At 33.4% G+C, this 144,179-nt stretch overlaps 4 protein-coding genes and 1 pseudogene across 4 annotated transcripts in view; 1 reads left to right on the top strand and 4 right to left on the bottom strand.

Annotated features, from left to right (window-relative positions):
- The first annotated feature begins 27,646 nt into the window (after positions 1-27,646).
- Positions 27,647-30,799, top strand: LOC123657445. The gene has a single exon (XM_045592987.1). The coding sequence runs from the start codon at positions 27,647-27,649 to the stop codon at positions 30,797-30,799; it is 3,153 nt and encodes a 1,050-aa protein (XP_045448943.1).
- A 4,610-nt stretch (positions 30,800-35,409) lies between these two features.
- Positions 35,410-84,504, bottom strand: LOC123657443. Its single transcript, XM_045592986.1, has 2 exons — positions 83,055-84,504; positions 35,410-35,423 (listed from the first exon to the last, which is right to left on the bottom strand). Exons 1-2 carry the CDS (start codon positions 84,502-84,504, stop codon positions 35,410-35,412), a joined length of 1,464 nt encoding a protein of 487 aa, XP_045448942.1.
- Positions 69,302-69,420, bottom strand: LOC123657514 (annotated as a pseudogene).
- Positions 84,505-87,298: 2,794 nt separating the features above from the next.
- Positions 87,299-88,321, bottom strand: LOC123657442. Its single transcript, XM_045592985.1, has one exon. It carries the CDS (start codon positions 88,319-88,321, stop codon positions 87,299-87,301), a length of 1,023 nt encoding a protein of 340 aa, XP_045448941.1.
- Positions 88,322-130,610: 42,289 nt separating this feature from the next.
- Positions 130,611-144,179, bottom strand: part of LOC123657441 — a 20,163-nt gene continuing 6,594 nt past the window's right edge. Inside the window, exon 2 of the mRNA XM_045592984.1 lies at positions 130,611-131,054. Within this exon, the coding sequence (XP_045448940.1) occupies positions 130,611-131,054 (444 nt within the window). The remainder of the gene's footprint in view (positions 131,055-144,179) is intronic.

The raw sequence follows: 144,179 nt of genomic DNA, 5'->3' as shown, positions 1-144,179 counted from the left end.
GTGGCAGATATTTGCACAAACTGTTAAACATATAAAAGCCATTTTTGTTTGGTCTATTTACATACTTTGTATGAAAGTGTACTTTGTATTTATTTATCTTTAATTGTTGGAGAATACTTACGAGTCAACTGTTAATAAAGCATAAAATGAATTTAGTTGTTTTATAAGTTTATCGAGGGATCTAAATGAAATAAACCATTATTTATTTAGTATTAATTGTTATTGATGCAATAACTAGTTTGAATTTCACACTGGTGTATTGAATATCCACACAGGATGTATCAGAGGTTGGTTTTATTATTTGTTTTAGCAATTTAGTACCGTTTTATAAACTATAAATGACAAAGAGTTTGTTAATATTTTAAAATATTGAATATTTTAAAATTCATTCAATCAATTATAGGAAATTGCTATATGATAGCTTTTTAAATATTTTATTAAATAAATGATATTGAAAAATAGTAATATTAAAAAAAAATCGGTTGTCTGTATTGTTGGTTTACAGACGATAGTTTAACGTGACAACGTCATAACAAAACATCTTCTCGGACGTAAAGGCCAATCGAGTGATACTTGGCGACTATCACTGAGCGTAACGGGACAATGAGCGTAATGCAATGAGTCATCCTTTTTTTGTGCATGCTGCCGGCGTTGATCGATTTATTAGACGTTGTCACGTCAAAATTAAGCGGCTATTGTTTGTAGACAAATCAGTATATGATGAATCAGCTATATGACGAAAAATAGTATTCATCAGATAAAGGCTAACGATATGTAATATATATTCCATTTTGTCACAGTTAAATATATAATAAACATATAACTTTATCTGTTAAATAGTTTTATTAGCAACCTGAGATTCTAAAAGTTGTACTTTAAATTAAGTTAATGCGCGAAACAAGATTATAGCTGATATAAATGAGTAATAAATTTAGTCTTAAAATGCGTCAAAATATTGCACGACATTTTCGTTATCGGACGGTTATTGACAATATTAAATTAGCGATATATAATGTCATTTATTTTAAACCCGTTCACTAGTGGTTCTTTTAGGCTTAGAAGTGAAGAACACGAGCACGTTAAATAATAATAATAATAATAATTTTTATTTCAGACAAAGTCCATACAATCAAACAGCATTATACAAACATAATTAATGAAGAAACAGAGAAATAAAAGAAAACAAAAATAAACATAGGAAAATAATAACATAGGATATTTATATCAAAGTACACACACATATACAATATTCATAACCGATTAAATTAAATTCATGTCAATAATTTAGTAATACCAATAATAAGTCAACCTCTTAAATTAAATAATTAATTAACACAACAAGAAAATATTTTTTTTTTAATACATACAGAAATTATTTGAAACATACAATGCAATGTCAAATACATAAAAGAACAAGAAGTCATTTTTTCGCTATTACTACGCACATCAACCTATGTTGGATCGGACAATCCGTGCGTGAAGCAATCATCCTGAGGATGCCATTGCTGCTGTCTCTCAGCCGTCTTAATAATGACCCAACCTTTTTTCGAATTAGTGCCTCATATCCATCCGTATGAGCTTCGGCAAACATAAGCGACGCAGAGCAATGTGGACGCAGCCGCAGTAGCATCCTAAAGATGTTGTTGTATTGAACACGCAGGACCCTGGCGGCCCGACGGGTATAAGTCACCCATAGACTGCTCGCGTACAAAGATTGGCAATATGCCTTAAACAAAGTTATTTTTTTTAAACAGCGGTTTGCGGTAATTAAGTCCAAACCACGATTTCTGTGCACTGAACACCTTCGCCTATTGATACACTATGCGTCCTAAATTTTAATCATTTAAAAAAAAAAACGTATGTTTACTAAGACGAGGTTTTGGAGTACGCTTTCAAATTAAATTATAAACTCAAATCAGAAGGTTATCTAATCTCTGCTAATCGAAGCACGTAGAATTGAACAAAGGCAATATAACTTTTCTCATTCGATAGCTACAATAGGAAGAACCGGTCAAACGTATAATTAGAATCCACGTCTAACTTTACTTGTTTTGCGACGCGATGCGTTTTATGATATATCACGCTTGTTCCAACTGTAACTAAACTTTTTTTTTTAACACTCGTCACATGGCATCTTTTAACTATTCCACCACTTTTATTTTATTTTTTATTTTTTTGATGAAGCCTAATATTGTGTCGCTGTTTTTTCTTTCTTGTTTGTGTATACGTAAGCTTCCTTTGAAGTTTATATATTTGAATCCATTAAAGATTACATTTTGTTACAGATAGGTACATATAAAAAGGCTGTTTGTAATAAAAATAAAAAATTTGAAAATATAGAAAAACCTCAATACACATTGATTTATACTTAAACTATATTTTTTTTTCTTTCGTCTATTTCTCATTTATTTTATACGTGTCATATTTTGGTTAGTATAAATTACTGCTATGTAAATTGTATGTAATAAACTTTCGTATTCAAATAACGTCTTATAAAACAATATCATTCTCGACATTGGTTGCTGGTTGTCATAAAGAGAAAATTGCATTCTGTTTTTATCTCAGATTAAGATAAACTCAAATACTGCGGTAGTTGAAACTAGTATTAAACGTAGAATAGAGATTTCGTAATACGAAACTTAAATATTTTTTATTTATTTTCAGTTATAAGTTTCGTATTAAGTTTTTAAATACCTCTCGTAAAGGAAATACTGAGATTAGATTAGAAAAAATATATAAATAAATTCTTATAAATATTAAATAAATGTTCTTAGATTGTCAATCAAATATTGAGCTGAATAATAAAATTGTAAAAATATCGCGTCTTGTAGTGAAGAAAAACAATATATATATATTTTTTTGTTTTTCGAATACGTTACGCGTGAAAAAATATAAAAAAAAAAATAAGAACCCAACACCCTACGGGTCACTATAATTTAATACATCATATGTATTCTTAAAGTTCGTGTGTGATAAATTGATGTATTTATCATAGTTTAATTAAATTAATATTGATAAAAATAGTTTGTAACAGCAAATACAATATATGTCTATATTTAAATCTCAAATTTTTAATTGATATTTCGATAAAAAAGTTTTCAGGGAAAATATAACATCGTATAATAAAAAATACAAATTTACGAGGTCGTTCGAAGACTGATACGGGAGTGGTCTCGCTGAAAACGTATTTATGATCCTTGAAGTAAGTCTTAGAACTTTATCGAGGTGGTCTTCGTGCCATCGAATGTACGTACTAAATTTTTACTTGAATAAAGATTACTTAAAAGTTAAAAAAAAATTTACGGTACATTACATATACCTAACTTTAAACAAGTATTTTTTAATTTAAATATATAAACACAGCACAAATCTAATTGGTAAACTAAAAACACGAAAAAACAAAACTTTACTTTTTAACCGACTTTAAAAAAAAGAGAAAGTTACTCAATTGGACGGTATATGTATATGTATATTACATATATATACTAGCTGATCCCGCAAACATTATTTTGCCATATATTTTATTAACCTTCAATCCCCCCCCCCCCTATAACATAGGGAAATGAAAAATATATGTTGACCGATTCTCAGACCTACCCGATATGGACACAAAATTTCATGAGAATCGGTCAAGCCGTTTCGGAGGAGTTTAACTACAAACACCGCGACACGAGAATTTTATTTATTAGACTAGCTGACTCAGCAAACGTTGTCTTGCCACTAAACGCTATTTAAAAATAGGGGTTGGTGGTAGAAGGATGAAAATTTAGGGTTGCATGTATTTTTTGACGCCAAATAATAATAAAAAAAAAAAAAAAAATAATAATTTATCTAAAAATTAAAAAAAAATCAGGGGTGGACTATCCGTAACGTTTAGGGGGATGAAAAATAGATGTTGTTCGATTCTCAGACCTACCCAATAGGCACACAAAATTTCATGAGAATCGGTCAAGCCGTTTCGGAGGAGTTTAACTAGAAACACCGCGACACGAGAATTTTATATATTATTATTATTATTATTATTATATACTTTATTGCACTTAAGAACAGAATATACAGAAAAATTACATATATAGTTGATGGCAAAGGTGGACTTATCCCTAGAAGAGATCTCTTCCAGTCAACCAATGGTCATGAGAGAGAGTGTCATATAGCGGGGGACACAGTGCAAGAAATAACAATATTGAGAAAATAGTTGAATAACTGTAATGTATTACAAACTTATAAGTATAAATACATACACACAGACATATCATACATATATATACATACCTTACATTTATACATACATACATATACATATATATATACATACACACATACATACATACACACATAAATACATACAAATACATAACATAATAGATAGGTAATTATATACTTACATACTCACTAAGTAGATGATTGTAAATTGACTTGAGAAATAAAGTTCTCCTTTAATTTTCGTTTGAAGGAGACAAGGGAAGGACTTTTTTGGATACTTTCTGGATATATTAGAATTATGTATGTTCGGGGATAACTTCGTCGTTTATGAACCGATTTTGGTCATTCTTTTTTTGTTGGAAAGGAGATATCCTAAGTGTTGTACTATGTTTGATAAGGAAACCAGGATCTGATGTTGGAGTCCCAGAGAAATTGGGGGAAACTCTCGAAAATCGTAGTGACGATTAGTGCGTTTGTTTATTTTTTTCGTCTATACTTACGTTGTATTACTTGTCGATGTAATTGAAGTTGGTTTTTTTAATATACATTTCAATAAGTATTTGAACACAAACGATGACACGAAAACGATGAGCGATTTAAAATGACAAAGTCGTTTTGTATGAAAGCTGCAAGAAATTACTAAACTTTACAACTTTCGAAGTCTTGCGTCTTTAGCAGCTTAGTTGTACTTTTTGCGCTATTCGGTGCATAAAATCGATAATTTCGTTCGACGATCTATTGTAAGAAAATTTTAAGCTTTTACGTTATTTTATTTCAAATCACATTACAACCTGTCTAAAACAAATATTATTTATCGCAATCATTTTAACGTTTTAATTTTTATTAATATTTAGATTAGGGATTGACGAATTAACAAATGATGAATGAATACGAATACGAATTGACAAATGATTTTACAAAATCATTTTTTTTTTACAAAATTCAATAAAATTATAACTATATTTATTTAAATATAGTTATAATTTTATTGAATTTTGTATTATGGGTAATGTTTATTATATTTAGCTAGGTCACCTGAGAGACTTTGTCTTCTCCTGCAAACTATCAAAAGTATTACATTTAAAAAAAAAAGCATTGATGGAGACTAATTACGTAATTATCAAAACCTGCCACATACAAAAAAAAACATAAAAGTCGGATGAGCTATTTCGGAGGAGTGCTCGCGCTTCGGCCTGTAATATCCCACTGCTGGGCATAGGCCTCTTTCCCCACGAAGGAGATGTAGAGCTGATATAGGGCACAGCAGGAAATTTCCTTTTCAAAATATGGAGCAGCCTGACTGCGGTAGTCCTCAACCTTACAGAATATCACAGTTAAATAATATTGTTTCCAAGCAGTGCCAGTGTTGTGTTCCTGTTAGGGAGTAAGGTGACCAGAGCTTTTGGGGGGAATTGGGGTGGGGTTGACAACGCGCTTGTGAGGCTTGTAGTATTGCAGGTATCTATAGGCAACGGTCGCTTGTCATCAGGTGAGCTGTACCTACGCTTGTTTGCCGTCCTAGTTGTATAAAAAAGGATCGAAGGAGAGGAGGAGGAGAAAGAGGTTTTAGAGGAGTACGTATAAGGATATTGCATATAATTGTGTTTGCAGGCAAACGAAGAAAAACCGCCTTCAATTATATCGACAAGTAATACAACGTAGGCAGACAAAAAAATTGTCGAGTAAATACGCATTATCAAAGATTACTTACTCCAAAGTTTGTAATCAGATCTCGATGAAATTTAAATGTGACCACATGTAAACATTGGCTTTCGATTAAATTAAAAATCATCAAAATCGGTACACCCAGTAGAAAGTTATGCAGCTTTTCGAGAGTTTATCTCGATCTCTGGGATCCCATCATCAGATCCTGGTTTCCTTATCATGGTACCAAACTAGGGATATCTCCTTTCCAACGAAACCAGACTTATCAAAATCGGTTCATAAACGACGGAGTTATCCCCGAACATACATACATATATATATATATATATATATATATATATATATGTATATATATACGGTCGAATTGAGTAACCTCCTCCTTTTTGGCGCTGTTAAGGTTTTCGCTAGGACCCCAAAATTTCCGGTTCTAAACGTCGGCAGTTCGTCCTTCCTCCCGTTTTCGACCCCGGTGGCAGCAGGTGTCGCTCTTCTACGGCGCCGGCATACGAGTGGAGCTGCGAGTGCAGAGCCACTTGGTGCATGGTGGTGCTGCGAGTGCGGAGCCACGTGGTGCATTGGAGACCCGAACCGGCTAAGTACTCTTATTTTACCCCCAACCATGTGCCAGGAACAGTACGAAACCACGTTATTTCCAGATCTGCAGTTTTATAAATTTGTTCTGTTTGTTAAAAAATAAGATAAGTGATATATATGAGTGTTCATAATTTTAATTTTAGCATCTAAATTGTAATTTTTAATTTAATCTTACGAAGTGTGAGTTATGTTTCACACTAATAAATTAATTTAAATCTGTTATTTTTATTTAAACAATAATTTAAATTTTATAGTTTTTTTAGTTTGCCGCTTTACAAGATATAATATCTAAAATTATTATTTTCATGCGCGACAATGTTAAAATAATAAACACTGATTACCTGATCGTTTCTTATTGTAGCCTATATAACCGGAGTAAAGCAGCGTGGTTCATTAAACTTTGATTTTTTTCCTACTCAGAGAAAAAGGTCTATGCCCAGCAAAGGGCAATAGGCTTTTTTCTTCTCCGTTTATGAAACGTTACAGGCAGAACTAATCAATCAATCAATGTTATAGTATGAAAAATACCTACAAGTAAATAATTATGAAACAAAAAAACCAAATTCTATAAAAAGAATAATGAAAACAGAGTAATCCGGATTTTTTAATAACAAAGCGACTGTGTCGTCTTTATATTCGGAACTTTTCAGGTGATATATAGACATATAACGGTTGCGTATTAAGCTTGTAACGGGATCGAGGCTCTGCTTAGCATAATGTATTCAGGGATCCAATATGTGAACCAAACAGGTCCAATAGCGTCGAAAATCTCTGGGGACGTGATACGGTTAGGGTCAAATTTTCTCAGTTGTGTTGCCGTATTTAGATAATAAGTTGTTGTATTTCATTACAACGATAACATTGGAAACTTTGTATATTTCCTTATTTTGAAAGTGAAAAATTAGATAGAACATCTTTTACTGAAAATTAAACTTGAAAAAAATTTAGATTTAATGGTGTTGATTGATGATTGATTGATTTTCAACGGGCTGTTCTCCGCAACTCGACGACTTAGTGCGCCTATTTTGCGTGGTAGGCTGGGGGCTTCATTCATGCCAGCCTAGCTCCTTGAGGAAGCCTAGCAGACCCCTTGCGTTGCCGACGACTTCCCGGAGCGACCTCGGTGTCCCGAGGTGGATCGCCCTGTAGTTCGCCACACTACCGCATTCCAGCAGGATGTGTGTGGCCGTTTCTTCTGCCTCCATGCACGCTCTGCATAGGGGGCTGTCTGTAACACCTAAGTTGTGTAAGTGTTTGTTGAGCAAGGCATGTCCGGTAACAGCCCCGACCAATAGTCGGAGCTGGGCTCTCCCATAGCCGCGAAGTTTGCGGGACAATCCTGGGTTGATCGTCGGAAGAGCTTCCTTGGTCTGCCTGCAGGTGGTTAGGTTTGTCCAATATTCTTGGTGCATTACCTTGGTGTTGTGTCGCAGCTGGCTGCGCAGCCATCCGAAAGGCAGAGGTAGAATGGGTTCGGGTCCGTAGACCCTCATCTCCGATCCATTCCTCGCCAGTCGGTCAGCGTCGTTGCCTCGCGATCCACTGTGGCCCTTTATCCATTGGAGGATAATGGTGTTTGTTTCACTTACCCTCGTCAGAGCTCGATGGCACTCGTATATTAGCCCCGATGTCATGGTGTCGCTCTGTAGGGCTTGCAGGACCGATCTGCTATCGGAAAGAATACGGATTGGAAAACCCTGTACCTCTCTAGCCGTGATCGCTGTTGCAGCCATTATGATTTCCATACATTCCGCCTGAAAGACGGTGTTGTGGATTCCCAATGGCGATGACATGTTGATATTCAGGTCTTCTGAGTAAACCCCAGAACCTGTACCTGTTGATGTTTTCGACCCGTCTGTGAAAATTCTCAGCTCCTTGGGGTTGATGCCTTCCCCTGGGTCTTCATGTAATTGTATTCTATATTTTTTGTCGAATACGTACTGTTTGGGTATTCTGTCGGTGACCGCTTCGATGAGCGGTTCCCTGTTCGCCAGTTCTCCAAGTATACCTGTATGTGTTACTTTTACGTTTCTCCATAGGTTTAGCTTCCTGAGTCTTACCGCGGCCGCTCCCGTCTCCTGTTGGATAAACAGATGCAGCGGCGGCAAGTTCAGTAGGGCTTCCAGGGCCGCAGTCGGGGTGGTCCTCATGCAGCCCGTAGTCGCCATGCAAGCCAACCTTTGAAGTCGTTGTAGCTTTGCTTCGCCGGTGATTAGTTTGGTTCTCGGCCACCAAACCACTGCGCCATAGCTGATAATTGGCCTGATGACGGACTGGTACAGCCACAGAGTGATTTTCGGGGATAAACCCCATCTTTTACCTATCATTCTGCGGCACTGCCAGAAGGCTATTGTGGCCTTGTCAATCTTGCTGTTGAGATGGCTGCTCCAGTTCAGTTTGCTATCTAGAATGATTCCTAGATACTTCACCTCCGAGCTGAACTGCAGCTCCGTTCCGAACAGTCTAGGGGGATTGTAGTTCCCCAGTAGTCGTTTGTTAGTGAACATTACCTGTTCCGTCTTTCTGGGATTGACGGTAAGTTCGTTGTCTATGCACCATCTCTCCACGATCCGTAGCGCCTGTTGTGTAACATTACACACGGTACTGCTGACTCTGCCGCTAATTAGAATGGCAATATCGTCAGCATACCCGATCGTGAAGTAGTTGTGCTGGTTCAGTCTGGTTATAAGGTCATTCACCACCACGTTCCACAGTAGTGGGGAGAGCACCCCTCCCTGTGGACATCCTTTAACCACCAGTGCATGTTGTGTCCCAGATGATGTAAGTCTGATGACTCTTTTACTGAGCATGTTACCTATCCAGTCAACCATTACCGGGTGTACACCGTGCTTAACCAGGGCCGACGAGATGCTGGTGAAGTTGGTCATGTCAAACGCACCTTCTATGTCGATGAAGGTGCCGAGACACATTGCCTTGTTTTCAATGGCCTCTTCTATTTTGCTGACCACTGCATGTAGAGCTGACTCTGTTGATTTACCTTGGCTGTACGCATGTTGGTGTGAGTGTAGGCGTACCGTAGCCAGGGCGTTTTCTCTCAGATCCCGTTCACACAGCCTTTCGAGAGTCTTCAGCAGAAACGATGTTAGGCTGATAGGTCTGTGGGATTTGGGTTCGGAGTAGTCACTTTTTCCCGGTTTGGGGATGAAGATTACCTTTACCTCCCTCCACTGCTTTGGCACGTACCTGTGAGCTAAGCACGCTACCAAGACAGCGGTAAGCCTATGGGTCAGTTGGTAGCCTCCCCACTGCAGAAGTGCTGGGAAGACCCCGTCCAACCCTGGGGATTTGAAGGAGTCAAAGCTGTTGATAGCCCATCTAACTTTTGGTGGACTTACTACCTTGAGTGCATACTCCCATTGCTCCTCTGTTGGGGTCACATCCTCTTCGAGCCAATCGACCGACCGCATAATGCGGCAGCCTGGAAAATGCGTTTGCACCAGAATGGTCTCAGCTTCTTCCAGCGTGCTCGTGAAGGTGTTGTCTGGCTTTCTCAGGGAGCCCCTCAACTGGCTAGATTGGTTAACGAGAACCTTCCTTACCCTGTTGGCCTGTTCGCAGGTTTCCACGCTGCTGCAGAATTTGCGCCACGAGTCGGTACTTCTATACCTTAAACGTTTCTTGTATCTGGACTTGGCCTTCTTGTACTTGTCCCAGTCCAGATCGGCGCATGTATTCATTGCTCTGTTTAGGAGTCGCCTTACCTTTTTCCTGAGTCTTTCCAGTTCAGGCCCCCACCAGTTCACTTTGTTCTCCGGTGGGATTGATAAGGGACATGCAGTTTGGTAGGAGTCTATAATATTGTTAGTTAACATATCTACCTGTTTTTCTATCTGTCCTGTTCCCTCGAGTCTGTCTGGGCATGTCTGCTCGCTGAGCAGCTGCTCCAGTCTCTCGACGTAATGCACGTGGTTGGTTTTGCGTGGGTTACGCCTAGGGACTGCTGGGACTGTGTTTACCTGCACGTCGAAGCGTATCCATCTGTGATCTGAGCACGATGCCTCATCGGATACGTGCCAGTTGGAGATGGTTCCAGAGGCCGCTTCTGTGGCTAGTGTTAGGTCGATGATTGTCCTACTACGTCTGTTCACGAATGTGGGTTCGGAGCCCACGTTCACGATCTGTAGATTAGTCGTCATCAGATATTCAACTAAGAGCTTACCTCTTTCGTTTGTTGTTTTCATTCCCCAGAGGATGTGATGTGCATTGGAGTCAGTGCCTACAATCAGTTGCAGTCCGGACTCTTCGCAGTATGTTGTCAGCCGTGCCATGTCGTGCGGCGGTGGCGCGTCAGCCTCTGGCATGTAGGCCGACGCGATCACCATCTCCGGCAGGCTGTGGTCTTGCGTTCTGTGCAGCTTAATGGCGCAGAGATCTCTAGAACAAAAGCTCGTCAAAATTTGCGCCTGTATATCCTTAGTGATGTAAATACAGGCCCTGGTGTTTTCCGGGCCCGTATGTGCAATGAGCTTACCTCCAGCATTCCGGAGTCCGCATACCATGCCATTTCTGACCCACGGCTCTTGGATCAGCGCAATGGCTGTTGTGCTAACCTCCAACCATTTCCGCATCTGAGCCGTCGCTGTCATGCTATGGTGGAGGTTAGCTTGGAGGACCTTACAGGACGAGTGAGTCGGGTGAGCCATAGACTCAAGCTCCGAGACTATGCGCGTGAGGTATCCCACGGTATCCTGGTCACCACACCACAGTTTCAGAGCCCCGTTTGCGTAGGTCGGTTTACCCTGAAAGACAGGGTACACCGGCTCGTCATCGGTCGCTTCTATGGAGTCCTTGAGAAGGCGCTCCTGTAGAAGGACCTGTATCTCTTGTGCGGCTTGTGCAGTCAAGGGCTCACCGGTCGCAGTTGTTACCGCAACCAGTAGGTCCGACTGCACAGCCGCAGCATAGGGGACATGGGTTCCGTCCGCTAGCTTCGGCTTTTTGGGGTCCCCCCTCGGCGACTGAGAGTCGTCGAGGCGAGCCCTTTTGGCCGGTGCCTGGGACGTACTTCCATCCCCCGCTTTGACCTTCGCCAGCGCCTCGCCGCGTTGGGCGCGACCGGTTGCCTGGTTGCCCTGGCCACCTGCCGCCCCCTTCGCAAACTTGACGGACCCCATGGGTTTGGGTTCTTTGGCTTGGGCCCTTCTTTGACGTTGGCGCTGCCTCTTGCTCTTGCGCTTAGGCTTAGGTTCGCTCCCTGGTTGGGAGGACCCTGTACCACCCACGCGTCCCGCCGACTTGCTGGGTTTCCCCTTGGCCTGTCGTCGGTCGACAAGAGTCCACGCCTCGTCAAAGCGTTGGAGGGCAGCCACCTCTTCCGCCGTCCGGGTTCCGGGTTGCCCCGGTGCCCTGTCGGCAACAAGGATGGCACCCTCTGTTGAGGACGCCGTCGACGTGGACGGCCTAGGTTCCTCCGGTTTCCCAGTTTCCCCTCGGCCACCCACGGACTTGCGTTTTGTGTGTGGTGGCGCCACCTTGGCAGCACCACCCCCGTGTTTGTGTGTGTTTGCTGAGGTCAAGGTCGACTTCGCTGCCTTGCCTCCGCTTGTGGAGGAGGGCGGTCCCAACTTCGTGGTACCGCTCCCCTGTTGTGTCTGTTGAAGTTGTAGTGGGTGTTTGGTAGACGGACCCGCGTTCGCGGTTCTCGCCACCAGTGAGGTACCATCCGGTTTCCCTTCAGGTCCCTGTGTGGGTTTGGATCTGTTTTTATCCATAGTGTGTAAGGTGTAAATTCATCCACTGCGCTCCCTACCCTCCATGGAGCCCGCAACGTTGGGGATGCCGTTTCGACACCGGGGCTACGCAGTGGGTATAGATGTGAAAGGTTGGGTTCCAAGCGCGACATCGGGAGCTGCAGATGCCCGGCTGGTGACCGCGATCCCACGGCCCCCAGTTGTTCCGAACACCCTTGCCCCGTCAGCATGGCCGGTCCCCGTGTCCTCCCAGAGGACCCTTCCCCATCTCGCCAGCGTAAAGCACCCGGCTCATCCGTGCAGTTACGCATGTCCGTTTCCCCGCAGTGGCTAGCTACGGGGCTACCGTTTAGCCTGAAATCCGGACCAAAGAGGGCGTGTTGTCTCCCGTGGTAACAAAACCCAGACCCCGTTCGACTCAGCCCCCCAGGACTCCTTCATCCCTGCGTACGGCGATCAACTGCGCAGGACACACGCAGGTAGGCATTTGCAATTGTGATCCGCCGGGTCACCTACTATACCCGGCGGATGGCCTGTCATACTTAGCTACAGCAGTCCGGGGAAGGTGGTAGTTTGCGGCGCCCGTTACGACCACTGTATTACCAGGGTGTGCGACCCATCCCAGAAGACATGACGTCCTAAGGAATGGGTTCGCCCCCAAGCCCGTACGTCGGCGAGCTGAGGGCGACGTGGACGCGTATGGCAGACTTGACAGAGGCGAGCCGACTTAACGCCGCACACTTAAGCCCACTCGCACCCTGCCCACACCCATGAATTTAATGGTGTTCGAAAATATAGATTTCTTGAAAAATAAATAACTCTTTTTTTAAATCTAGGTATATTTAAAATGTGATTGGTCACTACGGAACAAAAGTCCATTTTAGGAAATAATTCTTTTTGATTTATTACTTTATTCATATTTAAAAACATAATTAATATTTATATATGTCCAAATTATTTCACATAAAGTCAAAGTAATTTTCACAATTACACATATCACATCATTACATATCATTCTCACATAAGCATGACTTTTTATTTAAAAAACATGTAGAATAAATAAATTACAGAAACGCTTAGATCACTCACTAATTGTGCCTAGATTATAGTGGAATAAAAATGCATAAATTAATATACAAAATAATTAATTAAAAATGCATGATTATGGTTTATATAGGTATTATACTCGACTTAACGTTAGCTTACCCGTTTATTAAATTATTTATTAAAGGTTAAAATATTTCTGTTGGCTGTGTTACATAGTAGGTATATTATTATTTGTTACTAATATGATGAATTAATAAATTTTATTGAGCACGGCATGAGCATTGCACGGTCCTGAGAAGGGAGGCGACCTTTGTGTTCGAGGGAGCCGAGGGAGGAGTGGAGGAGTTACTAATCGCGTCGAGCTTTTAAGGCAACCTCTAGCGGTATCGCGAAAGTGCAACCGCGTCTCCGTGATTCGCCCAGGCGTGTCGAAGAAATACCCCAGAGGTTTTTTTTTTATGTCACTAGGTCGGCAAACAAGCGTACGGCTCACCTGATGGTAAGCGATTACCGTAGCTTATAGACGCCTGCAACACCAGAAGCATCGAAAGCGCGTTGCCGACCCAATCCCTAATCCTCTCTGCTCTGGTCACCTTACTCACCAACAGGAACACAATACTGCTTGAAAACAGTATTATTTTGCTGTTATCTTCGGTAAGGTCGAGGTACTGCCCCAGTCGGGCTGCTCCATATTTTGAACAGGAAATTCCTGCTGTGCCCTACCTCAGCTTAGTCAAAAAAAAAGGAAAACCTTGTTAAAATCTGGAGCAGACCGAGTGGGAAGACCTTAGTAGTAGGGGTCAACTTTAAAGAAAACACAGCTAAATAATACTGCTTTCAAGTAGTGTTGTGTTCCTGTGGTCAGTAAGGTGATCAGAGTTTCTGGGGAGGAATAAGGTCGGCAACGCGTTTGTAATGCTTCTAGTAGGTATTGCAGGCATCTATAAGTTACAGTAATAGCTTATTATCAGGTTAGCCGTAAGTTTTTTTGACGATCTAGTTAAATAAAAAAAGTAATTGCAACATAACGACTATTCTGATGTGATGGTGACGAATTATCGCTGATTTGTGGATTCGATTAACATTCGAGGCGAAAGTCTGTATTTCGCCTATGACTATTAAAAACGTCGGATGTGAAAAACAGCAACTTTACAGGAGAGCGATTCAAAGTGTAAATTGCGTGTATCTTTTTACTTATTTTAAGCAGGGTCATGAAATTTTAAAGTAATGCTGTACAAGGTATTTATGTTTAATATTATTACTAGCCGGTATTTAATGTGTAAATATGAGAAAAGTCACTTGTTACATTTTTAACAGATTAAGACTAATAGGTACTGATTTGTCAGAAGTACCACAACTAAATAGTATATGCATAAAATAAAAAAAAATCTCTTCAGCTGATGATAGACTTGGTTATTTGGGAACGTTTTATGAAATAAAAAAAAAAAATGCAATTTTGCAGTTCCGACGATGTTAATAGTCACTAGCGATTTGTTCTTAGCCTATGTTTTACCTTGTCTGTATACAAGTACTTGTATGTTTAAATATGCAAGGAATTTCAAAACATTAGGTATTTCATATCTGCATGCTTAATATTTAGAAACAAATAATGAGAAATTGCTTTGCATTAATTTCGATCTGTGTAAATCCTAAATACACTATGCACATAACGAACGCTGTGTTCATGTGATCAGTTTGTGTAAGCTCTTCAGACCGACGTCCTAATTTACTACGATTTTACGAACAAAAGGCGTGGTTAAGCTGACAATGATAAGACAATGGTAAGTCAGTTATTTTTTAAAGTTAACACAGTACAAATAAAAATATCACTTGTTGAGACGAGTATCGTAAGAAAAAACAGTTTTGACCTGTCAAATATCACAGAATACATTTCACAATTAATTTATTTCTCTTTTAACTTTAACATACAAAGCAACAGACAAAGTTGATGGATATCAAATTTCATTAACTACAAATTTTAGAAATTGTTTCCTAATTGTGTTCGAATGTTCAAGACGGGTTGATTTGTGAACCAATTACTTTTAAGAGAACGCGAAAACGCGTTTCTGCATAAGTTAGCAAACAGTTTGGCCAACTTCGCTTTGCAGCGGTAAAGTTTGATTGAGATCGGTGTCCCTTACCTGGAATTTAAACGAGGGACTACCGGCTTATAAGAAAACTTCCAACGTCTTTCAATGCTCCAATAATAAAAAGTAACTAGGGGATCCCGCAAAATTTTATGATTCATTTGTTCTGGTAGAAACTTTAAACTGTTTAATCCTATTAACTCCCTTTGTGAAGAAATAAAATTTAATCTAATAATATCACTTTAAATACTTTTTTGTGTGTAAAAATTTATTTTCTATTATATTCTAAGTAATATGTATATTCTTTATTATATTCTAAGTAATATGTATAAAGATTATATTCTAAGTAAGTTTAAATTCTAGAATAAACAGACAACCTTGTCTTAGTCTGCACTTATGTACGTTATTGTAAACTTTTCGAATTATTATACGATTAAAACGTATATTTTTTACTAGCTATTATATGTGCTATATTAGTGTAGCAGTGACCATTCTTCTCTGGATAATAATTTCATCCTTTCTTTTCCTGCTAAACGTCTCGAAATTATTGCAGTAATTTTTGATTTTCTCCTAAAACCACGATAAGGGTTTTTTTCATGTCAATGGTACTAAATATGAAATTGTGATTCGTATGAGACTTATCTGTCCTATCTTGTCAACAATGTTATATAATAAACAAGTCTTGTTAATGTCAGTATTGACTTAGCTGAACAATAGCTGCCCTTGTAGACATGTAGCGCTGAGTATCTTGACCTACTGGGATCATTATAACACGACAGATACAGATCTAAGTAACTAGATATAACACGTCTTGCTCTCTGAATGTACATTTAGTGAATTAAAAATTATTTTTATGTAATTAGTAAATAAAAATAATAATAATGATAGTGTATTCTTTATTGTGCACCAGTTTTTTTTTTTTTTTTATCCAATGATAGGCTTGCGTTTGACCACTATTTCACCTGATGATAAGTGAAAATGCGGTCTAAGATGGAGCACGCTTACCTAGAAGTAACCTATTCACTCGCGACTTAAAGATCCCCAGGTTATAATTTTCTGGAAACACAGACGCTGGTAGAGAGTTCCATTCTTTGGCTGTATGGATCAAGAATGTACTAGCGAATCGCTTAGTGCGTATAAGGGGAAAAATAATTAAAATAAATCAAAAAAAAAAAAAGTACAAAAGGCGGTCTTATCGTTTAAAGCAATTTCTTCCACGCAACCTTTGAATCCAAATTGAAATATTAGAATTAAGAAGGTGTACTGAACAAGAACAAATAAATATAAAACATTGATAAATATTATACTAAATAAATATACTAAAATATAAGCACATACATAGATAGTTTTTTGACTAGAGTGATACATAAGTCTTATTTTCAACGGATAGAAGTAGAGTCCTACCGTTTAGGACCATAAAGGGATACAAGATTAATTTAAGAAAGAGATACAGGATTTTTTTCATTCATTTTAGACATTATTTTTAGCATAGAAAATACCAAACAATAACTATTTCAATCTTTTGGGTCTCATAGACTTTCTTTACGCTATTAATGAAGGCACTTCCAGTACATGCGTGTATGTTATTCCACATTTGATAACGTATGTCACGATTCGTAACAAGGTTATCGAGCTGGTGATTGATTGGTCTACTGTTAGCTTCTTGACATTTTAGTATTAAATAGGATACTTAACATGGTAAAAAGGCGGTGATAATACATTTCCTAAAACATTATAAGACGTATTTATAATTCAACAACAAATAAAAAACGATAGTTGAGCATACTCTGCAGGAAGTGTAATCATCCTCTCATTAATGAGTCGTTATCATTTATAACTGAATATAGTGTAAAATTAAAAATGTGTAATCAAAATAGTGAGAAGTTTTTAAATTTAAAAATTAGCTGATTCAAGTGTTCTATTCACAGAGCCATTTCAGTTCCGAAAAAGATCTATACTATCAAGATCCTAATAAAGACAAACATCACCTATATGAGAAAATATACACATAAATAATTGTGTTTGCAGGAAAACGAAGAAAAACCGACTTCAATTATATCGACAAGTAATATTAATACAACATAGGTAGACGAAAAAATAGTCAACTAAATACGCATTATCAAAGATTACTCTAAAAATTGTAATCAGATCTCGATGAAATTTAAATGTGACCACATGATAAACATTGGCTTTCGATTAAGTTAAAAATCATTAAAATCGGTACACCTTGTAAAAAGCTAGTTTTCCTCGATTTCACTGGGATCCAATTATCAAGATCCTGGTTTCCTTATCATGGTACCAAACTAGGGATATCTCCTTACCAACAAAAAAATAATTATTAAAATCGGTTCATAAACGATGGAGTTATCCCCGAACATACATAAAAAAATATAATGATATATGAGTAACCTCCTCCTTTTTTGAAGTCGGTTAAAAAGTAACAAGTAGGTAACATTCATAGTAAAAAAAAAATGGTCATCCAGAACTCGAATATTAACTAATACAATAAAATTAGAACGGTGAGGGAAAAATGATAATTTTTAAACTGATTATTCTGATTAGGTGACGCGTTACTTAGTTTTATAATACGTCAAGCAAGTTGTTATTGAGAAACGCACCGTCCTATATAAGTTATTGCTACTTTACCTGTACATCTGCTTGTTGTGTCATTTAACTATATAAAATCTACTACCTCTAATCTATAAATACCTATACACTACATGGCCACTGATGGTCATCCTACAACAGGTAACGTAAACAATATTAACAACATTTAAGTACATTTTATTATATAAATATGCTCATAACAAGGAACTTCGTAAACACTCTCATTCTTTATTTTTCGTGTACTATTAGAAATTATAGAATATGTTACTTTACCTGAGGTTGCACGTTTGCTGTGAGATAAATATACAATAATTCTGTAACGTGACTTGTGCCTAAATGAAACTCACTTAGTAGTGGGGTCCCGTGTACTCTGATTATTTTTATTTTATTCACCTATGTATGAAAATAATATAGAACAATGAAAAAGAGTCTTCTACTCTTCTTTATTTTCATTTATTTATTAAACTCAATAATAATAGAATTTTTAAGCATTTTTTAACCGACTTCAAAAAAAGGAGGAGGTTACTCAATTCGACCGTATATATAATTATATTATTTTTTTATGTATGTTCGGGGATAACTCTATCGTTTATGGACCGATTTCGATAATTTTTTTTGTTGGAAAGGAGATATCCCTAGTTTGGTACGATGATAAAAAAACCAGGATCTGATGATGGGATCCCAGAGAAATCGAGGGAAACTCTTGAAAATCCGCGAACTTTTTACTGGGTGTGCCGATTTTGATTATTTTTAATTTCATCTAAAGCCGATGTTTATCATGTGGTCACATTTAAATTTCATCGAGATCTGATTACAACTTTTGGAGTAATCTTTGATAATGCGTATTTACTTGACTATTTTTTCGTCTACTTACGTTCTATTACTTGTCGATATAATTGAAGTCGATTTTTCTTCGTTTGCCTGCAAACACAATTATGCTATGTCTAGTGTTTAAAAATACTAAATCAACATAATGATAATGACTCATATATTTATGCTGGTGTATCCAGACTAAGCAAAAGAGATATTTGTAATGCAGTTCTTTAACGCAGTGCGGTTAGAAGCCTACTTTGTCTTAAGGAAACACAGTTAACTCTTAAGATTTACTGACTCATATAAGTTTGAAATAGGCACGTGATAAATACATTTCGGGTACTAATAAAAGTTTGCTAATCTTAGATTCCTGTGATAAGTCAAGCCTTATACTAACTACATTTCGGAAATTTACAATAAGCAGTGACATATACATACATACGAATTTGTCTTATCTTTGCTTTATATAAATATTAGCTGTGCCCGCGAATTCGTCCACGTGGAATTAAAAAATATATATATTGTTCAGTTTGCAAAGTTAAAAAATAAATAAATAACAGTAGCCCAAGTTACTCCTTATAACATCAGCTATGTGATAGTGATGTTATAAGGAGGATAAAGGATGATAGTGTGTGGCTACGGTACTAAAGAATATAGCCACCCCCTCTCTTCCCGTGGGTGTCGTAAGAGGCGACTAAGGGATAACACAGTTCCGCTACCATCATGGAACTTAAAAAGCCGACCGGTGGCGGGATATCCATCCAACTGCTGGCTTTTAAATACACAGGCCGAAGATGGGCAGCAGCGTCTTCGGTGCGACAAAGCCAGTACTGCGGTCACCAACCCGCCTGCCCATGAATAACAAAACACATGAGTTCACGCCATTTTTGGCGTAAACTTGTGGAGGCCTATGTCCAGCAGTGGACTGTATAGGCTGTAATGATGATCTGATAGTGAAAGTCCCGTCAAAATCGGCCCATCCGTTTCAGAGATTAGCCGGAACAAACAGACAGACAGACCAAAATTGTAAAAAATGTTATTTTGGGATATATACCGTGTATACATCTATATGCATGTGGTAAGAAGCAGTTATTTTAATATAATTTTTATTTTTATTTATTATATTTAATAAAACATAATAAACAGATACACACACACATATAAAATATTATAATATTATAAACATGTATGTATGAGAAAATAATTTTTTTTTATATACTTTATTGCACTCAAAAAATAGATATAAAACATAAAATAATAGAAAGGTTTATGGCAAAGGTGGACTTATCTCTGAAAGAGATTTCTTCCAGTCAACCCATGGTCATGAGTAAGTGTTTCATATAGCGAGGCAAACAGTGCAAGAAGTATTCATTAAGAAGAAAAAAAAAAAATATAAAAAAAACATCAAAGAAAAAATAAATAAAATAAAAGATAATAAAATTGACATATAATGATTGGATCAAATTGGATTTTTTTTTTGTATTTGTAATCGTCAGGTATATATAAAAAATAATTAATATTTCCGTACAAGTATCTAAAATATGTTCAAATATATTGTAAAATAATTTATATTACCTAGAATAGTAACAGATGTCTAAACAGTTCTGATTTTGCATTTGCTATGAGCACTATCTGCTTTTCCAAGCTAGCTTTGTGTAAGCAGATTCAAGTTAAACAACCGTACTCAATGCTAACTTAACCAAAATATTATTATTGTTTTCTTTTATAGTTCGCTTTTTAAAAAATATTCTCATATTTATTATGAAAACAAAATTAAGCAATTGAATTATTCACACCTAATATTTATTCAACGCTAAGAAATGTGATTTATAAAGTATATAGCAAATCATACAATTCACTACTATATCGACATTATAAGTAGTAAAGGTTTTTTTTTTATACAACTAGGTCGAAAACAAGTGTACGGCTCACCTGACGGTAAGCGAAAACCGTAGCTTATAGACGCTTGCAACACTAGAAGCATCGCAAGCGCGTTGTCGACCCTAAACCTAACCCCCCCCCCCCCCCCCCGGAGCTCTGGTCACCCTACTCCCCCAGGAACACAACGCTACTTGAGAACAGTATTGTTTAGCTGTAATCTTCTGTAAGGTCGAGGTACTTCCCCAGTCAGGGTTCTCCAGATTTTGAGCAGGATATTTCCTGATGTCACCCTACCGAAACGTAGTCTTAGTATGAAGTAGTAGCAGTTTTGTTAATTTGAAATGGATAAACTTAAAAAACTACTTTAAAAATTATTTTCACGAAAAGGACACCATGCTATCACTGTGTGACCTATGATTTACTTAGCTTGAATATAATTATAATTAAAATTAAATAGCTTGAAAGAAGAAACCTAGTACAAAGTGAAGGCAAATTGCTTGCTATTTATGTAGTTTATTAAATAATATGATACGTAACAATATGTAAAAACTTGAGTAGCGTATTTTTATTTCGTATTTTACCTCTGTCTAAAAATAAAAATATACTTATTTTTACAAAAATTGTCACGCAAAATAGGCGCATTAAGACGTGGAGTTGCGGAAAATAGCTCATGTTTATCAACATACAAAAATTGTATTTGCTCGCAAACTAAAAAAAGGAACTTCAATTAAATTGAAAAGTAAAAGTAATAATATAGTCAAAAATATATGTAACTCAAAAAGAACACTTAAGATCTCGATCAAATTTAAATGGGACCACATGATAAGTACCAGCTTCCAATTAAAAAATGATTATCAAAATCGGTTCTCTCAGTAAAAGTTATGAGATAGCACACTTAAAAAATACGTGTATAATACAAAATTTATTTAAGACACGTTTTGTTTTTGTGCAATTTATTATTCACGATATGACCCAGAACAAATATTTGTTGTAAAATTGATTATCATAAATAGATTAAGATGTAGATTTCTATGGATTTTAAAGTTTTTGTGTAATAAAAAAATATACGTGTATTTATTTTCATATAGTTATACTTTACAATTATATACTTACATGCTTTATTATAAATATAGTAGTAGTAAGGGAAGCCTCGTTTTAAGCACATTATGCTTAAGTTAGAAGACCTCGCTTTTTCAATAAAAGCTAACTATGGAAGTATTTATCTATTAATACATATATATTTTTTGTATATGTACTGCTTAACTTACGTTATATGAATGTATGTATTTTTATTTTGTGTTCAGGCTTAACAAACTGTAAAAATCAAAGTGAAAAGTCGAACGTCGCACATCGACGAGTCTACAACAAACTCTTCTCAAGGCGTGATTCATGGTTGTTTTAGAGGAAATTGAACCGTATAGGGTGTCAATTAAAAGTTTTGCGAATCCCAGTCTAAAAAACTTTTAATTAAATCAATATACGCGTATAAAATATATGTATTGAATATAATATAAAATAATAGTAGTATTATGTAGGTACTATGTGTAACAAGGTTAAAAAATATCAGGTTTTAGTATCTGAATGTTATTAAAATTGTTAGTAATATTGGAACGTAACCATTTTTTAACCGACTTCAAAAAAAAGGAGGATGTTACTCAATTCGACCGTATATGTGTGTGTATGTTCGGGGATAACTCCATCATTTATGAACCGATTTTGATAATTTTTCTTCATAAATAAAAAATAAAATAATTCTTTTTTTGTTGGAAAGGACCATGGTAAGGAAACCAGGATCTGATGATGGGACCCCAGAGAAATCGAGGGAAACTCTCGGAAATCCGCATAACTTTTTACTAGGTGTACCGATTTCGATAATTTTCAATTTAATCAAAAGCCGATGTTTATCATGTGGTCATATTTAAATTTCATCCAGATCTGATTCCAACTTTTGGAGTAATCTTTGATAATGCATATTTACTTGACTAATTTTTCGTCTACCTACGTTGCATTAGTTGTCGATATAATTGAAGTCGGTTTATCTTCGTTTGCCTGCAAACACCATTATAGTTTGTTATTTTGCCATAGATGACGCATGTATCATCTTTGTTTCCTTTTTAATCTGTACTTCTTTTTTACTGCTTACTATATAAACAAATAAACACGTTAATTATAATCAGTGCTTTTTATTATCACATCCATGTAATTTTCCTACAAAAATCATGTGTCTCAATTCAAATGAAATGAAATTGAATACAAATAAAGTCGACTACTTGATTTCAGAGAAAACATTGCAAGACGTGGTGGCAATACGTCTCCAAAATAATTGGAAATCTTTTGTAGATTGTCTCTGCGATTGTCTTTTGTAGAGGGTCGAAATTTTATTTCTTTATTTAATAAATTAGTTTAGATGACGGTTCCGTCATTGTGCAACGAGCGAAAACTACCCACCTAAAAATTTATTAAATTAAGCGGATAATGAGGAAAGAGCCATTTGTTGTTCGTTGTTCTTTACGATAAAAAAACGACTTTGGCGTTTTTTTTTTTTTAATAATAAAATCAAGATGTCGTTCCTTGCCTACATAAACATATATATTGTGGTTCAAAATATGGGAAACTGACAGGTATGTGAAAAGACGGACATTTAGATGATCTGCAATATTCAGTATATCGATAAATTTAAGTGAAAATTTGTTTGAATTAGTTATTGTATAATCATAATAATTATTTTGGCATAAAATCCATAATTTTAATTAAAATAACATCACAAATAGTAAGTAGCAATTGTATATTATAATTTAGATCACTCGATATTATGGAACACAATTGGATTGGCCTGCTGAAAACCAGATGCTAAGCTGACTGGAATCTAGCCGATAATGTTACTAATTCTAACCGCTCAACAGGTCAACTACTAATGTGCTGATATTCGAGACCCGCATACCTCTTATCCACAATGTTACCACAAGTTAATTTATGTTAATACACCGAACTGGCAATATGTAAATTACCCTTTGTACTGCGTCGTTATATCGTCATAAAAAAGATTTTGTATTTTATTACTTTTAAAAGCTGTTCGTTAATAAATTACTTATATACTATATTAATTAGTGAAACTAATTAAAAAATAATTGTGTTTGCTAGCAAACGAAAAAAAAAACCGACTTCCAATTATATCGACAGGTGGGTAGACGAAAAAATAGTGAAGTAAATTCGCGTTATCAAAGATTATTCAAAAAGTAAATGGGACCACATGACAAGAATCGGCTTTCGTTTAAAATAATAATCATTAAAATCGGTACATTCAGTAAAAAGTTATGCGCTATAATACAACGTAGGTTGACGAAAAAATAGTCAAGTAAATACGTTTTATTAGTTGTAACTCAAAAAGTACTAGTCAGATCTCAATTAAATTTAATAAGGACCACATAACACGCACCACCTTTCAATTAAAAAAATAATAGAAATAGGTTCACCCAGCAAAAAGTTCTGAAGACCTGATCTTTTTTCGGCAGTCAGTTAATAAAACCAAGTTGATATTTTGCGATAAAGATTTGGCTAATCGAGAGTTAGATAAATACATAAGATTCATTAGAATCACTATCCGATATTTATATATTCTAACTATTCAGCTTTAATACAAAACATTTTGGGTTAGCGAATACAAATAAAAGACTGAAGATTCAAAGAAACTGGTCGATGGTGAGCAAATGGACCCAATAACAATAAATAATGATGAAGGAACGCTCAAGTAGCGCTCTGTGACCATTACTCCGTTTCGTATATATGTATAGGATTTGCGAGAAAAGAAGCTGGAAGGAACGCAAATAAAACAGATAAATTGCGTTTTAGATTACGTTGGTTTACGACATCCAGAGGAACGTTTTTTTAAATATCTGTCGAATTTCTTTATAAAGGGTAAAATTATACGCGTTTCAGATAAGATTTTATTATGATAATTAACGCGCTATTTACTTGTAATTATTTTCGTAAAGTTGTTACACAGTTAAAATAAACACATTTAAAAGGAAAACAATGGAAATTGTAATTTCATCCTCAGCAATCAAGTTTTTATTTGATTTCAATTACAGAATTGTTTGAAAATATTAGACAGCTTCCGCCGTAATTGGAAATATGCATGATTTTTTTATGTCTTAAATTCATCATTTACATCTTTATGATGTAGAAAAAAATATGAATAGGCTTGAAAATATTCAAATTATTTTCAAAATTTAAATTTAAAACGTTGAATAAAGTGCAGCTTAAACGGCACCACTTAGCTTGCGATTTGGAGGACGTTATCAGTCTGACGTGTCCCGTTTCTGTTTACTCAAAACGTTTCAGTTACTTCTTACATCTTCAGTTTTAATGGCTATACAGATAATGAAATAATCTAAATAACCTTCTTACAAGTAAGGTGTGATAATCAAGTGTTTTTTTTTTGTATTCCAAGCGTTGCTAAAGTACAAAAAAAAAAATTATGATGATGAGAAAGGATTAAAGTATATTTAATTAAAATTTATTTAAGATCGTATTTATATTATTGTGAAGATCAATTTTAACGCGATTATATAAAATTGCAAAAAAAAATCAAGGAAAATTACCAAAAATCTTAATAAAAGAAATAGTACAAAATTCGCCTTATCGCATTAAGCAATGTCTTCCAGACAAACTTTGAATGGATTTTGAATACATATTTCCATTTCCCGTTGCCGTACAATCTTTATATAACTATATATTATAGAGCTGAAGAGTTTGTTTGTTTAAACGCGATAATCTCACTTGTTTTTTATTAATGTCAGTTTGTTTTAGATAACCCATTTGCCAAGGACTATACGCTATATAACATCACGCTAAGAACAATAGGAGCTGAGTGTTCATAAGAAATGTTACGAAAACGGTAAAAGTTTTCTTTTTGAGAGCTACCTGGTATTATTATGTATATACATATACAAAGACAGAGAAGTTGGGTTTGCATTAGCTATCACGCAGTATAAAAATCGACTTAAAACTAACCTAACCTAGAAAAGTTCAGTAAAACTTTTTATAAAAATATTTCTTTTTCATAGTGTGGTTTTGCGAAATATTGATGATTGACGACTTATATCCATCATAGTCCTAGATTAATGACAAATCTATATTCAATTCAAATCACCACACATCATTCACCACAGGCTTAAACAATTCCTCTCACACACACTACTAACATAATATGAATATCGACGCCGAAAATTTTATGACTCGCTTCGACCAATAGTGACGCGTTTGGTACGACTGATTTTCGCTTCATATTTTTTCACTTCTTATACGATATTTTGTGGGTTTAAACAATAACTAAATAAAAATTACCTTTTCATTATAATGTGACGATTATAAAGAATAGAGAAATTTTTGGACCAATTTAAATTGTATGCATATTATATCCCTATTTAAAATATATACTTTCAGATTTCGAAACAACTTTCGTTTATTGCTTTAGAGTTACACTACTTGAGTCAGTAACCACCGCTGAAATTAAGACGTCAGTGTCCAAAAAATTTGGAAAGTAAGTTATTCGTTAAAATTTTGATTGAATTTAAATCATTTCTTATTATATACTAGCGACCCGCTCCGGCTTCGCACGGGTATAAAATATAATTATAGCCTATGTCATTCACTGAAAAAATGATTAAAATCGATCCAGTAGTTTTGATTTATTCATTACTGCCCGTGGCCCGCACGCGTTAACTTAGAGTAAAAGCCGGCCGGAACCGCCGCAAACGCTACGTACCGCGATTTTTAAATCTGTAATATCTTCGAAAATATTCATTTAAATCATATGCTGTAAAGGGCCATATAGATCTATATTAAATAAAAAATACATTTAAGGTATTTAATTGGATAAGGATTAATGCTGTATTGGTTAAAATCGCTTCGTAAATTAGCCATTATTTGCCGTAAAAAGTAAATGACAAAAAAATGTTATTGTGGGATATCCATAAGAGATAGGTATATACCATCGCGGAGTTTTCTGTAGACCTTTTTAATGTGTACAATACTTAGTACATTATTTTGATAAATCTCGTAGGGTTCAGCCTGCGTTTGCAATTTAAGCGAAAAAAAAATAATTATTTACGACATAACATTAGAAAACTCAAAAATAACAGTATTTCTCCACTATTTAATGGATGTTATTATACATATAAACCTTCCTCTTGAATCAATCTATCTATTAAAAAGAACCGCATCAAAATCTGTTGCGTAGTTTTAAAGATTTAAGCGTACATACATGTGCAGGGACAGAGAAAGCGACTTTGTTTTATACTATGTAGTGATACATATTTAATTAATTTTCTTAAGTTTTATGGTCATTCAAGTCTCAAGTAGCATTGATCTTACGCGTCGTGTTTTGAAAACATGAATTATTATGCGGATCAAGACGTCATTTTGCGCACCTAGGCGATTTGTGACAGCTTATCACAACCTTCCTAGGAGAAGGAAACTCCGAATTTAAACCCGGAACTGGCTACTCCGTTAGGCGTGAGTAGGATGCAATCTGAAAAACGGCAGTAGCCTGCAACCGATTCGGTGGCTCTGCACGTATTGGCATGCCATTCCTGCGAGTCAAGCTGGAGAGGTCGAGAGGATGGCACAGGTCTTGGGCAACCCTGCATTATCTATATGCGTCCCAGGCGATGCAGTGTCTGTGGAGAAGAAACTTCACCCACGTCGTTCCGCGGCGTGGAAAGCAACACGGGGAGTGACAGTCACCGGTTCTAAGCCAGCACAAATGGACGTAAGTGTAGGCGCCAGGGGTCACTCTTGACAGTGGGAGGGTCCATCGTAGATCCACTGATCAGTTACCGCCCGCTTCAAACTGGGCAGCCCCCAGTCAATATGGTACTGGTCCGTCCCGGCATCGTATGTTCCCCTGGGGTGTTGGGAACATAGGGTTTCACCCGACAAACGGTGCTGTGTTGTTTTACACCCGCGAATAAACAGCGAAAAGGAACCAACAAAGCAACCATTTCCTTGCGCTTCAGTACTTGGAATGTCCGTACAATGAGGACAGGTCTCCCCGACAGCTCGGAGACTTCAGATTACGCATTCCAACTGCGCAAAACAGCTGTTATTGATCTGGAACTTGCACGCCTTAACATTTCTATTGCTGCACTACAAGAAACCAGGCTTCCGGATGAGGGCTCATTGCGAGAACAAAACTACACCTTCTTTTGGAAAGGCAAGGACTCAAACGAACACCGTGAACATGGCGTGGGCTTTGCAGTCCACAATACTTTACTAAATGCCATAGAAACACCGCGGGGTCTGACGGAGCGTATAATGGTCTTACGGCTTAACACTAAATGCGGCTTTGTTACTTTAATTTCCGCTTACGCCCCTACACTAACCTCGACTGCGGAATCTAAAGACGTCTTTTACGATGATCTGTGCAACGCTGCACGCAATGTACCGCCCGGGGATCGATTGTATATACTGGGTGACTTTAACGCACGTGTGGGACAGGACAACGCCACCTGGCCCGAATGCCTTGGCTATCATGGCGTGGGTAAGCAAAATGAAAATGGCCAACGTCTACTAGAGTTTTGCTCTAAATTCCAGCTGTGTGTCACAAACACTTATTTTAAAGGAAAACTAATGCGTAAGGTCTCCTGGAGGCATCTCCGGTCCGGTCATTGGCATCAATTGGACCTTGTTTTAACCAAAAGAGGGGATTTGGGGAGGGTCGCCCATACGAGAACGTTCCACGGCGCGCAATGCGACACGGATCACTCCCTAGTGGCTAGCAAAATACGTCTTTCGCCAAAAAAGATTCATTCCTCCAAAACCCCTGGACGGAAGACCTTAAACCTTCCCAAAACTAGGGATCCTGAGTTAGTGGAGTCTTTTAGTTCAACTGTGCGACATCAGACAGCTACTTGGGATGTGAATGCTCCTATAGAAGTGGAATGGGAATCCATCAAGGAGCTGCTCACCAAAACTGCTGGTAAAGTTTTCGGATATTGTAAGGTGAAATCATCAGACTGGTTTTTCGAAAACCTAGATCAGCTTCAGCCTTTAATTGACTCCAAGCGACAGGCTGCACTCAACTACCATTTTGATCCCTGTGAAGTCACACGCGCTGAACTCTGCACTGCAAAATCTTCCCTCCAGCGAACTTGCCGTCAATTTGCCAACGCGTATTGGATGAACCTGTGCAGAAACATCCAGGACTGTGCGGATGCAGGAAACTTTCGCGGTGTTTACGCGGGGATTAGAATGGCTATCGGCCCTGTACAAAAGAAAACGGCTCCTTTGAAAGAGATCGACGGCTCTATTATAACCGACAGTAGTCGTCTGCTGGAAAGGTGGGCAGAACACTACACAGAGCTTTATTCTCAACCAGCCGAGATCAGCCACGTAGCAAGGGAAATTATTCTGACATTACCGGTTATGGCTGAGCTCGATAGCCTGCCTACCATTGGAGACCTTCATGCGGCCGTTCTGCAGCTCAAATGCAACAAGAGTCCCGGGGTAGATGGTATCCTCACAGAACTCCTAAAACTCAAGTGTGTGTTACCACTTCTGCAAAACTTTCTGGGCAAATGCTGGGAGGAGGGGCGATTTCCTCAGGATATGCGAGATGCAAATATTGTTACATTGTATAAGGGGAAAGGTGACCGCGGCGATTGTAACTCTTACCGCGGCATATCTCTTCTTAGCATCGTTGGCAAACTATTTGCAAGGGTCATGTTGACTAAACTGCAAAGTCTTGCTGAACGGGTATACCCTGAGGCCCAGTGTGGCTTTCGCTCTGAACGGTCAACCACGGACATGATTTTTACCCTTCGGCAACTTCAAGAGAAGTGCCGAGAGCAGAACACGCCCCTGATGATCGCATTTGTTGATTTAAACAAAGCTTTCGATACGGTGGGTAGGGAGGGGCTATACATCGCGCTTGAGAAAATAGGATGTCCCCCAAAACTGCTGAAGCTGGTGAAATCTCTTCACGATGACACGAAGGGTACCGTTATCTTTGATGGCCAAATGTCCGACGCTTTCGACATGCGAAGAGGGGTTCGCCAGGGCTGTGTGTTGGCACCCACTTTGTTCGGCATATTTTTCTCCTTGCTGCTGAAAGTTGCCTTCGGTGATGCACAACAGGGAGTTCACCTACACACAAGAGCGGATGGGAAATTGTTTGGTACCGCCCAGTTGAAATCTTCCCGTAAACGAGAGGATTTATATATCGATAGTCTGCTCTATGCCGACGACGCAGCCTTCGTGGCGAAAACTCCCGGGGAGCTTCAGACTTTGTTGGACAAGTTTGCATACGCATGTTCGCTGTTCTCCATGTCTATAAATGCAACGAAGACCGTAATTCTAGCGCAGGGCTACACCTACCAGCCTTCTATCTTGCTGGAAGGCGAACCCTTGAAAGTAGTCGACAAGTTTTGTTACTTGGGGTCAACTGTGTCGAACAATCTTTCCGTTGACGGAGAGATTGATATCCGCATCGGCAAAGCGGCCACGACGTTCGGCAGGCTGCGCACAAGAGTATGGAATAACAAACACCTTACCGCAAAGACTAAGATGATAGTCTATCAAACTTGCATATTAAGCATACTCTTGTACGGAGCCGAAACCTGGACGTCGTACGCCAAACAAGAGCGACGACTTAACACTTTCCACGTGCGCTGTCTTCGTAGCATACTTAACATCACGTGGAAGGACAGAGTAACAAATGAGAGAGTGTTGGGGATTGCACAGCTTCCTAGTGTTGTCGCTCTCCTCAAACAGAAACGCCTGAGATGGCTGGGACATGTACACCGAATGAGCAGTGCGCGTTTGCCCAGACAAACCTTATTGGGCCAAATTGCGTTTGCAAAGCGTAACGTGGGGCGACCTATGCTGCGTTTCAGGGATTGCGCTAAACGTGACATGGTTGCATTTAACATTGATCGCAACTCTTGGGAAGATCTAGCATCGAACCGCAATGAGTGGCGGAAGACCATCTTCACGGGTTGCAAAACCCACGATAGCACCTGGTTCGAAGACCTGGCTCAAAAGCGTGCCAAGAGACACAATCGCGAGGGGGCTCCTCCACCGATGAATCCCCAATATGTGTGTCCAAAGTGTGGACGAATGTGTCGTTCACGGATTGGCTTATTCAGCCACGAACGGCGTTGTCGCATAAATAACACAGACACTGATTAAATCATCTGTCAAGATGTTACAGGCCTTATGATGATCACAACTCTACTATATGACTTAATTTTTTTGTTAGTTTACTTCGGCGAAGGTTTTATTTCAACCTGCAATGAGTCAAATCTGCAATAAAAGGTTCTTTCAAGAAAATAAATTTTCGATAAAAAATATTTGGTCGTAAGGTGCGCGCATGTTGCATGCTAAAAGGCCTAATTTTCAGAATGTAAATTACTATAAACGAAAGAATAACAAAGAAACTGCTAGTGTCTTATCCATAAACCTTGTTTTTGGAAAATCAGCTCTGAATACTTACAAAACTTGAAGCTGTTGCATCCACATCCACAGTCCAAAGTCACCCTCATGCTACTGTCTCTAATATATTCTCGCCAGCATCAGAAAGGCCACAAATAGCTCCGCAAAGTCAAATCAGCTGTGTTTGCTAACACACCTTTGGCAGACTCCATATATCATTCATATAATATAAAAGTGGGACGTTACATTATTATTCATGATTTTATTTAAATTCAGTTTAGTTTGGAAATATAAATAATTTTATAGTTTTTAAGCAATTAGAACAAATATAGGAAACTTCTAATGTGTTAATAAATTTCATAGTATTTGGTATTCTAATTAAGACCTAAATATTTCCGATGGAAACAAACATTTCTAAAGTTCTCAAATTAAATAGAGCCGACCCGACTCCGGGGTGAAATGAGCCGGAACTGAGCCCTTCCAGATGAGCCGCCGATCAACGGATACAACTACTTCGAACAAATAGTAGTCGGAATTATACCTTGGTTTAGTAACTGAATTGATCCAGTCTCAGTCGTGCTAGTATTGTGTTTGTTATATAAATCGACGACGCATTAGCGCAGCGGTAATGGCACTTAGTGTTGCGTTGGCGGTCGCGGGTTCGATTCTCGCTCACGACAGACATGTGTATCGACTATATAGATATTAGTCGTGGTCTGGGCGTTTGTGTATTGTATGTGTTTCCGGACCCCCAGCACAGGAGAAAATCCTACTGGGGGACTCGTTGAGTGTGAAGCTTTTATTAATTCTTATTAATTCATTTGTGTTGTTATCGTTTTTATCGACTTCGAACTAGGTGGTTTCAACTTGTATTTTGTTTTGTGTTTGTTACTTCAGAACTCATTCTGATCTGATAGGTTTTTTTTTTTCATTTCGAATGATACAATATTTTATTGTCTCAAATTTAATTTGTTTCAAAACCTATTTCTTAAATGATGGTTATCGTAGTTGGAAACTATCACTATTACATAACAATATTAATCAAAAAATATTCCGAATAGAATCCAACTAATACTAAAAATTCTTAATTAAGAAAAGATGAAAATACTACCTAAATAATGAAAATAAAAAGTAAATGTACTTAATATTATATATTCAACACATAAAACGTGTATATCTAGATTTCCCGACAAGTCAAATGGTGGGCAGCTCCCCTTCGTTTTGTTCTGAATTCATACAAAAACGTGACGCGACTGCTAATAGTAACGTTATCAGAGACTCAAAGGTCACACCTGTGGATCTTATTCCCTTAGAAATAAGGTTTATTACATCATTACAAAAAAAAATTGCAGACTAATCCTAACAATTTACGATAGTATGTATATTATTTCCCAGGTATTTTATAGATTAAAAATTCTTTGACATATCCTACGGCTTTTGGGCATGTGACATTTCAGTATTTAGGACTTCGAAATGCTATGTCGTACTAAGCATTTTTTGATCATAATGTAATATATTTTGCTAAGCCTGTGCTGTTACGATATTATTTATTTATGAATATATAACGCATTTATGTAATAGGTCCTAATTGTTCTATATTTGAAATGAAAAGTCGTATAATTTTTAACCGACTTAATAAAAAGAGGAGGTTCTCAATTTGACTGTATTTTTCTGAGTGTTACCTCATCACCTTTTTTCTCAGTGTAACGATTTTGATAATAGTTATTATAATCGAAAGCTGGTGCTTGTCATCATTCCTGGTTCTTGTCCATTTAAATTTGCTCGGGTACTTCTTCAGTTATCTCTCATAATGCGTATTTAATTTATTGTTTTATCCGCTACTTACTTGTCGATATAATTTAAGTAGGTTTTTTCGTTTTTTTTAAAGTATTTTTACAATAGATTCATAGTATAAGTTCTTTGGGGCGTACACATCTCTAACAGAATAAGATAAAACACAAACATTTGCATCAGTGTTTATTAATAAAGCGTAAAAATTATAAAATAAAACGAAAAGAACGTAAAGTCATAATGTCAAAAGGGAAAACAAGAGAAGTAGGTATATTAGGAAAACAACAAAATAATGAGAAAGTAACTATATAATAGGGAATCAGAGACTGGATACATATAAAGATACGTATTTACATAAATATTATTAGCAGAGTTTATGCTTAGGTCTTAAATAAAAACTAATGATCAAAACTGCTAGATCGATACCAGACGTAACTAAGAACTATAGCGACTAAATTAGTTTTAAAACATAAAAAAAAACCCTTCAAAATCGTTCCATCTGTTCGAGAACTACAATGCACACAGACAGATACTAAGACTGACATATATTGGCGTAAAACTAATAATAACCCTCTTTTTGCGTAGGTGTTTAAATAAATTTAAAAAAGTTAATACGAATATTATGCTTGAACTTTCTTCTTGGAAATATGAAAGCTCATGTAGGCAATTTTGCGGGTAGAAGTAATGAATAATAAATAAATAAATACCATATAACATACACACACGGTCGTCTGTTCCTATGGTAAGCAACTTAATGCTTGTGTTACAGGTAACAGCCGACTGTTATAACTATTTTTTTGGATAAATATACATAGAAATAATACATATATAAATACAAATATTACACCCAGACTCAGGCAGGCGAACCCGCAACCCGCGGAACAGAAAGCAGGGCCACTACAAACTGCGCCAACGGGCTAGTCAAAGTAAGTGTAATAAATATAATTTTGGTCCGTTTCAAATGAAATGTACAAATTATGCAAGCGCTATGTTAATTAGTTTACATCGAAATAATATTCTGCACTGCAGATGTTGCATTATATTAGAATAATCATGTTATAAATGTAAGCATTACTTCATTTGACTACATCAGCGCTTATCTCTTATATGTCTCTAAATGTCCATTTCGTTTCGATTTTTGATGAATTAGCCAACATTTATTGTTACTATTCTACTAAAAGATATAAATATAGTTTTAGTTATGTACGTTATATTTTTAACCGACTTGAAAAAGGGAGGAGGTTAATCAATTTGACCGTATATATATATACGGTCGGTATACTGCTATATACGGTATAACTTTCTACTGAGTGTACCGATTTTGATGATTTTTAATTTAATCGAAAGCCGATGTTTATCATGTGGTCTAATTTCATCGAGATCTGATTACAACTTTTGGAGTAATCTTTGATAATGCGTATTTACTTGACTAATTTTTCGTCTACCTACGTTGTATTACTTGTCGTTGTAATTGAAAGTGGTTTTTTTCGTTTGCCTAACACAATTATAATATAATAAAAAGCTATGTTTTTCGTATTTTTAATCTTTGTGTTGTTATACTATAAGGTTAAACATAAAATATCCACCTCTGCAGTTTTTAAAATCCTATTGAGTTTGTAATCTCGACCGTATCGATTAGTTTACTCATCATAATTAATGTCTTAAATTCTATGTGATATTGGCGTAATTATCCGTGTTAATTTGACACTATTATATTTGAATAATGTACTTTTATAATGGTAAAGGAATTAATTAGTAATACGTATATTACCAGTGATTTTAGCTTACATAACATCACATAGCACATTAACACATTTAAGATCTAAGTATAATTTAATGTATGGTAAGCCTAATAGAATATATAAGCATAATAATATTTTACATTATGTATAAAATATAGTATAGCGTAGTTCAAGTTTATTGATTACAATTCACATATAGCTTCAGCAATGTGGCACTACATTTTAACTGGAAATCAACGTTAATTAGCCAGACAATTAGAAATCGACATCTGCCTGCTCTTTCCCATCCTAAATTACCACCTAACCCCATTCATCTCTCTTGCTAGCTATGAGTTCGCTTCATCTGACGCTGAAAGTGTTTATGATTAGTTTGATCACTCTTCATTAAATAAACTACCTCATCCTGATGTCTATTTTGATAAAAAGGAAGTGCATTTATCTTAGACAATGTCTACAGTTTCATAGATATAAGCAAACAACAATCCTTTTAGACTTTAATTGATTTGATTCGTTTTATGTCATACTGCTAACGTATGCCTCGCATAAATAAATAAATATAAATAATTATCTGTAACAAACACACGGTCGTCTGCTCTGATAGTACGCAACTTAATGCTTGTGTTATAGACAACAGACTAGCTGGCTGTTATATATAGCTTTTTGTAATACTTATTTATAAATAAATACATATGTCTATCACACCTAGACTCGAGAAGGCAATCGAACCCACAACCCCTGGAGCAGAAGCAAAGTCACTGCAAACAGCACCAACGAGCTAGTCACAAGTCGATAATATCTTGAATGAATGTGTCATATTTAAAAAAAAAAAAACGGTTAACCATAGTAGGCTGAAATTTATATGTCAAATATAATTAAATTTTTAACTTATGATTTCTATATTATTAGTCTGGTAGAAATAAAATGAATATATAAAAATATATAAATATTAACACCTATAAATATCTAAAGCGTATACTCGTATTTTAAAACATTTTACTGTATATTAATATAATAATAATAAACATAATAAACGCCTCACACTCAACGGCCCTCACTAGGATTTATATCTGTGTCGGGGGTCCAGAAACACACACACAAGACACAAACACAAAAAACGCGCTAACGCTATATATATATATGTATACATACTTTTACATACTTTTGCATAGTTCTATTTATAATATAAAAGCAAACTATACAGGAGGTCTATAAATAAACCATTACGAACTACAAATATGGTCCATGTTACGTTTTACATACAAATGACAGTGTATACATCCTATTTATTTATTTGTACGAAAATCCACAGCTACATTTTATGTTTCTTAAACCGAATTCTTCTATTCTGTACATAAAAAAATATTTGTCATATTGTATCATATCCTGATGTCTTTAGAATCAGTGTCGTATATCGATAAACAATTTTACACATACGGGACTGCGATTTTCATTTTAAAACTTTAAATATCGAGAGTTTCAAAATAGCAATTTAAGTAAAAGCGTTGATAGTAACTATGAAAGCTTAAAACTTATGTCTGGATCGTTAACCCGCCACTGGAGACGTAGACTTGACTTACGTTATTGGTGACCCCGGTGTAATGCACCGGGTTTTTGATGTACGTTTAAAAAAAATAGCAAGTATTTTGTTGATACAATGTTTTACCTCACGTATTTTATTATAATATAACATAAATGTTACACAAATGTTAATTTGTTTATTAAATTGTATCATCTTATATTTTGTTAATTGTATCTTCCATACGACGATGTACAATGTACAATTATTTTTATAATAAAAAAATTGTCATTACGTTGGTGATACCGATCTTACGCAATGGGTTGTCACCGAGTAGATTAAGACAGATATAATATAATAAAATAAGCATAAAATAAGGCCGCTACGCAAAACCTCGAGTAAAACTGGTGTAGGATATAAAAGTTATTTGTCATTTTCGAATCACCCGGTCACACAGACATTTAAGTCCCTACTAGAGGGTTAACTGGCGGAAATTCATATTCTTTGGTTTTGTGCTTGAAAATGAACAATACCAGTAAGAAAACGATATGGATTTGAATTTACAATGTAATGTGTCTACATTTGCTATAATTATCACTTCGCGTTTATATCCCAAAGGGATTTTCAATAATTCAATGAGCATATTAAATTATTAAATTTACTTGATACATGAAGCAGAAATTTAAAACAAGCTCCCGGAACGGTGGCGTGTTTGATTTATTTACTCGTTGGAATTGTTTCGAATTATTTTGCTATATTAATATCCTTTTTACAATTACAAGGAATAAATTTGATTTAAAGTAGAACACGGTTTAAAACTAGTGGTATTAATATGCCTTTCGATAATCTGAATATCATTTCATTTTGGGTATATTTTTTTTTATATAACATGTTTTTTGTATTGTGACTATAGTACTGAGATTTCAAAGGATTGTTTTTTCTTAAAGTAAGAAAAAATGTGAATCATGACTTTACTTGTGGTAGGATTTTTGTAGGAATTATATTCATCTTTAAAAAAAATATTGAAATGTACTCAAACATTTTTGATATTATTATTTTATTAATTTATTAAAATCATTAAATAAATATGTAAGAACCTCACTAGATTAAAACCGAATTATATATTTTATAATATCTGTGAATTTCAATAATCTACCTTACTTAACATTCATCAGTCATAGTGCAGACATCTCTACTAGTGTTGTAGAGGTGTCAGTCGACCATGTTGTAGCTTGTATTGCATATTTGTAGAAGCGCTTTAATTTGAAAGCTCTAAATAAATCTGGTCTGTCCAGATGAGATCTATCTTTGAGATTACATATTGATTAACCGTCTAGAAATGGATTTATTAGACAATAAACCGCTTTAGTAAACTCGTGATACGTATATAGTCATTAATAAAAGCTAGTGTTGAATAAAATAAACGCCTCATATATCATTTAGTCCTGGCAGTTTACTCGTATATGGGTATATCAATTACCTATTCGTGGTGTTTTAGCGGAAATAGTTTTGTGGTAAGAATTAAATAATTCCATAAATACAGTTTACGTCATTATTCAACGGGAATAGCGTTAGTGTCCTTCTATTCAAAATATTTTGGACAATTATAACTCAACCTAACCTGTTTATATAAAAAAAATTCTTCCCATATTTCCGTGAATGGGTCAACAATCTGTAAATATAAGAATATACATAATGGAATTCCAACATACTCGGATAATCCTCAAGAATTCTTTTAAGAAAAAAAAAATATTTTTCCTGATTCATTTATTACCATAAAGAAAAATAAAGGGATATTGCAACCGACATACCTTGCATGCTTCAATGAATTTCGTTCAAGCAATTCCTCCTTCAGACTTACCTGTCAAATCTTCGGGTCTATTGTAATTTTGATAGTTTGCTAAATTGAATTATTTTGTCTTATTTTATTAATATTTTTTACTATTTGCTAGTGCTTGTACCTGATAATCTATTATCAAATATCTAAATAGTAAGTTTTTTGCAAATAATTTGGTATTTTAGACTAAAATAGTAAGACTCGAGCTCAATCTCTATTCTGTTTTAAAAAATATCTAAAGGCTCATTTTTTGTCCCTAAATAACTGTTAAATATCATCTTCGCAATATATTATAGAGTATTTGTGTATGTAGTATATATGGTGTATGTATGAAGTAACGTATATGTAGTGTTTATATAAATGTATAATTATGTGTGTGTATATATATGTATTATATGTGTATATATATGTATTATATGTAGTATATTTACTTATTTTTATATCATATAGCTTGTAAACTCCATGCCAATTCTTTATCAACTATTTGTACACTTCCCTACCGCTTCTCATTTTATATGCCCTGTCCTATACCCTAAGGTTGTCTGGAAGAAATCGCTCTTAGCGATTAGACCGCCTTTGTACATCTTTCTTCGTATGTATCCCTTTTTGTAACATTTCTTTGTAGTGTACAATAAAGAGTATTTATTATTATTCACTAACCCACAAACTCCAACCATTCTTAAAAACGTTCGGGCTTATAATATTTTCGTGAATAGTTTTATTTGTGACTAGCTGTGCCCGCGACTTCGTCCGCGTGAAAATAAAGAAAATATTGTTCAGTTCGTAGAGTTAAATAGATAAATTCCTAAAATAAAAGTAGCCTAAGTTACTCCTTATTACATCAGCTATCTGCCAATGAAAGTTCCGTCAAAATCGATCCAGTCGTTTTTGAGACTAGCCGGAACAAACAGGCCGACAGATTTAAAAAAAATGTTAAAATGGTATATTATGTACCGTGTATACATCCATATGCAAAAAGCGGTTATTTTAATATAAATGTTAATTTATTACAAAAAGAGACTCCAATTTTATTTATTGTATAGATTAAAAGAATTATTTTTGAGTTTTCTTCCCGAGATTAGGAAATTTTAAAAAATATTGTGTGATTTCTTCATCTTCAATCAACGATCCTTTTTCAGTTTTTTTTTTTCAAAGGCTTACGACTTGAATGGCTGATGACTTGGTAAAATTGAATTTATTGTTTGCAAATAATTGAATCCCGCCGACACCGCGTTGGCGCAACGGTCACAGTCATGGATTGTACCTGTTGCGCTGGCGATTGTGGGTTCGATCCCCGCACATGACAAACATTTGTATTGGCCATACAGGTGTTTGCCGTGGTCTGGGTGTTTGTGCAGTCCTTGTGGGTCTCGTCACCGTGCCTTGGAGAGCACGTTAAGCCGTCGGTCCCGGTTGTTATCATGTACACTTGATAGCGATCGTTACTAATAGTAGGGAATATATCCGCCAACCCGCAGTGGAGCAGCGTGGTGGATTAAGCTCTGATCCTTCTCCTATATGGGGAAAGAGGCCTACTAGGCCCAGTAGTGGGATATTACAGGCTGAAGCGTGTAAATAATTGAATCTATCGCGATGTATTAATTAATAGTTGTACCAGCGGATTTTAATTATCACACATTTCATTACGTATTGAAAAAAAAAAAAAAAAATTGAATAGACAAATGTCTATTCAATTTTATTTTAGCAGATAGTGTTATAAATTATTCAAAGCACGCTTATTAAAGACTAGCTGTACCCGCAACTTCGTCTGCGTGGAGCTTAACAAAATAATAATTGTTCAGTTCGCAGAGTAATAAAATAAAAAAAACATTCTAAAATAAAAGTAGCCTAAGTTACTCCTTATTATATCAGCTATCTGCTAGTGAAAATCCCGTCAAAACCGGTCCAGCTGTTTTAGAGATTAGGTGGAACAAACAGACAGATAGACAGATAGACAGACAGACAGACAAAAGTTATAAAAATCGTTATTTTGTTATATGTACTGTGTATACATATATATGAATTTAGTTAAAAGCGGTTATTTTAATGTTACAAACAAACACTTCAATTTTATTTATTTGAATAAATAGTAGAGGCCAACAGCAGTAACATATTATATGATAACAAAATATTTTAAAATTATATTAGGTACGTAAATATTTAATAATATCATTAACCCTGTCCGAAACCAAATAGGTTTCTGCTGCAGAAGTCAAGGACTTCTATAGTATGGAGTTATTATCTGGTTCAAAACATCTGGCTAGTAGCCAGACTAAAAGTAGGAGATACAGTTTGGGAACTGCACATGAAATTACTTGCTCAGTTGAACACGTTTTCCGTTATCTTGATAATGGTTTTTGTAATTATTATCTGTAACAAATTTTGTTTCAAACTTTTCTACTTTTATTAAAAGGATATAGTAAGTAGTGCAATTACGGCGAAGGTTACTCAGTGACCCAGCACACAACTTTGCAATTTTTTTTTATATGAAATATAAATGTTATTAAATTCTAATTTATTTATTTGTTGACAATCCGTGCAAGACAAATTATGTTATGAAATTAATTTATTTTAAACAGAATGTAATTAAGCGGGTCGGTTTCCAAACACACAACAATAATTTAACTTAATAAGCTCTGGTCGTGTCGTTGCTGCGTTTTAAAACGATATTGCTTTTCATACATTCCTTGTAAATGGTTTTAATTACATAACCATTATATTTGTAAACAATTACATGTTGGTGAATATTTAAATCACTTTGTACGTTTCTTTATGAGTATAAGTCGAACATTTTTTATGATTACGTTTATAAATTAAATTAAAAATAAAGACTACGCTTTACGGTATTTATGTATAATCTTCTTAATATATAAAATTCTCGTGTCACAGTTTTCGTTGCCATACTCCCCCGAAACGGCTTGAACGATTTTGATGAAATTTTTTGTGCTTATCCGGTATCTATGAGAATCGGCCAACATCTATTTTTCATCCCCCTGAATGTTAGGGGTAGTCCACCCCTAAATTTTATTTTTTTATTTTTTAGACAAAATTTTTAATTTCTATTTTTTTATGATACAACATTAAAAAATACATACGACCCTAAATTTTTACCCTTCTACCACCAACCCCTATTTCTTAATAGCGTTTAGCGGCAAGACAACGTTTGCCGGGTCAGCTAGTGTTATATATTGTTTGATCATAAAAAAATCATATATAAGGTTTCAAATATCCTTTGATAAGTATTTAAATACAGGTTTTTTATCCACCTAACTATATATATCAGCCGTATTTTTGTATAGATATATTATCATAAAATTTTATAGATATAATTGTGTATGTACAATTTGTAATTATTATTACATAGTACCTATTCGGTATATTATAATAGCGAATAGGTACAGATAGTCAAACGCCCATAGGCTCTCAGATTCAACCATGCTAGACCAAGCCCGCAGTGTTCGCATTTCTTTATATGCTTCCAGTATTCGCTAGTTGAGCAGTTCAGTTTTAAGCACAGTCACACCTTTTGTGTTTCCTCTGTTAAGATAGTGGTTACACTTTTATTCTAGGGATGCTTTAATTCTAGGGATAATTGATTGGTTCAATTTATAAATATCTGGCTGCCTGGTATTGGCCTCTTTCTCAATGTAGGAGAAGGGTCAGAGCTTAATCCACCATTCTGTTCCACTAATGCAGTTTTGCGGATATATTCCCAAGTATGTGTAGGAGCCCGCTCAAAAATTAATTATTCCGAGTATAAAAATACTTTTAAATTCATCCATTTAAATAATAATAACCCCTACTTCAATAAAAAAATAGCATGTTTTAGAAATAAAAAAGGACATGGGTTTCAAAAGCCCGTGGATGTATTTCATTTTATATATATATAAAAAAAAACATCTATCTGGAATGGAACTGTGGAAAGAATCTTAACAGCCTTTTAGTTAGTAGAAAATAAAATAACTTTTATGTCACCAGTGGATATAATACAATTAAGCCGAGGAGATAAGCTTGTACTTCATGATAATTAAAGTTACTGGTGTGTGGGTCAGCTTTTTAGATTACACGTCTAATCGTTGAGCGATAATTCTCACGAGACTCATACCTTATTTGTACGGTTAGATTTTTTTTCTAACTTGGCAAAAACTGGATTTATCTTTAATGATTAATCTGAAAATATTATCATTATTATTATATATTTTATTGCACTTAAAAGAAGAATATACAGAACATTACATATATAGTTGATGGCAAATGGACTTATCCCTAGAAGAGATCTCTTCCAGTCAACCAATGGTCATGAGAGAGAGTGTCATATATATAATATAGCGGGGGACACAGTGCAAAAAATAATTTGAAATTCGTTTGAAAGTATTAAATAATAAATAGAGGGAAACAATATGTAATGTATTGCAGTATGGAATGGACGCACGGTGCTCATTTGGTTCTTTCTTTTTCTAACTTCAATCGTTCAATCAAAATATCTGGCACCTCAATAAACCATAATGTATTCAGTTCGAAGCTACCAAATGAAACCATCGTACTGAAGTATAAACCGTTTGTCGAATATTTGTTGTTCGTGTGCAACATGTTTAAGCGGGAACAATTACATGAGCATTTTGCATAACATTATTCTCGAATTCTACTAAAATGTCATCGCCGTCAGTCATCATTCACATGTTGATTAGATATTGTGGTTTACAGCCGTAGGCTTGCACCTATTACAGTATAATCCGATACACGCGTTTGACTTTGTGAATGTTGTGCAGTAGTATATTTGGTAATTGTATTATGCTAATTTACCAAAAACACCAAACTATGCAAGCAGAATATGCAGTGAAATTTGAACCCTTCCACTTGAAAAATTATGACGTCCGGCAAGCGGATGACAGGTTCTTCATCAATCATCTCTAAAATCAATGATTTGAGGTTTGGTTTCAAATAATATTTTAGGCACTCACGTTTGAAAAGTCGCTTGAGTTTACGTGCATAAGTGTATGAAAAGTACTTAAAATACCAAAAAAACCATTTTCATATTACCATTGAATAAAAAAAAGATGAATGTACAAGTATTAAATTATTATTCATATAATTATAGTCACAAGAATGTCTTAAAGCAGCGGTCACAGTAGGTACTGACTGTTGCGCTGGCGATTGCGGGTTCGATCCCCGCTTACGACAGATATTTGTATTGGCCATATAGATATTTGTCGTGGTCTGGGCATTTGTGCTTGTATATTCTGTGTTTCCGGACCCCCGACACAGGAGAAAATTCTACCGGGGGCCGTTGAGTATGAAGCGTTTATTTATTTATTTATTAATAAAAACATCTTAACTGTTAAGTATATGAAATAAACAGAATTTCACGTGATTCCTTGAAAACAATGATTTGATAATGAAAACCATTTTAATATTTTTAAATTTGGGTAAAATTTCTAACAAAGGTTTGTTTCAGTAAATAAAATCAATGGTGAAATATTGTGACAACCTTACTAAAATATATGGTGTTAAAACGTAAACGGGCCATTTATTCTATAATCTATATCCTTTTAGTATGAAAATAAGCCGTTATAGGCAATCAATTAATCGGCAATTCGTAACTCAATTTAAACACGCCCTATTTACGCTCCCAAAATTTACGAATGAATAAATGACACAATTCAATAGATAAACAATTAAACCTTTAAACAGTATTACAAAATGAGTATTTTGTTACAATTTACGTCCGTTTCACCAAATATTGACTTTACGGCTGAAAGCCAATATAAGTCCAGCTCCGATATGGTTTATGATATTTTATACTATTACGATCGTGTATTTAGGAGTTTTCGCAAAAGAAGACCTTGTTATTTCACTGAAATCACATTGTTGTTAGGCTCACTGAATCTCGTAATATAAATGTGTAGAAAGCGAATTATGAATCGTTACCTATTTTTAATTTAATTTATTAGTTTTAAATATACACATGAATGATGAAATCAAAGCTGTGGCAGGTAATACATGGACAAGAAAAGCTCGCGACAGACAGATGTGGAGGCAATTGGAGGAGGCCTTTGCCTAAAATAGGCAAACAGACAAGATTGTTGAGGCAAAAAAATAATGAAAATAAAAACTTAAAAAAAAAATCATATATACGAGTGTTAAAGTTATTTTATTATGTTTAAGTTTATTATTATATTATAGTACATTATTTAGGAGTTAATGTGTAAACCAAGTCTGAATAAAGGCTCTTATTATTTTATTTTATTTTTACCTATTTTGAATTTAATTTATTGGTTTTAAATATACACATAATAATAAATTTATGTTGACTTAGAACACAGCAGGAATTCTAGCTCAAAGTCGGACGCAATCCAAATTTAGACGTACTTCAAACTTACAATAAACGATCACAGTCAAATATTATTGTTTTTGTTGAGAGTAAAGTGGGGCAAGGAGAGTAAGGAGTGTAAGGTGTCTGTGAATGCGCTGTATTGACTGCTAGGGTAAAATTGGTAACGCTCGATCTATTGTGGATTCCATGGGCTACGGTAGGTTCTGACCAACGTCGATCACTTTGTTTCCAGCCTCTATAGTATAAAAAAATAGCCATAAATACTTAATTTCAGGCACAATATGGCGATATGTTCGTCTTTATTTTATCGTACGTTTCCAAATTTAATTTTAGATTAATTTTTAACGAAGAGCGATCGCTGACAAAGGTCTTTTATGTATATCATCATTGATCATATCAAAAACGTATCAAAGATCAAAGTGGAAATTTGTTTTTAACACATGACGGCTTTATTCGAGATTATATTAGATAGCTGACTTTTAATTTTGATTAACATTTCGACGAAGTTGCATTTATCGTGGTTATAAACTGATTTGTGCTGGACTAACGTACATCTATAAAAAGAATAGACATAAAACGATTAATAAAATATAACAAAAATAAGATCAATATGATTTTATATTTTTTAGCCTTCAAATATTCGGGTCACCGCGTCATTACTGCGGCCACATTTTGCGAATATTCAGTATCAAAGTCAAAAGAATTGCTTGTCATTATTTTCTCATTGTTTTCACCCCAGGGTTTGACTTCCGTTAAAGAAATTTGTATACAGCAACATCGGAGAATTTTACAACAAAAAATAAAGGTATCCCTTAGGAAGTTCAAAAATTCGAGACCAGTTTGAATTGAATATGTTTAAATTAAGTTTGAACATATTCGATTTTTAACATATTATTTCAAGTTTTTTGACACTAATTTTAGATATAAAAAAATTAATAGTTTGACAAATTTTAATATTTTTTTGAGACAACTAGGTCGGCAAACAAGCATAGGGCTCACCTGATGGCAAGTAATTACCGTATCTTATAGACGTCTGCAACATTAGAAGCATCGCAAGCGCATTGCCGACCCTATGGCATGGCCTCCCTCTGGTTACCTCACTCCCCACAGGAACTCAACACTCCTTGAGAGCAGTTACGCGTTGTATTATTTAGTTGTGATTGGATTTTAATTTAAGGTTGACGTATTTCATGCTGCTGTGCCCAGTATGTATATCAAATGTATAAATAATTATAATTTCTATGTTTAGAATGGGAGCTATTTGGGAGCCCTGTTTATATATGCTATAACAATGCTGTAACCGAATACCCACTTTATATAATGAACTATATAAAATATGTATGATAAACTACTTTGTAACTTACTGGTATATGCCTCATTAGTTTTTCATTAGGTAGCGTATATACTGATGATAATTCTTCTTTTAAATTTTCTTATATATATATATATATATATATATATATATATATATATATATATATGTGTATATATATGTATATATATATATGGGTGTCGTAAGAGGCGACTAAGGGATAACACAGTTCCACTACCACCTTGATGGTGGGATAACCCTCCAACTGCTGGCTTTGAAATACACGGGCTGAAGACGGGCAGCAGCGTCTTCGGCGCGACAAGGCCAGCCCTACGGTCACCAACCCGCCTGCCCAGCGTGGTGACTATGATTATGGTACACATGAGTTCACGCCATTTTTGGCGCTAACTTGTGGAGTCTATGTCCAGCAGTGGACTCTATTCGGCTGAAGTGATGATGATGAGTGATTACGTTAGTTAATATAATCGAAAATCACGTTAAATTGTAGTAACCTTTGTTGAATCATAAATTAAAAGGAATACAAAATGTTGCTGTCCATCAAACGCTATAGCTTTGTGTACTGTACTTACAAGGCAAATCAATTTTTATTTCAGTTATATAAATAAATGAAATATCTAGTTTAATAGTGGTAGTTAATACTAGTTTAATAGATATTGCGATATTTGTGTTAAAACATCAAAAGAATTGTTACCTCTTTTATATTAACTTTTAACAAATGAATGAGTACTTTTGACGACAATTTTATTACTCTTTTATTCTTAATCTTTGAAACAAATGTATTACAGCTGATTCAAAAACTTCTGAAATATATTTAAGGTTCAGCTCAGAACTGAATAATAATAATATCTAAATAATCTAATCTTTGACTAGCCCGTTGGCGCAGTTTGTAGTGCTTTCTGTGCCGCGGGTTGCGGGTTCGATTCCCGCCTGAGTCTGGGTGTAATATAACATTTGTTTTTATATATTTATATATGTATTATTTCTATGTATATTTATCAAAAAAAATAGTTATAACTGTCGGTTGTTACCTGTAACACAAGCATTAAGTTCCTTACCATAGAAACAGACGACCGTGTGTGTATGTTATATGATATTTATTTATTTATTTATCTAAAACACACACACATGGTCATCTACGGGCTAGTCAACCTAACTACATGTTTAAGTGAAAATTAAATATATACTTAAAAGTTGTTACTTCTTTCCATACGAACTATAAATGTTATAGAAAATAATAGTTATATTATTAACTAGCTTTTCTCGCACAATGAATTAAAAAAAATACATTGTTGAGTTCACAGGGTTACAAAATAAAAAAACTGTGCCAGTGAAATTCCCGTCAAAATCGGCCTAGCCGTTTCAACGATTAGCCGGACCAAACAGCCAGACAGACAAAATTGGTAAAAAATGTTGTTATATGTACCGTGTATACATCTATATGCATTTAGTAAAAAGCGGTTATTTTAATATTACAAACAGACACTTCAATTTTATTTATTTGTATACATAATAATAAAGAAGAAAAACTTTGAAGACGGTTGTACTCTTTACAATTCTTACGGATCAAACTTGAAAATTTTTAAGGCTGATTAAATTTTCACTTAATTTTTTATAACAATATTTTGTAGTCAAAACAGACCCATATGGAACCATAACCTTCTTTCTATCGTAAAAGTCCACCGAGATCGTTATTTTCGTTGATAAAACTGGCACATACAGTATTTTATTTATTTAGTCACTCCATTAACAATGGCATGGGAACAATCTCGTACATGTACATCCATATTTATTCAGTGGAATTCAGTGAGCTGAGATTAGTCTGGTCAGATTAGAGATTACCTGCAGTCCGCACAAGGAAAGTCTTGACGTCCGAGTTGCGACTTATTTATCTAATATGGCTTTTCATTGTAGCTTTACTTGAGGCTTACGTCAGTATAAATTACTTATATTGTTAAGAATTTTCGATTTTGGTTATTGTTAGAAAAGCACATTTTTTTAAGAGATAATAGATGATCAATGTAAGTGATTTAGTTTGTACAATCGTTATCAGGTATTCATATATTATTACTAGCTGTGCCCATGACTTCGTTCACGTGGAATAGTGACTTTGGACAGCATTTTTTGGATAATATAATATATCTGTTGGTTTATTTTGGATTATAAGCAACGGGATTCTTTAAATTGCCACAACTTTTTTGTTTATGAATTGATTGACATGAAACAAACACTTAATGTTATGTAGAGCTTACCACAATATATTAATGAAAACCACATCTAAACCGGATAAGCTGTTTTTGAGATTAGCGTGGACAAACGCACAGACAAAAAAACAAAAATTCTAACAATCATTTTTGGGAGCTATTTACGTTGAAACAGGCGCCAAATAATATTGTTTCTCATATCTTCCATGTTACAGCAATCCGTAACATTTTTATTATATGTATTGGATGATGTATATGTGAAACATGACCCAGACCGAGTATTGGATTCGTGGCAGAAGAAATTTCAGGAAAACCACGAGGTTCCAAGAGAGTCCGGAGATAAATTTAACTGATGGGTTGGTAGAGTTTGCCTAGTCGTTGTTAGACTGCCTGATAATGACAGCACATATATTGAGATTGGTAAAGTGTTTTACTTTTTTTACCCCTTTTCTTTACTCCTCAACCCCTTTAATAGTGAAAGTGTAGCTTAATGACAACCGGGTAAAATTAATAACAATTATTTCCATTATATCTATTAATATTCCAGTTTTACTATTTTGTACTACTTTTGTTTAACAAAAATAGAATTTTAATTGCATTATAAGAAATGAATTGAAACCAATGAACGGACTTTACAATTTTTTCAGAACTTTATTATTAAAATGTAATATAAAAAAAAAAACAATTATTATCGGCTCTTTATAAATGAAAATTAAATAGTCTCAAAATTCAAAAGACAAATCTAGTCCTGTATGTAAATTATATAAAACATTCTAGTGAATGAAGCACTTGAAAAGATTTGCCTGTGCTAAATCATTCATTTGTAAATGAATAAATCAATAACACTTCCATTTGAAAGGGTGATTTCATTCACCATTCACAATGCAAGACGTAATGACTGAACGAAGCTGAATTAAGCAGGTAAAGGCTGCGGGTCGATTCGTGATTTACTTCGCTTAGTCGACTTTGTCTTTCATTTTCACGTTCATTATGAAAATTCGGAAAAAAATTCTTCATCCTTTTTTACTAAGGTTTAAATTTTTTTTTTGTTTTTGATATAAACACACAAGTGGTTGAATGCGACGAGTTGTAAAATAATTATAAAAATATATTCTTAATTGTACACCAAGAAAAAGAGAAGGTAAGATATAGAGATAAGTGGATAATATAGCCGTGAAAGCCAGGCATTTAAATATAGTTTATTGTTTTTTATACTCCAATTAAATATTTGTTTTGAGACCTACATACAAAAATTCTTATGCACATTTTCCTTTTGTGTTCTTAAGAATTTTAAATGAAAAAAAAAAAACAAAAAACTGTATAATAAATAAAATAAAAATAAAAACTGTATACTAAACCATAAAAATTAACCATTTAATTTTAAAGTTATTGACAGTATTATGTTTATCATTGCAATATACAATTAGTATTCACTGAAATATTTGTCAGGAAGCAACAGGAAAACAAAAGACGTTCAGTCAAGTAATCTCTTCCGCTTGGCAGTTTGCTTTAGCGAATAATCTTCATTGAACTTTTCAAATAGGGAAATAAAAATAAAACGTATGCATTGACTACTTGGCATTTATTTTCATTTTGTTTATTTGAACTGTCAGCAACAAAGCAATAACACTTATCTCCATTACCAACTTGGACGCACTAATTTTTAATTCTACGTATTTGGTATTTTGAAACAATTGAAATTTGAATTGAAAATTACTCCAAATAAAGCAATATATAAATATAACATAAAATAGTATTACGTGTGTGTGGCTGTCTTACTTAAAGTCTCACGTGATGGTGTGTGTTAGCAGAGCGTACTAAATAATATAAACATAAAAAGGCTCCAGTCACTCATTTAATCTCGAAGCATTACATTAAAATAAATTGCCTGATACTAAACAAACCTCATGTTATATACGTACAAATGTAAATAATGATTAAGGTGATTTTAATCTAATATATAAAATTCTCGTGTCTCGGTGTTTGTATTTAAACTCCTCCGAAACGGCTTGACCGGTTCTCATGAAATTTTGTGTGCATATTGGGTACGTCTGAGAATCGAACAACATCTGTTTTTCATCGTCCTAAATGTTAAGGGTAGTCCACCCAAAAAAATGTTTTTTTTTTTAATTTTTAGATAAATTATTTATTTTTTATTTTATTATGATTTGGCGTTAAAAATACACACAATCCTAAATTTTCACCCTTCCGCCATCAACCCCTATTTTTAAATAGCGTTTAGCGGCAAGAAAACGTTTGCCGAGTCAGCCAGTAATATTATAAAATGTAATATAAGTGCATGATTATTATAAGTACCGGCGGTCGCGGGTTCGGTCCCCACATATAGTATATGTTTGTATTGGCCATACATATGTTTGCCGTGTTCTGGGCGTTTGTCTGCGTGTATTGTGGGTATTTTTGGACCCCCGCCACAGTATTAAATCGTAATGTTAAGTGTATATTATTTTTAAATTGAATTTTCGATGTGTAAAGTATTCTATTTGTAACCGGTCCGCCTTTCTGACATTTATTCCCCTACTTTATTTATTGTATTGTGCACTAAATTTCACACACGTATTCTTTACGGTTGAAAATAGACTATTTTATCAGTTTTAGTTTTTTCACTTGTGGAGTGGTATTCAACCCTTCATAATTCAACGTATTTTTATTGTTCAAGTAAGATATAATTTGCAAAGTTTAGTAACTTTTTTTAATTGAAGACTGTTTTAGCGTATTCTGTGCTATGTGCTACAACTACTTTCTACTTTGACTGACAGACATTTTTAATGAGTCTTGATGTTAGTAAAACGATCTTGATACAACTTTAGTACAATTCAAAGAGACAGATGGCAGGTGAAACTTCTAAAAATCTGTTTTAGCTTCTATTGCTGCCATGAAAACCCCTTTAAATCGTTATTAATAAATATCGTGTTGAGATATTGGCTGGTTACATATCTACAGTAGCCTAGTGTCCCAAATTGCTTTTGCATTGGACCCATATGCGGCTACAACTGTAATCTGAATATAATTATGAATATTTTATATCTATAAAGTATATTAAAACATGCTTTAGTAAACCGACTTATAGTGAAATAATGAAATAGCTCTATCTGTTTGTATGTAAAAAATTGTAATAAATTTTTGTTCGAAAATAACTAGTAATCTAATTAATCGTAGTAGTGAATCTGATATTAAATTTCTCTATTGTACTGGATGTTCAAATGTAAATAGCCGTGTAATATAATTTTATAGGATTGTAGAAAACATTGCTCGGTAAACGGGGACACATTGTGTTTAATAGTGAAAAAAGATGGCACTTTCGTTAAATCTATTTATGTAATATATTACGATTACTTAATTTAATTTATAAATAAAGAAATGAATTTTTTTTCCGTACATGATTTTCTCACTTCAATTAAAATGCATTATTTTAATAAACCAGCAGATTCTTAGCGAAATTTCTAAGAATATATAATTATAGCGATATTTTTTTGCGATAATGATTAAGACGACGCATATTTTACTAACCTTTGAAAATTTAATTAAATTTTATGTGGATGTACACTGTAACAGAACATAGAGAGGCATAAAAATTTCGTTTGTTAATAGATAAAAAAACTTGTCGAATGATTTGTACGAATTATTTCATTAAATAGTTACAGCTTATATTAAAAAATATATAATTGTATTGTTTTGAAATAAATATTTTACACTTGTTTAAATTAACTTACTTAATATTAGGCTGTATAAAATAGTTCATTATTGAACCACGGTTTTATTGTTTAAAAAAAGTGAAATCTGGTGAGTCGTTCTATTTTTATTATTATTTCAACTGTGATTACAAATGCAAACTGATGAAAATTCGGATTTTCAATTGTTTTACTATAAATATATTTTTCTTATTGAAACTACAGATTAGTATGTTTTCGACTATTTTTTTTAACATTTACAGTTTTCGAGTTCAATGCTCATAACTCTCATAATCAACTCAGATCCCATAATATTATTCGGTGTTAATACTCGAGCGTTTTTTTGATGATTTAATATTGGAATAAAATATGCTGTGGTCTGTTTCAGTCGCCGCAGATTGTTGAACTCTGCGTCGATGTCGTCTTGAGTTTTTATAGGTGAAGGAACTGGGATGCGCGATGCTCTGCGTTGAGTTCACGCCGTTTTTGGCGTGAACTTGTGTAGGCCTATGTCTAGCAGTGGACTGCGATAGGCTGATGATGATGATGATGATGATGATGATGATGATGATGATGATGATGATGATGATGATGATGCTCTGCGTTGCAATGCTCAGTCGGGATACATAGTCTCCCTTTTATTGTGACATCGAGGTTGACGCTATTGTATACAACATCGGTTGGTACACTATGTGTCTCTTGCTCTGTCTAGCATTAAAAGCGTATGCGTTATATCGTACTTCTGTACTATTTTGATTGACATTTCCATGTCTTGAATGATGTCTTTTGTTGATTAATTATACCGAAACCTCGGTCATTACGATGGTCGAAGTGGTACGGTACAGCAGTGTGGGCCCTTCAGTGTGGATTATTTCTACAGTATTGGTGCAGAGATAGTTGCAAATGACTGGTCCTAATAAGGACACCCTCTAAAGTTAGAGTAGGGATCGTCCTGATGACATTGTAGCATGTCGTAGCTTAGGGCGTTAGTTGTTTCACTAAGTCAGACATCTACTAGCATTGGTCAGTGGCGCTTTTAAACCTCTTCTCTTATGATTTGGTTATATTATTGCCTTGGAAACTGACTTAAAGGTGTGAGCCATGGATAAGTATGCGTTATCAACAAAAACCGAAGAGCATGTATGAAGGGAATTATGAAAGTGGACGAAGCGAAAGAAGTATGTAAGGATCGTAGCAAGAGGAAAGAAGTGGTCTCTGCCTACCCCTACAGGAAAGAGGCGTGATTATATGTATGTATCAACAAAAAATGAAATTATGATATAATGCGTTGCGTTATACATCAATACATATAATAAAAATGTAACCGGTCGCTGTCTGTACATGATCATGATCATGATATATGAGCAAAAATAGCATCCAAAACAATGATTTTTAGAATTTTTATCTGTTTGTCAGTGCGTTTGTGCACGCTAATCTCAGAAACGTCTTAATCAATTTTGATGCGGTTTTTACTAATATATTATGTCAAGATTTGCTTAATATTTAATGTTTGTTCTATGTCAATTGGTTCATAAACAAAAAAAGTTATGCCAATTTAAAGAATTATTTCATACATTCTGCACATCTTAAGTCACTATTCCACGCGGACGAAGTCGCAGGCACAGCTAGTATAAAATATATATCAACAACTCTTACAAGTTGTTAATAGAAATGAGATCGGGTTCTCATTATTTAAATTAATTAAATTACAGTACCTGGGTGACCGAGCTAAGCTCGGTATTTTTAGTAAATCGTGAAGGATTAGTAGTAGAAGAATGATTCGCTGCCGGTTTGGATGAAGTCTAATTTAACCGACTTCAAAAAAGGAGGAGGTTACTCAATTTGGCTGAAGGAAACTCAATATATATATATATCCCACCTTCGGTGCAACAAAGTCACAATTTAGGACACTTTTTTTGTTATGTCTTTTATTAGGACTTAGTAGGAAAGTCAAAACTGTACATTAAATATTTTTTAAAAGAATACTTGGGATGTGATCTACAATCGATACCGAAGCCAAAAATATAGTTTTTAGAATTTTTGTCCGTTTGTATGTTTGTCTGTTTGTCTGTATGAATGTCCGGGATAAACTCAAAAGTACTGCAAACCGCAAAGTACTGCTACTTCAAATTTGGCACGAATATTATTAAGAAGTCGGGTCAACATATAGGCTACAAATTATCATCACCTACGGGGAACGAACAGTGAACCTTTATTTCTTCAATGCATTCTGTAACAACGTGTAATATAACGACGGATATTTGAATGTTATTATTATGTTAATAACCATGTCATAAGCTAGCTTCATACTATAAATAAGACATTCTGTAGTATATTTAGTATCAGCATTGCACCCGTGCGAAGCCGGGGCGGGTCGCTAGTTTAATATAAGATTTTTAAACAATAGCAAAGAAAGTAAACTATTAATTTTATAAATATTTCAAACCTACCATAAATAGTAACCCAGAAATGAGGAAGTAAAAGCAAAAAAAAAAAAATTAAAAGTCCTCTCCTGTAAAATTAAGAAATGAGCTGTATTGACTTTGTTGCACCGAAGGAAGGTATGTAGTGATATATATATGATATATATATATCACTACATAGTATAAAACAAAGTCGCTTTCACTGTCCCTATGTCCCTATGTATGCTTAAATCTTTAAAACTACGCAACGGATTTTGATGCGGTTTTTTTTTTATTAGATAGAGTGATTGATGAGGAAGGTGTATATAGGTGTATAATCTATTAAATAGTGGAGAAATACTGTTATTTTTGAGGTTTCTAATGTGATGTCGTAAATAATTACATTTTTTTCCGCTTACATTGCAAACGCAGCCTGAACCCTACAAGATTTATCAAAATAATGTACTAAGTATTATACACATTGAAAAGTTCTACAGAAAACTCCGCTATGGTATATGTCTATCTCTTATGGATATCCCACAATAACATTTTTTTGTCATTTACTTTTTACGACAAATAATGGCTAATTTTCAAAGCGATTTTAACCAATACAGCATTAATCCTTATCTAATTAAATACCTTAAATACATTGTTGATTTAATATAGATCTATATGGCTCTTTACAGCATATGATTTAAATGAATATTTTTGAAGTTTGAAGATTTGTACTGATTTTGATGATTTTTAACTTTATCGAAAGCCGATGTTTATCATATTTCACCGAGATCTGATTACAACTTTTGGAGTAATCTTTGATAATGCGTATTTCTTGACTATTTTTTCGTATCCCTACGTTGTATTACTTGTCGATATAATTGAAGTCGGTTTTTTTTCGTTTGCCTGCAAACACAATTATTACTAATTAATTAACGCAAAATAAAAATAAAAAATAACGATAAATTAAAAATTGATACAAAATACACAATTACAACGCTTCAGCCTGTAATATCCCACTACTGGGCATAGGCCTCTTTCTTCATGTAGGAGAAGGATCAGAACTTAATCCACCACGCTGCTCCAATGCGGGTTGGCGGATATGTTCCCCACTAAGCGAGTAACGATCGCTATCAGGTGTACATGATAACAACCGGGGCCGACGGCTTAACGTGCTCTCCGAGGCACGGTGGGGAGACTCACAAGGACTGCACAAACACCCAGACCACGGCAAACACCTGTATGGCCAATACAAATGTTTGTCACGTGCAGGGATCGAACCCGCAACCGCCAGCGCAACAGGTACAATCTATGGCGTAACCGTTGCGCCAACGCGTGTCACAAACAATTACAAGATTGAGTGTAATTGCTTCTCAAAAACTAACAGGCGCTCCAACAAATCGTGTTTTTTTTTTCTGAAAATCATATTTAAATACGAATTACATATTTATAAAATATGAATAATATTTTTTTTATACCGACAATAATAAAAAATATAAATAAATTTAAAAAATCAAAAATAAAAAATAATTAAAAAATAATAATGATAAAATATGAATAATATTTTTCAATTTTACCGACATAATAATAAAAAATAAGAACAGCCTATTTAAATAAAAAATAACGAGTGCGATAAGAAAAAGAAAAAGAAAAAATAATTGATCAGGGACATGGGGATTTGAACCATGATCTTCTCGGTTGATCCCGACCGGCCGATTTTCCACCAAGCTATTGCAACTAAATTGACAAATGCGAAATTTACCTTCGTATTCTAACGATATTTTTTTCACTCCCTAAAAACAGGGATAAAACGACATTTTCTGAAAATGAATCCTAGCTAGATAGATTTATCTCCCCCGAAACCCCCTATATACTAAATTTTATGAAAATCGTTGGAGCCGTTTCCGAGATCCTGATTCTATATATATATATATATATATATATATATATATACAAGAATTGCTCGTTTAATAGTATAAGATTTCTCATAATTAAGAATTATATTTATAACCAAACAAAGTTACTTTATATTTATAAAGAAATAGGTACTCGTATTGATTACAGGCGTAAGGCGAGTGTAGGTGAAGTAACAGTTATGTAGTTTTAATTCATTATTTATTAGTAATTAAATTTTTAAAGCGGACTTTTTTCATTATAAATCCATCGACTACAGAACATCAGGAGAGTTGGTTGAAATTGAAGTTGAAAAGTAATAGAAGTTAGGTTTATAATTATAACTTATAATTATTTTAAAATTATATAATTGCCAACTTTTAATAATTTTGGAGGTCAATTTATAATCGATCATTCATCATTTCAGTCTATTACAGTCGCAGCAAGCGTTCCGCTTCTCCGCAGTCCCCATCCAGCTTCCATCGGTGATAGCCAAACATAGTGAGACTGTTGGAAACTGAGGCAGTGCTTGTGTCAAAATCATGGGGGTAATAGTCAAAGAGAAAGCGGTTTGGAGACCGTAGAGTTGGCTTCGTCGTACTGAAGACGCTGCTGCCCAACTCCGGTCTGTGTATTTATAAGCCAGACGATGGATGGTTATCCTGCCATTCATCGGCTTCTACTGTTCTGTGGAACTTGGGACACCCACGGGAATAGAGGGGGTGGCTATATTCTATTCTGGCATAGCCACACGACAAGCAATTACAATCAATACAAAAGCCAAAAATTGTATTTTTTTATTTCATTTTCAACTATGTATTTGTACATTCACTAATTGTTGATTTGAATTAAAATTGATACGATATACTAAGTGGTAGTAAACTGAACTTGATACTCCTAAATTCGACACATTTAAAAAAAAACCAAAGTTGAAATGTCTAGTCAGTATTTCGTTAACGTATATTTAAATTTTGTATAATAGACATATGGTAGGCATATAAAAAACTATATGCTAAATGCAATAAAATAGTTTTTAACAGTTCGGAATTCATAAAACGAAGCCATCGTATCCAATTTTCTATGCACACGTGTGTATTGCCCTGTTTGGTTAAAAAAGTAAAAAGAGAATGGTCAATGCGGCATTTGAAATGGGTCACAGAAAAAAAATATATATCCACTGAAAGTTCTTTATAACTTTGTTACTACAATCAACCGCAGATGACTGAAGTCACGAGCTCAGCTGTTCGTAATAAATTTACGAGTATTTTATCATAGTATAACTTTTATGCAATTTATATCATATTGCAGTCCTGTCAATGCGATTTATTCTTTATAATATTTCACATTAGAATGGTTCGATGCTCCGTGTACATTTATTTGCGTTCAATTTCACGATTGAACAGAACATAACGCCCGGCGTTGCTTGATCCTTCTCCAATCATTATTTATTGTTATTGTTTTCTTCTCTCACCATCGAACAGTTTTTCCTTTTTTCTGACTCATGGGTTTCTTGTTTATTTTCGTTAAGGCTTGTTATTGGACATTTATTTGATAGTTCAATATTTTCTTGGTTTACAACTATCGAGGCAATTCCCATATTGTACACACACATGTGTACATTATAGAAAGTTGATTTATTACTATAATTTTGTAAGCCTGTATCTTGATGGTACTTTAAAACTTAACTTTTAGCAGACACATGCAATACCTCGTTAAATTTATAATAAGGCAATTAAATTGTTGCTATCAATGATTAGGTATTAAATTAAACCTAATACTAATTTCAAATTAGTATAACGACACAGCTACAAACTAATTAATCGGATTAATTCTAATGGATCATAGGATTTTATTTATTGTCTGTTACTAATCTTATATGTGATGAATATTGTATATAAAGGCTATATAATGTAACTAATTTCACTACATATGTATCCTAACCTAGTAGAGACGAAAACAGCAAGATATTTATTGAAGTTGACAATAAAATACTTTTTATATATTAAAATCTTAAAGGGATCATAAAGCCCAACAAACGCTGGATCATGTTCCTCTATAATTCTGCAATATTCATTTGCATTCCTGCATTCGTCAGCTAATTGTCTTGGATTAGTTCTTTACACGAAAAAAATCCAAGGCAATTGCTCATAATATTGATATTCACTAAAACGCCCTAATCCAGTTTCTTATACAAAATTACTTTCGTTCGGTTCAAAAGAGATATTTTCTAAGCTTATATTAATAAATGTATTCAGTATCAGTATCTTCATCAGTATCTTTCATGCATGATTGCCAACTTTCAACTATATACAACTATTACAGTGCGATGTGGTATGAGAATATTTAAGTAATATAATATTCAATGGCGACCGCTCTGGTGTAATGGTGCATGTGCCGCGTTGGCGGCGCCTAAACACTGACGGTCGCGGGTTCGATTCCCGCTCGGAGTGAATATTGCCCAAATATTTATTTCCGGTCTAGTTGGTAGTTCTTGTGGGTCTCCCCACCGTGCCTCGGATAGCACGTTAAGCCGTCGGTCCTGGTTGTTATCATAGACACTTAATAGCGGTCGTTACCATACTATGGTGTGGCGGTGTATAGTGATCCACCGGCCCGCATTGAAGTAGCGTGGTGGATTAAGCTCTGACCCTTCTACTACATGGGGAAAGAGGCATGTGTCCAACAGTGGGACAATAACCCAATATTTACTAAAATCAGTTCACAACTATCGAGGTAAGAAAGTTAAATCAAAGTAGATATCTTTCTTTTTTAAATACGATTAAAAATCACGTCGTCCAGTGTTAACAAAACAAATAGCTCATCATTAAAATTTTCGTTTATTGGGGTTGAAAGTGTTAAGTAAAACAGGCTGTTGTCAAGATGGCCACGTCGCAATCTATCAAGAGTATAATAATCGAGTGTCAACTCCTTCGTTACGACGAGTCATTAATCAGTGACTAGGAATTGTAAAACAAGAGTGGACTGAAATAAAGTCGCTTTCGATTTTAATACACCAAATATAATGAGTTATAACTAAGATTTTCATTATAGCGTTTATTAGATAGACAATTAGCTTTATTACCGCTTTAAATGACATGATGATATGACCTAATCTAGATTATCCAGTCCAGACTGGACATAATCTGGATGGATCCAGTAACTCATTATCATCGAATGTAGTTATGCTTTATTTTGTAAAATCAAGGTAAATGAGGTAGTAAATTAAAAAAAGAAAATGTTTTTTAGTTTGTATTCTTTTGCACAATGAATAATGTATTGTTATTATCATCAGATATAGGTATTCTACATTACGCTAAAAGTTGATGCAAGTTATTACTACTACAAATTTACAGAAATAAGTGATATTTGATTAGAGTCGAACAAAAATTAATTTACTGTAAAGATTTGTAAGAAAATAACTTACTTATATATATTTTAAAACACATAACACTAATCTTAGCATAAATGAAGGCATTAGAGAAATTAATAATTTTTTATTAAACATGAATCACTTTGTAAATCTAACAAATTGAATAAAAAAGTAGGTAAGAATAGGAATATAATAATAAATTTAGTATCAGATGCAAAAATGTAAATATTCTATAAAAGCTTTTAGAACAAATGAAGCTTGAAAAAGAAAATTGATTATAAATTTTATTATGTTCATAATCAATTTTTAATTAATACAAACATGTAATGATTGTTTAAGATATTTCTCGTACAATTTTAATTAATATTTTTTCTTGTTTAATAATATTCACAAGATAGGGATAACACAGTTCCTCTATCGCCTTGGAACTTAAAAAGCCGACCGATGGCGCGATAATCATCCAACTGCTGGCTTTGAAATACACAGACTGAAGACGGGCAGCAGCGTCTTCGGCGCGACAAAACCAGCCCTGCGGTCACCAACCCGCCTCCCCAGCGTGGTAACTATGGGCAAAACACATGAGTTCACGCCATTAATGGCGCGAACTTGTAGAGGCCTATGTCCAGCAGTGGACTGCAATAGGCTGAAGTGTAGTGTCTAAAGTGTGATAATATTCACAATGGATGCGCTACTAAAACGAATTAAGTATGGTACAAAATTTAAAACATATTCCGTACAAATACGTATATTATATAAAAGAAAAAAAAAAACTAACAGATATATCCAGAAGCTTAGTAGTAGTCAGTATTCAAAATAATTGGTTTTGATCTCAAACAAAAAAAAAATTACTTCAATTTACATCGCACATTAGTAAAAAGAGAACATCATTGACGCAGTCGAAAAAATAGTTGATTTAATACGCATTATTTAGAATAATTCAAAAACTACTTCTCGGATCAAAATTTCGCTCAAAATTATATGGAACCACTCAACAAGTTCTTTAAAATAAAAATAAAACATGCAAATTGGAGTAAAAAATTTTGAGGTAAATCAAATTGAAAATAAAATCAAAATTTTGAAATTTTAAACTTAAAGTGAAAATGTGAACTTCTTCCTCTTTAAGCAACTTCAAAGTCGACTAAAAAGAGGATCTAAGCTGCTAAAGAATTAATATGACATCACAAGAATAAATTGTCATCGATCGTAAAATAAATATTAAATAAAACATAGATAGACGTCTAGAAGCTATGAACAGAGCAATCAATCACCATTTCGATGATCCAGCGTCGCGGCATCGATACGGCGACTCATCAATCACTGTAGTGAAGACACCTTGAAACTGAGCCGTGGCGAAAGACCGAATCTTGATATTTGTGGTATGAAATACATATACAGTTATTATTATTCGTTTTGGGGTATTAGAGCTGATAGTTTTATTAGAGCGTAAAAGGATATATTTACTAATTCAAGAAAAATTGTTTTCTGATAGTGCTATGAGACATTTTTGTCCACATACTCCTTATTTTTAATATTAATATTCCTTGTATCTGGAGTTAAAACCGTTCAGTATGTAGTGCGAAGACTTCAATTTCCAAACGGAGTAAATATTTAACGTTACAAAAATGATTGCGACACTATTGGGTTTTGGGTTAATAATAGGCGTTTATATTCTAACTCCTTTATACTTAATTCTGTACACGCGGACTTTACAAAAGCAAATACACAGCAGAACAATTAATTAACAGACATCTTTAGTCGCCATGGAGGACAAGAGAACAGTGAGTGATACCATATACAAAAATATTAATTAGAGTGGATGGGCACAGATAAATATTTTTTTTTATTGTACTATATCCAACAGACACGTATTATACAATTTTAAATTTAAAACATTGTAAGAAGTAGAAATACTGAAGTATGTATATTCATTAGAATAAAATGTTATTACTTCTATTACGAGGAACGGACAATAACAATAAAAACCTTGAGCAGGAAATGATTGAATTGCTTAAAGAAAACACCTGCCAAACATTTTCACAAAATGGATCTGAAAATGGTTATATTTTTTCGAATGGTAAAATAACTTGCCTTAAGAATAATGGTTTACAGTTCTGTTGTAGCTTTACTTGCAAATTATTAGCGAAAATCATATTAAATCACTATTTAATTTTTATAATATTGGTCACTGTAAATTAGTTACGCATACAATAAAATAACTTGAGTTTTCGTATGTCACTACAAACATTGTATTTTTATTTTATTTTATTGGTTGTTATTATAATATCTTCTGATGCTTTACGATTATCATTTTTTTTTATTAATTTAAATAAGTTAATAAAATGTTCTATGCAAGTATTCGGTAGCATCAAATTATATGGCATTACTTTTTATGGATAACAGACCTAAATCGTGTCCCATTTTGAAGGGAATGCTTTTATAGGTTGATTTTATGGTAAACAAATTACGTGTTTGCTTCCTGATTTTTATGCTTTTTTATTTTTATTTTATGTTTTTTCTATCAATAAATTTTTACGATTCACCCTGTAATATCCCAGTACTGGGCATGGCCCTCTTTCTCCATCTAGGAGAAGGATTGGAGCTTAATCCACCTCGCTGCTCCATTGCGGATTGCCGGATATGAGTAATGATTGCTCTCAGATATATGTTACAACCGGGACCGACACTTTAATGTGTATTCCGAGGCACGGTAGGGAGACCCACAAGGACAGACATCCAAACGGAAAGAAATATTTGTAGATATATACAAATATCTATCCCGAGCGGGAATCGAACCCGCAAACCGTCGATGTTTTAGACTACTACACGCACTACTACACTAGAGCGGCTGTGACTATAAGTTGTAACAATACCTCACTTTAAATACAAAAAAGCGGTGAGAATTAATTTTTATTTTATACTAGCTGTACGTTGCTACGCTTTTTTTTGGTCGTACCAACTCAGGGACCTTTGTAGGTTCATGCACAAAACTTCGCTGAAGATCATGACCTGATCAAATGCATAGTTTAAGATTCTATAAGCAATATATCAAGCTTATTACTAAACTTAAACAAAATAAATGTATGCTAGCAAGTTGATTATAATACATATATTTTTTTTATGAACACATCTCATGTTTTCGATCAAAATAATTATATTTGAATAGAATAGAAAAAAAAACAAGAAACATGTTTTTAAGTGATTGAGACTAAAGTATAATTTAGAAAGATGTCGATCGTAAAGAGTGCGATGTCATATTGTCTAACTTTTATTTGGCAATTGGCGATCGGACCGAAGGATGTTATTTTTGTTGTCAATTCGGTAAACTCTCTTTAATTAGTCATTTCGTAATAGACAATAATTGGATCTCCTACATGGAGATAGAGGCCTATGCCGTGAAGCAGTGAAGTGCTCACGCACTTGAGAAATGTTTGTATAGATCATACAGATATTTAAGTATTTATCCTTGTGTTGTGTGTGTTTCTGGATCTAAAACACTGCGTTCATATTCTACTGGAGGCCGTTAAGTGTGAAGCGTTTATTTATAAAAAAATATGTATGGAAGGTTCAGTCTAAGTAGCACATACTATTGATGTCTTTCTGTTGATGTTTTGATAGCGTAAAATATGAACTATGCTATATGGATTATTTATTGGAAGTTAAAAATATCTGCTGGCTTTAATAGGACCCATAATTGCCACCTTCTCCATAAGTTAACTATACCTTTAAGGCTATAATAATTAAAGCCTTAACTAGCCAGAAACTTTGATATATTTAAAAAAAAAAATGTTTAGAATTCCTAATGTGTGGGTAACACAAAAATAAAATCATACAAATTAAAAATAGCAATGGTGTCGTCTCCTGTCTAAGATTTTTATTGTAATATGAAACTTTGAATAATTACGGGTTTCTGTAAAGAACTCACTATAGACGGCGCCACGGTTCGCTTAAACCGAATATAAAAATCATCATATCAAAAATTTCGATCTAACGGGTACATCGTTTCATAGCTTAATTGGCTAGAGCACCGACACGGTCAGTCGGAGATGCAGGTTCGATCCCCGCTGGAACGGTCGATTTTTGATATGATATTAAAAAAAATGTTTAGAAATATAATTATATAGGTAACATACCAGTATAAAAAATGTGAGCCGTTACGTAACGGCTGGCAGATGTAAAACATTTAATAAACATTTACTTTCTTTATATACAAAAATTTCTTTAAAATTGCGACAACTCAATTATTATATAGTATAGTATAGTAAAGTACATATATTACATCATATAGCGTGGAGATGCGTCGCCACGGCCTGTATCGCCATGCCAACAATCAAGTTTACCCTCGCTTATAGACGTTTGATGCGTGGCGATGCGTCGCCACCGCCGCTATCGCCACGCGATCAATCAGGCTTACCCGTTGTCTATAGATGTCTCTTATCAATAACTGGTGATTACTGATTCTTGGCAGAGGTTGCATTTATAACTGGCGGTATAGTTCGCGTCATGTAAAAAGAACGCTGAATGAAACTGGAGGGGGTGCGTTTGCGCATGGGTATACTCGCGCACAAGTACTACTGTTTTATTTTTTAATTAGGCTTTCACTCGGGGCTTCGTATTATGGTTATTGGTAGGTACATTAAAAAAAAATAGAAATACAAGTGCGAATAATTCGGACTAAATAAGTATAATAATTATCACTTTACAAAATCACAATTTTTTTTTTAAACAAAAGCAATAACAAATTTTTTAGTTATTGAAATGTCGTATTCAAAAATAATAATTATCTGTACTCTCGATATTCGTATCTTAATAGTTTTTATGTCTTTAAAATGATAAATTGATAATTGTTTTTTAGTGAAATAAATAGTAAATGGAGAATTTTGTAATTTAAAACTTTTGTGCGCGATAATATTTTGAGTCGACGTCGAACTGTCAACCGCTGTCAACCAATAGCACACCGGCAAGCATGCGACACGTGATAAACACTCCCGTCCCCCTACCCGTACCACCAAATAGACCGATAAATCGCTTCTGCGCAGCTTCAAGGCCAGCGTTCTTTTTACATGACGCGAACTATAGCTGTAGATTAAATACAAGAAAATATTAAGCAGTCTTTTGAAGCCTACTTGAGTAAAGTTAATTTTATATTAAAAGTTTTAATATATTGATTTAAAAGTTTTTTTAACCGACTTCCAAAAAAGGAGGAGGTTCTCAGTTCGACTGTAATTTTTTTTTATGTATGTTTACATCAGAACTTTTGACCGTGTGGACCGATTTCGACAATTTTTTTTTAATCGAAAGGTGGTATGTGTCAATTGGTCCCATTTAAATTTATTTGAGATCTAACAACTACTTTTCGTACTGTGTGGCTACGGTACTAAAGAATATGGCCACCCCCTCTCTTCCCGTGGGTGTCGTAAGAGGCGACTGAGGGATAACACGGTTCCGTTATCACCTTGGAACTTAAGAAGCCGACCGGTGGGAGGATAACCATCCAACTGCTGGCTTTGAAATACACAGGCCGAAGACGGGCAGCAGCGTCTTCGGTGCGACAAAGCTAGTACTGCGGTCACCAACCCGCCTGCCCAGCGTGGTGACTATGGGCAAAACACATGAGTTCACGTTATTCTTGGCGTAAACTTGTGGAGGCCTATGTCCAGCAGTGGACTCTATAGGCTGTAATCTATCTCTCTAACTACTTTTCGAGTTATATCTAATAATGCGTTTTTACTTGACGCTTTTTTCGTCGACCTACGTTGTATTATACTGCATAACTTTCTACTGGATGTACCGATTTCGATAATTCTTTTTTTGTTGGAAAGGAGATATTCCTAGTTTGATACCATGGTAAGGAAACCAGGATCTGATGATGGGATCCCAGAGAAATCCGCAATAACTTTTTACTGGGTGTACCGATTTTGATAATTTTTAGATCTGATAACTACTTTTTGAGTAATCTTTGATAACGCGTAGTTACTTGACTATTTTTTCGTCGATCTACGTTGTATTACTCGTCGATGTAATTGAAGTCGGTTTTTTTTCGTTTGCGAGCAAACACAATTATTTTGTTCTAAGATTTACTGGTATTACGAAAAATCCGTTTTCGCCGAACATATGAAATAAATTATTTAAGTTTTTTGATGTAGCGATGTTAGTTCGGATTTCAATAAGCAAAATTTTCTTTCAAAATAAAATATTCTATCCAATAGGCTATCTCGACTCAAACCGTGAAATCTTAAGACAGTATTAACTTCTTTACTAAGCCGGTATTATGAAAGATTTTTACGAAGAAAAAATTGACGTTTTGCCAAGTAATTGTTTTCTTTGGCTGTTTGCCTGCGAGTTTATAGTCTGAGTTTAACTTGAAAATTCATTTTATTATAAACTTCCGTAACAGTAGAGATTCTTAACATTCACTACTGATTAAAATATATTCAAGACTTTTGCAGCGATCTTTTGCTTTTGTACGTATTAGCCACATTGGTTATACGCTATATGTATATATATATATATATATATATATATATATATATATATATATATATATATATATGTTAGTAAAAATAACCTATATACGATGTCACGATGTCACGATGTATGTGGACGATAAACTCTGAAATTACTGAACCGATTTTTATCAAAATTTGTAAGAATCTATAATTGGGTAAAATTTGGAAGATAGGGTAATTTTTATCTCAACTGGACGCGGTAGGTGGCGCTGCTATCGGTATGTAGCTCCGAAACTACTGAACTGTATGTAATTTTTTTTTATTACTACCCTTATGATAATTCTTTCATATATTATTATTTTTGATCGAGTCGTAGAAAGCGTATCTCAATAATAAAACTTACGTATGTATAAAGTAAGGTTTAATAAAAATGTAAAACTTCTTAAATATTTTGTAAACTATTGAGATGCTATTCATTTAAAATATATTAAACGTAAACATTTGCCTTTACATTGTAACCAATTACTTTTGTAAGAACAGTTCACAATCACCATTATTATATAATATCGCTAAGAATTAGGTGATGAAAGGACCTTTCAAATTCCATGGGGTAAAATCGATTAGGCCATGCATTGATTTATAAGCGAAGGTCGACTATAATTATGAGAATTTATGTATAAACATTTTGCTTATATTATTTATACCTATTAGTCTAGAGGTAGAGTCTACTACTTTAAACCTCAGCCTTATTTTGAAAAGGAGAAGTCTGGCCTTTCAGCCAGCCCGTTGCTGGAGGGATCCTGTTGCCTGCAGAACCGGGACCCTCCAATTAAGGCGGCTGAAGGCTCCCGCAGGGGTTTGATCGGTATTGCACACCCAAGTGCTGAGACCGATAAACGGTCTAGGATTGCCTACCCGGGCGTCCAGGATATCACTCGTAAATGGGTTCCCCTGCGATAAAAAAAAATATATCCTGCCGTGCCCTAGTTTAATACGATTACTATACAACCTCAATATAATAAGAATCAATTATGAAAATACGTAAGTTTCTACTAGTGTTTTATTTTAAAATGATATAAATTCACGTCTCTAGTTTGTAACCGTCCTTATTGCTTCGTAATATATAATATCGTAATGTATTCAGGGACGGTTTAATATCGAAATGTTAGCGAAACGTACAATAGCTCGTTTATAACGCAAAGCTTTTGACCTTTGGCAGGTTCGATGCTGAATTTCGATATCCAAATAATGATTATAACTGTTACTATTGAAATAAACTTGCGATATTATTATAGCTACGCTGAAATATGATTAATCTTTAGATTACAAATAGAAGAAATTGTTTCGATGCCGTATTTGCTTTTATTAATGTTTCAAGTCATCGTGGTTTGATGTTTAACGTGTGCTTTGCATAAATACTACTTGATATATATGTATAAAATGTAAATATCACGTATTTGTACATTTTTTTTGTACAATCAGGATGCATCGCAAGCGCGATGATGATTCTACCCATGATCCTTCCCTGGACCTCTGCTCACCTTACTCATCACAGGAATACAACACCACTAGAGAGCATAATTATTTATTGTGATATTCTGTAAGATTGAGGAGTACCTGAAGAAGTATCCCCAAAAGGACTGCTCCAGATTTTGAGTAGGATGCAGGAATACTTGTATCATAAAAAATATTTTCTAAATAATTATCTTAGCTTTTTACGTATCTATGTATAGTATCTTTATGAATATTGCTATGTCATTTTCGTACAAATGAAACATGCATAGTAAAGTAGACGCACAAACAGAGCCAAGTTAAATTGAAAAACTATTCGTGGAATATAAAAGTTGTACAATTATAATAAGTCAGTCTTGTAAGGGTTTTGCTATTGTTGACGATTTTTTAAATGAAATCTCTTTTTTGAATGAATCTCGTCTGCCCCTAGGTTGCCTGGAAGAGATCGCTTTTCAGCTATAAGACCGCCCTTTGTACCTTATGATACTTTGTTAAAATCAATCTGATATATATTATTTCTGTTTTGGTGTACAATAAAGTGCATTGTTATGGTATGTTATGAAACTGACTTAATTTAGTTGAATGGTATAGCCTAGGTAGACATAATGATAAACAACACCGAGGAGGATACCGTCGACCGATACCGGTCTCGTTATGACTTGGTTGTCAAACATAGTTTTCGTTTTGTCCAAATTCATACCAAGACTGACTCATCCGGAGGAGTCGTCCGCCCAGAATTTGGTCTAGCTCATCCAACGGAATGAAACGGGCTATACCTGGGGTCTTTCTCAAAGATAGAAGATATGAAGTAGCAGTGGGCTGGTCAACTGTGTTGCAGTACCGATGGCTGCTGGAGCAGACATGTCCTAGAGTGGAGGTCGCGTGTTGGTAAACACACTGTAGCACCTTCCGGCCCGCTGGATCGACAATCTACAAAAGATGGCTAGTAGTAGCTGGAGTATTGCGGAAAACCGGGACGCTTGGCGCGAATTTGGGGATATGTTATATTACATACGTACATCACCGCTTGCGCAGCGCTTGTAATTTTTTTTAAATGCATTCAAAACGGGCTATCTACAATTATAACAGAGCACTCTTGCCATAAATGTCAATTTAGAGACACCTTAGAAATATCAAATTCATTTTTCGTAAAATAATTATAAACTTAAAGCTCAAGACATTTTAAGGTGAATTTGGAAATATTTGACGAGACACTACATTCACTTTGATGTGTATTCATCTAAAACAGCCCAATGAAAATACAGTTACATGAAAATCGATTGTAAATATTCTCATCCAAATAGTATGTTAAACCCTTTCGTTATTAAAGATTACGACAAAAATAAAATCATTAACATACTAGAGTTTTCTTTTTCAAGATAAATAATCTTTATTTTTATTTTAAAACTAGCTGTGGCCGCGACTTCGTTTGCATGGAATAAAAAAAAAATATTGTTCAGTTCGTAGAGTTTCAAAATAAATAAATTTTTAAAATAAAAGTAGCCTAAGTTATTTGTTATTACATCAGCTAACTGCCAGTGAAAGTCACGTAAAAATAAAAGGTTCAGCCATTTCAGAGATTATCTGGAACAAACAGACATACAACAGACAAAAATTATAAAAAATGTTATATTTGGTATATGTACCGTGGATACATCCATAAACATTTATTTACTATTATTATTATTAATATTTAATTTATTATTTTTACTAATATTTTATTATTTATATTATTTATTACTGAAAAAGCGATTACTTTAATATTACAAACAGAAACTCTAATTTTATTTATTTGTATGGATATACCTACAAAAATTTTGAAGAAATCTATTCTTATATATGTATGTGTTAGTCTTAACAAGAAGTAATTTGTTCGAAATTTCAGGACCGGAGTAGCATCTTACCTTACCTTAGTACAGTAACATACAGAAGATCACATAGGAACCAAGAAACTCTGCTCTCAACTATAGTAGGGTTTCTTTGACGAGTGGATAGCCAGACTTCATTCTGTGGGACTGGAATAGGATTGAAAACGCATGGTTTACAGTATCCGTTTACCATCAGCCGGACCGTACACTAGTTTACCAACAGTTTAATGAAGAAAAAAAATAGCTGCGTACAAATAATATATCAGAAAATTCTTTGGCAAACTAATTGGAAAAAAACTAATTAAAAGACCAATAGAAAAAAAAAACAAAAAGCCAACGCTACGCGGTTTTCCCAGGCGGTAACCCATCCAAGTACTGACCGCGCCCGACGTTGCTTAACTTCGGTGATCGGACGAGAGCCGGTGTATTCAACGTGATATGGACGTTTAAAAATTCGTGAAACATGACGCCGTGACGAGTTTGATCCGTAAGAAATTTACCACTCATGCGCCTCACTTAAAAACCCTATTTATTTTTAAAAACACGAATATAATATGTGTATATATGTATATATATATATATATATTTATGTATTATATTTGTATTTTATATATGTAAGTGTTATGTATGTTTATTATTATTATATATTGTCTATTAGTACTTTGTTCGAGTATTCTAATTCGCACACCAATCGTTTGTTTACTTCCTAACTGCAGTTACTATTTCGTGTCCTATACCCAAAGGTTGTCTGGAAGAGATCGCTCTTTCAGCGATAAGACCGCCTTTGTACTTCTTTCATTTTATGTTTTTTTTTTCTCTGTTGTTTCTTTTAATGGTGTACAATAAAGAGTATTATTATTATTATTATTATTATTATAATATACACAATCGTATTTTATGATGCAAAAAGCTGTACAATGTACGGTATGTTAAGTTTACTCAATATTTACACAAAAAAAGTATATCCATGGTTTCCTCTTTTACGCTCGGTATTGACATCTGATCGACATTTCAATTGTCGCTAGCAGCAACAGAATATTACGCGCGTTTTTATATTCAAATTAATATTTTTTTCTTGTTAATTTTTCAGGTGGAAAATTTTAAATCTTCATATTTTACGTACCTAGCGATCAGATTTTAGAAAATGTTTTTTTTTATTTGAAATTGCTTGGAAGAATTGCGATAAATATTCAAATAGATAAGAGAATAAGTTATTTTCTTCCTTTTGTGCAAAAAAAAAAACTTTAGTGAATAATTAATTCTCTATCTATGAATTGCTGAATCTGTTGATTGTAGTGGATTCATTTTTGCATTATTTATAGAAAATTAGGTATTTTTAAAAACATATGTATAGAACAATAGCTAACTCTAAACATAGAAAAAATAACAAAAACTTCTTCAGTAACTAGTTCTTTGCAGTGATTTGGACTCAAAGTAAAACTAAGCAAACATCACTTGGAGAAATGTATAATAGTTTTTAGCTGAAGTTGAACAAATCTATTCCGTTGATTGGTCTTTTTAATTGCTTTTAACGTGTGAAAATGACTGAAGTATCTCCATAAGGGTTAGCAGTTGTTAGCAGTAGTTTAAAGTATTTTAAAGGCAAAAATAAAATCAAACGTTTCCGCTTTCGACTAAGTCGGTTTATCGTACTCATTTTAAATAAAGAATTACTTCTTCAGACTGGATATAAAAAAGTGACATAAAAATGTGTCAAAAGTGATTCTTTTTAATGACATGTGTGACATATTACTTTAATTTAAGATCTTGTTCGTAATTCAGATTGCTTGTATTGTATGCGATTTCAAGATCAATCGGTATTAAAACTATTAACGTTTACTTTTGCTTTGAAATAAAAGACGACTCGTATGATAAAGATTTCGTGTATTGTCTGACCAAATAACAACGAATAATGAAAGAAGAAATGATGAACGGTACAATTTTAAATATTTTGAAAAAAAAAGTCGTATGAAGTTAGGCGAGGCCCCCCCGCCCGTCGCCCTCTCATTGGCTGATAAGCGGCAACTTCATATCATTAGAAGCGCCGCTACCCACTAGATGTCGCTTGAACAGATCTATTTAGTGTTCTATATACTCGTAATTATAGTGAAGTTCTTTCCTTCCCTTAAAATCACTTTTTATGGAGCTGAATTATATTTTGCAATAGTAATTTTATACTTTATATTTATTGAATATAAATGAACAAATAGAAAAAATAGAACTTAACTTACTACTGCAATAATAATTTAGCATTTGGCACTTGTTGTATGGTGCAGCAATTTACCTTCTGCTCTCTAACTTAAAAGTGTCGAATTCTCCCAATACCGAAAGGAAAATCCGTCTGTGACAGTGACAAATACTTGATTTTATTTCACTTTCATCTCGATCAAGTGTACTGGAGTCCTCATCTCGGGGATAAAACTTGAGTGGCATGTATTTAAAGGAAATAGCAAACACACTTGAACAGTGTGAGGAAAATTGCCATGTGGTCATCGAGAGCAATATGTTATCGAATAAATATTTGTTTCTATGTTATCTAAAAAAAATTAAGTGGGCGAAAAGTGATGAACAATATTGTTATTAGTATTTTAATATATATTTTTTTGATATTGACTTAATTCATTAATTTAATGTGAGCAAACTCAATAGACATCGACCGGGATAATAATTTAAACGTATTAAGCTCATTAAAGTAAAATATAATCTTAAAAAATAAAAAAAAGACTAAAAATAATTTGTTATCTGTGCGTTCAGAACCGTTCGTCCTCGCAACTTATTAAATTATCCTTAAACGCACTAACGAAATTTTATAATCAATTTATTTCATTTAACGCCCTATAAGTGCGATAATACGAAATGAAGTCGTGAAAGACGATATTCTGCTTGGATTTTAGGGGCAATGATTGATGTTAGGACCTTAATTAATCTTGCTCAAGTCAGTCTGCCCCCACTTGATTGTGGCCTACAGTATCCGAGATATTTGTCGCGAATCTTTATTACCACTTGACACATATACGCCCATATGTAATAAATAAAACCTTAGTAACACTGGATTTCTTATAATGGTTATAATTGTTATTGTGTGGAATGTTTATATTGTCATCCATAAGATATGTTTATAGATTAATTAATTATAAAATAGACCACGAGTTTACTTATTATTTTTACTTGTTTATTAAGATATATTAGGTTGGGGAAGAGTTTATTCGGATTTTATATAAAAATTCAAGGTAAAATTTTACGAAATTTTGATAATATTACGACGCGTTAGAGCAAAGGTCACATCACTGGTTTTGGCTGTTGCGCTGGCGGTTGCGGGTGTATTGGCTATACAGATGTTTGTCGTGGTCTGGGTGTTTGTGCAGTCCTTGTGGGTCTTCCCACCGTGCCTCGGATAGCACGCTAAGCAGTCGGTCTCGGTTGTTATCATGTACATCTGATAGGGATCGTAACTCACAGTAGGGAATATAATAAACAACACACGCACCAATATACCAGAGCAATGGCATATTGTTAACGTAGCTTTTTTTTATATTTTCATTTTGTTCAGTAGAGGAAAGCCGTGGCTATTTTAAATGTCACAGCATTGCGTTCTTTTATCGCTCAAGGTTTAAATTTACAAATAATTTAGCTAAACCATTTGCGCATATACACAGATTATACAACATTTGTTCCATTGTTTTGAGCACTTATATTCTGTTATTCAAATATCACAAGAATTGTAAGGAATTGTCAATGTGCAAATCTGTAAAAATATTATAAATTTACAGAATAAACTAAATAGATGGTTATATCAAAATCTCCCTCCAGTTAAAGAAAAAAAAAATATGTTGGGAATCAATTAATGGTGGGAACTCTCTAGAAAATAGTGTTTAAATAAAAGAAAGAAACCGTACTCTATCTAAATCTATGATATTATATAATCTTCCAATATTTTTAAAATAGTTGTACTAAAACAAATACAATGTTAATGTCACATCGCGTCTGTTAAAGACAGAAGAATATGGAGAACCATTTTATAGGACTTTAAAAAAATTGGAGGCTCTTAATTTGACTGTAATATATTTTATGTGTGTTACATGATAACATTTTACTAGGTATGCCGACTTTAATGATTCTTATTTTAATCAAAAGTTAGCCTTGTCATGTTATACCATTAAAAATTGATAGAGATCTGACGAGCAATTTTGAGTTAAAAACTCGACATACCTATTCGTCCCTACGTTGTTGTAATTCATCGATTTGTGCTACTCATCGATGACAATTAAAGTCGGTTTTTTTCGTTTGCGATTTACCACAATTTCGTACAATGACCAGTCATATATATAATGTATGAAACTGTGAGTCACTGCTTCATTTCTACAGTCCTAGTGTAAACGTCCCTAAAACTATCACAAATACAGTCAATAAATGATATGTACAATTAAGTAATAAATGTGATTAAAAAAAAAAATTCAAATTAAACCGTTCACTCAGACTTTATTTTGAGTCTGGATAAAGGTTTCTAAACACAATTTAAATTTAACGAAAGACAGTGTTAAAGTTAATAAAATGACGTTTATGATTTCGATTAACTTTTTATTAAATTCCAACATAATGTAAAATGATAGATAAGGGAGGATCTTACGACCTATTGTTCTTGTTGCGCCTCTTGCGTTTCGCTGTATTATAATTTTATTATCTGAATTAATGGACATTGTTTTGTTTCACTGATATAAAATATTATTATTATATTTAGACAGCGTTAAGGAAGGAGAAAATGAAGTAACAATGAATTTTCTTTGTTATTATTGTTAAGGGCTGTTGTTGTTTGATATTTGTTTGTGACTTCCTTGTGTCGTGTGTATTATAAGAAAAAAATAATGAACCGTACATAATATTGATGGAAAACATAAAAAAAAAACAAAGTATAACATTTCTTAAAGCCAAGCAACGTTGTAGGTTTGAATAAGTTATTACGTTGTAGGTTTGAATAAGTTACACTTTTAAAATTTCTTGTTCTCTTTATATGTCTATATCAGATTGTCTGTTGTCTTTATACAAAACTCCATTTCAATTTAAAAAAAAAACCATTAGCAAAAGAATATAAATAAAAATATCAATAATATCAAACATACACCATATTATATATATTTTAACTTAACATCCGCTTAATATGAAGACTTTACTTTTATAAATAATCATAACATATAATTAGATTAAAATACATATTTAAAGCTTCAGCATGTAATATCCCACTGCTGGGCATAGGCCTCTTTCTTCATGTAGGAGAAATCAGAGCTTAATCAACCACGCTGCTCCAAAGCGGGCTGGAGGATATATTCTCTACTATGAGTAACGATTCCTATCAGGTGTACATGATAACAACTGGGACCGACAGCTTAACGTGCTCACCAAGGCATGGTAGGGAGGCCCACAAGGACTAAAAACCAGAACGGAAGGAAATATTTGTTTAAACATTTGGCTATAATAACATAGTTGTGTCACAATTCATAATAACACTTTTTTTATAACACGTCCGCCTATCGCAGTCTACTGCTGGATATAGGCCTCCCCAAGTTCACGCCAAACATCTCATTTTTTTTTATTAACGTACATGGTATTTAGAAAAAAACCACAGTAAACATTTAAACTGCAAATCTCTACGTTCGCCTAAACCATCAAAATCTGTAAATCTTCAATTTCCGAACCCTCGTAGTTTCGGAAAGCCAGTTAATCGTTACAAGTACCTGATAGTAATCGAAACCAATATTGGGATGTCGATTGGACCAATATAATTTGTCACAGACGTACCTACTTAGAAAACGTTCTTAGTAAATTGGTTCATTTTCGAGTAATAAAGTCTAATTAATAGTAGTAAGTAGACTAGTCAGTCTAATTACTGCAAAAATCTTTGACTTCTTGATTTATGACTATTACTAAACTAAATATAGATAGACAGATCTGTTAGTTATTATATGATGTTACCGTTGCATGTATTTACTGTTGGACTTGTGCTATTCTGTAAATGCAGTCGAATTGTTAGATATTAATCCGTAAGGATATTCTGATTTTGTTTGCGCATATAAAAATTGCAAAAATTAAACTGAGTTTATAAGTTACATTTTATTTCAAGTTCAAGCATTGGATTTTAGTATGAGAAACAGAACATAGCAAAAATAGATGACTCATGTGAACCCTGAATTTCACCGGTTTTGGTCACGCCACCTTGATTTGTGACCTATTTTATATTGATTACTAGATGATCCCGCAAACGTTGTTTTATCATATATGTTATTAACCCCCCCTAATCCCTCCCCCCTTATAACTTAGGTCTATAAAAAATAGATGTTGGTCGATTCTTAGACCTACCCGATATGTACACAAAATTTCATAAAAATCGTTCCAGTCGTTTCGGAGGAGTGTGCTAACTAACACTGCGACACACAAGAGAATTATAAAAATAAATAAATAAATTTTTAAAATTATATATAAGACGACTTTTCTTGCATAAAAACAAAATATATATAAATACATAATATAAAAACTGATGTAAGCATGTTTAAATAAAAAATATAAATCGACGGGTGCAAAGTAAAAAAAGTTAACTACAATTTTGTGTTTTTTTTTTATTGCAGTAACTAACTAAAAACTTTATATTTTACAACATGGCAAAATAAAAAATACAAATATCGCCTCATTTCTTGTACTTTTGTCAAGTAAAAGAAGACAACTACTGCTGTTTTGTATAATTACACGACGTACATGCGTTCAACTACCGCTTGGCCGCTTTTACGCAGTCCGCGCGGGGGCGCACGTTCATTTCTATTGTGTCATCAGTCAGATGTCATGTGCTTCGCCGGCCGGCAACAATGTTTGTTGGCTTTTTACGTATTAAGGTTTGTTGAAAGTGTTATCATAATAATTAAACCATTTGAATACATCACAATAGACATGGAAAGACGTTTTTGCAAATTTTTGGAATTGGAAAAGTCATACTTTTTACACTTACTGAAATATATGAAACATCTTTATTAAATCCAGATTTATTAATTCCTATGTAGAAACGTCCAAGTGGTAGTTAATTCAGTTGTCATATTTTTAAGCACAATGTAGAGGCAGACAACTGCAATATCTCGTAAATTAAACATAATTAGAAGAAATGAAATATACAATTGTTTGTCTAGCTAAAAAATATAGCAGTGCTGAAAATTTCAACAAATTTGGTTTGAAATTGACAAAATGGGAGCACTTTTTCCTATTTTGCGCTCTCCTGAAAAGTTGCTGTTTTGTATATAACTCTTTTTACTTTGCACCCGTCGAAATAGAAAGTGTGAAACAAACATAGTCGTCCACTTTATTTTAATTTATCTATCTTCGTATCATCATCATCATCATCATTACAGCCTATACAGTCCACTGCTGGACATAGGCCTCCACAAGTTTACGCCAAAAATAACGTGAACTCATGTGTTTTGCCCATAGTCACCACGCTGGGCAGGCGGGTTGGTGACCGCAGTACTGGCTTTGTCGCACCGAAGACGCTGCTGCCCGTCTTCGGCCTATGTATTTCAAAGCCAGCAGTTGGATGGTTATCCCGCCATCGGTCGGCTTCTTAAGTTCCAAGGTGGTTGTGGAACCTTGTTATCCCTTAGTCGCCTCTTAGGACACCCACGGGAAGAGAGGGGGTGGCTAAATTCTTTAGTGCCGTAGCCACACAGCACCCGTAGCCACACAGCACATCTTCGTATATTTATTGACATGTAGATACGAATACATAGCAAAGAAATTTAACAGCTTATGAATTACTATTTGTGCCCTGCGGTTTTGCCTGCGTTAATTTGAGGAAAAAAAAACGTGTTTAATATTATATAGAGTTCAAATTAAGAAACGACATTTTCAGCTTTATAATACTAGTGTAGATTTAAATCCAACGAAATTTATAAAATAATCAAAATTTTAAAATCTTTATTTTAATTAACGCTTTTTATTTCATTTATATTTCCAGTTTTATTATAAAATCGAAGTTTGTTTGGCTAGTCGGTGATTATGGTAATATATGGGCTAGTTATAATGTACTCGGAACTTTATACTTCGCTAGTCGGTAACTTTGCGTTTCAACATATTAAATTGAAGGAAGTTTCACATTGTTAAAACTTGTACGATCGATCATTCAATATTTTTTATTTGCATCTAGTTGAATAACTTATTTTGAAAATACATTTATTATGTAATATTTGATTAGTCTGATTAAATGAAAATAGTTATTTTAAAATCAATTTCATTTTAGTAGAACTTAGCTGTAGTTAATTAACTACAGAGTATAGTGACTGTCTGGCTGGCTTATGGAGATAGTACCTTCAAAGAAAATTGCCGAGAAACAGCTTCACCAGCTGTGAGTTGCAAAGCTAGAAATCATTACTCACACCTTTTAGCAGACCGTTATTATTTCATTCTAGTAATGTAAATATTCATTGCCAAGGTTGATATTGATCATTGTCTATTTTCAATAAAAAATAGAAAAAGATTCATTAGAAAAGGCGAAAAAACTTAAAAATGTGGTTGTTATTACACTTATTTATTAGTCTCCATTAGACTCCATCGGACTTCATTTTGACCCACTTCAAAAGTTCAGATTTCATTTAAACTTAGTAGACTTATCGAAGACCGATGACAATACACTAATTTGATAAGATTATTCCATTATCCTAATTAGGATCGTCAGGATTAAATAAATTTTCTTTTTAGGTTGGTTTATTTATAAAGGCGTGTTTTTTTAAACATATTATTAGAATATTCTTAAACTAAATTTTACAAAGACTTGTTACTACGTATAAGAAAAATAAAATCCTAATAACGTCACATATATTGTATTAACACATAAAGAGTAAAATTTACTCTGATCTTAGGCGTTACATTTCAATTTACTGAGGATTTGTATAGAAGGGAATAATGCACGACCAACTTAACTTGAGACGATCCTTCCCTCTCGTGTTACTGAAACTGAGAACAACTGGTGTATTAGAGTATACAATTAATAGATCAAAGTAAATTGGTTATATATATCTGCTTTACGTTTGCTACACAATCTGTTTTCAAATAGAGGAATTCCTTTAAAATCTTCGCTTGTACGTTGAATTACTTAATATATACCGTTCTTGAAGACAATGGATCCGATATGCAAGAATTAGGCGGATTAAGGATGATTAATTTAAACTGCTACTTACTAGCTTAAGGATAGATTTCAGTAGTTGGTGAAGTTTTATGAGGAATTACAATACGCATAATTTAATTCCTGCTGTGTGGTTACGGCAGTAAGAATCTAGTCACTCCCTCTCTTCCCGTGGATGTCGTAAAAGACGACTAAGGGATAACAGACCCACCACCACCTTGTAACTTAAAAAGCCGACCGATGGCGGGATAACCATGCAACTGCTGGCTTTGAAATAAAGGCCGAAGACGGGCGGTAGCGTCTTCGGTGCGACAAAGCCAGCTCTGCGGTCACCAACCAACCTGCCCAGCTTGGTGACTATGGGCAACACACATGAGTTCACGTCATTTTTGGCGCGAACTTGTAGAGGCCTATGTCCAGCAGTGGACTGCTATGGGCTGCAAGTGACAATTTATACGTGTAATACCAATTTATCGCAAAATACGAGTAATTGTTGTGTAAATTAAGTAATGGGTAAAGGTTTTTTTTTTCTTTATCATAAAATACTTGTTGCGTTATAGACTCATATTTTTGTAAAGTTGTTCTAAAGATCATTACTTTATTCAAAGCTTTTATAAGTTTTTAACTTTGCAGCCACACTCAAAATAGTGATATGATATTGTTATTGCTTTACTTATTAATTATTATTGTTATATCGATGATTGGTAAATATTTTTATTGTTATACATGATTATTTGAAACTATGAACTGATTGAATGTATTGTTTAGTTGTATGAAAATAATAAAAATCAAATATCAAATTTATTGTCAATAACTGTTAAGATTATAATGTGTTGATATATTTACTGATTCTATAAGCACTATTATATTTAAACCTTTTTGTAAGTCAGGCATGCATGAAATAAATATAGGTTTATTTTTATTATTAATATAACTTTGCGATCAAGGCTACTATCAGTTTTATTGATGTTATGAATTAATATGAAAGCGGCTACTATTTGCTGTAACCACTCCGCTAACAAGCTGTCAAAACCACATTTAAATATTGTCTTTAAAAAAAAATTAAACCGGTTTAAAAACAGCGAAAGTAGATCATTAATAGAACCTCTTTCTTCATATAAGTCGTTTAAATAATATATACATACCATTTCTAAACTACGTTTTAAAAAATACATGAGTATTATTTTGTGGGTAGAAATGAGATTGAAATTAAAAATTGAAAATTAAGTTAAAGAAAAAAAATATTGTTTTGAATTTAATCATATCTATATGTGACAATCTAGAAAATAAATACAATAATAAAATAATTGAGATAAATGAGTATTATTTGCAAAGCCTTTAACCGCTAACAGTTGTAATAAATTTTAGTACACCTTCTTGTATACAAAAAGAAGTTTTATTCTAGCACTAGAGTCTCTTATTTTAATTTGAAGTCGAAACGTTCTCAATAAATTGGAAAAAAAGTTAATTAAAAATATATTTTTAGAACAAAAAAGTCTTTGTCGATGACAGTGATTGATCAATTAAATATTTAAAAAACGATTTATAGTTAAAGTCAGCACAGAAGTTTAGAAACTTTTAGAAATATATATATTTTTTTAAGAATAACTAAAATCTTTTTCGATTCGTGTTTATTTAGGTCCGTCAATTTTAAGTTCATTAGTGATCCTGAGTAGTACTAAAGTAAACAAAAATGAGCACGAACTCCTTAAAATAACTTTCTAAATGAAACAGTGAAATTTCAATTACACCTTGCTTGTTTACGTTCGTAAAAGTGACATACTGTTTTAATTGTTTTGTGTAAAAAAAAGTTACCTTTACAAAGAACGTCACAAATTCATTTTATTAGGCTTTCAACTTTGATTTATATATTACAATATTTGTTACTTAATAAAATATTATATATCAAATAACATTCAGTAGGAATTACAATAAAATGTTCAGATAATTTATCGTGACGCGAGCGTTTTAAAAGGTACGAATTTCGTGAAGATTCTATTCAAGATTACCATTATCGCTTAAGAAGGTATAAAAATCACATTCAATGTACTGGTGACAATGTGAATTTCTCTTTTAAATCCGTTCACGGTGATCCTTTTAAATATCTTTATTATTGCTTGGATGCCTTTTCATTGGATAGTTTTGGCAAATAGGTTATAATATGAGGATATATAAATTACGTATATATATATTTTTTATTTTTTTTTGGAAAGGCGTTAATTTAAAATATTCAAAAATCGAAGTAACAATAAATGTTTCCAATTCTGCTATATCAAAAAAAGATCAACAAATTTGTGAAAAAAGAAGTCATTCAAAGTTATTAAAAATTAATTTTAATTATTATTTATTATTTATTTATTTGGAGAACGGTACAGAAACAATTACAGGAATAACAGCGTAGCATAAAACAGAAAAAAATAGATACAAATTGTCCCCTCTATGTCTCACTAAGAACATAGGGATAAGATTTACAGCAAGGACAGTAATGATGATTAGTTATTACTATTAATAGTCTAGAGCCAATGAAAACACCAAGGCAACTTATTAATCTAAGTAAATAACTTCCTAACTTTAGTTTTAAAAAGATGCCGGGAGCACGAAAACATATCTATTTCATTAAATAAACTATTGTGTAGGACACACATTCTGTAAAGTGGCGCGCGTTGACCTATATTTGTTCTGGTTAATTCTATATGGAAAAGGTTTTTAGACCGAGTTGGTTTAGCTGGAGCTCGAAAATACAGTTCTGCAAGAAGTTGTGGTGCGTTTATTTCACCCATGCAAATATGTCTGAGGGTAAGTGCATCAGCCATCGAACGTCTATCGTTAAGAGAAATCATGCTGTATTTATCTAATAATTCATTATAAGAGCACCTTGGGGAATGAATACGGTAGTTGAGGATACGTAAAAACTTTTTTTGTACAAGTTCTAGGCGATTTTTGTATGTATCGTAGTATGGGTTCCAAATGGGGGATAAATACTCAAGTTGTGAGCGCACTAAACTTTTGTAAAGACACATGAATGTTTCTTTTCGCTTAAAAGATTTCGTGATGCGGCAGATAAAACCTAACATGCGGTAAGATTTTTTTAATATATGATCAATGTGTGTATCAAGTGCAAGCTTTGTATCCAGATAAACACCTAAGTCACGAATCGACGTTTCAGTATCGAGTATATGATCTCCCAGCGAAAAGGTGGATGGTATTATGTTTTTATTTCTTAAAAATCGAATATGTTTGCACTTGCTATAGGCTAAAAATAGTTTATTGGCTCTACAGTATTCATTCAGTCTATCCAAATCTTCCTGCATTAAACAAATATCATTATTGTTTGTTACGGTGGAGTATATTTTTAAATCGTCTGCGTATAAAAGAAACTTTTTTTTTTTTTTTTTACGACAAATAGGCAGGCATTTGACCACAATCTCACCTGATGTTAAGTGACGATGCGGTCGAAGGTGGAGCATGCCTGCCTAATAACAGCCTATTCACTCTGGCCTTGAAGGCACCCAGATTGTATCGTTCGGGAAACACAGACGCGGGCAACGAGTTCCATTCCTTAGCTGTGCGCATCAGGAAGGTAGAGCCAAAGCGTTTTGTGCGCGTAGGTGGCATATCGATGACATAAGGATGGAACGATCGACCGCGCCTAGTGTCCCGATGGCGGAAGGTTGTTGGGGGAATTAGATCGTGTAATTCCTTCGCACACTCACCGAAATATATTTTGTAGAACACCGACAGACGAGCTACCCTACGCCGATGATCGAGACTCTGCAACTTGGTGTCTGTCAGAGTAGGGTCACCTATGAGTCTCTTAGCTCGTTTTTCCACCGAGTCCAAAGTTGCCAGTTGGTATTTGGCGGATCCATCCCAAAGATGGCAGCAATACTCCATACAAGACCGAACTTGTGCTTGGTATAGTTGGAGCAGCTGTTCTGGAGTGAAGTATCGCCTGACCTTAGAGAGAATACCTAGTTTTTTTGCTGCAGTTTTTGCTTTGGACTCGATGTGTTGCCTAAAGTTCAGATTGGACGATAGCTCTACACCGAGGAGCTGTAGGGAGTCAGTAATTTCTACAAAACATCCCGGAAAGTCGGAGCCAGGTGTAAAGGGCTCCGTTTAGAGGAAAACACACACGCCTGTATTTTTGTAGCGTTGAACGTGACCAGATTGGCATCGCCCCATTCGGAGACTGCCTGGAGGGCGACGTTCAAGCGGCTGACCATATCCTCTCGACAAGACTGGATAACATCCTTACTAGCCCTTGCACTCGAAAAGTATCTGTCCGTCACTGTGCAGTCGTCAGCGTACCCAAAGGTACCGGGGACGAGCAGATCGTTAATATGCAGCAGGAAGAGGGTAGCGGACAAGACTGATCCCTGAGGAACACCAGCGTCGATAGCCATTTGGTCCGACGAGTACCCGTCAAGGACAACTTGTATTGAACATTCGCTCAGGAAGTCAGAAATCCAAGTGCAAAGACCAGGTGGAATACCATATGAAGGAAGCTTGCTTATAAGGCTCGCGTGCCAAACCCTGTCAAAGGCCTTCGAGATATCGAGAGACACGGCAAGTGCTTCGCCGTGTTTGTCAATGGCCTCACTCCAAATATGTGTGGCATACACTAGAAGGTCCCCAGTCGAACGGTGCTGGCGGAAACCGTACTGCCGGTCGCTGAGGAGATCGTTACCTTCCAAGTGGGCCAAGAGTTTGTTGTTAAGTTCACGTTCCATAGTCTTACAGAGTATGAATGTGACCGAGATGGGACGGTAATTGACAGGGTCTGCACGACTACCTTTTTTGGGCACAGGCTGCACGTTGGCAAGCTTCCAAGACTTCGGCACTTTGCCAGTCTTAAGTGACAGGCGGTACAGGCGTGTAAGAGGTGGAGACAACTCAGGGGCACAGGTACGCAGGACTATCGCTGGTATACCATCCGGTCCGCTAGCCTTGTTCACGTCTAGAGTTTGCAGGATTTTAAGGATCTCTTTTTGACGTATGCGTACTTCTGCCATAATGCAGTCAGCACGAGTTGAGATTGGTGGAGCTTTTCCTGCAACATCCAGACGCGAGTTCTCAGCAAAAAGAGATGCAAACAAATCCGCTTTCTCTTTCGCAGAGTGGGCCAGTGATCCATCAGTCCTCAGCAATGGTGGAAGTGACGGCCGACAAAAGTTAGATTCAACGGCTTTTGCCAGGGACCAAAACGCTTTGCTCCCAGAAGGGTAAGAATCTAGTTTGGCCCCAATGCGGCTGATATGGTTGAATCTAGTCCTGCGTAACGTCCTTTTACATGCCTTGGCGGCTTGGTTAAAAGCTTTCTTCAAATTCCGAGAATTTGGAGACTTGTGCGCTCGAGCTTCAGCCCATGCAGTGTATGCTGACCGCTTTTTGGCTTCTGCACGATAGCATTCCGCATCAAACCATGGGCGAGCTTTTCCATTCGTCGCTACGTCAGAGTATGGTATAAAATATTCCATACCCTGGCGTATAACCGCGGTAATGGCTTCAGCGCAGCTCGACGGATCATCAGAAGAAAAGCATACCTCTCGCCAAGGATAGGACGAGAAAAAGTGACGCATCTCATCCCAATCTGCTGCCTTATATCGCCACACCCGTCTTGGGCCACATGGGGATTCTTCGGGTGGGGAACAGACGGATATTGATTTTACCAGACAGTGGTCAGAAGTACCCAGTGGTGCAGAAATTGTTGTTGAGTACCTGTCTGGATCAGTTGTTAAAAATAGGTCTAAGCAGTTGGCGGTATGAGAGTCTACGTCTGGTACCCTGGTAGCACAATTTACAAGCTGGGTGAGGTCCAGCGTCAAGGCTAGTTTACGCACTTCTCTCCCAGCATGGTCGGTCACCTGGTATGGGTACAGCCACTCCTGGTGGTGGGCGTTGAAGTCCCCCAGGATGACTAACTGTGCCGAAGGGTAACGCTCTCGAGCCTTATCCGCCGTTAGGGTAAGATGGTCACATAACTGAGTTGTCTCCACGTCTCCACTGTGCGAACGGTAGACACAGGCATACAGGATTTTCTCCTGTCCTGTGTCCACCAGAACCCATAGGATGGAGTAACTGGATGTCTCAAGGTGCTTAAGACGCTTGATGCAAATGTCATCACGGACGTACACACAGACTCCGGCACGAGGTATGAACCTGTGCTCCAGAGAATACCCGGGGTAGCTGAGGTACGCCGTGTCAGCCGGACATCTGATCTGCGTCTCAGTGAGGAACAGCAGCTGCGGTTTTTCTGTTTCTAGGTGGTGGTGGACAGATTCGAGATTGGAGTGCAGACCTCGGATGTTAGAGAGGTGCACTTTCAGTGGGAGGACGTGCAGCCGCTGTGTATACCTTTTTTTATTCTTGTGTGCTTTCATGGGGAGTGAATAGGTGCAGGGGAATGCGAACTGGACGAGGCGGCATCCTACCTACCAGGTGTCAGACTCTACACCGCCGCACGTAGGGAGCCTGACGCGGAGACTGCGGGGACGCCCGAGCCCCCCCAGAATGGCTACCTGGTCCTCCCTTCCGGTCGCCAACCGGCAAGGTAGAACATTCTGGGATTTTTCGTCAGGTGGCGGGGCAGCCTTTCACAGGTGGCTTTCCTGCTACTTGGGCCCCCAACTTCCTACGGTCGGCCAGCGGCGGCACCGTGCCTCGGATCCCGCTACCCTCCGAAGCCAGGCACCCGATGCTGCAGTGATGAGCAGACAGAATCGGTCACATAGAGTGCCACAACTACCCAGACACATCCCCCAAATGGCTGCTCTGGGACCCGCCCCGGAACACGGCAATTGCCGTTTGGCGGCGCGACTTTACCCAGAGGGTGGTAATTAAGCCACGGCCAAAGCCTACCACCTCAAGAATTTTGTCGGCTCTTACGACAGGCCTTCTTGCCGGGCCGTAGGAAATTGTATTCTACTGCCCGTCCCTACACGGGGAAAAAACTTTGAATGTTTAAAGCAAGGCGAGATGTCATTAATAAATAAAGTGAACAGTAATGGACCCAATATCGATCCCTGTGGGATACCGGATGTCACAAGTGCAGGAGAAGATGCGTATCCATTCATGACGACAACCTGGGTACGATTTTCTAAATACGAAGAGAGCCACCGAAGGAGATTACCTTTAATGCCATTGTACGATAACTTTCTTAAGAGCAAAAGATGATCCACCTTGTCAAACGCTTTTTTGTAATCAGTGTATATAGCTTCAACTTGGCCCTTTTTGTCTAAATTTTTAAATATGTAATTTGTGAAAACTAATAGATTTGACAAGGTAGATCGCCCCCTAACAAATCCGTGCTGCTCCTCGATAATAGTATGCTTAAGCCTCGATGATATGAAATTGTGAACCAGTTTTTCAAACACTTTCGGAATAGTTGATAGGATGGATATTGGCCGATAATTTGGTATTTCATTTTTCGAACCCGATTTAAATATAGGCGTTATAAAAACCCTTTTCCATTGGCTTGGAAATACACCTTTTCTGAGGCAGTTATTAAAAATCATTTCAAGGGGAAAAGAGATATTTTTACTAACTCTTTTTAAGAATATAGGTGCTATGTTATCGGGACCAGGCCCTTTGCTAGGATCTATATCTTTTAATGCTTTATAAATGTCAAGTTGAGGTAGATAAAGTTGATTCAAACATATAAGGGTCTCATTAGTATCTAGTGTGTCAGGAATTTTGTAGGCTTCTAGATTTACCGGCTCAAAAACTGATTGAAAATATTGAGAAAACATACTACAAATTATGCTTGGATTACTAGATGTACAATTGTTAAGTTTCATGGTTTTTGGATATCCTGAGTTAGTTTCTTTTAAATCAGACGTGTATTTCCAAAACAACTTGATATTGTCTTTAAGAGACTTTTCTATATTTTCAATATATAGATTGTAGCAGTTCCTAATTAGTAGTTTGACTCGCTTCCGCAGCAAATCAAATTCTTGATAATCTCATAATGAACCGTAAGTTTTCCAACGCATCCACACCTTAGTTTTTCGCCTGAGTGTAGAAATTAAACTTTTAGAAAACCAGTTCGGATAGCGAGGGGGTTTTGATTTTGTCTGGGGCACATGTTTCTCAATTATGTCATTTAAGAGACTGTAAAATTTGTCAACAGCTGATTCGGGAGACAGATTGGCGAGTTCCGATGTCCAGTTTATATTACAAAGATCCTTGTTAATGAGTTCGTAGTCAGCCTTAAAGAAGTTTCTCTTAATTTTGTGGTCGTCTAAAGTTGACATATGAGGTTCTCTATTGCACGCTGAATGTAATATTTCGAGTGGAGGGTGGTGAGGAACAAGGTTGAGTAGCGGATCTTCTGCAGTGTTAACAGTTATGTGTCTGCTGGTACTAAGAACGAGATCTAGTGTTCTGCTATTCTCATTTAGAATAGTATTAAATTGATGCAAGTTTATTAAGGCCATAGTGTAAGTTAATAATTTGGATATGTCAGTATCGGACACAACTGGGTGTGGTGACGGACAATCAGACAGCCATTTAAGGTAAGGTAGATTAAAGTCTCCTATTATCATCAAGTTTGAAAAATGTTCATTCAAATAAATATCATGCAGTTTACAGAAAAAACTATCAAACATAGTGCTTTTGGATGCTGGTGGTATGTAGCATGCGCACAAGAGTAAGTCAGAGTAGCAAGGGAAATGTAAGTAAATTGCCTCTATATTATTAGCCTCAAAGTCAAACCTTCTTAGTACATTAATGTTTTTTTTAACTAAAATCAACAGGCCTCCACCTCCTTTCTTATCCGTGAGATTAAGATTTCTGTCTCGACGAAACATTAAGTAGCTATCGGTCTTTATTTCAGAGTCAAAAACAGCAGAAGAAAGCCAAGTTTCGAGTAGGATAATTACATCGTACTCACAGGTAAGTAAATTTAATTTTAATTGAGTAATTTTAGTTTTCAAGCCACCACAGTTTTGATAGAATATTGATAGATTAGCTAAATGCATTATTAAAAGAAGAGTAATATATTATATAAGCTATTTTATTTAAGTAAGTTTTGTGTAACGTTTTTGTGCTCCCTGACATCAACACTATACAACAACAAGTACAACAGAGACAGAAATAAATATCAAAAAAATGTGTAAAGCTTAGAACAATGTTATGATAATTATATGTATACGCACAAAGCAGCATCGCCCAGAGTCACAATATTTTCTTTAAATCACTACCACATCGGATATGTACCACTCGCGCTTCGTCACTTTTCCTTAATAGAATACAATGATTTTTCACCCAAATGTACTTATAATTTTTATCCTTTGCGTGCTGCCTAGCGGTGCTAAATAACAATTTATTTTTGAGCGTTAAGTGTTCGTTTATATAAAAGCGGGCGTCCTGATTCGTAGCAGCGGCGGCGGCAGACATGGGCGGGCCGAGAAGCGAAGCCACGGTGAGAGTGCGGCGCGCGCGCGCAGCGGCAATCACATCATCGCGCAGCCGGCGTGTACTAAGCTGAAGTACGATATTTTTTGGACGGTTGCTAGGTTTGCCGGGGGCTACCCGATGGACGGACCGAATGTCGCTTTCTTTAATGTCAATTCCAATTAACTTTCCTATTTGGATAGATAAATGAACGAGATTTTCAGCCTTTTTCTCGGGAATGTTTTGTATTTCCACATTACAGCTGCGAGAAACCTGGTCTAGGTCATCAAACTTAGCCTGTAAACATTCCAGGTCCGTGCGCAATTGACTGTTCTCCTGCATCACATCATTGAAATTTGATTGTGAAGACGACATAGATGTTATTGTTTGTTCTAATTCAATTATTCGTGTCTCTGATGCAGTCAAACGCGATTCTAGACTTTCGATGTCCTGCTTGATCGACGAAGATACTTCCTGAATCGCAACTTGAAGGTCAGCACGCCATTGTTGTCTTAATGTTTCGAATTTGGCATCAAAATATTGCATAAGCGCCTGCGATTGCGGGTCGACATTAAAATTATTTAGTGACGTCGGTTGTATCTTAGGAGAGTGAGTTCCGGATGACGTACCATGTTTTTTGGACTTACAGTTTTGGCATTTCCATTTCATTTTGTTCATGGGTAATATTTTTTTAAATTCGATCTCGGAGAAATCTGCGCATTGGTAGTGCAAACATATGCTGCATGTTGCGCATTTCAACATTTCCTTATCATTAATATATCTGTTACACTTGCCACAATCCATTGCAAGGCCAAAAAAGAAGTAAAATTATAATCACACAAATATAATATGATCAGCTGATCAATTACTGTCGGTAGTGTGAAAAAACAATCCACGTATCGACACACCAAAATTGACCTATTACGCGTAGCAATAAGACTTCTTTTCCGAAGACACTTCTCCACTTGCAATTTATGATAAAAATGTCGTGGTTTATGAATACTCTATTTTCCGATTTTTAAGCACTATCACTTATTATATTTCACTATTTTTACACTTAAGTCACTATTACGTATCTATATTACAGATTAGAAGCAGAATATCACTTTAATAAAGATTAAAAATATTTTATTTACAACGAAACTAGACAGATGTGTTACTCGTCCTTAGCGCCATGTTATTAAAAAGAAATAGATGAACATACTTACTTTTTTCATTATAAATAGAAATGAAGTAAATATAACGTCTTTAAAATGTTTGTTAGCGAGTTGTCGAGAACCTTGCAGAACACCTCGGATGCAACATCTTCGTCTCTAAACGAAACTTTAGCTGATACTGAAAACATTTTATAAAGTTTGTAACGAAGGTGTGGTTTCGAATTGTGTAAAAGTTTATATATTTCGACTGTTAAAGAAAAAGGTTTTTATACTATTTTTTTAGCATGCAGTGTTTTCCAGCATATGTAAAAACGTTCCTCTGTAATAAATGCACGATTAGAGTATAATCTTAATGTGTGTTCTTGTTCTATATACCATTAAAAATAATAAAACTTTTCACTATGAAAATACGAGAAACAGAGGTAGGCACACGATTTTTAATAAGAAAAATCAACGAAAGCATATCTCACAAGTACAAATAGATTTTCCTACGATTTGATATATTGATAATCAATTAGTGTTACAAAATTAACAAAAAATTTGTATTTCGAATTTTCATATTATATATATATATATATATATATATATATATATATATATATATATATATATATATATATATATTTGTGTATTTATTAAAAACTTTTATAACTTATGTTAATTATCTTGTATTCCTTATTTTATAGGAAATGTAATTATATGTTATAATATTATAATTATTAGCGCAAGCGAAACCCTACAACGTTAGTGACAATTTGTTTTTCTTAAATAAATAAATGTTCCGCAAATGAAGTATACACAAACAACATAACTGACTCTAATAGGTAGTATTATCCAAGCTTTGTGTCAGAATCTGATTTTTATACTAATCTAAATCCGACACGTTCTAAGTCTTACAGAGAGCGATTGCTGTCTGACCTCCGCAATAATTTACGGGATTAGAACAATTCTCCCATCTCGAACGTATTAAGATCGGATAGAATAATTGAATTAATATTTCAGTTCTACGCATTTTAAACTAATTTACCAGGCTAACAGAACTCAAATGGTTAATTTATGACTAGCTAGCGAGGTGGGTAGAGGTATCGGTTTTTATTATTGTACTCGTATTGCTAAAACGATATATTTTTTACACACTCAAAGTAAGAAAGTTAAAAATTAAAAGATAAATGAATTTTACTTTTTTTTTATTAAGTTTAACTACATCTGCTTTATTATGAATAAAAACTATTAATACGGCTTTGATTGCTGTGTTTTCGATAATACTTTTTACAAGAATAATGTAAGGGTTAAATGTGTATTTATGTAACTAGATCCGCAAACAAGCTATGCCTCACCTGATGGTAAGCGATTACAGTAGCTAATAGACTTTTGCAACACCAGAAGCATCGCACGCGCTTTGCCGACCCCATCCCCAGTTCCCCCCAGAGCTCTAATCACGTTACATACCAGCAGGAACACAACAACAGTGCTATTTAGCTGTGATCTTCTGTAAGGTCGAGGTACTGCCCCAGTCGGGCTGCTCCATATTTTGGGCAGGAAATTTCCTGCTGTGCCCTCAGTTTTTAGCTCCGACAATTTTAATAAATAATAATATTGTTAAATACAATATACAATTTTACCCTATTTTTTCGAGTACTTATCTTGGGTAATATTCAGAATTGACATTATAGTATTCTTTACTTTTACTTAAAACGTAAAATAACGATTACTTGCAAGTAATTATAGTATAAATCATAATCTCGTGGAATAGTGATGTACTAGTTAAATGGTGGTAAGAATGCTAGCAGAATTTTTTAATCGCAAAAAGGACACTTTGGCTAACAAAACAATGAATTAGCTATTCTGTTACTAGTAAAGACAGTACCGGAGTTCACATTCCAGCGGGCTAGCTATATTGATTACCACTTGACGGACACATTAAGGAGAACTTCATAATTTCAGCCAGAGACTAACGGAGAAGTAAACTGCCCAATACAAAACAATACATTGCAAAACAAACCTATAAAACGTCATAGATATATAATCACTTCAGAGGAGTCATAAAATTTTCACTTCAGTAGAACATCGTATAATAATTAATTTTGATAGCCCGTTTGTATTGGTCATCTTAATTTTAGATGAATCGTGTAATAAATTAGTTAGTAGCGCGTTCCCGACTTTGGTAAATGGCGTGGATTGATATAGAGCTGTATTCACGATGAAACATCGGACGCTTTACAAATTTATCGTTTGTACAAGGACTAATTAATGTTACTTTAGAGAAAAAATAAATATATCTTAACTAGATAAGTTCATTATTTGGTCCTTTTTAGAAGTTATCTTTTTTTATTAAATATTATCGTAAGTCGGTTATAACTCAAGAAGCAAGAATAGGTACTATTAATATACATTTCTTTTTCGTATTGAAATTCATACTTGACTATGAAAAGAATACAATTATTTTCAATTTGTATTGTATAAATAACGAAAACTAGGAAATTTTATTTCAATATTCAAATAATTATATTTACATATACAGAGTGTCCCACAACTCAACGTTAAGCCGAAACGGGGTGATAGGATTGATTATAACTATCATGAGAAAAATCAGAAATAATCTACCCCATGCAGTTTGAAAATTATGGGCATTTAAGAAAAACTTAGAAATTTGGTCAAACTGTAACCATTTTTCGGTTATTGTGGTTAATTTTTATTATTTTTGTTTCTTTTAAACTTTGAAAATAATGACACAATTGCCCCAAGTTTTTTAGAATTAAGACTATTTGTTAAACTATGAATTTAAAATTTTCAAAATTTGTCGACTTTGAAAGGCCTTCTTTAAAAAATGTACTAAAGCGCCTTGGCAAGTGCCTTTGAAAGTTTGCGCATTTAATCAGGATTGTAAAATGGTACAATCCTTGTTAGTTTCATACTAAAAAAAACGAGTAAAACTAAAAACCTCAAGTAACCCGATTTTTGTTAACCCACTTTACTCAGTTCAAATGTTTTTTATTCGCACAAGCTCTTGGTAGCTTCTTAATTTTACGACAAAATGATGAGAGATATGGATAGTGGACATGTTTGCCATGAATGAGCGAGACAGATAATGACGCTACTTTTACCAAAGTCAACAAAAGTAAGTAAAATTAATAAAATAATGAAAAATCTTGACCGAGTTTAGTTTTAGGTTTATTGTAATAAAAGTCAGATAGGGAAATAACATTTTTTATTACAATAAATGTTCAAATTGTTTACCATCATCCTCAATACATGACCTAGATCTTCTTAAAACAGATCTATTTATTATATGGGCATATCCTCGAGAGTTGATGTCTTCAGCAGCTTGAGAAATTCGTTCATGCGGTTCGGCTACGCTCTCAATGGTCTCTGAATAAACTTTTTCTTTGAGAACGCCCCAATAAAAAAATCCACGGGATTTAAATCTGGGGAATGAGCTGGCCACGAGATAGTGCCTGAACGTCCAGTCCACCTTCCCGAATATTCCTGGTCAAGGAAATCTCTTACTTGCACTGCGTAATGCGCTGGGCAGCCATTTTGTTGATACCACATGTGGCGACGATCTGTTGGTACGTCCTCTGACGAAGTTGGTAAATTTTATCTTAAAGAATGATGAGATTTTTTTTCTGATTTTTCTCATGGTAGTTACAATCAATCCTATCACCCCGTTTCGGTTTGGGACACTCTGTATAATAAACAAGTGTACAATTCTTAAGCTTAAACTTATTTAATTTATCATTTTTTTTCTGTTGTGTTGATATTATTTAAAAAAATACACTTATTTAGCGACTTTTAAATTTTATGTTTGTTGACGTCTATCATGCTTAGTCTAAAATATATTATTTAATTTCGTTCTTTGTGGTTTCAATAACCAATAACAAAGGTTTGACAAATATTATTAATATTAAATCCAAGATTGAAGCAAATATTATTTTTATTTACTATTTTATTTTGAAGTTAACGTGTAGCACTACGCTTTCTTGTATAAACATTGTCGAAGATTATGCTCGTTAGGCTACGTTTACTTTAGGATGAGTTTAAAGTGTTACTAGAAATCAAAACTAATTTATTTATTTATTTGTTTTAATATACTAGTAGGTTGCAAACAAGCGTACGGTTCACCTGGCAGAGGCTGGATACTGTAACCAATGAACGCCTATAAGAGCAGCATTGCAAGTGCACTTCCCTATGGCTATCTTACCGCAGGAACACAACACCACCTGAGAGAATTATTATTTAGTTGTGCTAATTTGTAAGGTTGAAGGACTTTCCTAGTCCGGTTGCATATTTTGAGCAAGGTGTTTCCTGCTGTGGCCTACCTTATATAATAAATACAAAAAAAAATATCACCTTTGACACCCTAAGTTTTGGTACCTACTTATAAGTTATTCGTTTATTTATATGGAGTTTATGGGAACGAATTATGTTACCACATAGGTAAATATAGAGCAAAATGGAGAAGAATGGATTAGTAGTCCTTTCCCAGAATATTTTACTAATTTTTTTAATTACTATTGAAGAAAATACCAAAAAAAAAAATGGAGACAGATAGTAAACAATCTAGGTATAAATTAAAGATCAAAGGCTCTTTGCTCTTGACTTTCAATTCACTTTTATATTTTTATTCTGAAGATTAAAAATGTCTTCCACAGATATTCATAATTTTGATACATAAGATTGATAGCATATTTTTCAGAACAGTATTTATATAATAACCTCGTTAGATGCATTGGTTAGGGATTAATTACAAGAACATAATCAAAGCTTAAAATCTAAATAAATATTCATATCACAGAGTTCTCGTATACCTTTAATATACTTACAAAATTAAATGTATTTGATTTACTAATTACAAATTTTATAACATATGATTTTATACATATACCCATGCCGAAATTTATTATAATTAGTTATTCAAAAACTTTTAATGTAAAAGATAAAGATGATAGTTCAAGTTATATGTCATTAAACGGCAATCACGATTTAAATATTTATCCAAAAACAAATGAATGGATCCAAATTTGGTGGAATCAATAGTAGTCTCTCAATAAATCACACTGCCCTCATTAGACCAAGTTGATATCATTATAATAAAGTGTATAATCGTGAAAGTTTAATTTGTACGAGAAATATAGGAATCTGTTAAGAAGCTAAGCTGTGAGTTGTGACCATATTCTTACAAATTTACATATATTACTTATTTAAAGCTATATTTATGACAATCCAAATAAAATCATAAAAAATTAAAAATTATTCATTAATAAATAATATTTTGATGAAACTATTCAATATTTGTAATATATCGATATTTGAACTTTCATTTCAAACTGATTATCTTCACGTCTGAAACATCTGTATCCCATGTCAGAATTTGTTACCTGCTGTTCAATAACTTTGACTATAGGAACAATGTATGTCGTTTTTTTATTCAACTACTAATGTATACTTGCTGACTTAATGACTGTACTTGTCATTTTAATATAAGATAGCTTGTTTATATAGCTCTAAAAACTATTCTATCATAGTAGTGTAGTGGCCTTAAGTGCAGAAGGATGATTACCGCTCAGGCAGCTGTTTATATATATTAATACATGAAGCAAGAACTTTGTACCCCTTTAAAAAAAATGCGCGGACGTAGTAGTATGAAATTTCGCACACTTATAGCTTATATAGAGTGCTGAATGCTAATATGATTTTAAAAATATGTATAAGAATACATTAAATCAATAAAAAAAAAACGTTTCACACACTACCATGCATTAGACAAACACACGCAAATATACTCTTCAGTTCAAACGTATAATTTAAATTAATTATGGTCGAATTTCGACCACTGGGCGATCACTAGTTTTAAGAAAGTTTTGTTCATATTCTGGGTGTATGTTGCTGTGAGTCTCTGCATTACGCCTTGGAGATCACGTAAAGTTTGGTTTTGGTTGTCGTCATAGGCTATATGGAGAAAAAAGTTTTTGTTTTTGAGCACAGTAGAGATATAATAAAAATAAAAAAGACCGTAACGAGAAAACGTATGTGTTAGAGATATGTTCACAAAAAAGACTACAAAACTTAACAATATATAAAAACGCAATGCGGATACACCGTCTCCACTAAAAAAGAGGTATTTTTACAGATTATCCCTCTTTACCTCAGCGTCACACATAATTTAATACGCCACTTTACTGTCTACCCTCATCTGTATGCTTAAGCCTCGTAAAAGATTCCTATTTATATTAACTATTTTTTTCTATCTCGGATTTTATATTAATCTAATGAGGTTTAGATCGCTTTTATTCACATTTTATAATTTATCGCGTTCGCGTTCAGCCTGTATCGTCCCACTGCTGGGCATGGGACTTTTTCTCCACGTAGTAGAAGGACTGGAGCTTTGATGAAATGTATGAAAAACAGTAATGTTAGTTATTTTGAAAACTAAATACACAGCAATAAAATCGTTTATACAGTATACGTAAATAATTGTAATAATGCAATTCGATTAAAATAGTGAGTATATTTAAAGTGTATTAGGCTTAAAATGTAGTTTACAGTTGTTAATATTAGTGAAATAGACGAAAATAACTCTAGGTCTAAAACTGTGGTACGACTGTCATTTACAGTGCCACCAACTAATTAGGGTGGAAACGCTATTGTGGGCAGTGTAGCAAGGTGCTAATATGAGTGTATTTATAAAACGTCGCATGACTTAACCAAGCTACTTGTACTACCATTATTAATGTGAAAGCCATTCTATTTACTTGCCTGTTTAATTATTACGTTTTTTATGATCAAAATACTAAACCGAGTACGATTTATTTTGTTAAAATATATAAGACAATATGAGTTATATTAAAGTTAATTTTAAATCAAGAAATATTTATATTATTCACAGGATAATCTTTTTTATCATTTCAGCTTTTAAAATTAGCCATTATACGAAAAAGTTCCCTTCGATTGTTTGATAAATACTACGGTAATGACTTTGATATCTTGTTTGTTTTGTTTTTGTTTCATTGTTATTGTGAAAACATATTATCACAGTATTATGAGCTTTCGTATGAAAACGCCAATTTTTGTGGTAATTTGCGGTTTGATAAATTATATAAATAATGTCCTTGCAATTACAAAATGGGAAAAAGCAAATCTGGTAACTATTATTTGAGCTGTTGTCATCTTAATTATCCAAGCAACGATTACGACAACAGACGATAAAAAAAAAAACACCTTCTTACTCGTAAAATCAAATAGGTAAATTTCTATTCATGATCAACATTTGATTCCCATGTACATAAGTACAGCTATGGGTCCATCAAATCAAAGAAAATTACATATGTACATCTACTCTATTCTTGAACATGGAATAGGTTATATTCAAATTTATTCAATGGCCAACCAGAAATAGGTGTACATTCCCTTAACCAAATAAAATTAGGAACGGTGTAAGTCTTATGGCTCAAACATCAAAGATGATATTGCAATAAAAATGTGTCTCCTTATATTGGTCACAGGAATTTATACGCGATAGCTTCATATAGTCAAGTCGGAACGAGAATATACATACAGTCATTTATTCTACAAAGGTTCGTTTGGTTACAATGAATGAATAAAAATTTTAAAAGTTCCTTGAAACACAGAGAATGAGGTATAATTACGTTCATAAGAACTAATTTTTATCTTTGAATGAAATAGGTGTTTACTGTAGAGAGAAAAATAGCCGAATTGGTCGATCCATTCTCGAGTTATGCGCTAAGCAACATTCATTTTTATTTATATAGATATGGTATTATACTATTGCTTAATGAACTGAAATCAATTCAGTAAACAAACAATATAAATAAGCTTAAATAAATAAATGTAAAATGTGAATATGATGGGAATAAATGAAAAAAAAAAAGTTAATCATCGACGCAATGTTATTAATCTGGTTCGAAAAAATTTCAAAGTAGTAAAATGCATGAATTAAAATGTAGTAGATATATGTAACTGAAAAAAGTATTCATTTAGTAACCAATTAATATTTCATATTAATATATAATTTAGAAGAAATGTTAACTTCGAAAATGTAATATTTTTTAACAGATAATTACTCAGCGAAATGTTTCAGTTGAATTTAGTATAAATTCGAAGTTTCAATTCAGATATATTAATGATCTTAAAACAGTCATTAATCTTACGAAACCACCTCCAGTCAGTTAATTCTAAACGTTTTGTTCAATGATTTAGGGAACGTTTTATTCGAATATGCAGATATTTTTTATTTTAATTCAAACACAAGACTCATTAATATATTGTGTAATTATGTATATTTGTTGTAATTTGAAGTATATTCATCTATTTAAAATAATTTCTAAAGATTTTAAAATCATAAATCTTGCCAAAATTGAATAACAAGCTATTATAAAAATTACGAATGTATTAATACAATTTATTTTCCTTTTAAAATTATATAACTACTAATAAATAAAAATAATTAAATACTATCGCAATAATGACATTTACATTTTATTTTTAAAACTTAATTACGAGTATATTACTTTTTTGAAGAAAAAAAAAGTAAAGAGTCAACAAGCCTTTCTATCACCAGTGGAGCCAAGGATATCTGGCGTAAGTCTTGGCGTTCTTGGCGTCAAGTTTTATTTACCATTTTTAAGATATAGGGTTCTATAATAGAAGTTATAGCTAATGAAAATTACTTTAAGAAGAATTTTTACTTGGTTATTGATGAACATTTTATTTATTTATTAGCTATTTGGTAGATGGCGCATAAAAAACGGACATTTGTATAAGTTATATCAACAACGATTATAATATCACATAAAATAATAATATTTTGTTTATATTAGCAGTTATTATAAATTCTAACTTTAGTTTTCGTTGTTTTACTTTTAACAAAGCAAATGAAATGGAAAAATGAAAATAAATTTTGAATAAACTTTTACCGTTTCCTAGCGTTTGAGATAAGAAAGTTAATATATTATACGTCCTTACGTCCAAGTTCAACGCAAACATATTAAAGACCGTGACAAATCGAATGATTTATTTCGATGTTGCTTTTCTATAAAATTTATTTCTAAAATGTAATCACACTTAGTAACAACATATTTCAAATAAAACAATATTTTTCAAAATTAATTTTATTACGAAGGAAGTTTAGGTAACTGTAATCCTTTGACAATATTTCAGTATTTTTTATTTTATTATGACAATTTTGACAGATTGAATTTCGCACCTTTTGACAATGGCGCAGGTGTCACAGATAAATAAAATTCGCAATGTCACACAACGCTGAGAATATGAATGAAGGAAATGACAGTCTCGTATATTTACTTTACTTATATATTTAATACGTATCTTACAGAATATTTGTTATATATATATATATATGTTCGTAAAAATAATACGCGAAATGGACGATCGACTAAATACTGTCAGAATAACTTTAGTAGGTTATAGAATTTTAGCATATTTTTTTCCTGCTACTTCAGGAAATAACTTTGTAATTGTCTTGTTTGTTCAAGAAGATAAATTTAATTTAAAGTTTGATAATTTAAGCAAATTCTTAATCGATTGTTGAACGAAGATTTTTTTTTAATTACATACGAAAATGAAGCCAATTTGATACTTTAAAAAATAATACAAATACCTTAGTGTTTTTTGATAAAGAAAAATTCAATTGTACAGTTATAAACAGATATTATAAAAGTTATTAAGTTCTGATCCTTTTCCTACATGGAGAAAGAGGCCTATGCCCAGCGGTGGGATATTACAGACTGAATCGCGACTGGGTATAACGAAACTTAAGCACTGACGCTCAGATTGTAAAGAAATTAAAATTTTTGAAATATACCTTGAGGTGTGATCATCTAGCTAAGGGACCTCACCCTAGTAAACAGCTAAAAAATAAATTTTACATGGCATACATGGCATATGTTTCTAACTGTCAAAAGTGTTCATAGTATTGCAAGTGTTCCCAATTAAAGAAATCATTTTGGAAGGGGAGAGTAGAAAAAATATTCGCTACCTTTATTTTCAATTCTAAGTTCAGGAGTGTGGAAAGTTGAAAACGCTTGAGATTAATTTATTATTTCTTTTTCAGCCAGAGAGAAAATGAAGCCCTCAAGTTGTATTTTCTGAAGTCTATAGAGGAAAGTAGGTATTGTTATTGTTATGAACTAATGTCTTCTATATAGCTACAGAATACATCTGCAGCAACCGCATGTCTGTTTTTCACGCAATGTAACCAGATATATCTGTTGGTGTCAGAGTCATTAAAAATGGCAGCAAGCTTTCGCTTTCATCGTTTTATATTTGCAAAAGTAACAGTTAAATTAGCAATATTTATTTATAGGTTATAATGCCATTTATTGTACTTTAACGATGTAACTATTAACTAAAACTACTAAAAAAAAAAAACTACTTATAACTCCTTAATTCAGATGTCAAAATGACACATAGTGTCATGTAGATGTCAACATGACAAAAACTATGACACATAGTAACTATCTCTTGCTAAATTTTAATTTCATAGATCAAGTAGTTTTTGAGAGTTTTTGATTAGTTAAGCCCTTATATTCTTTTAATGGTATTGTCTACTCAACGATTTTATTGTTTTTTTTTTTTAAGTTAATCATTGTACCAATACCATCATGATTTAAAGAAAATTATAGTGATTTGTCACTAATTATAATATTTTTAAGCAATACTTTTTAGCAAGGCATTAAAATTTAAAACTCTCATGTAGGTTTAAAAAAGGTGCCGCAGTTTAAAAAAAAAAAAAAAAACCTTTATATTTGGAACAAAGCCTGCACTTATTGGATTTTCGTTCATAACCTTTTGTTTAAGCTTCATGTCAGAGAGAAGCCGGGTTTTGACGGTAACGTACGGACAAGTCCGCTGTTCACACGTAAATACTTGATAGATGCCATTCACGAAGCTAATTAATCTTGTTTGAACTTCCAACGCTTGTGAACTGAAACTTTTCTATCGTTAGCATTTTGTAAGATATTTATAGAATGTATTTTTGGAATAAGAAGAAACGTATGAGTCGGGGTTTTAGCTAAAACAATAGGGTGATATTTCTAATGTACGATTATTTAACTTTATAATGTTTAAAGGGAGATTTAGTGGTTTGTCGACAGCGACATTAATTATTTTTTGTAAAAACTGGCTTTGAACAAATGCTGATACGTAAATAATTACACAACTAATAAATACTGAAATAATCTCTTGAGACGTATTAATATAATATTATATATAACGATTGATTACTTTTCGCCTTTGGAGGACGTTTTCGAGCGTGTTTTGTCTGATTACAAAGAACTTGTGATAATGGGAGACTTTAATACCTGCTTACTCAGAAATGATCATAGATCATCCAAACTTCGTGCAATTGTTGATTCAGTTAACTTGGAATTTCTGCCACTTTTACCTACACACTGTACAAAAACTTCTGATTCTCTTTTAGACCTTGTCATTTGTTCAGATATTAAACGTGTTTCCAGATTTGGCCAATACCCAGCCCCCGCTTTCTCTCATCACGATTTAATTTACGTCTCTTACAATCTTAAAACCCCAAAGCCTAAGCCTCCTACTTTATTTCTAAGGAATTTTGGCATCCTTGATATTGAAAAATTATCTACTGATGCGTCTTCCATTCCCTGGGCTTGTGTTTACGAGATGCAGACTATTGATGCTAAGGTCAATTTTCTTTGTTCCAATATCACTTACCTTTATAACAAGCACGCACCTTTACGTAAAGTAAAAATAAGGAGGCACGGGACAGCCCCCTGGATTAATTTGGATATACGAAAAGCCATGGCCAAGAGGGACAGTGCATTTCGAAAATTTAAGCTGTATCGATCGGAAATCAATTGGTCAATCTACAAAGCTGCTAGGAATAGGTGTAACCAAATGTGTAGGAATCACAAGCGCCGATTTATTTCGGATAAAATATGTAACTCCTCAACTACAGACACTTTAAAATTTCTTAAATCTTTAGGTATAGGCAAAGACACTAACTCTAATAACAACATTTCCGTAGATATTGATGACCTAAGCCGCCACTTTAATACTTCTCATGTTTTTGATGATAACACCAAACATGACACTTTATCTACGATCCTAAGTCTGCCGAAATATGAAAAGTCCTCATTTAGTTTCTCACAAGTAAGTGATGCCGATGTACGCAAACGTGTGTTGTCACTTAAATCCAAGGCTCTAGGTTGTGATGAAATTGGTCGCACAATGATTATTCATATTTTGGAATCTATACTACCTGCTGTTACTCACATTGTCAACTTTTCTCTAACTTCAGCTACCTTTCCGGATTTGTGGCGACGGGCTCTGGTTTTCCCATTACCAAAAATTTCTAACGCATCCCTTCCGAATCATTACCGTCCTATTTCTGTTCTCCCGTTTCTCTCCAAAATTCTCGAATCTATCGTCCACAGCCAGCTGTCTGAATATCTTTTATCTTGCAACTTATTGGATCATTTTCAATCCGGATTTCGTGTAGGCCACAGCACTACTACTGCTCTGATTAAAGTGACCGAGGATATAAGAGAGGGGATGGAGAACAAATCCGTGACAATTCTAACACTTATAGATTTTAGTAACGCTTTTAACGCGGTGGATCACGATTTGTTACTCGCTCTAATATCTCGAATTAACATCTCTGACGTTGCTCTTCAGTGGTTTTCTTCATATCTTTGGGGACGCAAGCAAGCGATATGCATTGGCTCTAAGCGTTCTGATTGGTGCGACGTTGCTGCGGGCGTTCCTCAGGGTGGAATTCTCTCCTCACTACTATTCTCACTATTCATTAATTCTATTACTTCTATACTTTCCTGTCAGTACCACCTTTACGCTGATGACTTGCAGCTTTATGCACAAACTAGCATCGACCGTCTTGATGATACCATTGCTAAGCTTAATGATGATCTTTCGCGTATCTCGGTCTGGACCAAAAATTTTGGAATTAATGTCAATCCCTCTAAGTGTCAGGCTATGATTGTTGGGAGTTCTCGTCAACTATCAAAAATTCAACAACCTACATCACCTCTCTTTTTCAATAACGTGGTTATCCCGTTTTCCTCTAAGGTTAAGGATTTGGGTGTGACTTTGGATTGCTCTCTCAGTTGGGCGGATCAGGTTCGTGAGATATCTCGCAGGTTTTATGCATTCTTTCATTCTATCTTGCGCTTTAAAAATTTTCTTCCCGTGAAGGCCAAGATTGATTTAGTAAATTGTTTTCTTTTACCTATTATTGATTACGGCGATGCTTGCTACCCTGACTTAAGCGAGGAGCTCCTGATCAAGCTGCAAAGACTGCAAAATACTTGCATTCGCTTCATCTATGGGCTGCGCAAATACGACCATATTTCGTCCTACCGGTCTCAACTGCAATGGCTGCCGATTAAAGAAAGGCGAAAATTGAGAATTCTCTGTACCCTCTATTCTGTAATTTCCAACCCTTTTGCTCCTTCTTATTTAAAATCTAAATTTAATTTTCTCTCTAACACTCATTCTAGGGATCTTCGTTCTTCTCTTAACCTTACTCTATGCATACCTTCTCATAAATCTGGTTTTGTGTCTAATTCTTTTACAGTTAATGCCATCAGACTGTGGAATGAGTTACCGGTCAACATCAGGAACTCTCCTTCTCAACTTTCTTTTAAAACCCAGGTTAAAAAGTGGTACCTAAAAAAACTCTGTCAATAGCCCCTCCTTATTTATCTTTTTACTCTCCTCATCTTAGGCTTACATTAAATATAACTTCATGTCATGACATTTCTTCGTGTGTTTACTTTTGTTTGAACATATTTTTTTCTTTTTCTCTTTTTTTTTATATATTTTGTTTGTAATATGTATATATGTATATATATAAGTATATTTATGTATTTATATGCGTATGTTTATTTTGCTTGTATTGTTTTATAGTCCTACCTCAACACTTACTCTTACTATTTTTTTTACGCCTTAAGGTTGACTGGTAGATAAGGCTGTACGGCCTTAAGTCCGCCTTTTGCGCAACGTGTTATCTTGATGTGTTGTTTTGTTGTTTTTTTTTTTTTTGGAGTTGTGTAATAAAGTTTAAATAAATAAATAAATAAATAATATTTTAGATTAGTTATAGTTTAAAATAATTAGTAAACTTAGAGTTAACTTGGCCTTGGGCTAAATTTTCGTTCATCTGTGCTACTATTTGTTAATATATCTGTATAAAAAAAAAAAAAAATTGCAGCCGATAATAAAAAAATTAGATATTATAACAGATGACGGTCATGTCAGATAATATTATGTCAGTGTAATGTGAAAATATGCACTCTGGGCTACGTTAAATTACATTTACTGTAAAAAGAGAATGCAATCTGTATAAATTTTGAACATTTTGAGTATATAAATACATTTGTTATTGCTGATAGTCCTGATGATAACAACAGTGTAAGCAGCTAGAAATAAAATTAAATACCTAGATAAACTATTTTAGATTTACACGAATCCCAATCGAATTTCCTTTACAGTCGGTTATTGAAAATTCCACTAAATAAGCAAACTAAAAAAGTGTTAATAGTGTAACGTTTACGTCATCGCTATCAACACTTTTTTAGTTAACTTTAAAAAGAAAAGAAGAATGGCAAATCATAAAGTATTACATTAACTGTTGTGACAAAAGTTATTTAAATAAATATTCAAAACAGAAGAACTAAAATCGACCTCATTTGAATGCCGTTTCTAACGGTTGGTTCTGAAGGCTTTGCGTCGTAAAAACGTACTGAAATGACTCAGATATTAAGCAACAACTCACATTTTTTTCTATATTAACATTTATTTCTATTATAACATTACAGACCATCATTTGTTTATAAAAAAATCACTTCAACTTATCGCAGTCCACCGCTGGACATAATCCTCCATAAGTTTGCGTCAAAAATGGCGTGGACTCATGTGTGTTGCTTTTGGGCAACACGTTGGGCGGCGGGTTATTAGGGTGTAGAGGGTGACTATAGTCTTTACTGTCGTAGCCACACCGCTTAATAAGAAAAAAATCTCTAATATTATTTCCGATCAGCTTTTTTAGCATCAATCTATTACAACTTATAAAATTACGAAAAACGAATTTGGAATGAAAACTAGTCTTAAATCAAAAATGTGAAAAAATACTCAAAAAAAGGGAAATTAACTTGTTTGTAACATAACTACAATTATTTGAATATTTCTCTCAGAAGTCACTGAAGGTCGAAAATTTAATAAGCTTAATTATTATGTATAAAGTTAGTCACAACTTTATTCGAATTAACGAGAGATAAATCATTTCGTTGACTTATTTTATCGGATTGACCATGCTTGAATAACTGAGAAAGATATTTCAAAAGCCAATTTGAATAATTAACAATTTGAAATATTAAATATAACATACAAACTTTAAGCCAATGAGTCTTTAAAACCATTTATTCCATTATAACCATTTTTACCATTTATTAGGTATAGTAGGCAAACGTCTTTGATGAGGTAGGCATTGCAGGAAATATCCTGCTTAAAATCTGGAGCAGCCCGACTGGGGTAGTACCTCATATTACAGATAATCATAGCTTGATAACACTCTCTTAAGCAGTGTTGTTGTGTAGTGAGTAAGGTAGCCAGAGCTTCTGAAGAGTGTCGACGCTAAGCTCGGCAGCGCGTTACGGTGGTTCTGGGGTTACAGGAGTCTATAAACTACGGTAATCTCTTATCATCAGGTGAGCCGTACGCTTATTTTCCGACCTTGTTGAATATAAACAGCACATTATTTAGCTTAGACTATACGTATGTGTGAGCACTAAACAATAAAAAAATTATAAGTTGATAATATGAAAAAAAAAAACGTTATTAGTTATAGTTAGTTAGTTACAAAACTATTGTACGCAATTTTAATGTAATGACGCAAATTTATTTTTTAAAATTAATTTTATAATATTCCCTTTTGTGTTACGCGCTAATAACGTATCTTTTCTTTTATTAATTGTATGTTAAGTTTGCATATAAGAATGGTACGAAATTTAGAGACATTGTATTTTAATATGAAATAAACGACATTTCATAATTTCACTGAAGCTGTATTTGCAATGTCACTTATGTATATTTTCGTAAGAAGTTTCAAAATCTCTACGAAATCTTACTGTAAGAAATCTTTAAATGCCGTATATTTAGTCCTTTTTCAAATCTGAGGTCATAATCATTATTTGGCGGTTTGCGGGTTCGATCCCCGCACATGACAAACATTTGTATTGGCCATACAGGTGTTTGCCGTGGTCTGGGTGTTTATGCAGTCCTTGTGGGTCTCCCCACCGTGCCTTGGAAAACACGTTAAGCCGTCGGTCCCGGTTGTTATCATGTTCACCTGATAGCGATCGTTACTCATAGTAGGGAATATATCCGCCAACCCGCATTGGAGCAGCGTGGTGGATTAAGCTCTGATCCTTCTCCTACATGGGGGAAGAGGCCTATGCCCAGTAGTGCGATGTTACAGGCTGAAGCGATAATCATTATCTTTCTTAACTTCAGTGTTGTTATGAAGCTAATCATTAAAATTTGAAAAATACGCGATTCTGGCGACTGAGCCTAAAGTAACGATTTATTTAAATTTTTTGATTAAGAATACGTATTTCTATTAGTATCCTATTAAATAAAATGCCTTTTCTCAAAAACTGGATATGTATTTAACTAATTATAATTTGTTTGATGATTGATTGGAACTTTAGACTTTTCTTGACCTTGACTGCAGTGCAAAATATTTATATTTTTGTATTAGTAGGTTATTTACTAGCATTTTGGGAGCAATACGCAACTTGATAAAATCACGACATCAGTCTTTACTCAATATGGATGAAACCGATTGAAATGTATAGTAATTTTAAGTACACATATTAATCATTTGACAATTTCTACATTTGAAAGATTCCTTTTATAAATACGAGTATACAAAGTGATATGTAATGAGATCTAGGTATGTTATCAATCATTTACAGTCAGTAATTGTATTATGGAAGTTATTTACTAAAACACAAAGAAGATTGTCGAGTTTCGCTATTCATCATAATTAATAAATTCTAACAATATTATGATAATGTATCAAAAATCTTACCTATCAATAGAGGTATGTTATACGTATTCTCGTAAAAGATCAAATGATGTGATCAGGGTTATTTCGAGCTTTGCAAACAGTTTCCGTAATATTATCCAGAGAAAAGTGTTACTTATATCAGGTTTCGTACACTTTCGACCGTTAATGGTTCCTCTTCCATTACGTCATTCAAGAATGTGTACAAGCTCGCCCTGAGACTGTTAGAGCTGGATTAATGTTGTATCATTAGTACAAAGAAACAAATAAGATTTAAGGTAGATATGTATGTTTATGGTAGCTTTATTACACTTTTATTATTAACGACGAGAGAGGGAAGAATGATAAGATTTTTTTTTAAGCCAAGACTATTTTTTTTATAATTTTGTCTTTTGTACAACGCGTTTGCGCAACGGTTACTGGCACACACAGTACTGGTTACTGGCTGTTGAGCTGGCGGTTACGGGTTATATCCCAGCACATGGCAAACATTTGTTGTGGCTATACAGATGCCGTGGTTTGGGTATTTATGCAGTCCTTGTGGATCTCCTCACCGTGCCTCGAAGAGCACGTGAAGCCGTCGGTTCCGGAAGCGAGCGATGGCTTTTTTATTGAATTATATATGTATCTTGTATGAAATAATTTTATTTTATTTTATTAATGAATGATAAACATAATACGATAGTTTTAATTACGTGTTATTTAACTGTTCTTGTAATAATTACCGATATTTTGAGCAGAATAATATATTTTTTACAATATTTTAAGGTAATATTTAAAATGATATCACTTGAAATATTATATCACATGAGCTTTAGCGAAAACAAATGACTAGTCATTTTAAACAATTGCTAATTTTATTACTAAAATACCGCATTAGAGCGGTCAGCTCGTGACAACAAAAGCATCTCTGTTGAAACGCTACGTAAAACTAAAAGACACATAAGTTTATGAGTGACGTTATTTTGTGACAAAATTTAGAAGCACAACACTTTAACAATTTTTATTTATATAAGATGAGATTCGGACTGATAGAAAAGTAATTGAGAAATTGTTTTTAACCGACTTCAAAAAAAGGAGGAGGTTACTCAATTCGACCGTATCTATACATATAATAAAATAATTGTGTTGGCTCGCAAACAAAAAAAAACCGACTTCAATTACATCGACAAGTAATACAACGTAGATCGACGAAAAAATAGTCAAGCAACTACGCGTTATCAAAGATTACTCAAAAAGTAGTTATCAGATCTCGATAAAATTTATATGTGACCACATGATAAACATCAGCTTTCGATTAAATTAAAAATTATCAAAATCGGTACACCCAGTAAAAAGTTATTACGGATTTTCAAGAGTTTCCCTCGATTTCTCTGGGATCCCATTATCAGATCCTGGTTTCCTTATCACGGTACTAAACTAGTGATATCTCCTTTCCAACAAAAAAAGAATTATCAAAATCGGTACAGCTAGTAGAAAGTTATGCGGTATAATACAACGTAGGTCGACGAAAAAAGCGTCAAGTAAAAACGCATTATTAGATATAACTCGAAAAGTAGTTGTTAGATCTCAAATAACTTTAAATGGGACCAATTGGCACACACCACCTTTCGATTAAAACAAAATTTGTCGAAATCGGTCTACCCGGTCAAAAGTTCTGATGTAACATACATAAAAAAAATAAAAAAAAAAATACAGTCGAATTGAGAACATCCTCCTTTTTTGGAAGTCGGTTAAAAATAGTAGGAAAGTCAAACCTGTACATTGAAATTGTTTTAAAGAATACTTGGGGTGTGATCTACAATCGATTATTATCATCATCATCATCATTTCAGCCTATTGCAGTCCACTGCTGGACATAGGCCTCCACAAGTTCGCGCCAAAAATGCGTGAACTCATGTGTGATGCCCATAGTCACCACGCTGGGCAGGCTACAATTGATACCGAAGCCAAAAATATAGTTTTTAGAATTTTTGTCTTTTTGTCTGTTTATCTGTTTGTCTGTATGTATGTCCGGGAAAAACTCAAAAAGTGCTGCATGGATTTACTTCAAATTTGGCACGACTTTTATTAAGAAGTTATACGGGGAACGAGCAGTGAACCTTTATTTCCTCAACACATTCTGTAACAACGTGTAATCTAACGACGCATATTTGAATGTTGTTGTTATTATGTTAATAACCATGCTATATAAGCTAGCTTCACACTTTAAAAATCACGCAATATAAGTAACTAAGCCGATAAACATAATTAAATGAATATAAGTAGACAAGACAATTTTAAAGCAGCGCCATCTATGAGATTTTTCTGTAGATATGAAATGTAAAGAAGAAACGGGTAAATGAATGTTATTTTAAATTGTATAATCGTAGGTATTTTTGGTGCTGTATAGCGTTCACGCAGACGACGTCGCGGGCAGCAGCTAGTTAGAAATAATTTTATATGGTGGTTAAGTATCCTTAAATTTTCTAATTTTCCGCTCTAATTTCTTAAATTTTTCTTTCATTAGAACCTTTTCCTTATAATAACAAACAAAACAAAAAAAGAATTAGTGAAATCGGTCCAGCCGTTCACGCGTGATGGCGTGACCATTATTTGTAGTATTAAATCAAGTCTGCTTGGAATGGTGCCAAAAATGCTGGCGACAATTCCTAGTTAAATTACAATCCCCAATATCTGAGCAAATATGCATCAGACCTAACATAACCTAGCCAGGTAAGTTTAGCACGCTTGAAAAATATCATTTAATTTATGTACATTCAGAGCTAGTTTCGTTAACTATAAAATTAATTTTTTTATTTCAAAACGAAAGTTATAATTGTACTGGAAAACGTCGATTCTCAAGGGACAGACGAAAATTAAATCGCTGCTTTAAAATAAAAGTACTTTAAAACATTGCTTGTAAATTTTCTCACCGGTACCGGTTTTGTACCGGTATGTTGTTTAAATTATTTTTCGAAATTCGTTGGTTAAAATTATGTTACAGGAAAAACTCAATGCTGGATATTATTTATGAATTATTTATTTTAATTAGACGCCTACAGTTTTGTTGATTCTGAACATTATAATATTTTAGAAATTCCATACAAAAATGCTGTGAATTTGTTGAATTTAATGTATATAGGTATTAACTACGAGTCACCTAAAGAATTTATTCTTTTAAATAAGCGACTATTTTATTGATGACTAACTAAATTTTTTGAAACAAAAAGATACACACTTACACTTGATATAAATACACATAGTTAAGGATATTTAAATCGATATTAATTGAAAATTTTCAATCAGTTCTTGAACAAATCTACCACTACCAATATAACTAGAATACACATCACCTTTAATTAGTCAATAATTTTGCATTCTATTTACTGTGATAATTGTGTTTGCTCGCAAACGAAAAAAAAAACCGACTTCAATTACATCGACGAGTAATACAACGTATATCGACGAAAAAATAGTCAAGTAACTACGCGTTATCAAAGATTACTCAAAAAGTAGTTATCAGATCTCAATAAAATTTATATGTGACCACATGACAAACATCAGCTTTCGATTAAATTAAAAATTATTAAAATCGGTTCACCCAGTAAAAAGTTATTGCGGATTTTCAAGAGTTTCCCTCGATTTCTCTGGGATCCCATCATCAGATCCTGGTTTCCTTATCATGGTACTAAACTAGGGATATCTTCTTTCCAACAAAAAAAGAATTATCAAAATCGGTACATCCAGTAGAAAGTTATGCGGTATAATACAACGTAGGTCGACGAAAAAAGCGTCAAGTAAAAACACATTATTAGATATAACTCGAAAAGTAGTTGTTAAATCTCAAATAAATTTAAATGGGACCAATTGGCACACACCACCTTTCGATTAAAACAAAATTTGTCGAAATCGGTCTACCCGGTCAAAAGTTCTGATGTAACATACATTAAAAAAAAAAAAAAAAAAATACAGTCGAATTGAGAACCTCCTCCTTTTTTGGAAGTCGGTTAAAAAGTTATACACACACATCGATATTTTACTCCCGCCATTTGTAACCAGAAAAATATTACAGATTTAGGAAGAGAAAAATAATTAAAACAACTTTTTAAATAATTATCTGTATTTCGAATTATATATATTTATATATATTTACAATATACATACATACATACATATAATCACGCCTCTTTCCCGTAGGGGTAGGCAGAGACCACTTCTTTCCACTTGCTACGATCCTTACATACTTGTTTCGCTTCATCCACTTTCATTATTCCCTTCATACATGCTCGTCGGTTTAGGGTACTCTTGACCTGGCCTTTTTTCAAGACGTCCCCGATTTGGTCTTGAAATGTTCGCCTAGGTCTACCCCTTCCAACACTTCCACTCACACTCGCCTTATACACTTTTTTCGTCAGTCGTTCTTCATTCATTCTCTCGACATGACCAAACCATCTCAGCATACCTTTCTCAAGATTTACAATATTATATGTTTAATTTCGTTTTGCAATATTCACATTAAAAGAATGCAAAAATATTAAAAGTAGATGTCGTGCCGTATTCCTCCTTTTATGTGTACATAAAAGAAAGTAGTTACCCAAAAAAAATCGTAATTCGAAATGCTAATTTGATCAAAAAAAAGGCGAGGTAGTGAATATTTCGATATTTCAAGACTATAAATGATTTATGGCCAACTAGTAAAACTTCTGAACAATAATGAAGTAATTTCCTTCACCTTAAATTTAATTAAACATATTTATTTATTAGATACAATATCTCTTTTACGTGTAAAAAGTGTTAAGTTGATGAAGTTGCTAAAATTTCATACGTCCAACCATTTATTCAGCTTTGTCAGTTAAACTTTCAATGAAGTGAAATTATTCGCTTGAGCGTAATATTCGTATACGTAATTTAACCTCGAGAAATATTGTGACAATAAAATTAGAAAATTTCTATCGTCTATTAATTAGATGACCTTTTTAATACACTTCAAAACGTAAGAAATAACTTTTATTATTGTGTTTATTTGTAATATTGCAAATGGTTTTCGTATATTTGTTAATATTTTAAGTATTGGAAAAGAAGTTGAACATTGTCTGTAACCATAAATAAATAATGAATGTGTATAAGATAGCGCAGGTTAAAAACCTTACTGTTTTTTTTTGTTGCTATTTTTTATTTTTTAATGTATTGTTAATTTTATAGGCGACAATAAAAATTTAAAAAGAAATGAGTTGCCTAGAATGTGCAGTAATTTTTTTTTTGTACAATTTAACTAAAAATTTGTAAATAGCCAATATTATAGTTTGTATAAGAAGTAATGTTGATACCACGCTCTAGTTTTTAACCGACTTCCAAAAAAGGAGGAGGTTCTCAATTCGACTGTATTTTTTTTTTTTTTTTTTTTTTTTTTTTTTATGTATGTTACATCAGAACTTTTGACCGGGTAGACCGATTTCGACAAATTTTGTTTTAATCGAAAGGTGGTGTGTGCCAATTGGTCCCATTTAAATTTATTTGAGATCTAACAACTACTTTTCGAGTTATATCTAATAATGCGTTTTTACTTGACGCTTTTTTCGTCGACCTACGTTCTATTATACCGCATAACTTTCTACTGGATGTACCGATTTTGATAATTCTTTTTTTGTTAGAAAGGGAATATCCTTAGTTTAGTACCATGATAAGGAAACCAGGATCTGATGATGGGATCTCAGAGAAATCGAGGGAAACTCTCGAAAATCCGCAATAACTTTTTAATGGGTGCACCGATTTTGATAATTTTTAATATAACCGAAAGCTGGTGTTTATCATATGGTCACATTTAAATTTTATCGAGATCTGATTACTACTTTTTGAGTAATCTTTGATAACGCGTAGTTACTTGACTATTTTTTCGTCGATCTACGTTGTATTACTTGTCGATGTAATTGAAGTCGGTTTTTTTTTCGTTTGCGAGCAAACACAATTATATTAGACTACACCTTAGATCTCACCTGAATATTCTAAAAAATTTTAATTAGATTTTTTGCCTTTGATTTCATCATTTTTCAACTTAAAAGAATTTATTAACGCAATAACTTGACATTTTAGCTTACAAGTGTATAATTGCTCATGTAATTAAATTTAAAGCGTTCATATTGATTAGAAAATATATAATTTATATTACAACTTATAAATTCGCTTTGTTTTCATTAAGAGTGATATACACTTATGTATTTTAGATTGATGTGTTTTTATAACCCTTTGATTTAAAGTAATTATTAAACATTTTGGATACCACTGACCAATATTTGACAATACTATTTTATGTTTCTCGACAAACCCATGGCGCAGTTTGCAGTGAACCTTCTTTCTGCTCCGGGGTTGAGGAATCGATTTCCGTCTCGAGTATGGATATGATATATTAATTAATTTATATAAGTATTGTTTCTATATATAAAAATATGTAACTATATCCGTCGGGTGTTACCTATAGCACAAGCATTAACTGGCTTACCGTAGGAACAGACGACCGTGTGTCATTATTATAGATATTTTCGATATTTATTTATTTGTGTTCGTATGGTGTTTGGTTCGTGTGGTATGACCGGGCTAGGTCATAAACTCAAAAGAATTTTAAAGACCCAAGATGTAATGTTTAAAGTGCTTAAACATATTAAAAGCGTAAATGAAATTAAGTTTGTTATAAAGAATACTTAAAACAACTTTCTACAGGTGTTTTAAGTCAAAAGAGGAACACAGAAATTCCAAAATGTCCAAATTATATATGAGAATCTTAGGGAGTGTCATCAGTCAAGTCGAGTATTTTATTTCAGTAAAAGAAGCTTCGCTTCGTCTCGTCTCTTAATTATTTCTACCCATTTTGTTAGAAAAAAAGAAACTCCAACGCGTTTAAGCATCAGATTTTGTGATAAATTTAGCACCCCTCTGAATTTTTTTAACTCTTAAACAAGATGGAGGACCTATAATTAACGCCTGTCTTTGCTCATACAAAATGAATACATTTTAAAGATAAAAATAGTCCTTCAGTTCGGTTGGTTGAACTCATTTACAAATTAAGGGATTTAAATAATAAAGTACTCGTTTATTGTATGAATAGTTTACGTATAAAATTCATTTAACTCATACAAATTAATTTTTGTAACAACAAAATATTTTTAGGTAATACATATTAACAAAGTTATAAAAGGTAATAAATTAGTGTTTATGAACAAATATTTGTATATTTATTTATTTATATGTTTATCTCACAATTTTTTTATTATATTGCTAAGATTGTAGGAATCACTTTATTTTTAATTTTTATTTTGACTTTTTGATACTCTGTATTGTTCTGAAATCTCCTCTACCCCAAGGTTGTCTGGGAGAAATCGCTTACCTAGCGATAAGACCTCCTTTGTGCATAATATTATTTTGTAAGTTTTATTTTTAAGATATTTATGTATGTTAACTTGTGTAACTCTTGTTCAATGTTGTAACTCTTTATTATGCAATAAAGTATATTTCTTCTTCTTTTTCTTCTACGTAGAAATCTACAAACCAATTGAAAAGTATACCAATATTATATTTATTAATAAACGAAATAATTTTTAAATTATTTTATGCCTAAATGAAATATAAAATTTGAAATAATTATATAATTTTTATATCATTAATATTAATGCTATTTTTTTGTTGTACAACTAGGTCTTAGGCTCACTTCATAGCAAGCGATTACTGTACCTTATAGATGCCTGTAGCACGAAAAGTATTACAAGCGCGTTGTCAACCTCTAATCCTCCCCCAGGAGCTCTGGTCACGTTACTCACCACAGGAACACGACTCGGCTTGAAAGCAGTATTGTTTAGCTGTGATCTTCTGTATGGTATAGGTACTTCTCCAGTCAAGCTGATCCAGATTTTGAGTAAAAGCTACCTTAGTAAGGTTTTTGTAGTCATGTAGTAAACATAATAATATTATTATATAGATTCCTGGAATTTAAACTTTTCACGACTCTCTCTCTGTCTTTAGATGTAAGTTGCTTAGTTATTATAAAATACGTGATTAATTTAAAGTTGTCATTTTCAATTTAATTTTTATTTTGTTTTTTTTCATCGGATATTTTGAAAATATTGATGTGACTTGTTCCTAAATTTTTGTGTTACGGGTACATCATCCCATAGCTTAATTGGCTAGAGCGCCGACACGGTCAGTCCGAGACGCAGGTTCGATCCCCGCTGGAACGGTTAATTTTTGATATGATATTCAAAAATGTTTAGAATTCCTAATACACATTAGGGTAACACAAAAATAAAATCGTACATATAAAAACAGCATGGTGTCGTCTCATGTCAATTTTTTTTATTGTAATATGAAATTTTGAATAGTTACGGGTATCTGTAAAGAACTCATTATAGACGGCGCCACAGTTCGCTTAAACCGAAAATAAAATCATCATATCAAAAATTTCGATCTAGCAGGTACATCGTTCCATAGCTTAGTTGGCTAGAGCGCCGACACGATCAGTCGGAGACGCAGGTTCGATCCCCGCTGAAACGGTCAATTTTTGATATGATATTCAAAAATGTTTAGAATTCCTAATGTGTGGGTAACACAAAAATAAAATCGTACCTATAATTTACATTATTTTAATTAATTGTGAACTTATGTATTTTAATCTATGAATTCCGAAGTGTTATTTTATGTACACATGTAAGTGAAGGTCAAGGAATCAGGTTTTATTTAATAATTTTATATGTATATAATAGTATGATAAATGCATCCAGAAATTATTATACATTATTTAATTTCATAATTTTTTATCTGCATGAAGTATGTGTGATTTTTAAACAAATAAATAAATAATCATCTAGGATATCTAAATTATAAATAATTTAATCACCTTTACCTTTTCTAAAACGAATTATAAAAAAATTAATAAAACCAACGGTTTTACTTATCCTTTTTACAATATGATCTATTTATTTTGATCAAACACGATCGAATAAATTCGTATTTTACAGAAATGTAATAACTCAAATGACCCGAAGCTTTACGCCACCTGGGCACAGCGATTACATGTATTACGTGTCGTATGGTTATCGGTTATAGTAAATTACGATTTATTTTATCCAACACTTTATCGTGATCTTTCAAATTAATTTATATATTTTTAATAGACCAAAAATTAATGTTTTTTTTAAAATCGATCTACTATCTTTACTACGTTTCAAATCTAAAATCTGTTTTACACGAATTTTTTTACCACCCACGTAAGTATTTAGAAATTTCAAATAATAATATAAGTTTAATTACGTAGATACGTATTAACTTTAGATAAACAAGTTTCCTGAAACAAGTTATTCTAGATGTGGGCGTATAAATTTCTAAAATTTGGCATTAGAGGTAGTATTTTGGAAAATGTGGCATTGGCAAACCATTTAGTAACGTTTTTTTTTTTTTTAAATATTTACAGAGATTATATAAAGTGGTAACTATGTTGGTGGATTCAGTTTGTCCACATTAACGTTTACTTTTAACATAAGCCACAAAATTTTCGACACTTTCAGCGGATAAAAAGCAAGAACAATTATTTTGTTTCATTGCATATTGGAAAATTACTAAAATCGGAAACATCGACATTTTTTTTTATTGTCCGCTTAACTGTCGTGTCTGTGTTAATGCGCCAACACGCCAACACGCCAATGTGCCAATACGCCAACACGCCAACACGGCAACAGTCCAACACGCCAACATGCCAACACACCAATACTCCAACACGCCAATACGCCAATACGCCAACACGCCAATACGCCAACACGTCAAAACGCCAACACGCCAACACGCCAATACGCCAACGAGCCAACACGTCAACTAATATGCATAACTGTTAACTTATGATGTTCATATGTAAATCGACGACGACCATTTGGTTTAAATAGTTCGTAAGTTTATTTAATATTGTTATAGGTTTTATTTTCATTCGGAAGGAATACTCGTATTTATACCGATGTTTCTGGTTCGAATATTAATCTTTGTAAGTTTCCAACCATCGTTTCTTGGAGATTACGTAAAGCCATTGATCCCGGTTATCATAAACGCTTGCAAGAAAAAATTATTGTTATTGTTTCAACCACAATATTGTTGGTATAACAGAACAGAGTTCTATATTGTTTTATAAGAGTTAAATTTAAAATGATAAAATTAACATTCGCAGACTCGATGTACAACAATGATAATATAGCTCTTTATTTCTTCTTTTACATATTTAATAACTGTTCTTGCATCAGTATTCATAATAAATTACACTGTCTATCAATGTCGTTATATAAATAGAAGAGAAATTAATATACCCATCAACTGTTTCTCTAATTTTGATGTTTTTTTTTATATTCGTATGATTATTTTAATCAGTATTTTTACCTAAGAATTTTTATAAAATAAATTTAATTAATCAATTAAGGGAAAAGCTAATTTAGTAATTATCTATTTGTTCTGAAATAAATGAGTAATATAAAAAAAATTAACACTTTCAATAAACTTTAATAGATACATACATATACATATATAGCTATGACTTATACTCGTATTATTAAATAGTAAATATTATATATATAGTTAATTAAAAAAAACCTTAAAGGGCGTTCATCTTTTCAAAAGAAAAAAATGTCGTTGTTTATAATTTATATTTATATTAAATAAAGGTCATAAATTAAGTTTTATCGTGCCAAATTTTTTGTTACATTTTTCCAATTTAAATGGAAATAAAGTCAGCGTCTCTTCTAGAAATAAGAAAAAGAGATTACGTTTATTACAAAATATTATATTAAAAATCAAAGCGTTCAAAAGTAATTAAATAAAAAGGTCGTTATACAATCGACGATCCGTGCTTTGGAATTTGAAACGATTTTTCGTAATCACACTGACGAGGGTGGGGAGAGGAACCAATAATATTGAAATCAACGCTTTTCATAAATATCTATTAAATAAAAGTTATTAAATTAATTATTCAGTTTTTAGTATGACGTTCTATGAAAGATACATTAGTTTCATTAACAAAATATTAAAGGATTGATATGAATTTTTTAATACATCAACGATTATTTTAATATCATATCTGAATCCTTTTTTAATTTTCATGTTCAGGAATACTATTACAAAAACGTGGATTGTAATTTTTATCGTGTATTTATAACGTAAAATATTCTAGTCACGTTCAAGATATCTGATTGCATGAATATAGACTAAACCGGTTTTAATGAATATTTAATCTAGCAAATATCTTGTTACAGTTTAGGAAGATAGCGGATGCCAATGAAAGTTTGACAAAGGTAGAGAAAGTACGAAAGGCGAAGGACCGGAAAGTCATTATGGGTCTAAGTACTACCGAGGAAAGAAACAAATTGAGACTGAAGTTAGAAAAGGAAAAAGTTAATCTCGTGGTCGAAAAAGTTCTAAATAAGGACCCACTTCTGGTTCTGAGGGAAGTCCTATTTATTAACACTGACGAGGACGACATAAACGCCCCTAAGGAAGCAGAATTGAGAACTCATCAGCGGCCTCAATCACGAGGACAATAGGGTAGGAGTTCGGTATCGCCGAAGGGCGAGGAATCTACACACTTACACCACACACAATCTGGGTTATGTTCCTCTTTCCCTTTAGAAAAGGATCACGAAGGGTGGCTGTTCACACTTCCAGAGTGTGAAGGCAGAGGGCCAGTCCCTTTTGATCCAATGCACCAGCTGGTTAGACTGCGGACACAGTAAGAAATACTATATGGAAACGTTGGATATGTATGGTCACTGTGGAGGCACATATTTGAAAATGGAGTGCGTTGACCGTGCCGTAGTCGTCCCCATCTTCTTGCAGGAACTGCAGGAGAGCGAGGCTAGAATTTGGTCTTAACGCATTTAGCAGTGGCTACTCTATTAAAAAGCACTAGGATGGCTTAGCGTGGTCTTCGGTGGCGTATTGCTGAGGGTGCGATGGTCAACGTAATGGCATCAAACTTTAAAGCCATCGTTTCTCTCGCGACAACGACTGTGATGATGAAGTGATGAAGTTTGTGTCAGAGATATATCAAAACATGACTGGATTAAGAGCTATTTATTAATAATAACAATTTAGGACTTTAAATCATAGATAAGCCCAATGTAAGTATAGTAATAAGGTCTTTAATAAAACATGAACCTAACTAAAAATTATGCGTTTTTTCTTTAACCCAGTTATTAAATAAAGAAATAAGAAGCAGTCGTAGTACCAAGTGGATTGGGTTATGTGTGGCCGATATAGGCTGTGTGATGGTTGGGAATGATAAACCTAACCTTCGTGTGAATGATGATGTAGGACCGAAAGATTAAGTATATAAAATGATAGTACGAGAAGAATAAAAGCGAGAACTGCTATGAATGAATTAAAGTAAGTACAGTTCCTGGCCGGTGTTGGAGGTCTGAAACTAAAAAAAATTAAAATATTTTATCACGAATAATATTTTCTAATATATAAAGCCAAAAGGTATAAAGTAAAGAATTTAACATATTTAAATAGTTTTCCTTCAAACATCATAGAGTCGAAAATATAATTGATCTACTTAGCTTAATTAAATCTAAAATCAGATAATTTAATACTCTCATAAAATTGGGGCCACAGAGACTTATTACGAAGACCACACCTCGCGAATTCCCAATATTGTTAAGAATGGTCGGTCATTATATTCCCTTTGTTTCACGCCCTGGGATATTACTTCCGGTCATGCTATACTGAAATATTATCAATTTATCGCGCTAATAAAATTAATAGGAGGAACCTTTTCCATGGTATTACAAGTGCTGAAATTGATGACTTTTGCTCCGACAACATTTCTATTGTTTCCATTTTTGTTTCGGTTGGTTCGTATATAAAATATTCATATCAGATTTTTAATATTAAAATTTTATTTTTAAATTTGCCAGGGGAAACTATAATATTACTATAAATAATAAAAAAAAAAACAAATTACATGTACTTATTTTGGTGAAAATAGCATAGGTAATTTGGAAGTCTAATTATTAATACTTATAAATTCATCTTCTAATGTATACATAGTTGGAGACAAAATTAATAAAAAAAAAATTAATGTTGCTATTTGAGATAGAGTGTAGCAGGAAATACTTGCTCAAAAGTAACTTGTAAATAGTAAATATCTTAATTTTATATTAATTATAAAAATCAAATTTATTGATAAAAATTAAAAAAAATATTGAATTGAAAAATATTGAATTTGAGATTAAAGTTCGGACACAAAAACTTTCCATTAAGCGAGTTAACAATTTTGTTAATAAAATCATTGAATATTCTCCTTAAATTGAGAGGGTTAAATGTAATCGCTTATTGACAAGCCCTAAGGATCGAATAGATTCTGCCGGTTCGCTTAGATTGGATTTAAATTGGTGTGTGTCATGTCAAAAGGTAAGGTCCATTAAATAAAGTTTGTGTGGTAAAATTGGTTAAAACGTATTTAGGGAAGTGAATATGCTTTTATTGTTTATTCGCAAAGGAAATTAAAATGTGTTAAACATGCACATAATCTCAAAGATAGACATATTCTCTATGTATAAATCAAGACAGACAGACAAGAAGTTTTTATATATTTTTTTTTTCAGTTAAGATGGATGCGTTAAGATACTGACGTTGTCGATTAAACAAAACGTAAAGTAAAACGCTGCATAAAATATATTTTTTTAATACCGTGCATGTCTATCGATCCATAATAGCAGCTTAGCGGTGTAAGCTTCAACTTTACTTTGTAGATACGAGGATTTTTTTTTTTTGGAAAGCATTTAAACGCTATAAGAGTGACTTAGACTTGACGTGGTATATTAAGCTCCGATCCGTCTCCTACATGGAGAAAAAAGCCTATGTAGAGGGATATACAGGCTGAAAACAGCGAACATTTTTGGTTGTATCAGTAATATGTACTTTTATTTATCACTTTATAGTAATGAAACGATAATACTTTGATGCTTGGGTTGTAAAAAAGACGAAATTGGTGCATTCGACATTCATTGTTTCGAACGTAATAAGTGTAGACGATATCAAATAAAACAAAGTATAAACAAATAAATTCACAATATTAAATTTCTTAATATTAAAATATGCAAATGTAATTAAATAATATTAACATTTTATTCAACAAATATAAATGCCATGTTTGTTTTAATTATAATGAATGACAAAATAATTGGGCCACTGATTTTCATACGAAACAAAATATATCGCTTACTGAAATAAAATCATTTATTCGTGTATTTTCTCATGTAATTTGCGCTTAATTACGAAATTAAAATCGAGAACAAACTGTCATTTTAAATAAGTGGTAATTAAATTAATAATAGTTTTTTTTTATTGTTTCACTTACCCTGTTAAATACATATCAATTAACTATTTTCATTTTTTGTGAAAAATTCATAGTTTTGTCGTTTAACATTGTTAATAATGTCAATGTAGGTTTTTTAACGATATCAACATTTTGAGTAAATCATTAAGACGGAAAATGTGTTAAGTGATCCCGTTGAGGTTTTGACGGCCCAGGAACAAGGCCAACATGACAGACAATATGAGGATGACAACTTTCAAAGTCGCATAAATTTGCTTTTATATATTTTATACGTTTTAATTGACGTTTTAAGTGACGCCGCGTTGGCGCAAGGGTCACAGCACTGGTTTGTGTGGTTACGCTGGCGGTTGCGGGTTCAATCCGCGCACATGACAAACATTTGTATAGGCCATACAGATGTTTGTTGTGACCTGGGTGTTTGTGCAGTCCTTGTGGGTCCCTCCGTCGTGCCTAGGAGAGCACGTCAAGCCGTCGGTCCCGGTTGTTATCATGTACACCTGATAGCGATCGTTACTCATAGTATATAAGTATATCCGCCACCTCGCATTGGAGCAGCGTGGTGGATTAAGCTTTGATCCTTCTCTTATATGGGGAAAGAGACCTATGCCTAGCAGTGGGATTTTACAGGCAAAAGCATTCTTGGTTTTCATCCAGCCTCCACCGGTGATCTAAGACCATTATATTAGTAATACACTAACAGTAGTATATATAATAATATAATATTTTTTTGTAAAATTCCTACTATTTTATTAATAATAATAGCTTAATTTACTAAATTTCGCGCAAGTATAAGCATGTGGAATACAATGTAACGAAAAAAAAGATAAAATGGCAGGTGGTTAGTGTTAGGCTGACGGCTAGGCGATTCAAGCAGTGCTGCTATCAACAACCGAGCTGTGGTTAACGAATCATCCTGCATTCCCAGTTGCCTCAGATGATTGGTTAGGCTATAATTCAAAACCTCAGCAGGTATCACAAAAGATATAATATCAGCGAATTAACCCGAAGAAAATGTGTGCTTTCTGCGATTGACAAAATTGCATAACTACGTACAGCACCATACTTCGAGAATATTTCTTATTTTCTGACCACAACTACAGCAGAACCATAACTCCATCTAAGGTGACGGGGACCTTGACTATAATTTCAAACCAAAAAAAATCACAATATTACAGTGTATCACAAAAATAGAACAAAACAACAACAAATGCTACGGAAACTTTGAAAAAGGAATACACATTTTAAGATTTTTTCAAATTAGTTCTGCTAATTGAATTAGATTGGAAAGCCAACTTGTCGAACGTAAAACCAAAGATAAACTGCCAGGATTCACGCTTTACCGGTAAGTAATTGTACAATTTATGAGCTACTAACTAACTATCTATTTGAGTTATTCTTTTTGAAAATACTACTCAGCACTTTCCTGGACTCAAGTCTTCATATTTCCTTACACGTTACAATTTCTTGTTTTCTATTTATTTTTGTCCTTTTCCTTCACTAAAAAGAGGACTATGCCCAGTGGCATATTACCGTTTGAATCATGATTTACTTTTGCGAAGTTCAATGAGGTAAGGTACAGTCAATATATCTTAATATGAAGATATATCCTGCTCGAAATCTGGAGCAGAATATCTGAGAAACTAGTGTTGTGTTACTGTGATGTGACCCAGAGCTTCTGGAGAGCATCGATGGTAGAAACAACACCGCGCTTGCAATGTTTCTGATCTTGCAAGCATCTATAGGCTATGGTAACCGATTACTATCAATTGGGTCGCATGCTTGTTTGCTGACCTAGTTGTATGTAAGAAAGCACTTCTTGACCACGCTCGCTTACGTTGTCTATGGCAAGGATGTTGATATTAAATATTTAATGAATAACAGAATGTCAGTAATAAAATTGTAAATAAAATTGTCAAGTAAAGATCTAATAAAGACTTGACTAGACAGCATTTTTTTTATTTTAACAATAACATCATCCATCATTAGAAATTTTTATATTTTTGTAAGTAAAAATAATTACTTAATGTTTGTTTTAACTTGATTGTATATTTTACTTTTAAAATTTTATTTTCCTTTAAGGCAAAGTAAAATGAGCTAAACGAATGTAAAATATAAATCTCGCCCTAAACATACGTGACCAGCATGTTATCGTCAAATTTTTTTTAAAATTATTTATTGATATTATGGGTAGCATATACTCATAGTATATACAACTACATATATGTAAGGTAAGTACCGTCACGTTTTCGTTGATAAGAGCTTTATTGATCAATTTAAAGGTACGTCCTTTTAATTTCCAGTTTGTTAAATAAATTCTTCATTTATATATTTTCATTTGAATACAGATTAGAGTCACAAAGCCTATGGTTGAGTATGCTCTTGACGCTACTTCCATATTAATGTCAAAATACTAAAGACCTAAAATGTAGCTTTAAAACATTCAATGTTAAAATAAGTAATTTTTTTTTAAATATATTTTAAAAAGTTGCATTATTTTTTAAAATATATTTTAGATTAATATAATTATATAATTGCATGACAGTTAGTTGGCAGTGATTGTTGGAGTAGATTATGGGTTGCTGAACATCGTGGTATTTATTGTTATTTAAAATGAATAAATAAAATAAATAAATAAAAATATGATATAACTATATCACTACATAGTATAAAACAAAGTCGCTATCTCTGTTCCTATGTCCCTATGTATGCTTAAATTTTTAAAACTATGCAACGGATTTTGATGCGGTTTTTTTAATAGATAGAGTGATTGAAGAGAAAGGTTTATATGATGCAAAAATACTGTTATTTTTGAGGTTTCTAATGTGATGTCGTAAATAATTATTTTTTTTCGCTTAAATTGCAAACGCAGGCTGAACCCTACGAGATTTATCAAAATAATGTACTAACTATTGTACACATTGAAAAGGTCTACAGAAAACTCCGCGATGGTCTATACCTATCTCTTATGGATATCCCACAATAAATTTTTTTTGTCATTTACTTTTTACGACAAATAATCGCTAATTTTCGAAGCGATTTTAACCAATACAGCATTAATCCTTATCTAATTAAATACCTTAAATACATTGTTGATTTAATATAAATCTATATGGCCATTTACAGCATATGATTTAAATGAATATTTTCGAAGATATTACAGATTTAAAAATTGCGTTGCCATGGCGTTTGCGGCGGTTCCGGCCGGCTTTTACTCTAAAGTTAACGCGTGCGGGCCACGGGCAGTAATGAATAAATCAAAACTACTGGATCGATTTTAATCATTTTTTCAGTGAATGGCATAGGCTATAATTATATTTTATACCCGTGCGAAGCTGGAGCGGGTGGCTAGTAGTTGTATATAAGTAAATTCAATTCAAGATATAATATGTACCAAAATACAGGCAACAGTTTCGTTTTATGATATCATCGCTTCATATTGGCTTTAGTGTGTATCAAGACATGCAATATTCCCCAATACTCGCCCATTCGGCTACACCTGCAAGTTTCTATAACCCCAATTTTCTACTGATCGGCGACTCGCGCAATTTCACCTGAATAACATTTCGATGCTTTTGTGATGGTTGAATGTTATGGCTATTGCTATGCTTTCATGAGCTTGAGCCATTTTTCTTACTTAAAGTCATTTCTCGCTGTATGTATGCTTAGACCTTTAAAACTACGCAACGGATTTTGATGCGGTTTTCCTTAGTAGATAGTGATTTCAGAGGAAGGTTTTTATGTATAATGCATGCATAATATAGTGTAAACTAGTTGTTTTTAATGTGATGTCGTAAAGAAACACATTTTTTTTTTTGTACTTGCATTGCAAATATTTATTTTATATTTTATATTTAGTATCAGCAGTGCACCCGTGCGGAGCCGGGTGGGTCGCTAGTAATTTATAATATTCTAAAGTTGGCGTAATCAAACTAAGAAATCTTGAGGTAAATTATGTTAGTTTATGTAAGATATTGTATACATTCATTTTGTACACGAATATTGAATATTTGATTCCATCATCAATTTTTGTTCCACTGTTAGATTAGAAAGAGTATTGTAATAACATTTTTATTAGCCATCTGGTTGTTTTTTAAATAAATAGAACATTTATTTGTGATCACAAATAGTAGTAATAGACCAGGGTCGATGATTTTGCGACAAAAAAAAATAAACGGTATAAAACCCTTTAGAAAAGTATGAAAATATAACAAACATAAAAGGAAAAATAATTTACAGGTCATTTGAGGTCCTTAAGCGGGGGGCCATTATTTTACGGTTAAAAATCTGTCACGAATTTCAGCAAAACTACGAGTGCTATCGAAAAACGTTAAATGACAAAGTTGTAAGAAAGAAAAATATTTTTTTTTGTACTTTTTACCATTTTCAAAGGCTTCGGCTGTGTATAATATTATGTATATTTAATTTTCGTTATATTTATTTAGTAATCTGAATAGTAGTTATAGACCATATTTTAATGTTCATACCGACAATCCGTGATATCAAGTATTCAAGATATATATTTCTTGTTAATTTTTTAATGCAAACAAGATTGCTTGTCACATAATGTCGATGCTTATAATTATTTGTAGGATTAAAAGAAGCCAAACTGCGTTGCTAGATTAAATGGATGTAGGTTAGTTATTGGGTAAGTGTAGTGAATGAGAGGAGGGTTGGTTTCCAGCTCTTACACTTACTAACCGAAACTCAGATGTGGTATATACGTGACGTCATGTCAAATTACTACGTACAAACCCTATTATCTGGAAATTAATGTAAGTCATAACTAATATGTCTATAATTAAATAAAAGTGAATCGAACTTTCGAACGACTGTACCAAATTATATATTTTTTTGTTTATTATTTTCAAAGGCAAGGTTTCTAAAAAAAACCGCGTGATGTCGAAAAACACCAGATAGGAATGAAGTTCCTTATTATAAAATATTAATTTCAAGTACTATTTGAAGTATAAAGAAAATAATTATTCGGGTATGCATTTTTTATTATGATTTTTTTTTGATAAAAAAAAATAAAAACTACTTTACCAAATTATCTTAACACCTTTATTTTATTTACAATAATTTACAAAAACATATAATAATTATCGAATGATATAATTATAATAGAAGACTGCAATAATAATAACAGTCATCACGTAGACTATACATTAAACACATTACATACACTTTTATAACGTTACGGACGTTTTGCCGGCTAGGGTACCCATCTACAACGTCCCATAAGGAACTTCGTTCCAAAAATCTAAAAGATATGCTTACAAAAAAGATGGTATGTACCTAGTTCGCTAGTAATGTGTACAACTACATTTCAAACACAAACATTACTGTCAAGATTCTGTCTTTTATTTACTTACCCTAACGATAAAACAATGTTTTCATTCAAATGTTTAAAACGTTACTCTCGACACTGGTTTAATTGCCGCTATATTTTAACTAAGACTGTTGTAAACAAGTCTTTCTGCATATATTGTAAATGTTTACGCTAAATTAAGCACTATTGCAAGGCTATAAATATCAAAGTCCCTTCGCGGTTGGGTACTTTAAAGCCAGTGTTGCTTAACATCGCATTTTATAATAGTCAGTGCCTTATTGTGATGGGGAGGTTATTCCACTAATGGATATGTTGAGTTTACATCTTATAAGGTAAGAACAAAAAATGTTGGAAATACCATCAAATATTTAATTAAATTAACAATATTTCAGAATGTGTTTTGGAAAAATAAACAAGTAGGCAAGGTATTTTGTCGTATTTGTGGACCAACAGGCGTACGATTCACATGGTAGGTCATCACATCACTCGCTCATCATTTCAGCCTAATACAGTCCACTGCTGGACATAGGCCTCCACAAGTTAGCGCCAACGCTGCAGCCTGTAATATCCCACTACTGGGCATAAGCTTCTTTCTCCATGTAGGAGAAGGATCAGAGCTTAATCCACCACGCTGCTCCAATGCGAAAAACACATGAGTTAGCGGAAAACACATGAGTAAGCGCCAAACATGGTGTGAACTCATGTGTTTTGTCCATAGTCACCACGCTGGGCAGGCGGGTTGGTGGCCGAAGGGCTGGCTTTGTCGCACCTAAGACGCTGCTGCCCATCTTTGGTCTGTATATTTCAAAGCCAGCAGTTGGATGGTTATCCCGCCATCGGTCGGCTTTTTAAGTTCCAAGGTGGTAGTAGATCTGTGTTATCCTTTAGTCGCCTCTAACGACACCTACGGGAAGATTACCTATGTATATTATAGACGCCTGCAACACAAGAAGCATCGCAAACGTGACCCTACCCGCCAAAGTCCCAGGAGCTGTTGCCACCTTACTCGCCACAGAAACACAACACTTCTTGGGAGTAGAATTATTTAGCTGTAATATTTGTAGTGAAGTGAACATCTGTATCTTTGAGGTACTTCCCGAGACGCCAGTATGCTGTAATATTGATATTTGCGACACTGTAATAATTATTACATCATAAATAACGTTTTGTTTTCTGTAGTAAAGTATTTTGGAAATAATAGTTAAAAAACAATATAAAAACCTGTTGCAACTAATGCAAATTTATTATTTATTTTTTTTTACCTAATTAAACTTATTTTACTTTTGTGTTGGTGTGCTAAAGTGTATATAAATAAAATAAAATAAAATAAATAAAAAATTGTCTTACAACATTTTTACAACGAGTTAAAATTATTATATTCAGTCTAGAAAGTTTAAATGTATAAAACTTATTTGACATGAAGCAAGTAAAAATAAAAATGAGTTTTAACATCAAATAAGTTTCTCAATCATATCTTATGTAAAGCAGTAATTGTAAAATATAATTGTTTGTTCTTGAAAAAAAAAACCGATTTCGATTGACATCGACAAGTATAGTATAATACACATTTATTATGGCGAACTAAAAATTACGTGCCCGATCTCACTTAGATTTAAATGTGACCACATGACGAGCACCAACTTTTGAATAAAAAAAAAAAAAAAAAAATATATATATATGTTCACAACATATAATATATGTTCACAACATACAGTCGAATTGAGAACCTCCTCCTTTTTTAGAAGTCGGTTAATAATCATTTAAATCTATATATCTGTATATCGGCTGTTACTTATAACACAAGCATTAAGTTGCTAACCCTAGGAATAGACGAACTTGTGTGTACATCAAAGATAGTTAAAAGATAGTAAAGCAAGCGTACTTTCAATTCATATTACTAACTAGTAAAAAAAAACAATTTTTCTTTTTAAAGCATTTAAGTCAGATATTGAAAACCTCGCGTACTGCACGTATAAGGGATATAAAGGTATTCAGTACGTAAATGCAATCTTGATAGTATTCGTATCCTACTAAGCTTACATTGCTATTGCAGAACCAATAGAGTTATTACTGAATCGATGTGACTGGTATTAGGTATGGAATATTATTTACGAGTGTGTCGAGTAAAATATAGCTTATCATTATAGAGATAATACGTCTATGTAAATAAAAAAAAAAAAATCGCTTAAATCTATGTACGCGCATAACTACCAGGTTACTGCTTTAAATTGGACATTTTTTGTGTTTATTATTATTTTCGAGACAAAGTCTGAATAAAAGAAAATGAAAAAATTGTGAGATGTTAATTCACACACGCCTTCTGGCTGTTTCTGAAGCTTCTGAAAAGTAGCCTACGAGAGATTTTTTTTTTTATCAAGAATATAAAATACTGTGTAATATATTCTATCACATTCTCTCCTATACATTTATATGTTTGTTTCTTATTGTGACGCATTTTAGTTCCATTGAGTTCCAAATCACAAACAGTCTAAACAAGTTTCACTTCAAAAATTGTAGTGCGAAGTACATAGGGTTGGCTAGTATGTGATATTTATTCCAAGAAGATATCCAACATGTTATGGTACAAAATATGTCCGGAATACCAACAGGAGATATGAAAAATAAAATTAAGTAAATTTAAATTTTAGACATTCAGATGAATAATTCTATTCTTATAGTAATTTCTTACAATTTAAATTCCATAGCGTGCTCTTCATACACAAATGAATGTAACGAATATGTTTCTAAGTATTCACAAAAAATAGCGTGAAATTTTCCAAATAACTTGATGTAAATATAATGTACCGAGATGTGTATATCGTTATGGCGGTGTTTATCAAAATGAGCAATACGGTAATATTGTTTGATTTACTGCTAATACTGCCCGTAATACAAATGATTTCTACTGACAGTGATCGAGTGATTTTAATGGTAGCCATCTACTGCGTATTAATTTCTGATACAAAACGTATAACCCATATATCGTATAAATAAATCTTGTGAGAATGAGGATTGAGATATCTCTTAATGTGTTTCTCATACATTTTAGTTCAATAGTCATCATTTTATAGGATATATATATATATTGTTTTTATTAATATCGACAAGATTACTTTCTCACTCATTGGTGTTCTATTATTAAATCTAATTATGTTATTTATATTAATCTTTTTAGCGTAGTCATACTCGTTGTAAATATATTTTCGATAAGCGTAACTTCTTTCGTATTTTTATACCGTGAAGTGGGTCGTCTGTTTTCGCCCATATTTTAATAACCTTGATACATTTCATTCGAGATGAAGTTAAATAAAACGGAATAAAAAAAATCGTTAAAGGTATTCGTTAAGTGAGGGGAAAAATAATATTTTCAAAGCTATTTGTCTACTTACTTAGCCATACCTCAGATGTAAACATCCATCTATTGAATAAAATATCTGAAAATTACGCCAGAGATAAGTTTGAGATTAAACGCATCGACCTCGTTCATTATATTTTAAAAGGGGGGATGATATTGCAAAATTTCGGATTTTGAATAACATCTGTTAAAACAAGTAATCATCTAAGAGCCAGTATTGTATTAATATAGACAAAGCGTGGTTGCTAAAATTTCTTAATTGATTTTTTCTAAACCGACTACATAATACTATAATCATTATTGTGTTTTGCGTTAATTTTAGTATTTATGTTTATTATTTCGTATACTATATTCGTCAGATCTAAGGCTTATGAGAAAACATTAAAATATGAAAATATTAAAAGATGAATATTAAATATCAATATCGTTATATTTGCTAAATCAGCGTACGCTAGACACACGACTTGGTGAATTGAAAATCTACAAGAAACGTAAGACAAACGAGAATACTCGCTTCTTGAAGAATAGAAGTAGATAAAATTTCGAAAACTATTACATATCTTTATTATGTAGTCAGATAGGTAGTCTTAAAACTTAAACATTATTTATTTGACAAGTAAGTTCGTTTTCGAACTCAAACACATAATTATGTTGAATATTTTTTGGTTAAATTTATGCGGATAAATTTGGTAAACTTTAAGTAATTTAACTAGTTAATTAAAATTAAATACTAACTTTTTACCAACATTTATAATTTTGAAAAGACAGACGGCACAAAGATAGTAAACGTATGATATATATTGATTTGAAATAAACTATAAAGAAATACATAGTTTCTATACTATAATTCTAACAACCAACCGGATTTAAAAATCGTGAAATTAGAATAAAATAATCAAATAGTAGAATCACAAATTTATTTATACATAAATTCGAAATCTAAATCAAAAATAACGTTATTCAAATAGGCTTTAAAAGCGCTTTTGAATCGTCATTTTCCAAATTAAAATCTTCAGTATATTTAAACGTTAAACACTAAAATCCAACACGAATTATACGATTTTTATCGAACGAGGTTGAAGATGATATTTTATCAAATATGACGGCAAGGAACTCCTTACATAGTGAACTGTTATCAAATCCGGATGATGGATGATATACGAGCCTTGCAAATGTGTGCTTATACATTATTTATTGAAACTGCTTCGTTTAGTACTCAACACATTTACACCGTATTTTGGTACGATCAAACGTTTTACTTTGAATATACATTGAATTATGAAGTTTTCTTTAGTTAGGTAACTGTTGTGAGCAAGTTTAGCTTTATTTGGCTGTAGGAGACGGCATTAAAAATGAGCTTAAATAATTATTTAAAAAACGGGTGATGATTATGATATTTTAGAATATATGTGTGAAGCAGAATCAGTTATAATATGTATAGATATAAGTTTAAATGATCGTCAAATACAATAAAATTGTCATCGTTTAAAAAATTATAAAATAAGATTATAGAATAATAGCGTTTTAACTTCTTAAGGTATACAAAGAAAGAGGTTTATTAATTTTTAATTGAAATAAGTTTTTGAGTATTAGACTACTTTTTGTAGAGTGCTTAAATATAAAGCATTCAATATTTTTAACCGTTTACATTTTGCACAAAATAATAAGTAAGAATTGTAACATTAATACTACTTCAGAGGACAAAAAAACAGAACGGTTAATTTAAGAAAATAAACAAACATTTTTCCTCTCGAGTACATTGAAAGCGACTAATAAGAATTGAAATAAACAAAATATACCACTTGATATTATTTCGCAAATATCACACAATAAGAGCTCTCAGCACAGGTTTCTTAGCATCTAGTCCTTTGTTTTGTAAGTTCAACGTTCTATCTATCTGCCATTCTCTTAACGTCTTCACTTGAGTACCAGGCACGATATTATCATCAACATACTTAGCTTTATATAACTCGCTCCTAAAAGTCTTCAGTTGATCTTTTATATACGTAACAGGTACTTTTGATATTGCGAGTAATCTTGGGTTATTGCTATCAGCGTTAACGTTATTTGCTTCATAAAGTTCGTATATCAGGAACTTGGCATGTGAACTGGGTTTTCTAAGAAACACTACGTAGTCATTGCCTACGTGGAGGAATCCTTCTAAATCGTGTTCAGATTTAAATCCGTCTAGAAATAGGAAGAGTTTATGCAATCGTACTGCACTGTTGTATCCAAAATTCAAAACCAGGATAAGAAAATATACTTTCTGAAATACAAAGGTTTAATTGTTTAGTTTTGTAATTGTTAATTTGTTTTTTAATCAATTACTGGATTTTATGATTAAAATTTAGACTTTTTAGTGTATGATAAACTAATTTGTGTGAAAGAGCTGGCAGCTACTTCGGGCAAAGAATTAGTCTAGCTATTCAAAGGGGGAACGCTGCCAGTATCTTCGGAACCTTGCCTAAAGGGACTGCTTTTAATAATATTTTTTTAGTTATTATATTATGTATATATGTTTATTCTTAAGATTTTTAGTTTTAGGTTCATTGTTATAACTCTGATATTACCTATTTATTTATTTATTAACTTATTTTACTAGGTAAATTATGTTGTATATTAATGAATTTGGTATTTATACTTTGTATTATTTAATTATTTTAGTTTTTTCTGTTAATTGAATCAAAACAATTTTTTTTTGTATATTTTATAAAGTATAAAATTTTTAATATTATTATACAAAAAATTTACGTTATTGAAGCTAGACATATTTGCTTACAAGAATTTGGACCAGTAGTTATAGTCGTGCGTGAAATAAGGGCCGCGGCCGATTCAAAGCAACTCTTTTTCCCTTTAGAGGAAAAGAAACTGATAATATTTGTTTTTATAGGGGTTTTGATGCTTTTGATGCTAGAAGCATTAAAGTGATTACTATTAAATTTTCGTTAAATATTGTAATATGTCTTTTGGGTAGGTACTGCGATTTCCTAATTTCTTCAACTTCATAAATAGAGAATAAATTACAATTATAATAAACATATTACGAAGTTAAGGCGATACAAATGATTCGGATCTTTTTCACTTAGAATTTATTTTGATTAGTAATATTCTGGTCTATGATTTTGGCTCAAGCGACGTATTTCCTTGAGAGAGAACATAATATCTTAAGCGTTCGATTGAAATCGGAGTGTAGCTGCTTTAAAAATGTACGTAACTTAAAACGTATTAGTGCATTAACAAATTCGGTTTTCAGCCAAACCAGGCTAGCACATCGTAACTCCACATCGTATGGGAACGATGCCAAATGTTATTAGATCGTAAAATTTGTAATTTCCAAGGTATTTTCCTTCAATCCGGTTGGGGGTTTTGAAGTGATTTATAATGTATTAAATTTTAGTTTAAAAAAATCTGGTTTAAATACTCAAATTAAATAAGTTACATGTGATTTTCATTGTACTTACAAGTTTTATTTTGTTACTCAAAAATATTGTTAACCAACAGACATGAGTTCATGTAATTTTTTTAGCGAATTTGGGAAGGCCTATGTCCAGCAGTGGACTGCGATAGGTTGAAGTGATAATAATCGTATGTATACATATATGAATTTAATAAAAACACCTAGAACGTGTTTGGGTGCTATTAAAATGTATGTCTATTTCAAGCTTATGTCATACAGTACAAAAATTGGGTTGCATAAATATACATATATATATATATATATATATATATATATATATATATATATATATATATATATATATATATATATATATATATATATATATATTATTACATACGTGGATACAAAGTTACGTATACAATACACACAAACATATATAAAGGTATTAAACGTCAAAATTTATCGAACTCGCTTTTAAAATGTATCGCTTAAAGCAGCAATTTTTACTGTTCGATGGCTCATGTTAAAACAGTCTATAAATACTAACACGGACATACCCAATTCATGACGTCACGTTAAAATATTAACTTTTAATAAAATATTATTTCAACCAACGAAATTGTGTAGTCGTGCATCAAACCGCGTATGAATATTCAACATTTAACTCGGCGCCAAATAAAAATAAACCCGATATACATATATTTTTTTTATTTTTACGAGGCTCTAAAAATTTAATGTGTCAAACATTCGCGCAGTTTTATTGCTGAATGCAATACACGCAGGAAAACTATGCATTCGGAATGTTTGTTTTGTACGTGCACCGATTCAATTTTCAAAACAAAACTGTCTCTTCTTTATTTTTGTAAATTTTTCATTCAATTAGCATATATTATAAAAAAGTAATCAATGGAATATTTATGTCAAATAAACTATAAAGTAAAGTTTGTTGTTCATACAGATTAATCTGTATGTACAAAATGATTCCCATTATTACGCTACAACTTTCATTTATCATTTCTCTAAGAGTTTTATAGCATTAAGTACAAGTTTCCGATAGATAAAAAAAAATATGAAAAATATTCTAAAAAAAAAAAATTGAAAAATGTTATTTTTGTAGGACAATATCTGTGGGAACGGTTAGCGTTTTATAAATTAAAATATCCTAAAATTCAACTCTGTTACAATTACATCAAAATATATACAAAACAAGTGCACTAATACAAGGAACGGCGACATGATACTTCGGTGACATCAAAAATATGTTGATGGAACATTCTCAGAGCGAATGCTGCTGTGTTACGGTTTGTGTAATATTATGTAGGCTACTTAGCATTTATTTTTTCGTTATGTAAATTATATTTATTTGTATTTCAGATATATTAGAGATGTGATTATGTTATGATATATCTTTACCTCATACTCGTATATTCTTACTGGGTGTACCGATTTCAATTTATGTCTTTTAATTGTAAGATGGTGTTTGTCACTTGGTCCTATTGAAATTGAATCGGGATCTGACACGTACTTTTTGAGCTAGTTCTAATGCGTACTTGACATTGTTTTCGTCTACCTACGTTGTATTATTGATCCATGTACTTGACGTCGGTTATTTATGTTTGCAAGCACAATTTCCTTACTTATTGCTCCACAATCACAAGTATTTTACAGTGACCACGTAGTTTAATACTAGCCCACTTCTACTTGCAAAAAATTTCTTTACAATTTAGTTCTTTCAATATTTTTGTTTATATTAATATCATGTGCATATCGCGAGCAAGTTACAATTGAATATATTATCCTAATAATAAGTAAGTTAGTTACTTTAGTGAGAGATATTGAGGCGCTTTTTGTTCAACTTAAGAGTGTCCAAGTTTGTATAGTAAATCTACTCTGTGCGAAAGGTCTTTGTGATGTTGTGTGGTTCACTGATAATACATCACTTGTATTGAAAGTTGTAGATAAAAAAATATAATTCTCTTAAATTTACGTTTTGAATCGTTGCTTCATATTAAATACAATTACTTTTTTAAGCTTCATTTACCTATGAGAAAGCATCGCAAGAGCGTTGCTGACCCTATCACCAATTCACCCTAGGAGCCTTGGTCACCTTACTTACCAAAAGGATCATAACACTACTTAAAAGGAGTATTATTTAGCTGTGGTCTTCTGTAAGGTCGAGGTACTACCCCAGTCGAGCTGCTCCATTATTTGAGCAAAAAATGTCCTGCTGTGCACTACCTCAGTTAATTTTGTCTGTTTTACAATTAATAATAATAATTATTATTTATTTGCGACATCAGTCCATATTTTTGTTAATTACATTTTTTCTTAAACTATGTTAGTTTCAAAGAAATTATAGTATAAAATATCAAACTTAAAATTAAAATTAAAATAAAAATCAATATTAAAATTCAACCAAACAATATTAAAATTGTAACCAAAATTAATTATTATTATAATTATAAATTAATAATTATCATAAGGTAGGTATATAATTATTATATCTTATAATATTTAATAATTAATATATAAACCTTACATAATTATTATAAGGTTTTTCATCCAAATATATTAATAATTGTGTTAATTCTCAAATATAAAAAAGAAAACTTTTATTTTTCATTATTAGGAATAACACTAGAAATAATCAGATATGGTTCCAATTAAAATCAAATCAAACGATACGCACAAGATTTTTAATTAAAAAAAAAATCATTTAAATCGGTACACCCTGGTACTAGCCCCATTTGTACGAAATCCTACATTGGGAACCGGAAATACATGCAACACAAACACAAAGTTCCAGACCCGAACTTCTCTATGATCTACACAAACATTTGACATCAGCGGGGAACGAGAACACGACTGTTAACGAAACAGCAAAATAGTTTGTGTACCTCTTTGTCAATTTGACATCAAATGTTGATGTTTATTAATTTACTAGAAGCTGTACCCGTGACTTCGTCCGCGTGAAAAAAAATAATTATTGTTCAGTTCACAGAGTTACAAAATTTCTAAAACAAAAGAACAATATGTTACTCCTTATTACATCAGCTATCTGCCACTAAAAGTCTAGTCAAAATCTTGAGTAAAGTTTGTGTTTGGCGTGATTATTGGACTATTCATAGATAAACGCCGGCATATATCCTAAAAGTCGCAACTATATTATCTAGAACCACTCCGTCTTCCGTTCCTCCTGAGCATGATGAGTAGTGCATGATATCTCTTGTTCATTTATTTAAGTCGTGTCCCGTTTATTTACCAGCGAGTGTATATTTATGCTCGATCCAGACTGTACGCAGATTGACATTGCATTATTATAAAAGAAACACATTCGTTTGCGTACAAAGCGGTTATTTTAATATTACAAACAGACACTCCAATTTTATTTATTTATATAGATATAGATGAGTCATACTGCATGATGTAAGTAACCAATTACAGTAAACAATTACAGTATAAATAAAAATCACAGATTAAGAAATAGTTGTGATACGTATCACAAAACGACGTACATTCGACAATAATTGGTTAAGTGTATCTAAATACAAAAGTTATGAAATGTTACAATGCTATAATATACCGCTGTTAAAGGACCTCCTTAACATTGTGTAGAAAAAGTTGTATAGTAAGTTAAAAGAAATACAACTATTGTAGGTAATTAAATAGTTGTGTTTGCTTGCAAATGAAAAAAAAACCGATTTCAATTACATCGAATACAACGTAGGTAGACGAAAAAATAGTCAAGTGAATACGCGTTATCAAAGATTGCTCCATAAGTTGTGATCAGTTCTCGATGAAATTAAATTGTGACCATATGATAAATATCAGTTTTCTATTAAATTAAAAATCATCAAAATCGGTACACCCAGTAAAAAGTTATGCGGTATATTATAACGTAGGTCGACGAAAAAATAGTCAAGTATAAACGTATTATTAGATATAACCCGTAGAGTAGTTGTTAGATCTTAAATAAATTTAAATGGAACCAAATGACACGCACCACCTTTCGATTATTATTATTTTCTTTTATCGAAATTAGTCCAACCAGTTAAAAGTTCTGAAGTAATATATATTTGGAAAAATACAATTGAATTGAGAACCTCCTCCTTTTTTGGAAGTCGATTTCGAAATTTGATTTAAGCATCAAAAGCAATCATTTGACTGCTCTGACAGTTTATTATATAATCAAAACGGGATTGGATATTATTTACAATAACTGAATTAGATATGCCTCGCATGGTAATAGAATCCATTCCTAATATTATGTTACAGTTTGATATATAACTACGCTTAAATTGTGCATTATTATACATTGTGCATGCACATAATAATGTCATTTGCGTATATAATAATTTCGAATTAATATTTATTTTAATTATTTAAAAGTTTTTTTTTTTACGATTATTGACGTTTCTGTGACGTGCTTGAGCATTCTGAAATTAGTCGTAATTATTGCAAAAGATATTTTGAGTTGGCGCTGGTTCTTTTAATAATGTATCTTTGAAGCTACACTTCTTTTGGCGCATTAGGGAAAAATGATGAGAGGTTGCACAAGCAAACACTCACTAAATTTTTTTAATAATAATAATTATTATTATTATTAAAAACCGACACCCTGAAGTAAATAAGTCAACGAAGAAGAAGTTAGCAACGTGAAGTTAGCTAGCCAATGAAGTATAACTTCTTACTTGTGTACACGCACACTTTTTTTGTAATAACTGAGGTATTGCACAGCAGGAAATTTCCTGCTCAAAATATGGAGCAGCCCGAATGGGGAAGTACCTCGACCTTACAGAAGACCACAGCTAAATAATACTGTTTTCAAGCAGTAGTGTGTACCTGCTGGTGAGTAAGGTGACCAGAGCTCTTGGGATAGATTGGGGATGGGGTCGGCCATGCGCTGGCGATGTTTCTTTTGTTACAAACCTATTGTTTACCATCAGGTGAATCGTACGCTTGTTTACTGACCTAGTTACATAAAAAAAGGAATATGTGAATATAATAATAATTACTAGAGTTAAAATAAAATTGGATAACTGACATGTGTAATGGTGATAAAAGTATCACCATTACAGCTGACGCTCGATTGGCTATTTAAAATGTTGTGAAAAGCTATTTAGTTGGTACTAATTTTTATTTTATATTTTGGGCTTGCTCTTAAAGAACTTCTGACCATGCTTTTAAGAACACGTCACGCGTTTGTCGCGTTTATTATAGTAAAAACGTACCATTAAACCTTATTCTTATAGGAATAGTAAGGTGAGCGCGGTAGAGCTGATTAAACCTTTGTCTTTTTCACGGAAAAAGAAAAAGAAAGTAGAGCCATATTTCTTTCAAAGTGAACATATGTATCTTAGTATATTATAGAGCTTAATATTTATCTATACGAGTTTAATTTACAATAAATCGCTAAATGTGTCACTAAGCGCAAAACTCGAGAATTACTTAACCTATTCTAGGAAATTTTTTCAAAGTTTCCTTAAAACTCGTAGAAGATACTAATTTAATGAAAATTAAAGAAAATTGAAATATTCAGGAAAAATAATGATGATTTCAATTTCCGTCGTTTGACAATCCGCGTTGGAAACTTCTAAGCGTATTTAGCTTTATAAAAACAAGCAGTAATTACTATTGTTCACCTCAAACCACTCGCTGAATCTCTCTGTTACTCAGTATTTTATTTATTTATTGAAAATATTGCATACAACTATCGTATAAAGTATTTGCCAAATTAACGACAAAAATAGGCTTTGGATTTTTGTTAGAATGATTAAGTCGGAATTAAAGCATAACGATCTTTGTATTATCGATCTTATAAAAAAACAAAACTCCCTTATAATATAAAACTTTCAGCTCATATTCTCATTCCTTAAAACAGAAATGTCTCTTATGGATTTAAAAATAAAGTATATACTAGCGTGTTACATTTTTGTCCTAAATTACACAGTCTAGCTTGTTCTACATGTAAGCGATTAAGCTTTGGTAAAGTAATAAATTACTCTCGCTATTGTAATTAATAACGGGGCTATTAATATTTTTACTCATTAGGGTGAACGTATGGAACAAAATGGGCTTTTAGGGCCGGACCAGACGTGCTTAGTTTAATAAATATTGTTTACAACCTTTTGTTTTCGCGGTTACCGTGCTCCTTAATTATTGAAAAACACTTTTTCGATATAATATATACGTTTTTTTAATTAATTTTTTTTTATAATATATTGTTTATTATATAAATAATTTATTTTCGCCATCCATTCAGGATGTATTGACGTAAGCCTGTTGTGTTTAAAGATAGTTTTACTTCTTGAGAAGATGGTAAGAAAAGTAATAATTAAGTTTTCCTAGTTCATTAATTGAGGATCGATAGAGGAAATGCATTTTAACTTTCTATTTATTTCTGTGAAGGTAATTAAGGTCAGGCAAAGCAGGTTATATTTATGACCTGAATAAATAAATTAATAAACGCCTTATACTTAACGGCTCTCATTCAGATTAATTCCTGTGTCGAAGGTCTGGAAGCACACACAATACACAAGCACCAGACCACGGCAAACATCTGTATTAAACCCGCAACCGCTAGCGCAACAGCCACAAACCAGTGCTGTGACCGTTGCGCCAACGCGTCGTCAGTCAATCATCGTAAATCTGGTGCTGTAACCAGGTAGGTGAGATTTGAAAAACTACAACCACGTATCGTGTTTGGATTTACTAGGTCACTTTCAACGAGTCGTTTACTTGCACGTTATGATCTTGTGATGTGGCCATATTGACTTATTACAACCAGAATGGTCTGCAGAAAACTCAAGCACATTTTTCGCAGGTATTATTTTTTAATTTTCTATTGAAATTTACTTGCTGTTTTAAAATATAAATATTTCAAACTCGTTATTTTAGAAAACATTTTTGTGCTAAAAGAGTTTTTGTACCGGGAACTTTTGTAGCGTTTCTTCAAAGAGCTTGAATATCAAAGACAAAGTAATATTGCTCATGTCACAAAGACGTAATTTCGTGTGAGTATCGTATGATGCAAAGGTGTAAAACGAAATTTTACGACTTTATAAAAATGAATAATTTGTATCATTAATGAACATAATTACTTATGTTGCCTGTGCTTAAAATAACTACTTTAGTTTTTGATTTTCTTGGAATAATATTAGACACCCGAGGTAAGGTACAGCAGGAAATATCCTACTCAAAATTGGAGCAGTCCGACTGGGATAATCCCTCAACCTTACAGAAGATCACAGCTAAATAATAATTCATCCGAGCAGTGTTGTGTTCCTGTGGTGAGTAAGGTGGCCAGAGCTTCTGGGGGAAATCGGGAGTTGGGTCAGCAACGCCCTTACGATCAAAATGTTATGCAATATTTTTAATTTTATTTTTATATTTTATTTTATGATTTTGCGATAAAAAATGTCTGTGTGCGTCTCATTCTCTTCTATACATTTATATGTTTGTTTCTTTATCGTGACGAATTTTCGTTTCATACAGTTTCAAATCACACAGATTCTAAAGAAGTTTTACTTCAAAATTATATTTTAAAACTAAATAGGAAACAAGAGACACACAAGACATATTTATTTTTCTTAGAGAAAGTAACGATGATATACCTCATTATAAAACATACAGAGATAATTTCCATCAGAGGAACCACTCTCTCGATGTAACGTATAACATATCATTATTTACCACATTGCTTCAAAATTAAATCAATAAAACCAAAATTTACGTTACACTGCATGTGTGTCTACGCCCCTTACGGTCGGACACTAGATAAGGGTCGACATCCACACGCCGCAAAATTTATACCAGCGACGTTAAACAGAAGAAAACCTTTAAAATGCGACCATTTTGGCAATTTAGGATAAAGTGAATTTATGCTCTGTTGACATATTAACCACTTTTACTAGGAAATTTTTAAAAAACATTTTTAACTATAATAAAAGCCTGTTAGCACCGCATTGATTGGACACTTAATGCAATTTGAAACTGGTTGATATGATTCGATTCTGGTTGTGTTATTAATTATAAGAGATAATATTGATATTTTACATAATTAATAAAACAAAAACTCCATTTAAAATATCATTCAACTGTTACCTGAAATACAAGGGTTAGTCGGATTACCTTAAAAAAGTCCAACATGTATATAAAACATATTTGAAAGGCTGAATATATTTTTATAACCTCATTGTAGGTTCATTAAACTAGATTATTCAATTTAACCAGTAATGAAAATATAGTATAAATAAAAAATGATTAAGTTACGTAACCAAAATCTAATTACAACCTTTAAATGTAACAGACACCCTCAAACAGAATTATACCAATGTATCGTAAATACGGACCGCGCTCATTAAGCCAGCTCATTAAAAATCGCTTAAGCGAGAGGACTTTAACAAAAGAAGATATCGTCCGTAGCTCAAGTGTGAGCTGTAACGTTTGCAATGTAGGTGAAGTGTCTTCAAATATGCACACGCAGTTAATATCGCGAAACTCAACGAAAGAGCTGCCTGAAACCTGCTTACGCGCGTAATGGTTTATAAATACACTTTCATTGCCTATTTGTTCTTTATTCGAATCTAAACTGCTTCCCAGCTTAGTATAGCAGAGTGCTGACACAACACTAGTGTAATTTTCGTATCTTCTGTTGGATTACACTTAGTTTACCGTAGATTTAGAAAATGGTTTTTTTAAAGATTTTCATATAAAGCCCTCGGTGTAAAAAAAATATGAGGAATAAAATCTACTGAACGGATGAAATCGTTACGAGAAGCGTAGATGGCGTTATTTCGTTTATTTACCATTTGGTATGGTATTAATATTTTTCTTAGACTAGTAAGCCTTTTATGTGCTTATTTAGACAGTCGATCTGAAGGAGTAAACTCGTGCGTCAGAGCAGACACACACACATTTTTCCACTAAATTTTTTAGTAAGTCCATAAGTTATATTTGTCAAAATGACATAAAAATATCAGTGATTCATTTTTAAATCTCGTATATAGTCAATAGTCAAATAGATCCACTACATACTAGATAGGAATTTATATATTTGAAACTGGAGACGTACGTATTAATTCTTGTGCATTTTTGTAATAAGAAGTTTATTTTTAATAGGTTATTTTTTGTTATTTATTTCGTCAGCTTTTAAGGAGGCATGTTGACATTTCTTTATTCAAATTCCTTTGACCTGAGGTAACCTGCTACCCATACGAGTCGAAAAATGTTTGGTAATACAAAAAAGTGATACCTACCTATAAATGTTAATGAATTTTATTTCGTAAATAAGAATTTAACAGGAATGTTCATCATTTAACTAGACTTGTTCAAGACAAAAAAAATAAACCTTGACATATCAATCATGTCATTTATTAAAATCCTAAGCAGACATTTTGTTGAAAATGTATCGTTCACTGCTCTGGTGTTGTGTGTGCGCGGCGCTTTAACACCGGCGATTGGAGTTTCAATTCCCACTTGGGATATGTATTTGGATATTCGTTATTGAATAATTTTTAGAATTTTCAGAAGAGCACGTTAAGCCGTCGGTCCCAATTGTTACCATAAACACCTGATGGCTATCGTTACTTATAGAGTTAATATATAGATCGAGTTCTGGCCTTTTTCCTACACAGGGCTAAAGGCCTTTGACCAGCAGTGGGATGTAACAGGGTGAATCACCCTGGCATGTCAGTGATTATCAAAGCTTAATTTAGTTTCGAGTATTGACTGATCTCTAGTTTTATATCAGGTTTACAATATGTAGAAACATACTAACATTTCGGTATAAATAGTCTTTGTATCAAGAATAGACAGTAAAATATTGAATTATAATTCATAGACTATACATATGTAAACGTGAATGATATCAAGGATTATCTTTATCATATAGTAGTAATTATCGAATATCTAAGTAACCAAACATATGGCTTTGGGTTCGATTTTAACTGCAAGTCCTACTTCGATTGATTACTAGTTATGTATATGTAATAAGTGAGATAATTTACCAAATCAATAATTTAATGTTAATGACAAATTTATATTAAAAATAATTGTATTAGTCAGTAGAATAAATAAATTAAACAAATAAATAAATTGACTTTGATTTAAAATGACAAATAAATAAATTATATCGTCATCGACGTCACAAAAGTAGTCAATGAAAAGCCATTATTAAGCATAACTCAAAAATTATTTATCAGATTTCGCTCAAATTTAAATGGAACCACATGACATGTACCAACTAGATTAAAAAAAGAATTATTAAAATCGGTACACACAGTAAAAAGTTATGAGATAATACATATAAAATATCAAGTAGAATTGAATACCTCCGCCTTTTTTGTAAAGTTATTTATTAAAAATGGTTTAAGTCAAGTGAGTCAACAATCTTTAAAAGTATATTTAAAATTAAGTGAATGAATAAAGAATAAAATTTAATGAAATATATACGTGTTGTTGACTAACAGTAGGAAGTGAATATTTGTGTTTGCTCGCAGACCAAAAAAAACCGACTTCAATTACATGGACAAGTAATACAACGTAAGTAGATGATAAAAATTAACAAACGCACTAGTCGTCACTACGGTTTTCGAGAGTTCCCCTCGATTTCTTTGGGATTCCATAATCAGATCCTGGTTTCCTTATTATGGTATCACCCTTGGGATATCTCTTTTGTAACAAAAAAAGATTTGTCAAAATCGGTTCATAAGCAATGAAGTTATCCCCGAATATACCTTACCTAAAATATACGATCGAATTGAGTAACCTCCTCCTTTTTTTAAGTCGGTTAAAAATGGACGCGTTTTATTGTTAAACTATTTACATACATGAATTAACTGAAAATCGTAATGATCTTATCTGTTAACAAAGTGTAATGGCATTCAAAAATGAAAAATTCAGTGACGAAGTAAAACATCATTTTTGAAATGAAACCATTACGTTATTGTGTGAACAGAATTAATTTCCGGTTGTAATGTGCCGATGAAAAGTGTTTTAATTCGAACGGTCATCCGTCCGGTAACTGCGGATTAATGTAACGAGTTCTATTTACATCGATATAATAAATTGGCTATCGGATACTGGAAATGGAATTAGCAATATTACAACACTTTGTTCCATCATAATATTAATAAGGGAACGTTTGTTTGTAAATAGGATTAGTGGAATCACTCATAGTTACGGAAATGAAATACTGTTTGGAATTAATCAATTTGATTATTTTTTTATGAAGTGTTTATGATTATTTAAATTAGTTGGTTCAGTATATTTTTTTATTGTAATTTAGTTCAACTGTTCCCGTAGCGTTTTTGATGATTATGCAATTGGAAAACTTCATAATTCTTTATATACAAATATTCGTCACTAATACCAAATTACATATTTGTGCCATTTACAGTCAAAATACTTGGACCTTGGAGTAGCGGTGCTAATTTTTTTTTAAAGAGATAAATCCTCGCCTTATTACTTCCGCTGGTGACAAGAGGGCTGGTGCATTTTTTGCCCAGAGAATCGGCATAGCGATTCAACGTGGAAATACTGCCACCATTCTTGGCACCATTCCACGCGAACATGGTTTGTACCTATCTGTAAATATTTAGTTCATAAGTTGTGAATTGTAACATATATGTGTATAATATTAGTATTATCCAAACGTTAACTTTACCGCGGTTATTCATTTTCTCGTTTCATAATGCTAAAAGTCAAAGGATTTAAGCTTTGACTCAGTTCAATTAATAATATAAATTTGAAGTTTAATCGTAGAAGGTATGGTTTTGTTTACGAAAAAATTATGGTATCATTGTTTAATTGCTAACTTTTTACCACGTTGAATGTTTACTAAGCTAGTTTAAAGTGTTGTCGAATTGCACAAACTCACTAACATCGAGTTAGTACTTAAGTCACAAAAAGGTTAACGGATGGACTGAATTACTAAAGACTTTTTTGCCACGCAAACGTTTGATTTTTCTACTTTACGTTGCAAATGGGAAG

This window comes from Melitaea cinxia, chromosome 10 (assembly GCF_905220565.1).
Source record: "Melitaea cinxia chromosome 10, ilMelCinx1.1, whole genome shotgun sequence".
Taxonomy (NCBI): domain Eukaryota; kingdom Metazoa; phylum Arthropoda; class Insecta; order Lepidoptera; family Nymphalidae; genus Melitaea; species Melitaea cinxia.
This window is presented reverse-complemented; position numbering and strand designations above follow the sequence as displayed.

Excerpts from the sequence above, each read along its gene's own strand:
- LOC123657445 (XM_045592987.1), top strand. The coding sequence starts at position 27,647 with ATGAGGACAGGTCTCCCCGACAGCTCGGAGACTTCAGATTACGCATTC.
- LOC123657443 (XM_045592986.1), bottom strand. The coding sequence starts at position 84,504 with ATGAAAGCACACAAGAATAAAAAAAGGTATACACAGCGGCTGCACGTC.
- LOC123657442 (XM_045592985.1), bottom strand. The coding sequence starts at position 88,321 with ATGGATTGTGGCAAGTGTAACAGATATATTAATGATAAGGAAATGTTG.